Consider the following 144,179-nt stretch of genomic DNA (forward strand, 5'->3'; position numbering starts at 1 on the left):
ACAACACAAGTCTCCATGGTTGACCGGAGCAATGAGTCAGCAACCAAAGCAATCACAAGGAGGTTTTTTCAGTGATGTGTGCGTTTTGCAACAGATTTCAGCTAGTTACAGCAGGCAACCACTCCCCAGCTGGTTGGGGAATACAGTTTTCCCTGGCAACTGGGTTGCCAACCAGTTTCCAGGGCTGTCTGACTGAGGTCTTATTTGTTACTGCAAATTGTGAAGTTGAGCAGTGTGATAACAGATGAATGCTTAAGTAAGAGGACATTTCAGACGTATTCATGGTGTCACACACAGTCAGAAAAAGGAATACACACTTGTGGTTTTTGCAAGAGAAAATAGATGTACTGTAGGTACCATTGTATTCATCATCGTGTGTTTACAAATGTGCTCAGGCTGCATAGCTCACAGCAAGGCTTCCACAGTTGATAGATTCACAGACACCCACCCGCAAGCATCATATCACACAGTTCCTACCCATAGATACATCGCTGTCATATATTATGTAACATCTGCTAAAATATGTGACTCATGGCGCAGTCATCATCTGCACAGACTGTGATATCGTCACACACAGACATCACTCCTATTGTGAATACACTAGTGTTTGAAAGAATGAAGTCAGTGTAAATAGTCATCAGAACAGTCATGATGCACATCGACAAGCAAGAAACAGACTTCTTGTTTTTGTGGTTTTGTTATGGTATAAAAATATCCAGCGGTTTGTAGTCCCACTTTGTTGTTTTGGCAGCTTTAGGAATCCACTGGCATTTCAGATGTTTCTCTGCAGGGACTGTCTTTATAGCGACTGCAGTTTTCCTCACGAAAATGACGGCTATCAGAATCCCTCTAAATGAATGTGATGACTCACTGGCTTCCAAACACAGAGTTTTGGTCCATCATCGCCGACTCTTTGAGTCACCATTACTTTATTTTCACTTATGTTTATCTATGAAAAACATGACCCAACAAAAGACTCTCATCCCAGTGCCAACATATTTGTATTTTTCAATAATATAAGAAACATTTCGCTTATCATCTGTGGCTCAGTGGAGATAAACACTATGAATACAAAAATCCTGTACTACTAAAAACACGAACTTCACCTGTCGCTACTGCTTTATTTACACAAACCGCTTTTTTTGCTTTGTTGAACTATTTCACTTCAAACCCACATTGTATGGTTGTTACTATTAGCACGATTGCATAAAAACCATATATCTCAACCATATATCTGCAGAAGAAAAATAGTTTCTAATCAAGTAATATGTAGTTCACTCTCTTCACCGCGAAATAAGCAAAATAGAAAAGCAACAACCTTTTAATGTGTTTACAGATGACCAACAAGAACAAACAGAGGGTAGCTTTGCATTGACTGCTGTATTTCTCAGTCTTTTCCCCTGCTCATAGCCAATGTGATGTGCCAGCATGGGAAAGTGGAGCACGTCTTCTTGTGGTGCTACAGACCATTGTTGAAATACACTTTTCAGCCTGAAGACACTTACGAATGAGGTTGTTGTGCAGTGGTTACTGGACTAATATCTAAAAAGGCTCTCCTCTTTATTTTTTTGATGAATTGGTAAGATGTTGAGATGAAGGCAGTTCAGCACTAAAAGGTGATTTCTTTGTTCAGGTACAAGCATGTGCATTAATTCATTACCTAGCTATCACTACAAAGCAGCGCTATTACCAAAATGCGCGAGAAGTAGGTTTCAAGAAGGCAAGTGAATGCAATGTTCTACACTTTGCATGCATTGAATTACACCCCAGTTGTATTGTACAGTGGCTGCTACATAAGTGTGAAGTTTCTTTATTCTGGCAGTAACAGAAAAATAAAAAACATATCTACAGTGGGGCAAAAAAGTATTTAGTCAGCCACCGATTGTGCAAGTTCCCCCACCTAAAATGATGACAGAGGTCAGTAATTTGCACCAGAGGTACACTTCAACTGTGAGAGACAGAATGTGAAAAAAAAATCCATGAATCCACATGGTAGGATTTGTAAAGAATTTATTCGTAAATCAGGGTGGAAAATAAGTATTTGGTCAATAACAAAAATACAACTCAATACTTTGTAACATAACCTTTGTTGGCAATAACAGAGGTCAAACGTTTACTATAGGTCTTTACCAGGTTTGCACACACAGTAGCTGGTATTTTGGCCCATTCCTCCATGCAGATCTTCTCGAGAGCAGTGATGTTTTGGGGCTGTCGCCGAGCAACACGGACTTTCAACTCCCGCCACAGATTTTCTATGGGGTTGAGGTCTGGAGACTGGCTAGGCCACTCCAGGACTTTCAAATGCTTCTTACGGAGCCACTCCTTTGTTGCCCGGGCGGTGTGTTTTGGATCATTGTCATGTTGGAAGACCCAGCCTCGTTTCATCTTCAAAGTTCTCACTGATGGAAGGAGGTTTTGGCTCAAAATCTCACGATACATGGCCCCATTCATTCTGTCCTTAACACGGATCAGTCGTCCTGTCCCCTTGGCAGAAAAACAGCCCCATAGCATGATGTTTCCACCCCCATGCTTCACAGTAGGTATGGTGTTCTTGGGATGCAACTCAGTATTCTTCTTCCTCCAAACACAACGAGTTGAGTTTATACCAAAAAGTTCTACTTTGGTTTCATCTGACCACATGACATTCTCCCAATCCTCTGCTGTATCATCCATGTGCTCTCTGGCAAACTTCAGACGGGCCTGGACATGCACTGGCTTCAGCAGCGGAACACGTCTGGCACTGCGGGATTTGATTCCCTGCCGTTGTAGTGTGTTACTGATGGTGACCTTTGTTACTTTGGTCCCAGCTCTCTGCAGGTCATTCACCAGGTCCCCCCGTGTGGTTCTGGGATCTTTGCTCACCGTTCTCATGATCATTTTGACCCCACGGGATGAGATCTTGCGTGGAGCCCCAGATCGAGGGAGATTATCAGTGGTCTTGTATGTCTTCCATTTTCTGATGATTGCTCCCACAGTTGATTTTTTCACACCAAGCTGCTTGCCTATTGTAGATTCACTCTTCCCAGTCTGGTGCAGGTCTACAATACTTTTCCTGGTGTCCTTCGAAAGCTCTTTGGTCTTGGCCATGGCGGAGTTTGGAGTCTGACTGTTTGAGGCTGTGGACAGGTGTCTTTTATACAGATGATGAGTTCAAACAGGTGCCATTCATACAGGTAACGAGTGGGGGACGGAAAAGCTTCTTACAGAAGACGTTACAGGTCTGTGAGAGCCAGAGATTTTCCTTGTTTGAGGTGACCAAATACTTATTTTCCACCCTGATTTACGAATAAATTCTTTACAAATCCTACCATGTGGATTCATGGATTTTTTTTTCACATTCTGTCTCTCACAGTTGAAGTGTACCTCTGGTGCAAATTACTGACTTCTGTCATCATTTTAAGTGGGGGAACTTGCACAATCGGTGGCTGACTAAATACTTTTTTGCCCCACTGTACATGTTGCCCTTCTCAGAAAGATTTTTTTTATCACCTCCAGACTGCATCTGACATCAGTATTTAGTGCTATGGGAATGTTTTGAGCAGTAAATGATTCACAGAGTTGCACAGACCCTCTTCAGAGCAGAAGTTCAATAGTTTCTTTGCTACTTTTCTCTCCCTTTTAATCTTCAGGTTTTGATTATTTTGGCATATGTGAAAATGGGTTTCAAAGTGGCACATCCGCAATTGGTAGACAACACTAGATTCAAACCAACAGCTTTTTGAAGTTATGGAAATTCATGCAATCTGCAATGGCTGAGGTCATCGGGAAGTTTCTTGTCCTTGAAAGTCTGGGCCTGAGTAGGTCTCAAGTGGTCTGAAAGTGAGCCGCGCTCACGGCACCGTCAGCATCACTGCATATTAAATACACGTTGAAACACAAGATTCTGGTCAGACTTGGTTCACGGTCAGAGCACTTGGGGGCGGGGGACTGCTAGTTACATGGTTACTGTAACTGCTGTTCTGTGACGATCATTGTCATGGTTTTCACCACTCCGAGCAATGCGCTGACATCATTTCAATTTCAGGATTGTGGTTCACACTGGAATTACATGGCAATACACAGCCGCAGGTCTTCTGACGGACGCCGGTGTTTAGAGCTCGTTGAAGGTGCTGAATAGATCTCAAAGATATATTATTTTTTGATTAAAGATAGAAATTAACACACTCACAATGACCCACGCACTCGTACTGCAGATGTGTGCATAAGTGCCTATGACACACATATAGGCTATATACACAAACACACGCATACTGAAGTTGCACTGCACGACTTTCGCATACTCTCGCATACTAAGACAAGTCCTCTTTTCGGAAGTTGTTTATTCCAATAATCTCTGTCTTCATCACTTCTTCTTTCCAGAGTGGCCTGTCTCTCTGACTTACTGCTGGTGTTGCTTCAGGCTGAAAACAAAACACAGAAAAGAATTTGTTAGTCGTGTTCTGTCTCTGACATAGGCAGATCCGACAAGACAGGGCTCTTTAACCACAGGGAATATCAAGCCCATGGGGCGAAAGATATTTTAGTGTCTGATATGTTTGGTCCTGTGGAAGCAATTTAATTTACCTGTAAATCCGCGTCTCGTGCCGTTTTTCATATAGCGCAGTCGTCATTTGTAATATAACGAGACATTGTAACCTTGGATTGCTGTTATTATATCGTATTATCTGCTGCACTGAAAAGAATTCCCTTTTACCGGGAGTGACAGCTCGACTTTATGTAAAGCATTAACCAATAATCCGGTTTCACAATCTTCTCATAATTACAGCAGCCTTCTATCTGGCTATACTCCAAATTGAAACAAAGAGGAAAGATACGAGCATAAACCCTCATGTTTAAGGTGCGGTAATTACTGTGGATTTAGCCTTTATCTTGAACCGCTGATTGTTTTTCATGATGACGGCTGCTGCGGCTGCATTCTGCGGCTTTATCGCCACGAAACAAAGCAAGTGTGGCGGCAAACATGCCGCATTTAATTAAAACAAGGAGATAAATCGGATTGAAGATCACGCCACGCAACACACACCTAACTGAGTAGGCATTTTTAGGGCAGGGTGTTCAAAGGACTCGATTCTTGAGAAATCCCACAGCTGATATTGAGAAAATGAAATGAGTGCTTGGTATTTCACTTTTCTAAATGTCATAGCAGAAATCTCAACAATAATGCGCAACACTTCCTTCATCTCGGCAACGCTGTTGTGTAATTGTTTCTCACGTCAGTTTGAGGTGCCTTTTAACTTTCATGATGCTGTTTTGAGAGGTTTTCTCTCCAGTATGAGCTAAACTTCTACAAACTGAGATAAAAGTCAAGTGAAAATGAGATGTTTGGCTTCATACGTCTGTATCAGTCTGAGTCTGACAACGTGTCCCCCGAAAACCACAACAAATTCCACCATTTTCAGCTCAGTCCTTGTTAAACTGTCATTCCTGTCCTAATTGGGCTGTTGTCCCCACCCACCCAGCATCTCCTCCGCTCACACAGAAACACACACACACGTTGCCAGCTGAAATGGAGTGAGAGAAAGAGAGAGGATTCATGGGCACCATAGCTGTCAGCACCTATTCCGGTAATGGCTGTTAAAACAGTGGCCTCTACACCCTGTCTGGTCTGTCAGGACTCATCTAGCACGTTAGATTCTCTGAAGAGTGGAGGGCACGAGTCTGGTAGCTTGTATTGTTCTCTCTGAGGGGACAGGTAGCAGCAAGGAGGGGCGGGAGGGCAACAAGGTGGGAGGGGCAGAGCGAAAACACTGTGGGGTAGAAGAAGGGGTCAAAGAAAGTCAACAGAATGATGTAAGCTGATAGAAAAAAAGGGCCTGAATCCAAATTCTTTGTACATTCTACATAAATATGTAAACATCATACACAAAAGGTGTTATTGATACACAAAGTAATTATCTAAACAAATAATTTTATCCAGAGATTTTTGTTTTGACCATTCTACAAATCCCAATACAAGCACTTGGGACACTGAACAAAACAAAATGCAGCCGTTTAAATACAGCATAAACAATTTATTCTGAATAAATAAATAATACCCATTTTGAATTTGATGGCAGGAACACGTCTCAAAGGACCATGCTCACCACTGTGTAGCATCCCTTCTTCATTTAACATCAGGTTTACAGTTTACGGTTGATTCTAATTAGTTTACATTTATTGATTCTTGCGACCACTCAGATGTGGACTGATATTTATTCAAGCAATCTTCATATTTTAGGAGGTTCCATCAGCATATGTTTAACATTCTTTCTTGATCCAGAGCATTATTACCGTTAATGATGACAATGTTTATCCGGCTGATGATACATCACAGGTTACAGGTTATTTTAATGTGTCAAGTACAGAAAGACAGTGATACGTTTTATTGTTGGTTGGCTGCATTGCACAAACTAATGAGAATCACAATTCATTAAAAAGTCAAATCCAGTACAAATGCCATTTTGCTAACATCTGACCAATCATTCTGTGGAGGGACAGACGAACTCACCTTGCTATCGCATAAGTTCATTGGTTGTTAGCTTCAGCCTCAGGTAGTTGGCTAAACGACAAAGCTACCAGATTTTTTTAAAAAATCTTTGTGTTAAATAAATCATTAGACTGGTACAGTTAAGCGGACGATGTTTTTTTTCTTCACTAGCAGGAAGACTCACGTGTTTTACAATTTACAACCTGTCAGCAGGTACACCTTTTAACTCCATCAACAGTGACAGGCTCCACCTGGTGGCACAAATATGTACTACAGCAAATCCACAATAAATTTCCACCCCATGTCCTTCAGCTTTTACAGTTGGTTTTCATATGAACGCACAATAATATTGCTAGCACCATGTTCAGTGATGCACAAGGTCAAAACATCCTATTTCACAGTTTTCTTGTGGTTGCCATGTGAAGGGCATGTCTCCAGTTGTTTAATAATGCAATATGGAGTGCAGCCTTTTAAAAAAATAAATAAATAAAAAATTAAAAAATGTGTGCATGCAGTGCGCAAAGCCGTGCCAAACATTTCACAATCACTTCAAAGGGAAGTCATGCCTGTACAAAAAATAATTAATACACACTATAGCATGTTTGAGCAATTCTATCACATCTTATGGTGAGAGAGGTACATATATATTTTTTACTCAAGGAGCTTTTTCCCCTGATGCTTGAAAGCCAGTGGCATACTTTATTTATTTCTTGTAAGTATAAAGCAATTTCATAAAGGGCAGTGTAATAACTGATTCAGGGAGCTTTATTTTCCATAAAATAATTAAGTAAAGTAAAGGCTGTGAATGGTTTCTAGGATTTATATTATGGTTTGAAATTTTCCCTGGGTAAATGTGAGGGAATTGTAATTGTGTTTAAATTCAGGTCTGTATGTTATGTTTGCTCAATAATATGTTTGAACTTGCAGGTCCCAGCTTCCATTAATTACCAGGTTATTTATCATATTGTTTGGAAAATGTCCCTTGGCGGTTTCTATAGAGCAACATGGTCGAGGGATCTGCTGAGTGTGTAGTGAATACACAAACACCCAACATGTTCCTGTCACGGTCCTGGGTCTCCTGACCCAGCGTTTTTAGTTCTTTGTGATTTTTGTATTATTGTACTTGTGTGTGATTTATTCTATGGCTTCTAGTTTTGATCCCTTGCCCTTCATGTCTCTCTGTGTCCCCTCTGTTCTGTGTAATTGTGTGTCTTTGCATGTTTGAGTTTCTTGTTTTCTGTCACTCTGCATTGTGCATTATGTTCTCATGGTTGGTTTTTTGTTACTCTCTCTAGTCTAGTCTCTTGTGTTCCCAGCTGAGTATTTCCCTGTGTATTTTGGTTCTTAGACCTCTGCCTTATGGTTTATGTCTCTGTATTTCTTAGTTGCTGTCTCCACTGTGTCAAGTTCGCGTCTCTGTGTGATACTTCCTGTTTTACTTTGATGGTCCGTGTCTCATGTGAATGCGTCCTGCTTTGCTTGTCTCGTCAGTCCTGATTTCTCCCAGCTGTGCCCTCCTTCTGTGTCTCATTCCCCTCGTTACTTCCCAGTGTATTTAAACCCTGTGTTTCTCTGAGTCAGTGTCGTGTCGTCCCTCATGCTGTGTGTGGATCTCCCTGTGTCTCCCTGTGAGTTCTTAGTTTATGGTTTCCCAGTTTAGTCTAGTTTTGTATGTTTGTTCTACCAGCAAATAAAGCTGTGTTTTGAGTTCACCTCCCCGAGTCTGTGAGTCCTGCATTTTGGGTCCAACTCCTGCCTGCCGCATAGCGATTCATGACAGTACGACGCGACCAGACATGGACCCAGCAGGCTCCTCCCGGGAAAGCGATTTGGCCCGCATCTTCAGCCTGTGGGAGCGAGTTTCCCATGCCTCGGACATTAAAGCAATGTCCATTGGGATAAACGCCATCGAGGCAATTCTCAAGGGGAATCCCCATCTTCGCGAGCTCTCAGGATTTTCGGGCCTACTGTCCAATCTGCAGAAAGCCAAGGAGACAGTACAAGCTCGCGAGCTCGTCATACCGCAACAGCGACCGCCACAATCGGGAAACGTTTCCACGCCGCTGCCACTGGACTCCTCTCCATCCACCCTCCACTCTGACTGTCACTCACCCGCTGCTTTTCTCGCAGCAATGTGGTCGGAGGATGAGGAGCCGGCCGTGATCTCTCCGTCGTTGCCAGTTTCCTCCATCACCGCACCTCCGGCTTCCCGAAGAAAACGGCATTCATGCCGCCGACACCCACCGCCACAGCCAGACCCCGAGACGTCTGAGTTGCCAGCTGTGGTGAGTGGAAGGGACAATCAAGAGTTTCCTGACTTTGGGACTGTTTATTCCGGGGCTGTGTTTTTTTCACTTAGCTGCCCAGCCAGAAGCGCTAGCTCCATCTCCTGTGTCCCCGCTAGCACAGCCATTAACTCCACCACACGCTCCATTTTCACTTCTACCATCGCTTCAGTCATCAGTTCGGTCTGCCACTCAGTCGCCCTTAGTTCCGTCATCCACACTACCACCTGTTTCCCTTCCACCACCACCATCACTACACCCAGCCATTCAGGCTGCTACTCAGTCAGACATTCAACCCATAGCCCTGCCGTTAATATGCTCTATAGCTGAGCCACTAGCCGCCCGACCCGCAGCCACTTCAGCCACTCCTCCACCCGTCACACCTCCACTACAACCATCACTGCAATCCCCAGTGCAGTCTCCAGTGTCCCCAGTGCAGCCCTGCTTTCCCCAGTGCAGTCTCCAGTGTCCCCAGTGCAGTCTCCAGTGTCCCCAGTGCAGTCTCCAGTGTCCCCAGTGCAGCATCCCTTAGCACAGTCATCCACTCAATCACCAGCTCCACTTTCCCCTCAACTATCACTACCACCTCTAGCTCAGTCTCCTGTGCACTCACCTCTGGTTCATTCTCCTGTGAAGTCATCAACTCCCCTGCCTACTCCGCTCTCACCACCTCCGTTACAACAGACATCAGTTCAGTCCCCTGTGCCAGTGCAGACGCCCTCAGTTCAGTCTCCCGTGCAGTTATCTACTTCACCACCATCAGTAGCTCAGCTCCCACTCTCACCCGTGTCTCCAGTAGCTCAGCTCCCACTCTCACCCGTGTCTCCAGTAGCTCAGCTCCCACTCTCACCCGTGTCTCCAGTAGCTCAGCTCCCACTCTCACCCGTGTCTCCAGTAGCTCAGCTCCCACTCTCACCCGTGTCTCCAGTAGCTCAGTTAGCTGCCCAGCAGCCTCTCTCTGCTCAGTCTCCTGTGTCGCCAGTTTTGCTCATTCACTCCATGCAGAGAGGTAACTTGATTTCTACTCAGGGTACTTTTCATGGTTTAGCCGCCGTTGGCACAGTTTGCCACTCCAGGGCTTCCCCAGAGGCTAGGTCTCAGTCCCCAGCTGATTCTGGACCCCTGAAGTTTAAGCAGCCCCCTAAGAACTGCACCATGTTCGCATTGCCTGGGCAGAGTCAGTGCTCAGTGCAGCGCCAGTTGTCCTCATGTCCGCCAGAGGACTTCATGCCTGTTGGCTTTGTTTTAGCCTCCGCTGGAGGGTCCGATGGGCCCGTTCAGCCTCCCGTCTCCGCTGGAGGGTCCGAGGGGCCCGTTCAGCCTCCCGTCTCCGCTGGAGGGTCCGAGGGGCCTGTTCAGCCTCACGCCTCGTCAGCTGGAGGGTCCGAGGGGCCCGTTCAGCCTCCTGTCTCCGCTGGAGGGTCCGAGGGGCCCGTTCAGCCTCACGCCGCATCAGCTGGAGGGCCCGAGGAGCCTGTCCAGCCGCTACCTGCGACCGCCTCGTCGTCGCCTGGTCCGGCTGCATCTGCCTGTGCTTCTGCTATGCCTGGGCCAGCCTCTGCCTGTGCTTCTGCTACGCCTGGTCCGGTCTCAGCCTCTGCAGCTCCGCCTGGTCCAGCCGCAGCCTCTGCAGCTCCGCCTGGTCCGGCCTCAGCCTCTGCAGCTCCGCCTGGTCCGGCCTCAGCCTCTGCAGCTCCGCCTGGTCCGGCCTCAGCCTCTGCAGCTCCGCCTGGTCCGGCCTCAGCCTCTGCAGCTCCGCCTGGTCCGGCCTCAGCCTCTGCAGCTCCGCCTGGTCCGGCCTCAGCCTCTGCAGCTCCGCCTGGTCCGGCCTCAGCCTCTGCAGCTCCGCCTGGTCCGGCCTCCGAGTCTTCGTCCTCGTCTGGCCCGGCCTCCGAGTCTTCGTCCTCGTCTGGCCCGGCCTCCGAGTCTTCGTCCTCGTCTGGCCCGGCCTCCGAGTCTTCGTCCTCGTCTGGCCCGGCCTCCGAGTCTTCGTCCTCGTCTGGCCCAGCTTCGTCTTTGGCTTCTGTTTCGCTTGCTGCAGCCCCGTCGTCGCCTGGTCTGGCCCCGTCGTCGCCTGGTCCTGCCTCGACTGGTCCTGTGCCCACCGGGCCATGGCCAGCACGCCTAACACTGGAGAGCCGCCGCTGCCTTCCGCGCGGCCGGCCTCCTGAACTGCTCCGTTGTCTCCTTCGCCGCCGCCGTTGCCTTGCGCACGGCCGGCCTCCTGAACTGTTTCCACGTCGCCGCCGTTGCCTTGCGCACGGCCGGCCCCCTGAACTGCTCTGTGTTTGGGTTGTTTTCTTGGGCTCCGGTGTTTGCTGTGCTCTTCTTTTGTTTTCTGTTCCGAGCCCTCCGTCCTGGGCCCCCGCCGCCCGCCCTGGGTTGTTTTCTGTTTGGTTTTGTTTTTCTGTGTTTGGGCTGTCTGGAGCCAGCCCTTGAGGGGGGGGGGGGTACTGTCACGGTCCTGGGTCTCCTGACCCAGCGTTTTTAGTTCTTTGTGATTTTTGTATTATTGTACTTGTGTGTGATTTATTCTATGGCTTCTAGTTTTGATCCCTTGCCCTTCATGTCTCTCTGTGTCCCCTCTGTTCTGTGTAATTGTGTGTCTTTGCATGTTTGAGTTTCTTGTTTTCTGTCACTCTGCATTGTGCATTATGTTCTCATGGTTGGTTTTTTTTGTTACTCTCTCTAGTCTAGTCTCTTGTGTTCCCAGCTGAGTATTTCCCTGTGTATTTTGGTTCTTAGACCTCTGCCTTATGGTTTATGTCTCTGTATTTCTTAGTTGCTGTCTCCACTGTGTCAAGTTCGCGTCTCTGTGTGATACTTCCTGTTTTACTTTGATGGTCCGTGTCTCATGTGAATGCGTCCTGCTTTGCTTGTCTCGTCAGTCCTGATTTCTCCCAGCTGTGCCCTCCTTCTGTGTCTCATTCCCCTCGTTACTTCCCAGTGTATTTAAACCCTGTGTTTCTCTGAGTCAGTGTCGTGTCGTCCCTCATGCTGTGTGTGGATCTCCCTGTGTCTCCCTGTGAGTTCTTAGTTTATGGTTTCCCAGTTTAGTCTAGTTTTGTATGTTTGTTCTACCAGCAAATAAAGCTGTGTTTTGAGTTCACCTCCCCGAGTCTGTGAGTCCTGCATTTTGGGTCCAACTCCTGCCTGCCGCACAGCGATTCATGACAGTTCCTCCCTTTTGCATAATGCCTTCAACTTTTACATTGAGTGCTTTTGACATAGTAAATTTGTAAGCGCTTTTCTGTTTCTTTTTAACGTTTACCTAACAAAAAAATATTTATTATGATTGAATCAATTTTATCCAGTCAAGAAAACATTTTAGTGGTGATGACTATCCTTGAAAAAAGCCCTGCCATACTTTTATTAGTCCAGTGTATGAGCAAGGTGTTACATGGTGAGGAATAGAACGATGAAGGCTGGAAAGATGACAGAGCCAAGAAAAGCAGCAGGACACTAGAAGGTGAAGCTGGGGAAGGGGTACAAATAAAGGTCACAGTCTGTGAGTGGATGGGGTCGTTAATAAATAGACTAATCCAATAATCTCTCCCAGGGCCACACATGTGGGATGTAAGATATATGGGGATGAGAATGTGTGTGCGAAAGAGGGCAGAAGCAGTGCACGAGCCTGTGTGTCCGAGGGAGGTGTTGGTGAGGATGTGAAGGTCACCTTGGCACGCTTTGGATGCGTGTGTGTTTTTGCATGTCAGGTATACAGTTCAGCAGTGGCAGTTGCAAAGGGAGCAGCGATGTGAGTCATGGTTCACGCATGATCCGGCTAACCCCATCCCCCAACACAAACCACCACCCTAAAAAAATAAAAATCAAATAAATAAAACTCACCCTTACCTTATTAAGTTAACGGACAGCAACACCCAGGGCGGTGTATGCGTAAGCTTGTGTGTACGTGTGTGTGTGTCTGCATACAAAGTCTGCCTGTTTGTCTGATTTTCGGGTGAAAGGTGTAAGGGAAGACAAGGACAAATACCTTTGGGGGAGATGAAAAGAGCCCAAGGCATGAGCCAACCTCTGAGTGTGTGTGTGTTCAAGTGTGACAGAGGGGGCATGTGAGACGAGAGCCAACCGATGAATCCTGAATTAACCTTTTCCTCGCCTCAAGCGGTGAGAGGATGCACACACACATTGATGGGGCTATTACACATGCATGCATATAGCAAGCCTGGCCTATTAGCAGGTCGACAAGTCAACCATTTGCATGGGATTTATCTTACAATAAGCACTGTAATCTCCAACTGTCGTTGCCACCCTCTCTCTGAGCCTTTCCCTTTTAAATGTGCATTAGTCTATTTTGTGTCTGTGTTCTCTGACGCTAAATAATTACCAGGGTGAGTAGGCTAAATGGATTGTCCCAGACCTCACCATCATACCTCTGGGGCCTACGGCAACATCAGCATAAACACACATTAAAGCAAGCCAGAGGTCGAAATATATCAAAACAAAGCGCCCAGAAAGCAAAGGCCATGCAAACCTAGTGGGTGATGTGAATGGAAACAATATTAAATGGGCAGTTAAAGTTCAGGCAGTGTCATTGGTCAGAGAATAAGTATATATTATAACCATACTGACAGCTCACATCAAGTGAAATACACTCTACTGCACTTGGTTTTCACTTGTGGGTTCCAAGTAGGTAATTAGTGACGTTTCTTTGTTTACTTTTTACTTTCAGTGTATCTTTACACACATAGAATCTTATCTGGATCTGTCAGTATGCTTTATATTTACTGGAAAATAGCCTTAAAAAAGCCTTTAAGGTAGTCTTTATGTCAGTTATGAGTTCTTTAATAGAAGTTTTGCAAGCCCAAACCACTCAAAGTAGTACTGTTGATTAATATTCTAGATTTGATTATAGGAACTAATTAATATTTAAAAAGACAGACATTTAATTGTGAAAAACACGTTAAAATATATAATAAAAATATTAAGAAATGCTTTCTCTGCGACCTGCTGGAGCGGGGGGGCTAGGAGGAGGAGTTGGCCGTCCGACTGCGGTCTGGAGTGTGGGGCCTCCCTGCTGCTGCGGAGTCGGGGTGGTCTGCCTCCCCCCACCGCAGGGAAAAGGGTAACACCACCTGGGTCTGGGGGCAGTTCCCCCCCTCCAGGGGCAAGGGTACCTAGACCCGGTTTGTAGAGTACGCTTGGGGAGTGTGATCGTGTGTACAGCGTCTCTTTATGTCTGTCTCCACGTTGGTTGAGTGTGGAGTAAGTGTATATGAGAGCATGAGGGTGGGAATGGATGTTTGTATCTGTATGTGCCTGTATGTCTGTGTCTATATGTCAGGTTGGGTGTCAGGCGCCACCTCTCTGGGGACATCTCAGGCCCTCCAAGGTTTGGAGGCCTATCTCCCCCTACCACCACTTCCCCTGCCAGTGGCGGACTCCCTCAGACATCGGTGCGTTGGTGGTTCTTTGTGTCCGGGGGTGGGCGTCCGGGTACACACCGGCTCACTCCTTGGCGGCCGCTTATTGGGGCCTGGAGCCTGGGGCTTGCTCGGGCCACTTCGGAGGTGGGGTGCCCCCGGCCTCTCGGCCTGGGGCTCGGTCACTCAGGCACGGCTGGCTGCCGGCGGAGCTCACGGGCGCGTCACTGCAACTCCCCCTGGCTTCTGCTCCGCGGCTGCTGAGTGAGCCCTCATCTGGGACTCTCCTCAGCTCTTTCTGGGACAGTGGCGCAGCTGCCCCTCTGTTGGTCTTCCATGGTCTCTTGTGTTCTGGGGGCCTCTGGATGTCTGGAGTTTTGATCTCCTCCATACCTGCTTCATGCCCTGGAGGACGGGGCTGTGGCCCCCCCACACCCTCTAGCAGATCATTACATGAAGGAACCTTTTAAAAAACAAAAAACAAGCGCGTCCATGCTCACAGGTGTACACACGGGTGATCACACCCACAAACTACACCCTTTTTGGCTCCTACCTCAAAGCACACTGTGTTCTGTTGATCTTATGTGCTGCACAATAATGTTTAATATTTAGTATTTACTGTCATATTCCCATATATCATTGTGATGTTGTTTATTCTATTACTCTTGTTCTCTTCTGCTTGTTTTCTTTTTTCTTTCTCAGCAGGTGATCCAGGTGATTGATATGCATTTTTTTTTCTTTTTTTCTTTTTTTTCTTTTTCTGCTCATTCTGTTGGTTTTTGGTTTTTGCCCTTCTCAGCTGTTTCTCTTTCCCTCTTTCTTTCTCCCCTTCTTTCCCCCAGTCAAGTCTGTCCCGTATTCAGTAAGTGAAAATAAAAGAAACAATAAAAGGTGAATCAAATGGACCATTATGGCAAGGCTGGGATGGTCAATTTGGTAAAGTAAATCCATTGGGTATCTTTCTTTGCCTTTAGACAACAATTCTGATGGCAAAAGAGCCAAACGGGACAGGCAAAAAAAAAAAGAAAAAAAAATATATATAATAAAAATATTAAAAAATGAGATAGAGGCAAAGTTTCTGGCTTGTTAACTGAGTGCTATCCTGCAACAGCACATACTGTGTTGGTCAACTTTGAACAACTGTGTGGTGCACACCTAATGCAGCTCTCACTGCTCCAGTCTTCAGACACATCTCAGCAGGAGTAAAGACACACACAGAGAGAGAGCAGTGAATAATTTAGCTGGCTTTAATTAGAGAACATAAGCTGACGAACTGAAGGTAAAAGGTGTAAACTCAAAACAGTTATCTGGCTCTAACCTTTCCTGGAAGTTTTTTATAAATAAATAATAGTTAATACTAAGAGTAAAGCAATTAAATACATGAGCTAACTTAATGGATGTAAAATAAAACAATTAAAGATTAAAAATATGATTTTGTTGCCAATTTTGACAGCCCTGAAACCCATCATAGTGAATTTTATTTATGTTTACTTACTGCGTAATATAAAATATCTTTTGTGGAAACTGTAAATAATGCAATATTTGTATTATAAAAGGGTAAATATGACACATTAGTGCTGGTGTATTTGGCTGTTTCTTGCAATTGACAACTTTCTGAAAAATTAGTGTTTCTAGTGCAAATCCTTGACAAACAGTTCACAGTAAACAGGAAGTTATACCCGTAGAGTAAATAACTGATAAATACTATAGTGTGTCTGTGTACCGGCACATCTGGACCAAGATTCAAAAGTAGCTGACTCCTGCTTCTTCATGGAAAACCGTCCAAAGTCCGTTCACCCTGCTGCTAACTGGCAGCAATACAAAGAAGCCGTACAACCAGACCTGCTCAGGATGGGAGACTACTCAGTTCCTCCTGCACACTTCACAACAAACTATTTCTTTATTTTTACATCCTAGTTATTAATTCAGTCATTTATAATCTTCGGCTTTGTATTTGTAGCATATACAGGCTACATCTGCATTAGATTAACTTGTGTTGTATGTCAGCCATCAAAATGATTTTTTTTTTTGTGGGGCAAAAAGTTGCATAGAAGTTTTAAAAGTTGATCTCATATTACCCGTGCTACGAGTGCAGGCTTGCAGTCTCTGCTGGGAGCTGCTTCCCATCATGCGAAGACTTCCCAGATTTTTGCACAGCAGTAGGGCTGCAAAAAATCCCAGCTCAGCTTTTGTCGGCTGATGGCCTTATGTTCCTTCTTTAATTTTCACTTTTTTCTACTTAGCCATTAGCACGCAGTAGTCGAGTTAGAAACCAACACGGGGATCTAATGCTCATCTGTCTGTTTCGGTTCTGTCTGCTGCCTACTTGTGTCTCTATCTCCTGGCCAGCTTGGTGCATCAATTTAATTGCAACATACTGTAAAGTGTGGAAGCCTTCCATCCAGTTTATCAAGTTATATCTCTGCTGTTATCATCCTGTACAGGTCCAATTACAACAGCCAGTCTGAAGCAACTGCTTGGACTCTGCAGCATTTCAACTGACCTGCAGCTGACTGTGTATGAAACAGGCAGTACTGATAAGCAGAGCTGGCAGGTTGATGCATCCAGCTGTTTAAAGAATACAGAAATCTCTTGTTGTTTTACGGTGACACATTCCTAATGCCAAACAGCACACGCTCGTACACAAACTCCCCAGAAACAGACACAGACGCACACACGCATTTTTCATGGATGTTTCTTCGGTGAGAGCTAATCCCCTGCCGCTGTCAGCCGTGCTTTTTGGAAAGCTCCTTACACAAGCCAAAGCTCATCCTGAGTGTGAAATAACACACACACACACACACACACACACACACACACACACACACACACACACACACACAGATTTAAACTTAGGGTGTAAGATTGCACATAAGTTTGCCAAAGTCTTGTCCATCCAGTCCTGTGAAAGGAACAATCATAGAAGATTCCTTTGCACGGGTTTTTTTTTTTTCATATTTCAACATCCATCCATCTATCCATTCTCCTCTGCTCATCCTTTTTGGGGTCGAGGGGATGCACAAAAATATAAAAGACATTTCATCTTGACAGCTTCTTTTTTTAAGGAAACAGACTTGGTAAAAACATTTGTACTCAAGCCATGTGCCAGCCAGCCAACAAAACCAACTAAAGCAAAGGAAAAAAACGCACTGCCCTCATTCATATCTAAACTAGCAATTCCTTAGAAGTTGTCTGGTCTTTTATTCGTGCTGCAGCCTTGGTGTGTGCATAGAACTGCGTTTGCACTTTTATGTCAGCAGGAAAATACTTTTCAAACGTTTTAGCACAATAAAACCTGAAAGTGGAATATTTTCTATCATACTCAAACCTGATGCTACACTTTTATTGCGAAGGCTAAAATGGTAAGCGTGCTGATGTAGAAACAGTTAGGAGATGTGCGTAACAGAGATTTATTGGTTTCACACACACACACACACACACACACACACACACACACACACACACACACACACACACACACACACACACACACACACACACACACACACACACACACATTCAGGCGGCTGTTTTCTGTTTCATCTGAGTGACTGGGTGAAGGCAGAGGAAGTGAGACTGATGAGGTGGAACCTTCGGTCTTGTTCTCTGTTTCCCAGAGGATCGATAACAGCAGTGCAACAGAGCTGGCAGGACTCTTTTTACAGTACCAGTTTTTTGCTTTCATAGACTCCAGAATTTAGCATGTGCACGCAATAACGCCACAAGGGCTCACAGCTGTCACACTTTTAAATTGCTTGTGCTATAAAGGCCCTCTCGTGGACTTTTGCATACTTTAAACGGTAGCAAGAAAAAAACAGAAGATGGTAATTTCGAATATTTTTGCATTATAAATGGTCAAGCCGCTACACTTCTTCTGTTGAACTACACACACGCGCACACACACATACACACACTGGAGCCTGATCCTGCCAATCATATGATTGAGTGATTATCAGCAAGTGTGAGCACCTCTATAAAGTCAGGGGTACTTTGCTGCTCTGGAGCATTTAGGTGTGTGTTTGTAGCACAGTGCTACAATTTCTCCAGGAGTGGACGTTCCAGCAAATTCACAGCAATACTTAAAGAAAACCCAAGAGTGGCATCTCAGACTGTTCAGGCATCAGTTAACATGATAAATGTTAAACCTTATGACAGTACATTACAAGAAGACTGAATAAGTATGGCTTGTTTGGTAGGGCTGTCAGTTTAAAGCCTGTTCTGTCCAAAAAGGACATGGCAGCGCGCCTTAGGTAAGCAAAGTACAGAGCAAAGCACAGAACTTCTGGAACAATGTCTTTTGAACAGACAAGACCAAAGTGAAGAAGCCTGGTGAAAATCAAACACAGCATATTAGCACGACTACCTCATGCCAACTGTGAAACGCAGTGGTGAAGCAGTGATGATTGGGGTTTATTTTTTTAGACAGAGGACCTGGACAATTTGCAGTCTCTGTGTAGACCATGAATTCCCCTGAATAACAAAGTAATTTAGAGTCAATTGTGAGGCAATCCCTCTGACAGATAAAGCTTGGCCAAAATTGGGTGCATACAACAGGACAGTGCTCCCAAGCAAACAGCCAATGTATAATACTGTGGCGGAAACTTAAGAGAACTGTGTACTAATGAATGTCCACAAATTAAATTAAACAAATCAAAGCTGTAAAGAAGAGTGGGACAAAATTCCTCCACAGCGATGTGAGACGTGGATAAAATCATACAGAAAATTATTATTTCAAGTTACTGCTGCTAATAAATCGTGGGTTTTTTCACAGGACTACACGGTGTCTTATGAGAGATTTATTTCATGCCTATAGGATTAAAGCACTTATTGCATTATAAACTTTATGCCCTAATGTTTTGAACAAACCTGAGTAAATGCCTTTGTTCTAAAAGAAATGACTAAAAATACGAACTCTGCAGACATATCCAGCAAACAACCTTCCTGGAAGCCTGTCAGATAAAATGTGTGAGGGACTTCCTCTGTTTCTGTTCAGTGACCTTTCAGTGGTTTCCCTGTAAATCGTCCTGGTACCTCTCCCTCAGTGGCTCATCTATCATGCCCTGTAAATCCATCACCTCCATCTTAAGCAGTAAAACCTCACAGCTGTCTGCAACAATGGGTTCATCTCACTGTCCACTATATATTTGCTCCACATATCTCTGGTCCCACCTTTCAGTTCAGTTTAAGGAGATTTACTCTGTTGTGATTTTGTTTTATTCTGCATCTTTCTGTCTGTATTACTTCATTGCTGTATGTCTGTCTGTCCCTCCTTATCAGTTTTTTTCCTCAGCCTTTTGTCGTGTCCTGTATACCCGTTTTATTTCTTTTTTCCTCTGTCCCAAACGTAACGTGTCTGTTTGCATCTCTCGTCCCATCTGTCTCTTGGTGTCTGTGGTGCGTGCTGTCTCTCTAGTACATATCTGTCTTGCTTACTCTCTCATTCTCTCTCCTAAGTATGACTCTTCCAGTGTGTCTGCCCGCTTCTCTGCTTTGCGACAGTAAAACTGACAGAAGGAGAGAGTTATGAGCCCCTGGTTCCCCATGATTTACCGTCTCTGGACAGAGACATACAACTCAACAATTGCACATGTCAGGAGTTTAGCTTATGCTCTTATCAAGGTTGACTAGATTGAGTTACCTTGCTTACTGGTATGTGGAAGTAAATGAAGAGTGACTTCTGAAATCACTTCTGTGACCTTCAGTCTTACTACCAAGTATTAAAAAATACTTTTTCCTCCGAGTAGCATCTCTTCTGAAATGTAATCATGGAGTTACTCAAGGTTATTACCCGAACTTGTCATGAAAGTTCAACAACTACAAAAACCTGCTAATTCTCATTTTCAAATCACACAAGCCTCTGATTAGTACATCAGATACTATTTGTACCGCTGTGAGAAGCTTCTTTGCATCTCAGTAAATCACAGTAGGGCCAGACAGCACTGTGGGTAGGAAAAAAATGTGGTTAAACTTTGCCTCTATCTCTGTGCCTGACTTGTAGACACACGTTCTCCTTTTTTTAAACAGCCATCAGATGATTAGTGAGATTTCTAGGGTTATGGGTGGGTTCTGGTTAACATCCACTGGTTTTTATAACATTTTTGCCTGAATCATTCAAATGAAAAATCAGAAATTGCATGAAGACTTTATTTGAAATGTAACACCGTCTGAAAATGCGCCTTTTTTGTGTCACTACAACAAAGGAAAAACTGGTTGTTGCAGTAAGTAGTTAATGTGAATTTTTGTGCATGCAGAAGGCAACAGATTTACAATTTTTGCCAATTTATCATAGTTAATCGCCTTGTTATCACAAACCGATTACATGCATTTGCCAACTTGACCCCATTTAATCTCATACTGATGGTAGCAGCTGATACCATCTTATTGGAGTTTCATCGCTGCAAGTTGCTTTGAAGATGGCAACTGACTCCCAGTTGTCACAGACCTGGACCCATTTTTAACGCAACTATTTCAAAGGCAACGAGACTGCAAGCTCATTGCACAGACTTGCACCAACTTTTTCACCACTGTTTTCCATAGTGTGACTTAGTTAAGCAAAGTAACTGTGCAGGCAAATGGGAAAACATATGTCAATTATTTTAAAGTGTCCTCACACTGTATGATCTTTAAAGCTGGCAGAACAGGCCTGATGTTTCTCATGATAAACATACAGAGCATCATCTGCTCTTTATGCTTACAACCAAATACATATTTTTTAATGGATTAAAGAAAATCTTTGCTTTCTGTTTTTCTCGCTTCTTTCTCTCGCTGCCTTTCTCATCCTTGTTATAGCTGCTGCTGCTTTTCTCACTACACCCACCAGTCTCTAAGAGTTAACTTGCTTACAGAAGTTTAGTCTGTGCAGCCCAGACAGCTATATGCTCTAGGGTAGTTAAATACCAAAAAATAAAAAAAAGCTTCAAATTTCTAAAAAAGGAAAAACAAAACAGCAGAAAGCTGCACTAACAATATAATATCCTCAAGCGCCCTTTTATCTGACAAATACATTCATAAAATACTTAATTTACACTGTATTCCTTTAAATACAGACAGATGCATGCACGCACACAGACGAGCACCATTAACCTGCCTATAACCATGCTGACAGCTATCTCATGGCAAACGCATGAAATGTAACGGTTCCATATCACAGTCTCATCCTGCGGGTGGATATAATTTCTCAGACACCAGCTGTGATTCCTTGGGATTTTCTAAAACCAGTAATGACCCAAGCCTAATTGTGAAAGACTCATTATAATAAATTCCACATTGTTATTTTTGTAATTCTCAAATCTGCTGGAACTTTCATTATATTTCATTTTACTCACATATACATCTGATAAAACAGAAACTAATGGAACCATCAGTCCTTACTCTTTGAAACAACATACCGCTTCTAATGTTGGAGCTTTTTTATAGTATATTTTGTGACAGTGATAAATACAGCCCCAAATGGTTTTCCTCACACAGCATGGTAAAGTAAAAGTAATGTAAATAAGTGAACGTCAGTTTTTAGGCATTTACAATACAAGTCAGCTCTTGTCATTAAATCTATGTTGTTTTCTATTTTTGTTTCAAGTAAAGACATGAAAGTGTATGATGCCACCCATTAGTTGGTTTCTGTTCTGAATCTAATTGTATTTGCATTGCATTTGTCTTGCTTTTACAAATCAAATGTAACCATATTTGGATAAGAGGGTAGAAATTGAGAGTTGTAATAATAATAATAATAATAATGGATTGGATTTATATAGCGCTTTTCAAGGCACCCAAAGCGCTTTACAATGCCACTATTCATTCACTCTCGCATTCACACACTGGTGGAGGCAAGCTACGGTTGTAGCCACAGCTGCCCTGGGGCAGACTGACAGAAGCCAGGCTGCCATATCGCGCCATTGGCCCCTCTGGCCAACACCAGTAGGCGGTAGGGTAAAGTGTCAGCCTATGCTGGCTAGTTAGCTCTTGGTTAGCAAGCCACAACCTTTGGGCTGTATCAGGAAGTATAACAATCCACTGTAGTGACCTGTTTCTGAATAAGGAAGCAACATTTAGCTTGAAAGTATATATAACTGGAATGCTAACTTTGGAAAGTGAAATACAAACTTTAAACAAAATGTATTAACTGAACAGCGCTCACATGTGAGTCAGCGTTGCCATGCTCTTGATGATGTATAACTACAAACTGTAATATAGTTTCATATAACAACTTTTACAAATGGGAAAGTCAGACACCAAACAATTGTAAAAATGCGTATTTCCTGCTTGAAAGTATTAGCACTGGACTTTGAGCTGGAAAACGAATCGTTCAAAGAAATCATTAAAAGCCCAAAATGACTATGACATTTTAAAAAAAATGCCTGAAATATACTTGCACAGTGAATCTTTATAGATCTTTATACCCGTGCAGGCTGCATTGATGGCGAAGTGTAGTTGCTTATCCAAGGAAGTGCATGCCATGTCATTAAGGTGTAGAGTTAACACAGAAGTATAAATCTGCTGTATGTTGTTGTACTCACTTGTTCTGGTGCTTGGAGCCCTGGAGGTGTGCATGATACTGCTCAATGGAGTTGAGGACCACACTGCAGACACTGCAAGAGTAACTACTTCGCAGCCCTAGAGAGACATAAACATAGTATAGTTACTGTAAGTCACTTTCTGTAAGTATGATTTATAACAATCCCTAAAAGCTGTCATCATCATCATCATCATTTGGATCACCAGCTAGTAGTAGTGAGCCCAACATGAGCAACAATAAAAATCTGTACTGACACTAAGTAACAGTCTAATTTTTACCCTCAGTAGTGCTGGGTAATTTTCCTAATTAGAGTGCATCTGGAAAGAGATTTGATTAGACTGATCATTAGCAGAAAACCAGTTACATTTTTAGATCCTTGGATCAGTGCCCCCTTCTTTTTAGTGCCTGCGTGTGTGTGAGGGGTTCCTTTTTAAAACTTGCACTAGAAAGGCGGGTACCGCAGAAGAATTTGGACTCTAGGAATCAGAAACGAACAGCACAGTGGGATGTGTGCATGTCTGCTTTGTGTGCATGCACAGTTGTATTGTGTTGGTGAATGCAAGCTTGAGTTGGTGCAGCTCAGACACAGATGTTAACTAATTAGAGGGTTTGCAGGTGGTCGCGATGAACACCCAAAAATAGATCGATGAATTTGGAGATACTCATGGAGTGGGGAGAAGGGAGAGTTGGTGGTGCGGAGATGGGGATTAGGTAGAAGAAGCGAGTGAAAGAGAGGAAATATCCAGAGAATAATACGATGGTTTAAACAGAGGAGGGAATGGATAATGATTTATTACACTGCAGCATTGATGTAGCATTCACGCTGGGGTTTAATGACCACAAAAAAATGTGTATCCAAGCCCCAAAATAACGTCCCGTGGTAACTAGAGCACCGATTTTAAAATCGTCTTTCTTTTTCATAAAAGGAAGCAGAGGAAATGATCTCTCTGGGTAATCAGCAACACGCTATAATTGCCCGTGTTTCCCCTGTTAGAGATACAATGAAGAGCTATTTTTGTTTTCTCACTTTTTGCACACTGCAGAGCCATCACTGCAGAACTTTACTTTATTTTCTGACAATGGGTGTGAAATTTTAGTTATGCTGTGCAACTAAAAATTGGAGTGTGCCTGCTTGTGTGTACATGCCCTTTTCGCTGCTGTCATTATCGTCCTTGAGATTTATGACTTGTCTTAGTATTCCTTTTGACCTTTCGTAGCAGTAATTGGTGAAGTACACTGGGAGATGAAGTTGTAATATAGTTAGGAGTGGTGGGAGGTCGTTTAGGCTTGGGCTAGAGCTGCATAATGTGGCATATCTACTCCCTGTTGCCTCAAGAGTCCCTTAGTCTCTTTCAGGGGTGATTAAGGATAAGCAGTCATTTACAAGAAAGCCAGGACTGAATTAGTTGCCTGAAGTAACTGCTGTCTTGGCTTAAATGTTGATATTTTTGCAACTATTAGGAGCTAATAACTAATTCTGTGTGTATGTGTGTGTGAAAGAGAGACAGAGAGAGTGGGAAAAAAGAGAGCCGGCACATCTTCCACTGCCAAAATGTCATTACTTCTGTTCTCTCTAAATGAGAAGGCTATTAATTGGAGAAGCGATAATTTAGAAAGAAAGGAAAGATAAGTCTCTCTTTCTTCTTTCCTCTCTCCTCCCCGTAATTCTATACTGCTGCAAGGATTACATAAAGAGGTCTATTCTTTTATGTGTGATTATGAAGTGTGTTACATGTGCATGTGTACACGTTCGCAGACAAAGGCAGCTTTCCTGCTTTTAGCCTGATTGATGTCACCTCCACACTGACTGCCCGAGTAGCAGAGATATACAATATGCTGCAGTTTGTGTCAGCACCAGCCTTTTGTAAACACACGCATAAACATATACATATGCACAGATAACGTGTTTTGGTTAATAAAGCAGTTCTGGCACAAGACCACACTGTGCCCTAATCCATGTTAATTACATGCAGGGAAAGTGTGTGTGCAACGGTAGTGACAGCACGTGGCTCAGGGTTGTGAATGTAGGGTTTTTTTGCGAGCATGAGCAGTATTTGTGAGGGAGTTCTAAGCCTTGTTAATTACACAAGAAGATATGCCAAGAAGAGAGAAAAGAGGGGGTGAGAAGCGCTAAGGCAGTGGGTGTGGAGCTGTTTGTGGCTGTCGTTTAACGTACAGAGCCTTCTGGCATTGCTGGCACCCCCGGTGTGGAGATGCCTAAATGGTTGTTAAAAAAGTAATGAGCTACATTTTGTGCTTAGAAAATTGGGAAAATTATGTTTGTTTCAAGAGTCTTGTTGCAGCGAAATTCAACATCCTGCTGCAGTTTCAGTGTGTGATGAATTTTAGCTTTCAGCTTTTTCACTATGTCCCAACTCAAGCAACATTAATGACCCATTTGGAGCACGATATTTGTGGCTCGTTCCAATACCACGCGCTGCCAAGCTCTGACTGCAGCTCCTTTTTATGTGAGAGGCTCAGAGGAATTTCAGGTAGCGGTTAGCACTAGCAGTTGTGAAATCTAGTCTTTTGCACACACTTTTGGTGAACGGTGGGATTGTTTGAAGACAAAGAGGGAGGGAAATGGGTCGTGTACAACTATTGAACATCAAGTTTCCTATGGATAAATTCAAGGTAGAGTTTCCTCTAATTTGCACTCACTGTAGGGTATTCATGTGTAATGTTATTCATGCTTCTTGTAGGATATTAGTTTATGGAGCGCTTACTACCCCAGAGCCTTTGTGCTTTAGTTTACCATGTGCTTTGCAAGATTAAAAATGAACTGAATCCAAGAAGAGCCCATTGAGATGCAATCAAAACTAACAGTCTGCAGCAAATACTTGACAGAGCCTCTCAAAGGAATATATCGCAAATACCATAGAAGAGAGGGGTTGAGATTTGGGTGAGAGTCAGATTAAATCCAAGTGGAATTTTACCAGCAAACTTTGAAGGACTTAGAGAGAGACTAATTATTTTTTTGCAGCCAGTGTGACAGTAATTGGAGAGACCATCTGTTTCAGACAAAGAAAAAATTACCAGGCGCAGGAAACTATCTTTGTGAACTATTGCTTTTAAAAAAGGATTTCCAGATTCTCTTAGATTTTTCTAGTTTTCTAGTTTCTTCACTGTAAGCAACTAATAATTCTTAAAGGTAGCTTATTAAGATGGAGTTCATGGATTTTGGGATTATTGCCAGAGTCGTTCAGTAAAACTTTTGAAAGACACAATAATAATTATTATTGGTATAATTGATTTACCAATAGAAATGGGCAAAAGAAATGGAAACAGGAATGCATTTAGTGGCATCTTTCTCTTATCTCTAGTGTTTCATAGTCCAACATTTCACTTTATTTTCCTGTCTTTAACTGAGCTTTTGGTCGATAATAACTCCAGAGGGAAATACACAGGTCTTTAGCTGCTAAATGCTCCACTACATTCACTAGGGAGCTGCTTACTTCACATGATGTGTTGCTGGACAGGTAGTTGGTTTATCACTGGTGAGAACAGCTGCTTGCTGCTGCTAGAAATGACACCGTCGAGCGTGATGAGCCTAAAGAAAGATGTGCCAGTTGCACTGTTAAACAATAACAAGGAACTGAAAAAATGTTAAAATGCTGCACGCTGCCGAATCGAGCTGAGTGATAATTTTCCATGTTCTTCACTATGAGTCACTTTTCCACATAACACTATTATTTGAGCCCATTTTATCAGGTTAAATAAGACCTTTTGGGTACTTTTAACATAACTGAGGAAATATATCCTCAAAGAATACTTAAAAAAGCCTAAAAGTATATATTGGTTTTCGGTAAATTTACTGCTTTGTTAGATAAACTGTTTTTAATTCCCAGAGCGAGCTGGTATTCGGACCTACGGTGCTTACACTACATCTTAGTTATGTATTTCTGCATGTAATTCTGATGTGTGACTGTGTCACAGTAAGTGGGAGAGGAGGTCAGCTCCGTCTCACAACTCTGGCACAGTCATCAATTACACACAATTTTCTCTCGGCTTTAGTGCTTCACCCTCTCTTGGGTCCTGCACACACACATACGCAGACACACTCTCCATTCCTAGACGCTTATCTCACTGCTTCTAATTCTCTTCGGAGTCTCCAGAGAGCAGAGACAATGCGCTGGCTCTGTCTTAAGGGGTTTCTCCCCCGTCATGATTTATGTAAAGACACAGCCGAGTCAGCTGGGCCCCATCCCTCGTCAGTAGCTACTCCCTTGTCCACCACTGTAATCCATCTCCAAGGATTTCGCCTGGCACCTAGCTGTGGAAAGTCACGACATTCTTGCTTGTGTCCCGTCTGTGCAATTAAACCAGAGAAATACATATAAAAAATAAGAACCTGCATGTGTTTAAATGTCAAGAGGTCTTATGATAAGTTTTGTTCATGGCCACAGGGGGATGAGACAACACAAGTAAAGGTCAATATCATCAATAGGACACAACAAGAAAACACAGTAGGCAGACTCTGTAGCCATAGTTTGGAGAGTAAGAGAATATTGGCGTGCAAATAATTCACCTGTGCCTTGTGGGGGAGATAATAAGGATGACAGATGAGACATGATGCCAGATTGGACGCCACAGTGGTTTACACAAACACACACATTTAGACACAACCTAACCAAAACAAAGACTGAGTATGGCAGAAGGAAGGGGGTGGGAAAGAGATAAAACGAACGTAAAGAGAAAACTATTCCACAAAGGGAAAATGAGGACGAAAGGACATAGATGAATCTGTGCTTGGCAGAAGCCAAATTCCTCCTTTCTCCTCCCCCTCCTGTGCGTATTTTGCTTAGTTCAGCTGCCACCTCCTGTTCGACCCTCCCACTGTGATTACACTTGATACACCTGTGACTTCACACCTTAAGTGGTGATAAAAAGCCAATCTGACGTGAGAATCTCGGACCAATGGAAATTCGTCTAACTCAAGAACAAACGAGTACAAACAATGGAGCTGCGCTGTAGTGAACAAAGCGTTCCAGACTAAAGGCCTTGGAACAAACACATGAATGACAGCCCGTATAATAAATCACGGCAACAGCAAGCTCACTTAGAAAACTTCGACCCGTTAAACGTCTCCTGTTCAAGGGCAGTTAAAAGATTTTGCAGTGCAGCCTTGCTCTTCAATGAGGACGATTGTCTGAAAAATAAACAAAATTCTAATTAAATTAAAAAAATGTTTTCCGTGGTTACATTATGAAATTTGGAGTCTGTGGGATCTGGGTCACAGTATGTGAATGGGGGATGATATCTAACATGACACCACTTAAAGCCTCTGAGCCAGTGTAGGCGGCAACATGACTCATGCTTTTAATATGATTGGCTTCTTGAGATGATGATTTGTGTCATGGCACCTGGAGCATGCAGCAAATAGCACTGCTACGGCTTCACAAGTGGATTTATGTTTGTCACAGGCTGTGTGCTGTGTGGTACGAGCATACGTCAAACTTGTATGTGTGCGGTAGAGGTGTTGTGTGGCACTCATGAATGCATGTTGGACTCAGCTGAAGTAGGATAATGTTTGGTGATATTGGATGATATCACTCCTAAGAACCCGAGAAGCGAAAGTGGTTTCTGTGCCAAATGCTATTCATAATTCAATTAAAGTACCCATCTGTTAGAAATATTTGTGTGAGTGTTGGAATCATTGCCCCATTATCTCCACATTTACTTGTTTAATTTACTAATGTTTGACCATTTCATGTGCCATTTTGTGTGAATCATCACACACATAAATATGCATGCATGTAATGTGGTGGATTTCACCTGTTGAGCCTTCTCTGCTCTGCACTGCATTATCTCTTAAGTATGCTTTTCGCAATGTGCCAGGAGACTTCACATACAGCTTTTGACATATACTGTTGTGTTGTGACCCTCAGTGAGACAGATAGTTGACTTAAAGAAGAAGCTTTGGCTAATCCTTGCAAAAACACAGCCATGTCTTTATCCAAATGCATGTAAGCTGAGATCTCAACACTAAGTAGTGCTGATGGTGCTAAATTTATCAATGAATAACTGGTTTGCCTTACCTCAGTTTAACATATGATATGTACCCCCACACTGAAAGGCATATCAGCATTTCATGAATCCTCATTCACTGCTGCACATCTTGCAGCATCTTGCACTCCCACTTATCGTCTTTCCTCTGACAAAGTCGCAACACCCCTGCTGCCTTTCATTTGCCACTTTTGCTGGGATTGGGTCCAAGAGGCTGACCTGTGCTCTCTGTGGCATCCAGACTGCCTGCTAGCTGCTCCAGGAGGCGTGCCCTGGCTGCATTCCTGCGGTGTTTCTTGCCCTCGTAATGCTGCTGGGCCATCAGAGGGTTGTTGAACCAGGCTCCACACAGACAGCAATATTTCCCAGCCTCTCTCCCACCATTTCCACTGACCACCGCCATGGGCCAGGGTAGGGCAGGTGGAGGAGGGGGACACGACGCGGGGTCTGTGGGCAGTGGGGTGGAAGGGGAGGAATCTGGAAGCGGAAGTGAAAAGATAGGAGTTAGAGACAAGTCAAGGGTAAGATACTGTAGAAGGAAATGAGAACAGGAGAAGGAAAGGTAGAGTGAGGGAGGGAGGATATTAACATGAATTCAAATGCAAATCAAGCTCTAATGTGAAAATTACATGAAATGAAAATATTTTCATGAAACTCGTTAACATGAAAATTTGATGCATTTGCACAGATTCTCACGCACATACTCTTCGCAGACACATGAATTCTCAAATACATGCTTGAAAAACCAAATTTACATTTAAAAACTCCGTAATCAGATTGTACTCATCAAGGCTGAGAGCAAAGAGCAAATGGATTGCTGCGAGCCACATATGTGGAGCATAGATGAGGGCTGGAAGGAGGCCATCTGCACTCCGGGGTCCAGCCTGCAAGTGTTAGAGACTGGCTTCTGAACCTTCCTATTTTATCTTTTTTTTTCAACCTGTACCATCTTTCCTCTCCTCTCTTCTGCAAGGGAATAAAAAAAAAAAAAAAAAAAGAAACGGCAGATTTCCAGGTGACCTGCTACTCATGACATGGCACTGGTTACCATGGTGATTGCCCATTAATAGCCAACAGGCACGGACATGTCCACAGGACGGGGTTGTAGCTCTCACAGCGAAAACTGCGTACATGCGTGTGGCTACTCGTGTGTCTGTGTGTGAATGTGGGTGTTTGGGTGGCGGACACGCTTACAGCCACGCTTAAGAAAACGTGTGATGTCTTGTATATGTGTGCACGTGCATGTGTGTGTGTGTGTGTGTGTGTGTGTGTGAAAGAAGCTCCAGAATAAGCTGTTTGCATGTGTAAGGTACAGTATGTGTACCAAACAAATCATCCTGAGAAGGGATGGTAGGGAGGGGGTTATGTCCACAGCCAAATTGCGTGAGAAAGCTTACAGTGCCAGATGGCATGTCCAAATGTGCCGATTTGCCATCCACAATGTGTCAATGACTCTCGAGTTATACTGACTCTGAGTACACAGCCCCGATGCCGCACGTTTAGTTCACATTTTATATCACAAACAAAAGCCCACTCACACATGCTTTGAAGCTCAGATGAGTCATATCACTTCTTTCACAACAACCATCGTCTCACTGCTAACAAATGCCCGCATGAATCCTTGACCAGTGACCACGGGTGTGAGGTGGGTTCGTTTATGTGTCTTTTTTAGTGTGGGGGGCCTGCGCCGGATTGACTCCAGCCCTTTGAGCTGATTGGCTCCTCATACCTTGATGTGTCTTCAGGCTCTGTTCACATAGTTACTGTATCTATGGCTGTGTCTCTGTTCATCTCACCAACCACACCCACTCATATTCCCTTTGCTTGTGTTTGCCATCGTCTCACTTTCAAAACTCAACCCTGCAACTCTCTTACTGTCATTTTATTTTATTGCTCAAAGCTCAGAGGCAATTCCATCATCAAATCTCCGGTGTAGCATTCATGTGTGCTTGCGTGTGCCAGTGCGTAAATGATACTCCTCGGTTCTGACAGCTCTACGGAACTGCATGTGATGAGCAGCAACAGGGAGAGACCCTGTGATGTTTTTTCTCCTCTCTTTCCCTTGTTGCACCACCACTTCTCCTCTCCTGACTGTGATCTCTGCACAGTGGAGCAGAAATAAGTGTTTTTCACAGAGTGGGGCACAGGCAGTGTGCACGATAGTGTGTGTTCTGGAGGAAGAGGTGTTGGGTTGAAGTGTATGGGGATGTGATGCGCATCGGGGAGGGAGCGCAGGTACGATCTCTGCTCTCCACCGCTCAAAGGCTTCTCCAACACACACGGACTCTACTATTTCTAACCTCACTGTGTTGTATGTTTGTGGGAATATGCGTTAGTGTGTTTGTTAGTGTCCAAGTGTCCTGAGATGCAAGTGAATGCCATGAGTGCCTGCGCCAGTCATCCTGCCATTGTGTTTTTCTAATAATGATTGTGCGTGCATGTGTGTGTTTCTATGTCCATGTGTGCTCAAGCCTGTCAGCTTGGCTGTGCATCTTCTGTGGCGCGCTCATCTCGGAATGATCATGAAGGGTTCTTTTTGACTCTAATCTCTCCTGAAATCCTCTTCTTCTCTCCCAGGTCACTCTTTCTCTCTTCTTGTTCTCTTGTTTCTTTTCCTTCAGGTCCTACTGTCACAAAACGAAGCAAACTGCACGACAGTGCCTGTACAGAAGTGACACTTTTCCCAAAAGTAGGCCAGAGTTTAGCAAAAGTCACCCAGGGGCTTGATTATAACACTCCATTTTGTAGCGATTGTGCCTTTATAGCTGTGAGAGTTTCCCCTTTGAATCCAATTTGAATCACATTATGTAAAGCTCCCCTGGAGTCAACTTAGCAGCACAGACACTTAAAAACACACTAATCTTGAACAATCTTGTGCTTCAACAAAAAAAATATCAATCAGCAGATGTCTTGATTTGATAAAAAACACATTTTATTAATCAGGAGACTTTTATAAATTAATGTTTCTCTGTGTGCCTCATCTGCTAAGTTTTACTTCTTGGGCCTCTGGCATGTTGCCATTTTCAAACACATTTCCCCCTGAATCCCAGGCTAGTAGTTTTGACTGAACCATCACTAAAGCTCTCCAAATCCACTTCAGATAAAAAAAAATAAAGCCTTTGAAGTAAAAATAGTTCTCAGTTCAGTAAAACATGTCACAAAGAGGGGATGTATACGAGCAGAGGTGAGAGTCTATTTGACAACTGAGTTATGGTCTCTAGTGACGACAGGCTTTTTGTGTTAAGATCAGGAATGAGAACTTATAGATGCATAGCTTAGCATGGAAGAATAATAGATTGTGTTCTGTCTGTTATGTATTGCTGAATGATTGAAAGAATGAATGCTATACTGGTGCATCAAATAGTCTGGTTGAGATTTCATGATTGAAAGGAATTTTTAACATACCTTTTAAATGCTAAAGAGACAAAATGCCTAGTGTAGCGGTCTAAGAGCTTTAAATGTGTTATTTTATTAACCAGAATAAAGTTAACACTTCTGATTCAAGGTTCTAATCATCCATCCATCCGCTTATCCTTTTCAGGGTCGCGGGGGCCTATCCCAGCTGTCATAGGGCGAGAGGCGGGGACACCCTGGACAGGTCGCCAGGCCAACACACAGAGACAGACAACCATTCGCACTCACTTTCACACCTAGTGGCAATTTGGATAATCCAATTAACCTATCCCCACAAGTTGCATGTCTTTGGACAGTGGGAGGAAGCCAGAGTACCCGGAAAGAACCCACGCAAACACGGGGAGAACATGCAAACTCCACACAGAAAGACCCCGGCCTGATGGTGGAATTGAACTCAGGACCTTCTTGCTGTGTGGCAACAGTGCTAACCACCTTGCCATCGTGCTGCCCTAATCATCTGATTCTAATCATATGATGTAAAAAAGAATATAAGCCAAAAATTAATGATTCAAACTGTCAAATTTTGAAACATAGACATGTATAAGAGCCCACGTGGAGAGACAGCATCCTGTGAAGCTCACCATTGACAGCATTTAAAGTTGTTGCCACAAAAAACACCATCAGGACAGAACATGTTTTTGCAGCTAGCTTGTTAGCTGGTAGCTGGTAGTCTGTTGACTGCTGGAAGGGGCTTTGTCTCTCATCAACAACAGTAAAGAAAGATGGAGGATGAGGCAAAGAGAGCAGAGATCCACCAAAAACAACTTGTGACCAAGAGCAGAGCTGTGTCTGCTGTTTGTTCCTTAAAGGAACAGTTTAATGCTCTTTTTACTTTGCTGTCCGAAGCTCAAAGAATATTTGGACACTGCCTTGACTTCTTCTGCTGCTGTGACTGCTGTAACAGAAACAAAGCACTGTGACTGGTTTTTTAAACTTTTTGAGGCAAGCCAATATTTCAACGCAAAACAGCTTCTGTTGTTGGGCACATCTTTTTTCGATTTTATTCTCAGTAATTTCACTTTTGACAATCTATTTGCTGCATCTGGACCTCTGACATGTAATTTTCTTTTTTTGCAAGACTCGCCTGTCCACTACCATATGCCTTGCCCCTTTCCAACTATCAGACAACAAAAGTCCCTGCTGCGTGTGGTTCAAATCCAGCAAGCTTTTGAAATTGGCTGCGTTTCTGTCAGAATGGTTGTTTGGTTTCCAAGAGCCTCTTTATCTTGCCTGGCACTTTCTTAGCATTAGCAAACTTCTCACAGGTGATGCATTTGAATAGTGTTGACACCTCTGTAGCCAAGAGACATGCAGCTTTTGTGATAGTGTCTGCTGACAGTTTTTCTTTCTCATTTCTAAAAGTTGTGTGTCTTCTGCAGTGAGGTAGTTACTCAACACAAGAAAATGATGTGTTTTTTTCCCCCTTATTAACTTCCTTGGTGTCATTCAGGGCCTTTGATGTATCACACACGGATAAATCCCACCATCCAGCAACTGCAAAATGAGACTGGAGTTCCCTTTATTTATAACTATAACTATGGCTGTCATAAAGTCTCACAACACACCAGGATTTGGCTCAAAGGCACACTAGCGTGCCTTACTACACCATTTGCAAACTGCTGCACAGCTTTAGTACGTTAAGTTAAATATCTGAGTTTAATCTTTATGTAAAAGTCTAACACAGGTCAATATAACAACTAGACTGTGTGCGATACCTGTGTTTGTGGGGTTGGCTATGGCTGTGGGTACACTGGGTGGCTCCCCCAGCACCAGGCGGACTCTCTTGGCATGGGTTTTGCCCTGGTAGTGGGACTGTGCCACAATTGCAGAGGTGAAGAACATGTTACACAGGGTACAGCACTTGTTCCTGTCCACTTCTGTCTCTGCACAGTCCTATAGCAGAAACAGAGGAAGAGAAATGGTAAAAGAAAGTGTCAGAGGGGTGAAGAGAGGTGTTGAGAGAGAAAAATAAATCAAAGTACAAGAGAGTATAGCGAGTGGAGAGGTGTAGGCTGATGACGAAGGGAATGGTGTGAAAAAAGGCAGGGAGAGGTAAAAGTGAGAAAAAGAAGAGAGACGGGGGGGATGGAAAGATGTAGACTTTACACTGACCTCACTGGGCTTTTTCTCTCTCACTTCCTCTCACACACACATACACACACACACTCACACACACACACACGTGCACACATGAAGGCAAAGAGAGGACTAATCAAATATTCATCTGTCTCTCTGGGCTGAGATTGTGGCTTCGGCCTTTCACCGCAGCTGGTTCATTACTAATGATGAGGGAGAGTTGCTCCCTACGGAAGAGAGAGAATACAAACAAAAAGACCAACCAACCACCTGATTGACACAAACATGCAACCACACACACACACACACACACACTCATTCTTTCATCCATCATGAAGTATACTGATTTGCGGTTAGGCAATAAACATTTGCCTAACCCCAGTCTTGCCCTAAATCTAACCTAGCCTCAACCTTAAACCAATCCACACAGAGGGACTATGACGATACATTTATGTACTCACAGGATGAGTAATACATGCACGCATGTACTTTACTTTGAGCCTTGTCCTGAACACTCAGAAACACTTTAAAGCCTACTAGAATGTGCAACATATCACACATGCTGCAAATAACTGTCAATGTCAGTCTTTGTGGTATCTCTCTCTCTCTATCTATCTATCTATCGATACATATTTTAACAGGGACATAGAACAGGGACAGGTCAGAGTAATATCTGATATTCCAGAAACAGAGACACTGTCATTAGAAGTCTTTATGGTTTATATATATATATATACTACTACACCCAGCACGCCCCTGCGGGCGGTTTATCCTTCAAGCTCGGGTCCTCTACCAGAGGCCTGGGAGCTTGAGGGTCCTGCGCAGTATCTTAGCTGTTCCCAGGACTGCGCTCTTCTGGACAGAGATCTCCGATGTTGTTCCTGGGATCTGCTGGAGCCACTCGCCTAGCTTGGGAGTCACCGCACCTAGTGCTCCGATTACCACGGGGACCACCGTTACCTTCACCCTCCACATCCTCTCGAGCTCTTCTCTGAGCCCTTGGTATTTCTCCAGCTTCTCGTGTTCCTTCTTCCTGATATTGCTGTCATTCGGAACCGCTACATCGATCACTACGGCCGTCTTCTTCTGTTTGTCTACCACCACTATGTCCGGTTGGTTAGCCACCACCATTTTGTCCGTCTGTATCTGGAAGTCCCACAGGATCTTAGCTCGGTCATTCTCCACCACCCTTGGGGGCATCTCCCATTTTGACCTCGGGACTTCCAGATTATACTCGGCACAGATGTTCCTGTACACTATGCCGGCCACTTGGTTATGGCGTTCCATGTATGCCTTGCCTGCTAGCATCTTGCACCCTGCTGTTATGTGCTGGATTGTCTCTGGGGCATCTTTACACAGCCTGCACCTGGGGTCTTGCCTGGTGTGATAGACCCCAGCCTCTATGGATCTTGTGCTCAGAGCTTGTTCTTGTGCTGCCATGATTAGTGCCTCTGTGCTGTCTTTCAGCCCAGCTTTGTCCAGCCACTGGTAGGATTTCTGGATATCAGTCACCTCCTCTATCTGCCGGTGGTACATACCGTGCAGGGGCCTGTCCTTCCATGATGGTTCCTCGTCTCCCTCCTCTTTCTTGGGTTTCTGCTGCCTGAGGTATTCACTGAGCACTCGGTCAGTTGGGGCCATCTTCCCAATGTATTCTTGGATGTTCGTTGTCTCATCCTGGACTGTGGTGCTGACACTCACCAGTCCCCGGCCCCCTTCCTTCCGCTTAGCGTACAGCCTCAGGGTGCTGGACTTGGGGTGAAACCCTCCATGCATGGTAAGGAGCTTTCTTGTCTTTATGTCAGTGGCTTCTATCTCCTCCTTTGGCCAGCCTATTACCCCAGCAGGGTACCTGATCACGGGCAGGGCGTACGTGTTGATGGCCCGGATCTTGTTCTTACCATTCAGCTGACTCCTGAGGACTTGCCTGACCCTCTGCAGGTACTTGGTGGTTGCAACTTTTCTAGCGGCCTCTTCATGGTTCCCATTCACCTGCGGGATCCCCAAGTACTTGTACCTGTCCTCTATGTCTGTAATGTTGCCTTCTGGTAGTTCAATCCCCTCAGTTCTGACTAACTTCCCTCTCTTTGTTACCATCCGACTACACTTCTCCAGTACACTATATATATCTATATATATATCTATATATCCATCCATTCGCTTCCGCTTATCCTTTTCAGGGTCGCGGGGGGCGCTGGAGCCTATCCCAGCTGTCATAGGGCAAGAGGCGGGGTACACCCTGGACAGGTCGCCAGTCTGTCGCAGGGCCAACACACAGGGACAGACAACCATTTGCACTCACATTCATTCGAACATTCACACCTAGTGACAATTTGGATTAATCAATTAACCTATCCCCACAAGCTGCATGTCTTTGGACGGTGGGAGGAAGCCGGAGTACCCGGAGGGAACCCACGCAAACACGGGGAGAACATGCAAACTCCACACAGAAAGACCCCGGCCTGATGGTGGAATTGAACTCAGGACCTTCTTGCTGTGCGGCAACAGTGCTAACCACCGTGCCACCATGCTGCCCATATATATATATATATATATGTATATGTATATATATATATATATATATATATGTAAGCTTTGAGAAAGGTACCTTCTTGTTTCACTATGTCAATGACTTGTTAAAATCAGCTCCGTGCCTTAAATCAACCTAAAAATGGAGCTCGCACGACTGAATTACAAGTCAGCAGAGGAGAGCTCTTTATCTCTCATATCCAAGCTGTCCAACTGACCATTTTCATTCAGCTTTAACTAGACTAGGTCAAAGGGTCCCTACACACTATTACTACTTTCATTATTTGCCAGTCAAGAGCAAAGAATTCGTTAGTGCAAAGAAAGCAAAACATTTTAAGACAAGACAAGAATTGTATATCGATTTCTTTCTGTTACATGTTTGCTGGGAAGCATCAGGACCCATGCACTTAGAAAGATGCCCCCCAGGCAACCCCGGTAAGTGGTTTGAGTGATCTGTTTTTAATGTGCCTTCATAGTCTTATCTTACCCTTGTATTCAGTGCTGTCCACTTTTACAAAGGACACTTTAAAGAAACAGCTGTAGACAGTGTCTACGCATTAGTCTCTAGTTCTGCTAATGCTTTAGCATCTCAAACGAGTCAAATCCAGGTGCCAGAATTTGCGGATAACCCTTGCCACACGACTGGAGGCTGTTATAGCAACGTTTCTATGTCTTCCTTGAACTCTTCGCATTGAACCTCCACCTTCTGTCTGTTCATCCGGGCTTTCTTTCTTTTTCTTTTCACACCAGCGCACATTTTAGTCCAGGTGTTAATTCGGGTTGGAGGAGAGAGAGACCTCACTCTCGGTGAGAGTACAATAATAGAAATGTGTCTGAGACACCACATCTGAGTATGTGGGTGCACGCGGTGCGTGTGTTTGTGCGTCTGCATGTGTGCTTTATGTCAGCTCTGGTTAGCATCAGGGACACTGGATGTGAGAGTTAAGGACACCTTTACCTTGCAGGCTTAGCTTTGTCTCTCAGCTGTCCTATCTCTCTCTCGCTCCTTCTTCTTATTTTTTTGTCTCTCTGCCTTGCCTTCACTCTTAGCTTTTTTCTATATCTCTTTGCCTCCCTCCATCCTCTATCCCCCTCTGGGCTCCAGTCTCAGTGACTCTGTGTGTTGTGGGATGAAATATTTATCTGTATTGGCAGGCCCGCGCAACCGCCTCTCCTCCTTCCTCTTCCCTCCTCCCGCCTCGCCTCCTCTCCTCTTCACTGACTCTCCCTGCTGTGATCATGTTAAAGGCTTGCTATGAACTGTCCCAGACCTCCCCCCTCCATCACCATTAGCATTAGACCTACACTGTTATCTTGCTCTGCCAATATCATCCGCCAATATTGAACTCTGTATTATTTACGGTATTGAACACACTAACGGTATTAGTTATACAATTTTTTATTTTTTATTTTTTAAATTAATGGAGCATATTTTAGAAACAGTGTCATCACACAGTTTTTCCAACAAATCAGGTTAGACTAAGACTCAAACCATTATCTGCACCACATGGAGCAGACTAAGCATTGCAGCTGAGCAGAAGAAGCTTGTGGACTATTTGACAACAGTAAGTTGCTAAATAAGCTCTAAAAATCTTATTGGAAAGCACTGTTAGCAAAGAATAACAGCTGATATTTCAATAATGGAATTTTAAGCTTTCTAGAAACTGATATGGAATTTTTATTAGTATCTTGGTTTCTTTACTAGCACATGCAGCACTGTCTAATGTGTATTTGCCATTTTGATTTTGTTGTATGTAAAGTAAAAAACAGCTTATCTATATTTATCCAGTGTTTTTTATTCATGATTGCAGCATGGGGCGACAGAGACTCTGTAAGGACAACTCTCCTCTTTTCTTCTCTTCTCTAGGAAACTTTTTTCTTTTACTCCATCTTTCCTTCTTGCCTACATTTCCCCTCCTTCCTCATTACCATATCTTCCCCACTGCCTCTCAGTTTTTGTGCCTCCTCTCATCTCCTTCGCTATTTGTCCCATTGTTCTGCTTTTCCACTTCCCCCTCACATACTCCCTTTTCCTTTTCCTTCCTTGGGCAGTGGTGTTGAGCTCTTGTTCTACTAAGATCTTGTTGTACCAGAAGGAGGAAGATAAACTGCAATAGGCTGATGTCCCATCCTTGTGTGTTTTGTGGTTTTTGTTTTTCCAGTTTTTGACTCAGGACAAAAAGCCTGAGCTGTTTCTCTGTGGCAGTCTGCAGCAGTCTAACCCGTCACAACAAGCACTAAAAAGTGAAGCAGTCGACAGAGATGGAACTGAAACACAAAGAAGCATCTACTCGAAAAAATCAAAGATGTTACACCAGGGATTTAGTGACAGTGCGGGGAATGTTTTAAACAATCTGAAGCATGTGTGGGTGACTGACATATGAATAATTGTCAGCTCATTACAGCTGCCACTCTACCAAACCACTTCAAACACTAAATAGCATCTCTGACTCACTGTTTTTCCTCCATCGTGCAGAAAGTCGTCACCTTTTCGCTTTCTTCGTTTTTGATTTCTAAATCTCTGCCATCGCTCATTACTGTGTTTCTCTCTGTTTTCCACACCTCACTGTCTCTACCTGTCGCACCTCGCGCATCTGTTGAGACCGATTTGGATGCGACCTAATTGTTGTGTGTGTTTTTTGTTCGCACATGCCGCACGTATGCCTGTTTGTCCGCTGCCTGACAGTGACGTCTGTATCGCAGATTTTGTTTTTTCTTTTTCATTTTTGTTTGGGTGGCTTCAATCTGCTCACTCACCTAACAATAGATTCCTAATTAGCTGTGTTTATCTTCCTCTCCTTCTGTTTTTCTTTTTTCTGCTCCTCCTCATTTCTCCCCACTGTTCTGTGTTGGGGCGCTGTGGGAAACATTGCTAAATATACTCGTGGAGCAGCTCAGGGAAACAGAGCTCTCATTTAGAGCTCGAGGATGCTCTGAAAGTGTAAATTAGAAGTAGTCACAGTGAAAATACAGCAGTAGAGGAGAATAAAAGGTCTGTCTTGCCCTTTGCGCAAGTGAAAAACTGCACAGATGGAGAGAGAGAACTGGGTGGAGAATAGGGCAGAAAAATGGATCATGTCTCCTCTTTCATCTGAGAGCACCTTGACGACCTACTTTCTCTGTTTGTTCTGTGACAAAAACTTTCACCTGTACACACAAGCACAAAAACCTTAAAGCATGGCATTTTACACTGACATTTCAATCACTCTGCAAAAAAAAAAAAAAGGGGGGGAAAGCATTTTCTGCAGTTCCCATTGGACTGCACCATGTCAATCAGCACAAAACAGGAGGGAAAAAACATTGGGATGAAGTCTAGAGAAAAGACGTGCAACGCTTCCCCTGGGAGAAAGAAAGATGAAAGAGATGAAAGAAGAAAAGTTTATTCCGAATTGAATGCTGACAGTTTCACCTCGGGAAATGAAATTAATCTCTGCTCATCTTACATCAGTTTTCCCGCCTTGTCAAATAATCAATGTCACATCTCTGCATGAAAGGTTATGAACAAAGTGCTAGCTGTGGCACTCACAGTAGGTTACAATATAGCAGATGTGGGATGTGTGTGTCTTTGTGCACACAGCCTATTTATGTGTGTTTAGTGTCCAATATGAGGTGAAATCCACAGTGGGCTGAGTCATGTCTTATTTGGTTTTTAGAGAGACAGATGGAGACGCAGGTGTGAATACATCCACAGTATGTGTGTGTGTTTGTGTGTGTGTGTGTACCCATAAGCCTTTGACATATTATATTATGCGTGTTTGCAGTGTTATGCGTTACCTTTTTACAACTTTTGTTGTGAACTATGGTTCCATTGGTTGAGCGAGGCCGAGGTCACACAGTCCTAGAGACTAACTAATGACCCTCTTAAAACCACAGGCCACTAGGGGAAAATGTACTATCCTTGACTGGTTTGTGAGTCAAATTGACAGTCTCTAGGTAAAATTGATCACGAAGAAGTATTTGGAGCTGCACCCAAAACCTCCTTGTGGTTCCAGTTTGCTTTCTACTTTTCCGTTTCACTAGTGCACCAGTATTTGGCAAGTATTTGCAGACAAGCTGGAGTCTACTAATGCAAATCGGCAAGTAACAAAAGCAATCACAGGGAGGTTTTTTTTGCGTGTGCAGCAAGCTTAGTGAAACCGATTTTACTAAACAACAGTCAGCAATCTCTAGCAACCACTTGCCATTCCCTAGAGACCGGTGGTTGCCACGGAGTCGCTGCTCAGTCACCGTCGCTGCTCGGTCTTTCATCCTTCATTACAAACCAAATCATAGTTAGTTTTTCTTAATTGTGTGGATGCTTTAAGCATCCACACTATTGAGTTCCTGTTTCTCTTTATTCTTTATACTTTATTCTAGTTGCTTCCGTACACTTTTCGCCGTTAAACTACTTCCACAATTTTCAGCCGATTTTCACCGTTCAAATTTTAAACTATTCTGCTATTTTTGCTAATTCCTGCTATGACTTTTGCTATTTTTAACTATTATACTTTTTAAAATATTAAGCTTTTTTCCTTTAATTTGTCCCATTGAAATGAATGGGAAACTTCTGCAATTCTGCTAAATTTTGCTTGTTTTTGAAACTTAACTACTTCCTCATACTTTCACCTAGAACAACCATTCAAATTTTAAAATGTTCACAAATTATTGGGCTATTCAGGTATGATTCAGCTTTTTCAAATGTTTTACTGTTTTACTTTTATGCCTCTTAAAGTTTTGAGTTGCAAAATTGTGATTTTTCACAAAATACATGCGTTGTTATGGTTGCTATGCTCTTGGCTTCCAGTGTGCCACTGAAGCTTTTGCAGTCTTCTCTTCATGTCCGAACAACTGTTTGCTACTTGCTCAATTTTCACTCAACTTCCACAAATTATACATCAAAACGTAGGTATTTTTGCTGGCTTTCAGAAAATGTCACCATCATTGTTGTGGGATTTATAGAATTTTTGCAAATCTCCTCAGACTAACACAAGGTCAGAAAACTCTCCATATAAAGTGAATGGAGAGCTTGTTCAAAATCACCGCTGGATTTCTGTAATGAGAGGCATATTCGAATCGTCATATCTCCTTAACGAAGCAAAGTTAAGACATGAGGCTTGTCCCCGAATATCTTCAGACACCCCTGACGCTCACAATTCAAGAATTTCTTTCTCACATATTACCGTTCTGAAATGAGTTGGACTTGTTTGAGAGTAGGAAATTCGTCCTTCGCTCAGATTTCTTCAGATTTCAAACTGTGGAAATGAACCACTTTTTTCTCTCGTCATAACTTTTTGTTGGATTTCCACAGAGACCTGAAAATTTCCATGATTGTTCACCAAAGCCTGCTGTCTCTTACGGTGAAAGAATGATATCGATACTCCAAATAGATTTCGAGTTAGAAAGCGTTGTTTGAGGGCAAGTCAAGGCAGTTTTTGCTTCGCTCTACTCAGTTATGGTGCATTACAAGTCAAATATCTTTAATAATTCATATTTTAATGATAAATTGTAAACACTGGAAGATTCCCCCATCTCTTCTGAACAAAACGGTGTAAGAATGACCGCTCTAGCCCCTACGGTTTGGAAATTATGGTCATTTGTTTGAGGGGAGTCCTCACTATGAGAAATAGGCTGCAATAATCCTGTGCCTCTCTGTGCTGCGTGTGTAAAAAGAGGCACATGTTTTGGCGGGAAAAAGTACACAGGCTCTCTGATTGGTGGATTCAAATTCAGCAGCTCCCAGGCTGACCTAGAAACTTACTTCTCTCTCCCTGTGCATTTTTTTGCTGATTTTTTCATTTAACAAGTATATTTGAGGGACCCTCAGCATGTTCAGCATTTTTTCAGCTGTCAATTTTGCTTTTCCAATTTTTCTGTTTAACTTATTACTATTGTGCTAAATAATACTATTTCTGCTATTTTATAAGATTTGTGCCTAATATAGTATTTCTGCTAAATTACAATATTTCTGTTTTTTATACTATTTGTGCTAAAACATAGTATTTCTACTAAATGTAGTATTTATGCTTAATCATACTATTTCTGCTTTTTATGGGATTTGTGCCTAATATAGTATTTCTGCTTTTTATAGGATTTTTGCTCAAACATAGTATTTCTACTAAATGTAGTGTTTATGCTTAATCATCCTATTTCTGCTTTTTATAGGATTTGTGCTTAATATGGTATTTCTGCTAAATTATAGTATTTCTGCTTTTTATAGTATTTGTGCTAAAACATAGTATTTCTACTAAATGTAGTATTTATGCTTAATCATACTATTTCTATATATTTCTGCCAGGTCCCCAGGCAGCCAATCCTCTGTGAGGACTGAGACATTCAAATTTTCAAATCAGGGCCTGCACGGCTTCCCAGCCAATCATATAAGTGTCCTGAGGCATTCAAATTTGCATATTGGGGCCTTCATGGCTTCTAAGCCAGCCAATCATATCTGAGGGCTGAGGAATTCAAATCCACAAATCAGGGCCTGCACAGCTTCCCAGCCAGCCAATCATATATGTGGCCTCAGGCATTCAAATTTGCATATTGGGGAATTCGTGGCTTCTAAGTCAACAAGTCATCCATGTCATATATCTCTAAAAATTCATATTTTAATGATAAATTGTCAACACTTGAAGATTCCCCCATCTCTTCTGAACAAAACGGTGTAAGAATGACCGTTCTAGCCCCTACGGTTAGGAAATTATGGTCATTTGTTTGAGGGGAGTCGTCACTATGAGAAATAGACTGCAATAATCCAGTGTCTCTCTCTGTGCTGCGTGTGTAAACAGAAGCACCCGTTTTGGTGGGGAAAAGTACACAGCCTCTCTGATTGGTGGATTCAAATTCAGCAGCTCCCAGGCTGACCTAGAAACTTACTTCTCTCTCCCTGTGTGTGTGTGTGTGTGTGTGTGTGTCTGTGTGTGACAGGGAGAGAGAGAGAGAGAGAGAGAGAGAGAGAGAGAGAGAGAGAGAGAGAGAGAGAAAGCCTTTTAATGGGATGATCTCATTCTAAGATTCAAATTCAATATATTTAGACTGGTTGACTGAATTGGATCTTGTGTGTGTGTCTCTCTGTGCATGTGTGCTTCCTTATGTGTACATATTTCTGATTGTGTGGCTGTTATATATATTTTTTTGCTGATTTTTTTCATTTAACAAGTATATTTAAGTGACCCTCAGCATGTTCAGCATTTTTTCAGCTGTCCATTTTGCTTTTCCAATTTTTCTGTTTAACGTATTACTATTCTGCTAATTCATACTATGTCTGCTATTTTATAAGATTTGTGCTTAATATACTATTTCTGCTTCTTATAGGATTTGTGCTTAATATACTATTTCTGCTTTTTATAGGATTTGTGCTTAATCATACTATTTCTGCTAAATGTAGTATTTATGCTTAATCATACTATTTCTATATATTTCTGCCAGGCAGCCAATCCTCTGTGAGGACTCAGACTCATATCACATATCAGGGCCTGCACGGCTTCCCAGCCAGCCAATCATGTCTGAGGTCTTTCGTTTCCTCTCTCGTCATATCTCAGCGACGGATGTACATAGAGCAATGAAAATCGCAGTCAAAGTACACCAAAGTCCGCTGATTCACCCAGTACAAGGATTATGCTTCTAGTCCACCTAGTGTTTGAGTTACACAACGTTTTGTAACTCCAAAAAACTGCGTTTTTCGCCTCTCACCTCGATCTAATTCTGACTGCTCATCACCCTGTTTTTCCAAGCGGCTGCTCTTTTTCCCAGTGGCGCAGTTGGTAATGACACGGGTCTGCAAGCCAAAGGTCGCCGGTTCGATTCCACCTTGGTCAACATTTTTTTTCCCTACAAATTAATACACTGTCACAGACCAGTAATTCATATTCATCATTTATTACAATTCTGCAAACTTTTGTGATTTTACGAGCTTTTCTAATATGGACCTCACATTCTTGTTAACACTCCATGGCACAAATACTCTTCCCTTTAGGCTCTGTGTATGTGTGTGTGTGTATCAATATTTCTCCCATTTTAAAGTATTACTCCTCCATAATTGTATTTCTGTTAAATCAAAGTACTTTTACTACATCTCAGTACTTCTCCTGTATCATAGTATTTCTGCCAAATGATAGTATTTCTGTCAAATTATAGTATTTGTGCTAAAACATAGTATTAATTTAAAATTACAATATTCATAGTTCATCACAGTGTCTCTGGTAAATCACAGTATTTCTGCTATGTTGTACTATTTTTCTAAATCATAGTGTTTCTGTAATGTTTAAGTATTTTTGGCTAAATATATTCTTTCTGTTATCTTATACTATTTCTCCTAAGTTCTTGTATTTTTGAGAAGTTATCATGTTTCTGGTAAGTTACAATATTTCTGCAAAGTTCTGCTATGCTATTGTATTTCTGCCAAGTATTATGTTTCCTCTAAGATATTGCAGTTCTGCTAAGTTATTCCATTTTAGCAAAGTTCTTTTGCTTCTGCAAAGTTTTTACAATTTCTGCAACTTTTCAGCTTTTTCAGCTACTTTTTGCATGCAGCTTCAGCTTTAAGCATCCACACTGCATTTTCGCAGGAAATGCAAATTTTTCTAGTTTCACTTTCCTTTTCAAAATATTGTCATACAGCTATTTGTGACACGTGTGTAGAAAGTAGGCAATATTTATAAAAAAAATAAACAGGAGCTGGCCTTTATTTTTGTTCTAGTCTTTTGCTTATAAACTTCTTCAACCTTCTGACAGTTTAGATAACAGATCCTAAAGAGTGTATTTGAAATCTCATAGTTTTGGATTGATCTACTGATCTACATTTGATCTAAAAGAATGCTTCTTAAAATTTAAACGTATGCAATCATTGGGAAAAGAAAGACTGCATAGAAGGATAAAGGAAAAATGATCATGGCTCATGTGAAGGTAAACAGTGGGGGAACAAACCAGTCCATGGACCAAATAACGTAAGTCTGTCGAGAAGCATAGTTTAAACACCACCACTTGGTTGCTCAAGCTCTAGGGCTTGAAACTGTTAATCCAGGTCTGTTTTTATGTTTTAGTCTCGCTGGATTTATTTTCTGAAAACTTTAGAGACTTTCACCCTCTTCACCTCTCCCTCTCTCTCTCTCTGGAATTGCTAGATTTGTCAGTTAGTTTTAAAACCTTTATTTTTCCACCAGCTGTGTCCTCACAGTGTGCACGGTATGTGATTTTAGTGTGTGAGTGTATATTTTATGCCACATGGGACGAGCCAGATAATTGGGACACACAATGTAATATTGTAAATCTTCCTTTACACAATAGTCAATTACACACACACACACACACACACACACACACACACACACACACACACACACACACACACACACACACACACACACACACACACAAATTAATCATTACCAAAATAGCAGTTATACTTAATGTTTGAAGCCCAACAATTCAATGTAGGGTACAAATGCCATCTCAGCATTTGCCACAGTTACAGAATGGGGCTCTAGAAACAGGGACACAATGGCTTTCCGACTGCACATGCACACGGACAGACACACAAACATTGGTAATGCACTGACCTCCTTTGCTATGGCCTGCAATAGTCAGATACAGAGCTGCTTGGCGCTGTTTGCCTTCACTAAATGTGACCAGAAGCAGGCATAACCTCTCTTGGGAGAATTATAGCCCACAACTGCATACAAGAGATCAAATATTCCCATGAGCGCTTGGACACAATGGTTAAGGATGAAAGTGGACGAGCCTTGCAAAGGATTAGACTAAAGCTAATCAAAAACTTAGGTTTTTGTCATACACATGTGATAAAGGACATTCAAAATAAATGCCTTTATTCATACTAGAGTTTCCATTTAACTGCAATGCAGAAAATTATTTCGATTTATTTAGTTCATCAGTAAATATTTAATACATTTTGACATACATGTAAAAAGTTTGGAGTGATAATATACATTTTAGGTTTATATTTTATATATTTGCACAGAGGTAGACACACACACACACACACACACACACACACACACAGACAGACACAGACAGACACACACACCCACACACACACACACACACACACACACACATGCAAACAGTGAGTGGAAGCATACTGGATTATCTGGCCTCAGTCTTTTGGAAGGTGGTCCTCCATCTTCAGGATGAAGCATGTAGAACAGACGTACCTTGTTGGCATGTTTCTTGCTCTGGCAGAGAGAGAAAGAGAGAAACAGAGGGTCAACTAGGAAGTGAGTTTTTTTTTTTAATCAACTGTGCCAAGTGGAAAAAAATCAATGACTGTCACTCTATCTTAGCAACTCCCTGCAAGCTTTTAGCTTTCTTGCAGCTGATGATGCTAGTAAACATTTTGCTCCTGGCCAGGTGACTAATGGACTGGGCCTGCCTTAGCTTTGTGGATCCCTGACTAAGATGTGGAGAAGTGTGTTAGTGGTAGAGGACTGAAGACTCTTTGCTTGATTTGCACACATTGAACGCTGTAAAGTGCTAAATGTTGGAAGTGAGGAAAGACTTTTATATCGGAGAGGAGAAATCATATGCTAATATTTAGCGATAGGTACAACTCCACCGTGTGGCAACATGAAATGACAAGCTTTATACTTTGATATACTCCTTTTGACAGGCTATCCATATCCACCTCAATTGCAACCCAGTATCGTGTGTACTAGACAAGCCAGTCCACTGTGGCCATTTCATGCTTTGCCTCTTGAAAACATAAAATTGACACATGCAGAAGTTGCATGACCAGCAGAGGGTGATAGTGAGGGAAAATACGTATGAAGTACATTCCAGGGTCCTTAATCACCAGACACGGTTAAGCTAGACAGCTAATATATATTTACATGTAAATGTGTTAATAATGTCTGTTTAAATGCTTTTCCGTGATTATTTTCATCTTGGCTTGAAATAAAATCTCTCTCTCTGCTGTTACCAAATCTTACTGCAACTTCTGCATGTGTGTACATTTCATGTTTTGGAGAGGCAAAGCATGAAATGGACACTGTAGGCCGACATGTCCATTACACGATTTGCATGACAAATGTGTTCAGAAGAACTTTCAGACCCTAATGATGGATATAAAAAAAGAAAAGAAAAGTGGGTCACAGTGGGTGGGAAAATTCATGAAACCTGGTAACCTCAGATGTAATTAAAAACTTCTTGGCGATACTAAGCTTTTCTGTTTTGTGGACATGGTTAATGTCAAGCATAAGCACAAGGAAATTAACCGTGTCTAGAGACCTGGTCTGGAGATATCTAAATGTTGATACTGAGTCACTGTCATAGTCTCTCAGGGCAAAGGTAAATCAATCTTGTACAACAGACACCATGTAGTAAGGATTTGCATTGTTTATTCAACACATGATATACAGCAACATGATCCTACATGATTCAACATCCTAAAAACTCTAAGTGGTGCAAATTTTATTTATATGTCATCCACCTGACCTATGGAGTTAGGGTTGTGGCCATGTTGACCAACAGACCAACCAGGGGCATTACTAAGTGGGTGGTGGGTACTGGCCACCCCCCAAAATTTGTTGAAGAAGCAGCAGCTAAGCGCGGGATGCACAAAAAGGAGTGAAGAGGCTGAAGCTAACGCCACAAAACGGCAAAACATTTTCCATTTATCTATGTAGTGCAGCGAGCAGTGTCAGGGTAATAACGTAGTAACGAAGCGCTGTGAGGAGTTAGTTTCTAGACGTTTTTTGACATCCCGTGTTCGCACTTGCTGTGCGGTCGGTTGCAATGTTAGATCGCACGACTGGTAAGGGAATAAGCTTGAAAATGCTTTATCTTTTCATTCTTTCCCCACCTGGAAGCAACATGAGGCAGCTCTTGTATCAGATGTTACCAAAAGAAGGCGTCTAGTCTGGATAGCAGCTGTGAGACGAGCTGATATCCAGTTCTCTTCCATCTCCAAATATCTGTTGGTGCTCCAGACGTTTTCATTCAGGTAAGTTCTAAACAAGTTTATATCACTCTTTATAGCCTATTAGTTTTATTTTCGATGCACTCTGAGGTCATAGCAAATTAGAACAAGCATCCTAATGAGTGATTTTGCAGAACTACGTTCTATTTATAGAGTTGCTAATTATTTGGCATTATTGCAGGCAAACCAGCCTATGAAATGGATGAAACACATCGTGACTGGGTTCCAGCGCTACACAAGGGGCACTCCGAAATCCCTGCTTCAAACATACCATCTTGAAATGCCTATGTCCATCTGTATTGTCTATAAACCCAACATGCACCATGGTGCAAGGACATGATCACTGCTGCTTGCAGCGTTCATTTTTCTTGTATTTCCTTCTGTTCTGCTCTAAACAAGGCGCACTCCAAAACAATTCAATTTGCTCTTCTTACTTTATTGTGTTAACCTGAATATAAAATACTGTAGGAGGCAATCATTCTCTCCTAAAACACTATTCATCGAAGGTTCTTTTACTTTTTTATTTCATTTACTTGTATTTTTTTCAATAAGCAGTGAATTAGTTTACACAAATCCAACTGTGCTAACACAAGGACAGTAATCAATCAAGCTACGTACTGCACTCCTGCTGTCAAAGCTTCACTAGCATAAACACGAATAAACACAACAAGAGCAAAGAAACTGTAAACAGGTATTTAACAACCCTAGAAAAACAATTTATTACATGATACGTACGACATTTTAGCCAATGTTCAGCCACGAGGAGGTTATAATTCAAAATATGCTTGTCATGTAACCATTTCAAATGACAGTAAAAGCCATTTCAGTTGAAAGAAACCTTTCATTTCAAGGCTTTTGCTGTGGAAATTTGCAGGAATATGCAGCACACACGCTCCCCATCATTATCTGAGACTCACCTCTTAATTGACTGTAGATTTTACTGCTGCGCTTGACTATTTTGTTCTGGTTACTAATATGTTATTCTCGCTACACCTAAGCTTGTGTTTCTTTGTCTGCATTTATTACTGTACTTAAGGGTATAACCAATATAAGCTATAATAAGCCAGAGTGGTGTTTACATGAAAGGACAGCGAGCCGTCCTTGAAGCTGCTAACTGTCACTTTAATGCGGGACAATGAAAATCCCCCGAAACACTGCAGGGTAAAGATTACAGAGTGTGTATGTGTTTTGACAATGCTATCTTGGTTGACACTGCTATCTTCCTCCATACACATAATTTTACTGCCATACTCTGGCTTTCATTCCTTCCTACTATATAACGTATATCATTATCTATAAATTCTAGGGCTGCCATTATTTTTTCAGTGTTGGCACGATCAGAAAGATTACACCTTTCCTACTCCATATGCAGCAAACACAGATTGTTCAACCAAGTGCAGGCACACAAGTAAAGACGGTGATAATGAAATGCGTCAAGAACAAAAAATGGGGAATTTTTGGATTAATGAGAGATTAATGTGATTAGATCAAAGCAAAAAATATTTGTCAAATGCTTTTATCTGCCAAACCTTTCTATATGACATCATATCCATATGATATGAAAGTAAATGACAAGGCATTGTAGTTGATGCTCCAGTGCTTTGATTGGATTCTTGGCCCTGAGGAAAAGAACCCGACCACGAACTCACGTCTCTTCACTTGTCAGACTACTGTTGATGAATTTTGTCAGTGCCTGTGTGTGTGTCTTGTGTTCATAGGTGTATAAATGGTCATGTAGTTGATGGCTTTGGGATATGGGCTAAAAGCAGGACCTCATGTCACCATGGTTACCCTGCACTGACCCTCCGTGCTCGCCCTTCTCTAATGGACTATCCATGTCTCTCTGTGTTGTCTTCCCCTGTTTCTCTGAGTGTAAAATCAAGTTGGAGGAGATAGACAGGGCTGGAGACAGCTACATAAAAATGTCTCCCACAAAGGCATTTAGAGCTGTGTTATGGCCAGGAGTGACATGGGCAGAAATCAGCCCCAAGGTTGAAACCACTAAAGTAAACATAGTTGCAGAGAAGCACTGTGCCACCAGAACACTTAAAAACCTTCCTACCACTCTGGAAAAACTAATTGGAATGGTTTATGGAAGATGATAAGCCCCAGATGTTGATCCAGCTTCCAAACTCCACAGATCCTAATCTGGGCTGAGAACACTTGTGATGTGCCTGAACAAGCCTAATCGATGGAGGCCCATTCTGCAACTAACTGTGCCAGTGCCAGACAGCAAAGGACATTCCCAGGTCTTATATTCATGTCCTGATATGTCAGAGATGCTTTGGCCATTCCATGGTAGAACTTGCAATGTTAGGCATGGCACAGTTATATATATATATGTTACTAGCGGCGTTACTTTTTTCAGTAACGAGTAATCTAACTAATTATGATTCCTAGCGTTACAACGCCGTTACCGTTACTAACAAGAAAATGCGGTCGCGTTACTTTTTTTCAACAAACAGAAGGTTGAAGCTGTCTTCAGCTTACCGCATCTTATATCAGTTGCACGGAAGTAGCTGTCTACGTAAGTAATCTGGGCGCTACAGCTTTAAGCAGCTGTGCGTGCTCCCGCGGTAGATAATCACGATCACTTTTTGGCACAACACCTGGAGCTCAGGGGGCAAAACAATCGCATGAGTGCTGCTGTTTGAGGAAGATTAAAGTAGTCGCGGTAAGCCAATCACATGACCACTTCAAGATGACAAGGCAACAAGGTGATATATACCAGTTTTTTAAATTGTGTTGATAGGCCACGTGGTGTAGATGATAAACAATATAAATGCGGCGTTTTTTCCTCAACAGTTTCGTCTCGTCTAACATCTAAGGACAGCGCTAGCAAGCGCTCTCTCCTTATGAGCAAAAAATAAAAAAACAAAACAAAAAAACTTAGTTTCTCATGTTGGTGGAAAAATGCACCATGTCGACCAATCAAAAATGATATGGCAACATGACATTTGGTTGTTTAGGAAGAGGGGGAAGTTTTATGAGTGATGGCGAGAGAGAGGGAGAGAGAAAGAGAGAGAGAGTGAGTACGTACACATTGAATGCAGAACACCTGATTGTTAAATAAATAGTTTGAAATGGTTATAAAAAAAGAGGGTAAAAGGTAAATAGCTGCAAATAACTTTGTTGTTTGCAAAACTTGTGCATATGATTTTAAAATTGTAAAATTTATATTTGCATTTAAAGTTATGATTCAATAAACATGTTTGTGATTGTTAAAAAACTATAACTTTTACTACTCGGATTTTATGTTTTTTGTCTGATTTCAGATCAATTGTGTTAAGGCAGTATGTCAAAATGAAAACATAACTGTAAATTCAGAAACGTGAGGTTGTGCTGAAAAGAATGATACCAAACAAGGCAAAGTAAATAGTTTTTAGAGGTAAAATGTGGAGGGAAAATCAAAAATGGTTAAAAATGGCCAATTATACCCTGGAGCCAGGAGGGTTAAACATTCTTTTTTTTAAAGTAAAGTAATAGTTACTTTTCAAGTAATTAATTACTTTTAGAATCTTGTAACTCAGTTACTAACTCAGTTACTTTTTTGAAGAAGTAACTAGTAACTATAATTAATTACTTTTTCTTTTCCAACAACATACAAAGGTAGTTTCCAATAATATGCTGTTGTAATAGAAACCCTTTTCCCCCACCCTCACCTCCCACTCTGCTCTCTTCCGAACAAAGAAAAAAAAGAACAAGCTCACATGAAATATATATACAATTGTACCATATGTGGCATTTATACATAATTCAAGAAAAAAAAAAAAAAAAAAAAAAGAAATAAGAAAATATAATCAATAGGAATAAACAATAAAAAATAGCATGCACATGCTAAACAATTTCCTCCTACTCCACTCTCCTACATAAGTTGTTCTATATTTACTACTTTTAAATTTTTTTTAAATGGCTTCCAAATTTGATGGAATCTGAAAAGGCAATTACAAAATTAGAAAATTCAAATGGTAATACTATAGTAGACCCATTAGAGATAAATAATGCATTTAAAAGATTTTATGAAACGCTATATAACTCTGAACTCAATAATGTAACTAGAATGCAATCTTTATTTCTAGATAAACTTGAAATACCAAAAATTTCAGAAAAAGACAAAGTAAATGTTGATAGGCAAATTAGTATACATGAAATTATAGATGCAATAAACTCCTTAAATGCTGGCAAAACAGCTGGTCCAGATGGATTGCCAATTGACCTTTACAAATATTTTAAAGATAAATTAGCACAGCCCCTCTTAGATATGTATATAGAATGTTTTAATAATGGCAATCTTACTGACTCATTAAGGAAGTCCCTGATAATACTGCTTCCTAAACCTGGAAAACTAAATAATAAGTGTGAAAATATGCGTCCTATAAGCTTAATCAATACAGACACTAAAATTATTTGTAAAATTTTTGCTAAAAGATTAGAAAGTATTCTTCCAGTTATTATAGGGGATGATCAAAATGGATTTGTTAAACATAGACAGGGTTTTCATAATGTAAGACGAGTTTTAAACATTCTTCATAATCAAAGTGAGCAGGACGATACAGCCATTCTTTCGCTTGACGCGGAGAAGGCTTTTGATAGAATTGAGCGGTCATATCTTTTTGATGTCATTGTTAGATTTGGGTTTGGAAAGGTATTTCTGCATTGGATCAAGCTATTACATTGTCACTCTGTGGCTCAGGTTAAGACAAATGAGATAATCTCTGAACAATTTGATATTAAAAGAGGGTGCCCGCAGGGTTCACCCTTATCTCCACTTTTATTCCTTTTAGCTATTGAACCTCTGGCAATAGCTGTTAGAAACAGTGGACAGATACAAGGTGTTAGGATTGGTAGAAAGGAACATAGAATTGCTTTATTTGCTGATGATATCATAATATTTTTAAAGCAATTAAAAAATTCTGTGCCCGCTGTAAAGGATTTATTAGATCAGTTTGGGGTTTTCTCAGGGTATAAAGTTAATGTAACAAAATCATCATTAATGTTACTTAATCAAGGGTACAATCAAAACGTAAATCAGAATGTATCTGGCTTTACTGTTAACTCTGAATTCATCTATCTAGGTATTAAAATAGTTCCTTCATTAAAAGATGTGGTGGTACTTAACTATAATATAATACTACAGAAAATTTCCAAAGATTTGGAGCGTTGGATAAGTCTACCACTATCTATTATTGGAAGGATAAGTGTTCTTAAAATGAATGTATTACCTAGACTGTTGTATATGTTTCAAAATGTCCCACTGGCTCCTCCTGCTGGATTATTTACTAAATTAACATCACTAATCAGAGAGTTTATCTGGAACAAGAAGCAGCCTCGTATTCGTTTGTCTTTGTTGTACCTTCCCTTTGATACAGGGGGGTTGAAATGCCCCAACTTTTACTGGTACTATTTGGCTATTCAATTAAGGACAATAAGATTTTATTTTTCATCCCAAAATACCCCGTCATGGGTGGGGATGGAAGCAAATGCTCTTAAAATGCCATTAAATTTGTACTTATATTCTGCGAAATCCAAACAGTTAAAGAAAGAAACAAATAATCCTATAGTTCAAAACATGATTGAAGTCTGGTTTACAATAAAAGAAATGATGAATATTAAGAACAATCTCTCTCAGTTTAGCCCCATCTGGGGAAATGCCTTATTTGTACCAGGAAAGTTGGATGCAGGGTTTCAGGATTGGGCAGTAAAAGGTGTTAAGAAAGTGGGTGATCTGTTTTGTGATGGAGTAATGGTCTCATTTGAGGATTTAGTCTCAAAATTTCAAATCCCCCAAAAACACTTTTTTAAGTATTTACAAATTAGAAGCTTTATTTCATCTATGCAAAATAAATCCCTTAATTTTCCCCAGTTAAGTAAGCTAGGGGAGTTTATGGTGAAAAAAGGTGGTAATAAAGGCTTAATTTCAACATTTTATAATCGGATTGTTTCTGCCTCTTCAGAAACATCAGTTTCTAAGTTGGAAGCTTGGAGAAAGGACCTAAATATTAATATTTCTGAGGAGACATGGAAGTTAATTTGCTTAAAAGCACAAAAACAATCGATTAACAGTAACTTAAAATTACTACAATACAATTGGATCATGCAAACATATGTAACACCGGTGAAACTGAATAAATATAATAATAGAATACCAGATACATGTTTTAAATGTGGAGAAGCCCGTGGAACATTTTTTCATTGTATATGGGAATGTAGAATTGTTTGTGCCTTTTGGCAGGAGGTGATGAACAAAATAAACCAAATTTTAAATAAAAAGATCACTTTGGATGTAGAAATGATGCTACTACAAGTGTATCCTAAAAATATTAAATTAACAACCTATCAAATTAAGTTTATGGATTATTGTACATTACAGGCAAAACGTATGATTGCAATAAATTGGAAAACATCAGTTCTGGGGACACCTCAGGCCCTCCAAGGTTTGGAGGCCTATCTCCACCCACCACCACTTCCCCTGCCGGTGGCGGACTCCCTCAGGTGTCGGTGTGTTGGTGGTTCTTTGTGTCTGGGGGTGGGCGTCCGGGTACACACCGGCTCACTCCTTGGCGGCCGCTTGTCGGGGCCTGGGGCTCGCTCGGGCCCCTTTGGAGGTGGGGTGCCCCCGGCCTCTCGGCCTGGGGCTCGGTCACTCAGGCGCAGCTGGGGGCCGGCGGAGCTCACGGGCGCGTCACTGCAACTCCCCCTGACTTCTGCTCCGCGGCTGCTGGGCGAGCCCTCATCTGGGACTCTCCTCAGCTCTTACTGGAACAGTGGCGCGGCTGCCCCTCTGTTGGTCTTCCATGGTCTCTTGTGTTCTGGGGGCCTCTGGATGTCTGGAGTTTTGATCTCCTCCATACCCGCTTCACACCCTGGAGGACGGGGCTGTGGCCCCCCCACACTCCCTAGCAGATCATTACATGGAGAAACCTTTGGAATGCAAGCATGCTGATCCACACAGGTATGCACACATGGGTATTCACAGACGCGGACTAAAGCTTTCTTGGCTGCTACCTCAAAGCACACTGTGCGCTGTCTATCTTGCGTGCTGCACAATATCGTTTATTATTTAGTAAATATTGATATCTATGGCTAGCTAGTTTATTGTGATGGTGCTTTGTTTTCTCTATTATTATGTTGCTCTTTGTTGTTTGCTGTCTCCTCTGTTTGTTTTTTTTGTTTGTTTTCTTTTTTTTTTTTTTTCTCCATACAGGTGACCCAGGAGTTCTTTTTTTTTTCTCTCTCTCTCTTCCCCCCCCCCTTCTCACCGTCTCTTCTCCCCTTTGGTTTTCTTTCTTTCTCTCCCCCTCTTTCTCTCATTCATTCCCCCTGTCCTATTTATTAAAAAAAAAAAAAAAAAAAAAAAAAAAAAAATGACAAAGGATGAACTGAAGCTCTGCCATCACGTAATGTCGCATACTGCTGTTTCTGATGTCATTTAAAAAAAAAAAAAAAAAAAAAAAAAAAAAAGGAAAACATCAGTTCCTCCTGCTATTGGCGCTTGGATAAACTCCTTGACACAGTGTATGGAAATGGAAAGGATTACGTACTTTCTGAAAAATAAGTTAATATATTTTGATGAAATTTGGAAGCCAATTAATTACTTTTTCAAAGTAAATTGCCCAACACTGTATATGTGTAAGCAAAAGAATCTTGAATCTGTGAATCTTTGAAAAGTGTTTTGAATCACATGTAGGACATCTCAAAATGGAAAGCAGTATTGATTGGCTCACAATTAGAGAAGTGTCTCATCAAACAGTGAATAAAGCCATCACACATACACTGTCTTATGCTACGGAAGAATAAAAATGTGCCAAGATAATGCTAGAGTTGTCTCTATTCAAATCCAATAAAAAGGACATACTTGTCAGTGTCAGTGGCAGCTGATGGAAATTTCCCCTCTGGCACACACAAAGCGGAGGGGAAAAGGCTATGAAAAAGAATGAAACCAAGAAAAAGACCATGATGGCTGGTGCTGGTGATGGAGGAGCATGTGGTCAAAAAAAAGTAGTCAGACATGCAAAAGACACTGCAATGTGAAAAAAAGTGGAAGGGGAACTGAGAAAAAGAGGCTTACTTAAAGGGACTTAATGAAGTGCTTAAATATATCTTTCTTATAACCTTTACAATCAAATGCTTAAGTGTGTGACAAATGAAACTGAAGATAAAAGAAGAGCTAGTGCAATGGCCCTCAATGCCCTAACACACAAAGCTAAAAGTTAAAACCTTTCATATAAGGTGCTAAAACCTAAAGCACTCAAACACTGGCAACTTAAGTAAAGGAAGGTCAATACTGATTGATGTGCCAGATTCTTACCAAGTGAAACTGACATTACTAGTCTGAGACCAGACCTGGTCATCTGGTCATGTGTTAATCGCTATGTTTATGTTGTTGAACTGACAGGCCCTGGGAAGATAAAGTAGAAGTACCTGTACAAGAGTGGAGGGCACTTTGATATTTTGGCATTGCAGCAGAGGGTGAAGACTGAGAACAGACGTGTTACGTGTGTCACGATAGAGTTGCTATAAATTAAAGGAAGGGCTGAAGGAAATGAGCATCTCAGGATAGACGCTCAAGAAGGTGAAGAATTCACTTATTGATGCAGCAGACAGAACCACTGACTGTGACTGAAACAAAGGGGCACATGCTGGGCTTATAGTTGACAGACAGGTCACACACCTGGGTTTGTTCAGCCTTTGGTTTTAACCTTCGATAAAGCACTGGAACATAATGCATTTGATGGTCCTATTGACCAACAGCAACACCCCTAATTGGCTAAAGACAGCCTGATATTGACCTGGATTTTGTTTATTAGTTAAGTCCATTTTCATTAGTCAAAGCTGAAGCAACTACCTGAAGTTCAACAATTTAATACATATAAATTATCTCAACTCAAAAGAGGATGCATGAATTATTTAAGTGAGACATTTAGGGATGTTTGAAGAACAACTGTGGGACTTCTGACATTTTTTTTTCCTTTGGTCGGAAATGAGAAATTATTTTTGTTTTTGAAATGTGCTCCTAGTAAATTTGCCCATCTTTGCCCTCAATCTGATTAGAATATAACATTCAAAATATTCCTGCTTGCAAATGATTTGTTTCCTTGTCTCCTTGATCTGCTAACCTCTACAGAGACCTTTTGGAACTGATGAAATGCAATGACTCAGCTTGGCTATTCATCTGCTCTACTCAAGGCTGTGTGTTTTTGTCAGGCTCGGGAGGGACAGAAATAGATTACTGACAAGTGAATGACGTACTGTAGGTGCACATCTATGCAGAAACCTACCGTACACACCATCATTGCCCTTGCTTTAGTCTGCCTAGATAAGGGCCTCACCCTCATTAGTCTGCTTGTTAATCCCAATTGTATCTTGTAATTAAGTACAACTTTAATGCAGTACACTCACGCAAGCACACATTCACATGCACAAACACACACATTTAGATTCTAGTTAAATAATGCAAGGGCTGAATGGCCATCCAATAAATTACTCTGAGAGAGTCTGCTGAAAGCTATACTACATTAAAATAAAAACTGTGTGTGCACATTTGTTGTTGTGCAAGTAACTAGCATTACAGTGCTGCATTAATACTATGTTTAATGGATGAGCACTATTTTGAACGCCACAAGCAGAAATTGGTACAAATAAGGCATTTGCAAAATGTACCACGCAGGAATCTGCCTGAAAATGAAGTAAACGTTGCAACATTTTGGCTTGCTTTATGCATAAGAACCTTTGTGTCTTCTTCAGTTGTTGAACACATGTTTATTCTGGAATAATATGAGAAAATACCTCAGAAACTGAGCAGAGGAGATGGACTCACCTCATAGTGAGCGGTGCGCTGGGACTCGGAGATGAGCTGGGCATTGCAGATGTTACAATAGCTCTCTGTGAACAAGCCTCCATCCACAACGCCCGCAGACTTCATCTTCATCTGAGACTACAAAAACACACACACACATACACACCCAAACATATGCAAATATGAATATGATTAAAATGCAGGACGGAATAAAATGTCAGTGAACCTTACTGTGTGTGTTTGAGATGCATGAGCATGCAAATATCTCAATTTAGAAATCGTTTTTCCTTCAGAATGACAGATTCATTATGACAGTGCAGCCTAAAATATGTTGATCCTCTCTGTCAGAACATCTTCTCATGGATTTTGGCTCTAGACTTGGAAACAATGGCCTGAGGCTCTTGCGCGAGTTTTCTGCATTTTACTTAGTAATAAACTTTTTAAAAAATATTCAGTAAGCTCTAACATGATGTTGAGAGCAAAAGCTTACTTAGATATGGTTTTATTGATGACAGACACAGCAGAAAAAACAGAATTGGTTCCTGACTTTTTTAAATATCAAAAGTGCAAATACTCAAAAACAAGAATCTGATTTACTAAAGTGATTTATTTTCGCCCTAATCTTAACAAATTCCTAATTTGAGGTATATTTTTATTTTAATTGACTAAATCAAACCTGGTAATAAAACCAGTAATGTAAGTTTTTCTTTCAAATCTGGAGCAGAAGATTTAAATTTTTAAATCCAAGCCTCACCATGCTGGCTCAGCTATCACAGTTATCTCAGTGTTTAAGGTCGATAATCTCATACATGTTTTCCATGTAATGTCAGAATTTACTGTGAGCATTTTAAAGGACTCTTAAAATTACTTACAGTATTTTAGAGACAAAATATAACCATATATAACAGACCATAAAAATACAGTGTTGTTGTTCATTTTCTGATATCATATGTGTTGTTATTAGTTTTATTACAATTACTATAACTCTGCACTGTTTTCTTTAGAAATTAAACACCATAGTATGGATTTGTTTGCATATAGTTAGTGGACATTTATGCAAAAAAAAAAAAAAAAAAAAAACCCACCAAAAAAACCAAGAAAAAACCTTTTTGACTACCTTCTGCTTTTATTTTTATTAGCATTACAGGCCAGACAAATGAGAATGTGATGACTTCAGAAATAATGAAGCACAAATGTCTGCTTCTTTGCACAAATGTGAACAGGGAAAGTACAAATGAGTCACGACTTTATTTTAGACATTAATGAGCTTGTGACATCATAGATGTATTCTTAAAATGTGCGCATTAATTTACCCCAAATCATTTGGGCAGAATTTTTACTCTGGGTGAAGTTTTTTTTTTTATTAATATCCCGATCATATTGTGAACCAACCTCAATGAGAGTTTGCATGGTTCAGTAAAATTCCTTACAGTACACAGTTTTTCTACCTTTTAATTACACACCCAAATTAAGTACATAACACTTATGGTACTTAATAATAGGGTAATAATCATTAAGCTTGGCTTCTAATGACTGGTTTACGATAGATATTTGGAACCATGCTTTCTTTTTATTCTCGTGCTTGTGTTTTTACTGCCTTTGCCACAGACATGAGCTAAATTAACGCGCTATCTTAGACTGCTAAACTTAGATTTTACTATATTCATCTTAGTCTGCTTTGTGCCATTTAGAAAGTGCAACTTGTGGAGGTGTTCTTGTAAAAATGAACCAGGTAAAAAATTTCAGCTGTGCCAACCATAATAAGCAGTAGTGTATGTAATGGAAATGCTGTAAGCAACTGAAACTCCCAGGAAGTTTTGAACATTGGAAGGAAAGTAATAATGTTGTAAGGCAGAGAGAGGGTTTAACATCTCTGTGAACCTGTTTCCAGTAACATTTCCCTGTGAGAAAAGGTGTGTTTATACTTGGTGAGCGCTGGGAACCACTTAAACCATAGAAACGTGAGCATCCTACTGGGAGTGATGGCTCGAAGCCTAGTACAGTGCTTTGCTTATATACAGAGTACAATAATAGAAACAGCTTAATGATCTGCTCTGGGGTCTTATGTTCAATTTTCTATTCTCTTCATTATGTGCGCCCTATAGGCACTGCTCTGACATGTTAAGAGTGAGTAACTGGTCTGTAGGGAATAGTGAACAAACCAAAGCCATTAAAACCGTCTGAGGTCTTTTCGCAAAGGAAGTGGCAGGTCGGGGTTTGTAGAGGCAAAGTTATTCACAGCTACGAAGTACAAGGATCCTGTCGAGGTCAGCTCTGGTAATTTTGAAAGAATAGGGCCCTTTGTGTATCTTGAGAATTACAACATTTGTGATGAGATCAGACAAAATGTACTCCACGTGTCAGCAGGGAAAATGAATTTTCTTTGTTTCACACCTAGTGTTTAATTCCATTTAGCCAATATGTTTGCACAACGCTCCACACACACACACACACACACACACACACACACACACACACACACACACACACACACACACACACACACACACACACACACACACACACACAGAGTAATTACTCCTGTCTCTGTTAATCTTGTCTGTTTAGTGCACCCTGGACCTTCCAATTAACCGCAGACACGCTGTATGGACATTTCTTTCATTATCTAATTGAAGCTGCAGTGAGACCCACATAATGCACGTTAAAATGAAAAGGCACTGCATTTGATTTACAGTAACAGAATTTACTATCGTCTTTACTTGTGTTCAGTAAGTTATACATGCTTGAGAGGCACAATATTCAATCTCATATGCCACAGATGACAAGCTGTAAACTTGTTTTGTCTGGAGGCCTAGATGCATTATTACCTCCACAACGTGAAGTATGAGGCATAATGGAACAGATATATCTTGGAAACTGACACATTAAATTTGCAGCAGAATTTACAGGAAAAGACCTTGCACCGCCAGCCTGGACGTCAGCCAGGCGGAAACGAGTCTATCTTTTAATCTTTAGGCTAATTAAAAATGATTGTGACTGCAGAAATATCCTTATCTTCCTAATATCTCAATTACCTCTGAATATTACATGCAAGATGGGGGATGTAGACTAATTAATAGAGGCAATCTGTTAGCAAGATTAATAGAATGGCAGACCCAATGAAGCGAAAAGATGGAGAGACAGATAGTGGGATACCTAATTGAAGATGGAAGGAAAGAGGGAAAAAAAGGTTGGGGAGGCAGCAGGAGGGTTAAATAGATGCGCTCTTCCTGCTTTAGTATCAATTTGAACCACAGGGCATGTATTATATATGTGTTATATTTAGTATCAGTGGAAAGTTTACCTTCAGCTCATCTTTTGATTTTGTCTTGTTAGTTTAATTTAGAACCTTTTTTTTCACTTGGATGCATGCAGAAGTCATTGCAGACGACGTGATCACTTGTGACAAAATAAAGAGAGTTTTTAAATAGAAGGGGAGTGGGAGTGAAGCTGTTGTATAGTCAAGCCCAGAAAAGCTATTTTCTTAATGAGCTACTTCTTAGTAATAAAACCGTTTGGTAACTAAAATAGTGTGAACACATGGATTTCCTGCCAAACTTGCAAACTTGGGGAAGTTCATTAATAGACTCTTACGTCAAAGAACTGATCCATGACATATAGTTTGGTGTGTGACGAATGGTATGAATTATTGCTGCAACCCAATTAATTCATACAGTCATTAAGGACTTAACTGTTCTCAACTTGTATGTGCATGAGCCAATAACACTTACAAAAGCAATAACAATTGCAATATAATTCGTAATTCACTTTTAACTATTTCAATTTTGACTTAAAAATGCACAGTAACATTATAATTTTGTCATTTTTAATCAATATTGTTTAAAAGAGCTCCATCAAACACTAATACGGTGCTGGTGCCCAATCTAGAATGGGTGGAGATGATTCTACATTGGCCACTAACTCTGCATCAGCAGGAAAAGGGGAAAGTGCGGTGGTAATTTCTGGCAGCACCAGCACAGCAAAACAAAATTCCTGGGCCAAAGCTTGAACTACTGATCGGTAGCTATCAGAAGGGCTACCACAAGAAACTGGACAAGGATTAGAAGAGGCAGCTCAAAGATTTCATCCACTGTGATTTTCTTCTGACAGAATTTGTAAAAAGAGAAGTGGCTGACGCACTGCACTGTACAGAGTCAGCAGAGAGGTAATGTGTTCTGTTGACATAGGAAGACTGATTAAGAACTAGACTTAACTTCTGGTGAGAGTTAACAAATTGTGCATGTTTAATAAAAATGGCACACACAGTCTGCCCAGCTCACAATTCCCAGCATGCTGTAGCTGAAGGACAGCAACTGTTGTACTGCCAAAACTTTCCATATAGAGCTTGCATTTTAGAGTTTTCGCTCCCTGAATTGACATGAACAGACAGAAATGCAATTTAGAAAGTAATTATTTGTCTTACACTTGCATCAAAAGGTTGTTGATAGTGCATACAGTTTCAGTGATAACTTAAATGAAACATGTCATTTTTTAGACTTGATCCTGAAAAAGTGTTATTAGTGACAGAATCTCATCAGCTAAATGCCACCATATCAGCAAAAATGGTATATTAGGGCTCATAAAGGACTCATTGTACTAATCATTATGCTTCAGTTCACCTCATTGTTGCAAACTTAACTCATTTAGTGGCTTTTCGTAGACTTGCAGTGACTTTGTCCAATAAATAAATAAATAAAGTGTTGAAAATTCTGCAACAGTACTGTTTCACAGTCATTTTACTTATTAAACCAAAATTCAATATATAACCCTAATTCCAAAAAAGTTTGGAGACTGCAAAATATAAATAAAAACAAAATAAAATGATTTCAGAATGACAATGGTTACTCTAGTTTGTATTTACAATAGAACCCTGAAAAATAAAGAAATAAGAAAAAGATAAAGTAATTTTTAATTCAATGGTTGCAACACATTTAAAAAAAAATTGGGATGGGAGCAACAAAAGGCTGTACATTTGATGACACCAATAACTGTCCTTTTAGAAGTCTACCTATTCACAATCTACCTGTTCTGTCCTCCAAGTATAAAGTCATGCTACTACACAGGAAATGTATTTGAAATATATTATTTCTCTTTTATTGCTTTGGTGTAGGACAGGGGTGGGGAACTCCAGGCCTCAAGGGCCAGTGTCCTGCAGGTTTTAGATATCACCCGGGGTCAACACACCTGAATCAAATGATTAGTTCATTACCAGTCTGGAAAACGTCAAGACATGTTGAGGAGGCGATTTAGCCATTTAAATCAGCTGTTGGATCAAGGACACATCTAAATACTGCAGGACACCAGCCCTTGAGGCCTGGTCCTCCTACACAATGGAAATCTCATTGTGACATTCTAGAGAAAAGGTTCTGATGTGAAGTTGTCAGATGATCTAATGAAGCTGGATACACACTGGAATTGATTTGCTGTAACCATGAAAGGGAATGACATTCTGTGACATTCTCAACAAGCGAGCCACTGTATCAACTACCAATGAGAGTGAAGAATATTGCTGATTGACACAGCATCTGCACAGACAGGATGCTGGCCAGGAACCCAGAGTGATGTTAAAACTAAGTAAATGCCTACCTCAGCCCAGCAGCCAGGCCCTGAATTTCAACAATTAAAAAACTGATGAGCAGTCAGGCTGCAGCCGCTGTTTTCTACCTCTTCATGTTTCTGAAGTAGAATCACTGTCTTCGTGCTGATTTTCACCTTTGCTTTGTGTTGTTGGCTTTGTATTATACTATGAAGAAGATCAGTTAATTTGGTTTCGATATTTCAAGAGAAAATCTTCATTTTCTTTGTCCAAGATGGAACCTTTCAAAAACTCTTAGTCACCTAAAATGCAATGAATGTGTGGACCAAAGGCCAAAACACATAGAAAAGATGTGTTTCAGAATACCCATGCAGATGTGGACAGGGGTTTGAAGGGTCTGCTAGAGCAATAGATGTGAAGAGCTTGGAACCTGATAGGGTAGCACACAAGGTTTGAGAAAAGTACACTATATTGCCAAAAGTATTCACTCCTCCATCCAAATCATTGAATTCAGGTGTTATAATCACTTCCATGGCCACAGATGTATAAAATCAAGCACCTAGGTAGACTGCTTCTATGAATATCTCATATAAACAATCAGTACAAACCCCCAGACTTAGTGTGGCCTTCAGATCGACGAGTCTGGGTTTGACGGTTGCCAGAACAGTATTTGTCTGACTGCATTGTGCCAAGTGTAAAGTTTGGTGAATAGGGATTATGGTGTGGGGTTGTTGCAAGGTCCATAAAGACATGGATGAGCAAGTTTGGAGTGGAAGAACTTGACTGGCCTGCACAGGGTCCTGACCTCAACCATATAGAACACCCTTGAGAAGAATTAGAGTGGAGACTGTGAGCCAGGCCTTTTCATCCAACATCATTGCCTGACCCCAATAATAAGCTTCTTAAGAATGGTAAAGAAAATATCCCATAAACACACTCCTAAACCTTGTGGAAAGCCTTCTTGGAAGAGTTGAAGCTGTTATAGTGCAAAGCATGGTCTGCCGTCACATTAAACACTATAGGTTGAGAATTGGATGTCACTCAAGTTCATATGTGTGTGAAGGCAGACTAGGCAATACTTTTGGCAATATAGTGTATGAAAGCAAAAACAAGGCTTAGAATTAAAATGTGAAAGAAAGTTAAAAGTCTTTAAGAGTTAAAGTGAAGACAGAAAACAAAAACAGCATCTCCAATTAAAAATGAAAAAACCTCCAAACTCCATTGGACAGAACTATAAAAAGTAAATGAGTCTTAGCCGGCACATGCACAAACCTTCTGTCTTCATCGGAAGGAATATAAAGACAAAAGGGAACGCTCTTTTAAGACCACATCAAGTATTTAACATCGATGTGAACTTTGAAACTTCCTTAGAATCTCAGCCTCTGGCCCACTCTTCATTAAATAGCTGGCCTTGGAATAGAAGGAACTTTTTGTTCTTTCTAATAAATGCAGCTAGTGGGGCTGTTTTTGTCACATAAGCTTAGAATATTAATTAGGTTGTAATAGTACTTGCAACTAGATAATGTAATAAAGCCCTACCCTACTGTAGACAAACATATAGCATCAAGTATTTGCCCAGTGGGGAACTTTAGAGACACTACTCCTATCACAGATACATAAAATGTGTCCTTAAGATGAACTTAGAGGGTGAAAAAGAAAAAAACTGAGACATTTTTTACAAGATCCTATCTTCCCTTCCCCCATTTCTCAGTTTATTCATTTATGCTCCATCAGGGGGTAGCTGCTGTGAGCTGGACTGTCTCTCCTCCTCTTCCATTTTCTGTGCTCACATTTTCATACAGCTTCTATCTCATTCAAAATAAAGTGCTCCCCTCATTTAACTGTCAAATTATGCATACGGACGTTGAAATATTGACATCAGCCTGTGAGCCAATGGCCTGTCGAATGAGTCACAAGCCGTAATGACAAGAGCAAGGGTTGGAGGTTAATAATATGGAACCCTATATCGCAAAGGCACTGTGGCGTCACTTTGATGTTCCACATTACAGTTTTTTTTCTTGTTTCACGCCTGGTAATGTAATCTTTCCCAACACTGTCTCCCCTTTGTCAAACCCCTACACACACACAAACACACACAAACACATGCACACACGCTCCAAGATTCATAACCCTCCGCTTTGTACAGTAGCAATCAAAGGTAATAGACTGAGGGAACAAAGTCTTCAAAGGAGCTGAAGCCAGAGTCTGAATCCAAATACACATTCATTCTGTTTGCACTGCAGGAGCTTACTTTGTACTATTCTTGTTAAATACTGCAAACTGCATACGTACACAACCTCAAATACAGCGTGGGTACAAGCAAATGGATTTGCTGTCAAATAAAAAAAAATAAAGCCAAAAGCTTAAGATATGGAAACAGAGGTCCCGTCTGTTCCCCCAGAGTTAAATTCAACAAGTTCAATCAAGAAGTAAAAGAAGAGAGTGTGTGATTGCGATGCAGAAAGAAAATCAACAATGCTTTATTCCAAAATTGGCTGTGTGATCTTCTAAATTTATGTCTGCATTTTTTCTGTGCATTTGTGCCTTTTAATACATTTTACAGTTCTCACACATCAATTTGCGTTGCGAATCTGAGTGACAATTGCACCGTCAACTCCTGAAATCTTCTCGCAATAACCTTGGTGACAGCTCTGAGATGCTATACTTCTTGTCCGAGTTTCCTTCTATAATGACTGAGGAGTGAATGTTACCTTGAACCGAGGTCAGTACTTCAGCCAGTTTTCTGTATAAGTCAAAAAAGCTGGACTGCTCTAGATTTATAAAATGTCAGGATTTTAATCATTACTTATTATTAATCTCTGGCTGTCTTCCAGGTCCTATCCTCCTACCCTCAACCCCAGCCAGTCATGGCAGACGGCTGCTTCCTCTGAGCCTGGTTCTGCTGGAGGTTTCTTCCTGATAAAGGGGAGTTTTCGCTTGCTCGTAAAGTGTCATCTAATTGTTGGGGTTTTCTCTGTTTTTCTCTGTGTTATATAAAGTCTTTATCTTTATCTTACCTGAAGCAACTGTTGTTGTAAATGAGCAATATATAAATTGATTTGAATTGAATTGAATGTTGACCCTGTAGGTATTACACTGTTTGCATGCACATAATCTTTGAATTTTTTTCTTTCCTTTTTTAAATTCATTTAAATTGTTTGTTCATTAATTAAAGAAAATACCAGACTTTTAAAACAATCTTCTCTGTCAGCCATGACCAAAGAGCACACAATATAAACGCACAACAATCGTGACTGCTTGACAACTGCCACTGCAATGTTAAAGTAAGAAATTTCATAACATCAACTGTTTAAAAAAGTTTAAATGACATAAATACGGATCGCAGCACCATTTTTGGCCACTTATTTTGGAAAACAACGAGTGTGTAATCACTCACATGGTACAACCAATCTCATCCCTAATTCTGATACTGTTAGTCAAAGACAGTCACAGTATGCTTTTTATCTCACTGTCTCTTATCTTCATCTCATTTGCCTCTTTTCTCTCCCAGTGGTGGAAATATGCCCTTTAGGGCAGGGATTATTCATGAAAGATGGTGTAGGCTCGACTTATCCACTCTTGGGAGAGAAGAGGAGATAAGCTGCAGTATTATGCACCTTACTACTGGAATGAATTTTAGTGAAACTTAAAGTTGGAGACTCACATTCGTCCAAGAGGTATATACTGGTATTTTATGTAATATTTGAGATGGATGTATATGTGAATTCTGAGCTTATCCCAGCCAAGGAGATGATCATTATAATAGTAATAATAACAGTAATAGTGACTTAACAAAATAAGCTTAACAGAAACAAAACAAAATTGTAAAAACACATTTTCCTGATTAGTCAGCCTTTAGCATACAGACTCAATTACGTCTATTGTGCAACGCACAAGAATTTTTCAGTGTAACTTATTAGGGGTTTGGCAGCTTTGACAGATGGCTGGCAGCTCAGGTAGCTGTAGCTGATTTGAGCTCATTAGAATCACTGAGCCTTTTAACAATGTTTATGGTTTTGGTGTTATGTCTTTTTAGCAGAATACACAATATGGGCTGCTGTCTATGACAAAAACACAGTGAGCCAACCACCACCAACACCAGCAGATGCCATGGCAGCCCAAATCATCATAGACTGTGGAAACTTCACATTGGACATCAAACACTTTGGATTCTGTGCCTCTCAATCCTTCCTCCAGTTTCTGGGACCCCGATTTCCAAATGAAATACAAAATTCTTTTAAATCTGAAAAGAGGCATTTTCAGACGAAAGCACAGTTAGCACAGGTAAGATGCATCTGACGATATTCAGTTTTTTAAGGTACACTGGTACATAGATATTTACTTCTATTAAATGCACCAATCCACACAGACTACTAGAGTTTAGACTCTGATTATGCACCTGTTTTCTGGCTTTGCTGTCAATACAAAGCGATCAATGAAACGACTAAATCTATCAACACTGTTTATTGCTTCATTTTAGTGTTTCCATTAAGAATATTTATGCTGTCAGTCAGCTTGGTGAAGACAGTTTATCTGAACGCTCTCCTTTCAGCTCCTCTGTACTTCTGAGAGACAGACTGGTTCTGAAGGCAGTGATACTGAAGGCAGATCGGTACTGGTGTGGATTGAATAGATCAAAAGCTTCAGTGGTGCTTTTGTGTTTTGTGTGTGTCTGATTTTCCATAAGTGAAAGTGTCTATTAGTCATCTCTATTTATCAATGCATTTATATTTTATAACCTCTCTGGCTTGATGAGACCCTTGTATTCATGAGGGTACTCTGTTAGTTTTATCTCTGAAAATCTCTCTCAGTGGACCATTAGTTGTTAATGGTATTAATAACAGATCTAACCCTTTAGGCCATAATATGGGCTCATTAGAGGGAGAAAGAAGACCATTATCCTGGGCAAAGTTAGGTTTGCAGTTTAACAGCTCACATTTCCGCGTAGTGTCTCTCTGCCTGTGTGTGTGTATTCAGTAACAGACTTCTAGGCAAACTGAGTTAATGGTGGGAGACCGAAGGCAGCCTGAAATTTGAATGGGGGCTGTTAAGTTACTTTAACATATGGGAAATGCCATGTTAGAAAGCAACAAAACTGTTGGGGTTTATCAGTTTCATTAGCAACTGATTGGATTTTCCTTTTATATGCTTATATAGTTTGCCCCCTTTTGGCCAGATGTTCTTTTTCTATGTTATGGGACTTTCTGGACATGTTTTCATTTTAAAATCTCTATTTGAAAAAGGTAAAACAACTTTTGACAAAATGCAGACTTGGTATTTGGATGGCACCCCCCCAAAAAAACTATGTGACATCAAAGAACAGTCTGAAGATCCAATATAAGCACGAAAGTGGAGAGGAACTTTGTACAAAAGAACATGCTGCAAGGATTTTGGCTTTTAATGGTTGTCTCAGTGTACATTATGGCAGCAGCTATACACACAGAGACCTGTTCTGACAGGCAGTGAATGGAAGTGGGATCAAGGCACTAAAGATAAGTCAGTATTTTCATGAATATATTTTCCCAAGTCCAAACAAAAAGTCATTCAGGAATAATATTGTTCCTTTTTTTCCACCTAGAAACCATATTATACAAGCAGATTAGAGCAGAAGTGAGCAAGCAGACAGATTTCCCAAGAGCACCTCAATGCGAAAGATATACATTTGAGACCAAGCAGGAGGGAGATGCACACAATATGAGAACATACTGGAAAGACACAGAAGTAAAAAATTAATCGGGCATAAAATTTAGTGGAACAACTAAAACGACACAAGCCACATAACTCTGACATGATTTCATAAAGCTAATTGCCAATCGCTCTTCCTAATTACCAAAACAAGCTTGTTTAGCTTCAAAATTCACAGAAGCATCAATACATACAGATTATCCCACAGCATCATTCAGTTAAATAACTGCATGTCTTCTTATCGCATGTCTGACTATGAAGCAGGTGTGTGAGTAGATACAGTACAATACAGCTGAGAGTTGATTTTCTATTTACATCCTCAGAGGACGTTACAAAGACATCATGGTACGATCATCTGTCAGTCACAGGGCTTCTGTTTTACATATGTGTGTAATGTGTGCCTGTGTAAAGTGTGTGAATGCAAGCTGAAGTGACAAACCCATTGATGTTACTTTTGCGTGACAATTTTACTCTTGCATGTCAGCAGGCAATATTATCTGATGCAACATTAAAGCGTACAAATACTGTACACCACTAATTGCTGGTGTATGCGCAGAGAGCTGTTCAGTTGCACAGAGCCAAGCCTGGTAACTGCAGTTGTGATAAAGGATGCTGCCTGCAACTTCAAATTTGACAATTAATTTTGTATAAATTTTGCACTGTAGAGATTTTTTTTCAGTGTGCTTTTTTTTAAAAATTTTTTTTAAAATTTCAGTACAAATAGAGGCTTGACTTTTAGAGCTTGCTTGGCCCTTGGGTGTTTGTTTGAGAATTGTACTTCCATCAGCTGCGGCTCCAAGATCAGGGAAGCAATTAATGAGATTGATTACTGCAACTAGCTCAACTCCTGAAACAAAGGGAATAAACTCCATGTTGAAATTAACCAGACAAGAAAGCAACTAAAACTTTAAGCCATTTTAAGTTGAGCTAAAACTTAAACATTCGGTAACTTTTAAAATAATGCTTTCCTCCACAAGTCTGCATGATGACACAGTGGTTAGGACTGTTGCCTCACAACAAGGTCTTTCTTGCTTTCTGTTCTCCCTGTGTCTGCATGTGTTTCATCTAGGTATTCTGGCTTGCATGCAGTTAGTGGGGTTAGGTTAGGCTGAGTTGGTGATTCTAAATTGCCCATATGTATATCTCTGTGTTAGCCCTGCAACAGAGTTGCAACCTGCCCAGAGTGTAACCCGCCTCTCCCCCTATGGCAGGTATTCATTCAATCTAGATATCCACGTTTTGACACTTCAGTATGTGCCAATAAAGATGTGGATATATGAGCAATAGAATTGTTTCCTGGTTTTTTTCCAAGTCAAACTCCACAGGCAGAGATCACTCTTGTTAACTAAATAGGCCTGAAATATGACAGAATCTGCTCAGTTGCAAAAAGAGCTTCAGTGGTCAAGCAAGCTTTCAGGAGGTAAAGCATTAAACGTTAATAAACACTCACTTCCATGGCATTTTTGGAGTGAGTGTTTTGGTTTTGGGTCAAAGCCAAAGACCTAGCTTAAACATCAGTGGTGATCCTTCATATAAAAGCTAGGTAAGTTTGACCAGAGAAGATGTTTTCTCTCTGTGTCACTTTGATGGTAAATTTATAGATGTGATCAGATCAGAACAGGGCTGCAGGCAGTGATCAAAGAATAACAGCTGGGAGCGGTGCAGCCCTGCAATAAGAGATGACCTTGAATGGTCATAACTTTAAATCAAGCAGAGTTATGGAACTTTGCAGTTGCACCTCGTGTGAGTTTGGGAATCCAATTAAAAATGAAAAGCTGGTTTTTATTTCGCGTTTGAGAAATATTTTCAATACAGTACAGCACCGATTCTTTTATAGAGCAGCAAGGTTATAGGTATATGAGTTTGTACAGCCTCCACATGAACATTGTACTGCTATCGACAAAGTTAGCACACTCGCAGCACTGTGTTCACGCTGTGTGTGCATGGATGGCCACACACACGTCCTCACAAAGCAACGTGATACTGATATGACTGAATGTAAAAAACATGCTGTGCATCACACAAACAGATGTATACACACAGAGACACACACTGGCATGAAGTAAATAGGGTATGACCTTGCAGCACCTAGCCTATATAAATAGCCTGTATAAAGTGTCTTTGCTTCTTCGACTTGCATCTGTTCCTTTTGGTGTGAGTGTGTTTTTGAGAACTGAGTCTGAAAAAGAAATAAAAAGCAAAAGCATGAATTCTACATCTGATAAGCATTTTTTTTTCTTTGCTCATTCACTAATGCACCCACAATATTCCCCTCTCCTCCCCATGTTCCCTCCCTATCTGGCAGCAGGCCAGTTTCCTAACACGGTGATGGAGCAAAAGAAAATTGATTTCTAAAGAGCTGCTATGCCCGGATATGAAATACGTAACCAGTTATTAGTCTAACCCCGATATTAACACAACACGACAACCATGTCAAGATGTATATTTGAGATGTCGCTCTTGTTTCCTTTGAGAGATACATAAAAAAGGCTAAAAATGATAAACTGCCACTTGTTCAAAGCATTACAAATCAATGTCAGTATTGCATAGTTTTGATGATATCTACTTTGTTTTAGAGAAAAAGGAGAACAAAAAGCTCTAGTTGGCAATGCATTGATGCTGCTATGAGACGGACTCAGTATCTTGATTGTGTAGACAGTCAGAGCGAGCGGGTCCATATTACTTACTATGCTGCTATTAATGAGAGGCCAAATGGCCCACACACTGATGTACTGTACATGGTCTCTCTTGCACGTACACTTATTAACACAGAAGCAGATGCACCCGTGCAAAGACAGCACACAGTGAGCAGTAAGGTCAGGGCTCACAGTGACTGAGAAAAAGATATTTGAAGAAGATATGCTGCCTGTTGCTATGGAGCACTCTGAGAGGAAAACATACACACAAAGACGCACACCTACACATGATGCTCTATCAATCCTAAAGAAAATGGACCAATCGCACACCCGGGAAGATAAACACACATATACATGCATGTATATACGCACACGCTCAATCAATCATTGTCCTATTACAGAAAGTAATGAAGCTGCAGCGTCTTTCAAGAGCATCACAGCTTCAGTTATTGCCCTCGGACTCTGTGTATGTGTGTGTGTGTGTGTGTGTCAGCGTTTGTGTCTTTTCCTTCATATGTTTTATTTATATTTAGAAAGGAAAAAGGGGCCATTCTTCAAGAACAACATTGCTCTTCCATTTGTTCCTTTAGGACAGGGTGAATTATGCCAGTTGGTTAATCAGATTCTTCACCAGAGAGGCTCAGACAGAGGCACAGCAAGGGGGAGAATGAAATAGGCAACCATACTTCTAGACGCCTCAGAATTGGGAAGAACAAGGGCACGGCATAATGTGTGGCATAATGAGCATGCCTGTTAATTTGCTTTATTTTTTGAAGGGTGATTTAAAAACTTTAATTAGACTATGAACTCATAGAGGGAACTGGCACAAATAGCTGGAACAATTCTATTCACGTCAATAACAATACGTTAAATGAGCCATTATACTCTTCATGAACCCGAAAGAGAAGAATACAATAGAATGTAAAGCATAAAACATATTTACCATTGTAAATAAATGAATATGTTGTAAAGCAGTGGTAGATGATTTAGCACTCTATGTACTTTAAATCCTCTCAGACACTTTTTTTTTTTAAATCTATGTCCATAAACTGGCACTTTGCAATAATTCATTTGCTTTAGCTCTCATATTTTTGAACTGGGAACCTTTTACTGTAATTATTTAACAAATTTCACAGTGATATGAATGATTAGTTAGTTGTTGCCTTCAGAGGGTGTTTTTCTTTTCCGTTCCAGTGCTCAGAGACCCAGCCCACCTGCCTGCCTTCCTGCTGCACTGACCTAAAATACAGTAAAAGTCAGTGCTGGCTGAATCGATCACAGTGTAGGACTGAAGATCACTTGCGATGACTTGTGATCGATAGTGTAACTCCATGTAAACAGAGCATGAAGGTTCAGTGCTGTTCGGACAGTTGAGGCAAATGTGGGAAAAACTGAATCAGTGCCACTCAGTGGAAGTCATATATGCTCATTTTAGGGACAAAACAAAAGACTGAAAAGGACACTGAGATGATGGCCGCATGTGATATTAGTAAGTGTAATTGTCCAAATTCATATTTCATCACATCGTGCTTAAGTGAGGGATTTTTAAGGAAAGCCTGTGCTGTTTATGTGTGTCTGTATGTGTGTGTCTGTCCTGTTGACGGGTAGGTGAATGCCTGAAAAGACCATAAGCTCTTATCACTCTGCTACAGACACCCGGTATCAAGCTGACTGGACATTCCTCCCAAAGTGACAGATGCTAGCAACAAGAGTGCTCTAAATGAGAATGGATATGGAGCAGTGAAGCAGCATCAAAACTAATCCATATTACATCCGACGCGTCTCATTTTCATGTTTCACAGGAAGTCATTGAATGTGGACCAGATGCTTTGAACAGTTTCAGAATGAGAAAATTTCCTGCACACAATTTAAACTCAAGCTCAACTTTCTGTAACTTAACTGAAAAGTGAACTCAACCAGGGATGTTTAAATCATTCCAATAAGAAAATTAATCTAATACTATTTCAGCAATGCACTGTTCATTAAAGTCATTTAACCAGCAGTCCATCTGTTCTCTGGTTTCATGTTTTCTAGTGTTGCATGCTCTCTTTGTGTCACTCCACTCTTTAGATTGCAAATGTTTAGACTCTGGCATGCTGTGATTGACGGCTTTTCTGATATTTTGTAGATCAGACAAATAAATTAACAACCTAGATTAACCGGCAATGAAAACAATTTTTAGCTGCAGACCCAAATCAGATTTCTCCACATCAGTTTAACTTATCATGTTCAACACACTCAGAGATGGCCCCAGTGGATGAATGAATAATAAATAACTCAAAGTGCTGCTTTTTTAAATAATAAAGCAGCTAAGAAAGATGTTATGAGCATTAGATGAAAACCTGTGACACCATGCAGCAGCATGGCTGTACGTCAACATACACTGATACCACGTTTCTGGTTTGCCTACAGTTAGAGAACAAAAACAAAGTTTGCAAAGGTTTTCCCCAAACCGACGATGAGTATCCCAGCAATTCCACGTGATGCTCTGAGTGGTGTAAGAACTTAGGTATTCTACAACAAAAAATCAAACAAGGCCAATCAATACAACAAGTCATCCAATGAACAAACTGATGGGGGGACATAGCGACGGTGGAGTTTAGAGTCCATCGCTCACCTTCCGCAGAGGCACTGACTCCTCTCCGCGAACCCGATGCACCTGCGCACCTGCACCGCGAAATCCGTCAAAACTTAGCGCCAGTCCTCCCAGTGTAGCTGTTTGATTTGTTCCTCGTCTTAAGCTGCGATGTCCCCCTCCAAGAAAAACTCCCTCGCGTCGCCGTCTGTCGTGATGCGCTTGTCCCCTAGCGACTCCTCTCCAATCCTCGGTATCGCGGAGGTAAGAAGGAACGAAGCTCTGTTGATATCATCCACCACTACTCCGCGCGAAAGGCACCGCGGAGAGGAAACAAATAGAGGGAGAGAAAACACACACACACACAAAGCGAGCTATCCCAGCTTGAAGTAAGCGAGAGGGGGGACAGAGAAGAAGAAAAAAGTGTGAGCAGCCTTCACTGGGATGAATGAGAGACAGAAAGCGCTCTCGGCTCACGCAGCGTGTGAGTGATACACGGAACGCTCGATTTGTAGAGTGAGTGAGTGGGAGCACTGGTCGAGTGAGTAGGTCTTCGCACCCACACGCATGTCATATTACACGAGCATAACCCGAGAGAGCACCCAGATTCCCTGTCATTCCAGTCACTGTAATATCGATGCTCTGTTTCCATGACCCCCCTTTACAAAGTAAGGCGTCTTTGCTCACACTCACTTTTTAATCCCCATCATTTCATTATAAGGCATATCATGCACTGTTACTGTCTTGTTGAGAAGATGTAGTGTAGTTTCCAGCTGTGTGGTCTTCATCAAGCACTCAGAAGAACCACAGGGTTCATGTGCAGAGGTGCCCCGAAACCGTAATCAAGGCTGGGAATTTGACTTCATCCCAGGCCTCTCTGTCAAACAAACCACCAGACTGCAAATTCCATTTGTAGGCTAAATCAATGCGTTGATGTAACACTTACAAGACTAGTCATGAATATGTCCACTGTGCTCGTTTGAGAGAAAAGTTATCCAGATTTTTTTTCATTTTCAAGAGGAAAAAAGTATACAAAATGTACTACTTACCAAGAAATGCATCTGAATGATAACTTTTAAAGGTTTGTTAGGGCAACTGTGTGCTGCAAACACTTACACCTGCGAAGAATCAGAAAACACACAACTCATAGCATAATAATCTCTTTCCTCCACCTTTACTTTTCTTCTGACCACCTGTGCAGCCGGGCTTCTATATGCATGTTTGCCACATTTGCAGCGACAATGGTGAGATTTTGAGACGTGCGTCTACTCATCTACCAATAGAGTTTGAGATGAAGCAGCACTCTCTATGTTAAAAAGTTTGTTCTCTTCAACCCAGAATGGTCCTCTGAATCTAAATGCCATGAGGTAAAAAAAATAAAATAAAATAAATAACAGGGATGTCAGTCTTTTGTTATATTGCTCACCGTCCACTGATGCAACTGTTTAGGTGGGTTGACATCCTGCAGACCTGCAAAACATAGAACCAGTGTGACTTTTCTTCTGTGAACAGGTTTTTGTTTTGTTTTTTTTTCCCTCAGCCACAGAGTCCATAAAATGATTATCTCAGAAAAAATAAGAAAAAGAAAAACAAATTGCTGCAAATGAACTCAATGTTTCAAGAGGAATTATTTTGAAGTGTAATCTGAATAAACAAACCGTGGCCTTTGAATCCCAATCAAACCGAGGCAATTTAACACAGTCGTGAATCCCAGTGAAACTCACAGGAACCCAGTATCTGAAGCCAGAATGTTTACCACAGCCAACAACAGAAAACTCCCCCGGCTCTTGATCTATTAGAAATGGCATTAATTCACTGTGGCCTGCAAACAGTTCCCAAAGCAATCATGCACCAAATTTAGAGCTTAGCTGAAAAGAATGACATTGCCATGCCCCCCCTATCCTTTCTTTTTTATAATTTTTCTGTTCGATTATCCCGAGTCTTTTTGAAATGCCACATTTTCTCACTAGTGTATGGATGTGTATTCATTCCGGCAGAATGGGCGCCTATTACACGCTTTCAGAGGCTGTGACAGCAGCCCTCAGTGAGGAAGCCAAACACTTCACAGCTCAGACAATGTACCCAGGCAGACGTGCATACACACACACACACACACACACGAATGCATGCACTCACAGTTTCAAATACACACAAACCCACTGACACAATGCACATCGACGAGATGAAAGGGCCAATTTATCAAACCACCAGCTAAGGCAGGCCCGAGGACGTATAGTGTCAGCACTGGTCTGTAGAAAGAGGACAGGATGTGCCTCTCTTTCTGTGTTTGTGTGCAACTTTCTGTGACTTTCCTTGACAGTAAAATCATTTTCCTAACATAATGTGCATTTTTGCCATGGGCTAATTTTCTCAGGTAAAATGCATCAGCAGCTGATGCCTGCTGACACGGCTGCACGAAGCGGGGAATTTGTCGTTCTTTTGATTGCCAGGTGCTTTAATGCCAAGAAAAGAAAGTGTGCACATGAATTTGTTAGAAAGAGCCGGGGTGCTAAAGAGAGGGAGGGAGCGATGATAGAGGGGTCTGTCCCATGTTATTTCTCATTAAACTGCAAGATCGATGTTTGTTGTCAGAGTTTTACAGCATTTATAAGCCCAAATGAATCCACTATTAGACTGCCGCAAAGCAGACACAGTAAGCAGTGCTTGGGAAGAGTTTGTGTTGAAGTGACAAGCAAAAGGGAATTTCACGGCATTTTGCCGTGCAAGGATGTGCTTGCTAAGTGGCACTGGTCAGCTCTGAGATGAAGTGAATTCTGAAAATGTCTTTCTGTTTTTGCTTTTTAGGTGAAACAAGAGAGACATAAATACAAAGTAATTCAATCACAAATCAATCATGATGTAACTGCACTCTTAATTCACTTATTTCAATGATTTTGTGCAGATCGTTGATCATATAGAACAGGTGTGGTGGATGTGGATCATTGTGACTTGAGGAGAATTAAATATAACACACACATATAAATCAGTCCTGAGGAAGTTCCTGAGGGTACCATGGATTAATACAGGTGTACTGCAATGCCCTTTTAAAGCAAGTATCTTCTTTTTCATTAAATATCTGAGACGAAGTTGTGATACTATCATTATTAACTCTGACCTTTTCAACCGTACAGTAAGACCCTCATCTAAACAAATGAAGCTTTTTTTTTCTTTTTTCTTTATAAAACAGCGAAGCACCTGCAAGGACAAACAGAAAACAGCAGAGATTAAACTCTGAGACACCAGATTTTATTTCCACTCATCTGCTAACTCCCTTGCTGAGGCAGTGTTTATATTTAGCTCAGAATATGAGTGTGTTTATGTGTGAGGGAGAACATTATAAATGTAAGTCCCCTGATTTTGTGATGTTGTCTTCAGTGTGGTGCATCTGTTGGGTTTTGGCTGCTAGGATACTGGCCCGGTCTGCTTGATACCGTTCCAAGGTCTGGGGGCAGCCTGCTGGCGCTGCCAGTTGGTGGCAAGCCGAGCAGGGTGGATTGCCCATTATATCTGGAAAAAGAAAAAAGGAGTGAGGCCAGCTCCAAGAATTGTGGTCCCCAAAGAATTTGAAAAAGTGATATGGCTGTTTGTACACCACAGGTCAGAGATGCAGAAATGCATCAATAGAAGCTTGAATGTGCAGCGTGCCTGTGTGTGTAAGGAGTTAAGTGAATGTAAAACTAAGAAGATACCGGCAAATAAAGGTCCGATGTTCTCTCCAATAAGGTGTTTATTGGCAACAGGTGAGAGCAAATCCAGGGAGAGAGAGATATTTAATTTCAGGAGCATCAGCAGCTCGTACACTTACAGCTTGGATCGCTTACAAAAAGCCATATATAGAGGACAGCTGACACTGAGGGCGTACAGAGGAAGCTAAATCAAAATTAACATGATCTTGTCACCACCCTGAACACTGGGATGGGAAGATGGAGTGAGAACAGAAAAGTAATTGATTTCTACAAAGTCGGCTCCACTACAGATTTATCTTTGTGATTGGTGTCTTATTCCTTTTACCAACAAACCTGTTAAAAGCGATTCAAAGATGAAGCCCCATTTTTGCCTCTAAGGCAAATATTACAAGTGTTTTCACCGTCAGCTCTACCCGTTTATTTACTCCACTTAATATTCGGCTTTTCTCCTCGAAACCCATCACCGAACACGTGTGACCTCCGAGTGTGTGAAAATGATTTACTGTGAGGTGACAGACAGATCTATGTCAGCCCCAGTGTACAGACCCGATACTTGTCATCAGATGCCAAGAGCTGTATTTTTAATGGTCTAGAATATGCATGAGATTATGTCATGAACCTGATGTGTGAAAAACAAATTAGCTGGACTCTTGCGAATCAATTTCTGTCATATTTGTTTTTATAAAATATCAACGCTGCTCATTTTATAGCCTCCCACAGCTCTCTAAGTGAATTTCCTCATTTTCTTCCTTGTTTTTGTGCTCTTTGATGAAATAACAAGCACAAATCTGGAGTTACAGCTTCTGGAATGCTGATTAGTATATAATGACTGGTGTGCTGCAGTTAGAGAACAATGGCTTTTGTTGACCTTCACACATTTTTAATAAGTCCTGTGGTGCTGCAAATGCTGTGTCCTTCTATCAGTCTAGTGTGTAGTTGGTAGCTGTCTCCATCTAGAGGAAAAATGAGTACAGTGAGGGTTCACATGCCTTACACTAAAAGCTCTCACACTGCATTAGTGGTTTTCACCTGAAAATAATCACTCACTTCCCAATGTTATGATGAATATGTGAACATATATGTGATATATTTCATTTTTAGTGTATTTTTTTCCTACAATCCTGTTAATTTTCTGACATTTATCGTATGAAATATATATATATATATATATATATATATATATATATATATATATATATATATATATATATATATATATATGTATGTATATATGTATGTATATATATATATATATATATATATATATATATATATATATATATATATATATATATGTATGTATGTATGTATGTATGTATGTATATATATATATATATATATATATATATATATATATATGTATGTATGTATGTATGTATATATATATATAGCTTATTTTTGAAAGTTAATTCAAAAATAAGCTAAAGAAAAATTACATAAACCAGCATTGTCACATTTTAAGATTACCAAAAGAAAATGAAAGTTTATCATTCGTAGCACAGATGTTGTATTGGACTGCATTCAGTTTTTTATACTTGTGCCCCAACCCCAAAAATGTAATCATTCAAAACAAGTGCAGAGGAAAAGTCTCAACTGTTGTAGGGGTAATTAGAGAACACAAGGTGGCGCTAGAGAGCTGCAGTTTCACTCCATGCTGGCTGAGCTGAGATTAGAGGAAAGACAAATTAGAGTACACGAGTAAGAGAGACAGAGGGAGTCAAGTCAAAACCTCAGCAATGTTTTATGACACACAATAGGCCGAGCGCTTCCATTTAAACCAACATTAATTAAATTTATGGCGAACTGAGTTTACACAGCGGAATTGAGTTTTTCTATACTGAAATCACTTTGAGTTGATTTACTTCATCTTTTCCACTTGGTTGCCTATAATTACATCCAAATGACTCAGCCCTCATTACACATGTCTCCTTGGAATTTAGACGGTTGCGTTCAGTCGCTGTGCATCTCCCTCTGCCTGGGTTTGTGTGTGTGTGTGCTCGTCTGTGTGTCTATACCCAGATCATTTTTAATTATCTTACAGTACATGTAGGTATTTACATTCTGTGTGCACTGTGGTGTGTCTTCTTTGCCATACCGGTTGAAGAGCATGTTTTTGCAATGCATCACTGACGTTCCCAGCCATGTAAAGTACTTTGCTCCTTGCCAACAATCTGTGTGACTCATGATCTGGTTCCCCTCTTGCTGAGGAAGTGGGGACATTTTAATCCCTTTTGCCCCCACTTTCTACCTTTGGACTTCCCAATCCAAACGTTTCCCTTTGCACATCCAGGTCTTATCTAGATCTCTCTGGGATATTTAAGCTGTACTGAGGTTGTACAATGCACAATTTATTCACATGCACTGAAATCCATGTGTTTGCATGGCTCAGAATGTAAATAGACACACCTACAGATGTATTTGTAGATTAATCTTACCATCATCTTTTCCAAACATGCCTAACCACAAGTTGTACCTAATCTCTGTGAATTTCCATTCCCCGTGTATCCATGCCACTCTGAACAATGACATGATCCTCAAATGGCTTTATTCTAAATCCCCAGAAATCTGTAACAACCACTGGCATGACAGTAAAGCATGGTAACCCTTTCCAACAAGCCATTATTCTCTTTCTTCTGAACAAAAGGGACTCAGCTTTCCAGCTAACAAGACTGAACTCATGGTTTCGTGGTTGTAACTGAACAAAAACATTAACAGAGACCGTATGCCGCGGGGTCTCTGTGTAGTCGCATCCATGTATTTGTGCTGGTGACTGTGTGCATGTGTGTGCGGTGTTACTGCATATTTGTTGGGGTTTTGAACTGTACCTTGACAATTCGTCTCAGGCAGTTCGTCGTTCTAGCAGATGATAGGATTACAGTCTACTGGAGACTTAGAGCAGAGCAGCCTGGGTGAAAGTGAAACTTTACACTGTGACCCTTCTCCTCAGTTGCACTTAAAACCAACAATAAGAACATACCAACAAATACAGTTTATTCACAGGCGGATTATAGCTGTTGGACACTCATCCCTGCAGAATAAGGGCTTGTTTCCTGTTTTTGTGTTTGCTGCCAAATTCATTTGGACATTACAGCCAAACAGTTTAAAGTCTCAAAACTGTGTCAATAAGCTGAACGCACATGATGCTTCCTTTCGCATCTGGACTTGATTTGATTAATTATATAAGAGAGAGGGAAAAAAAGAAGAAACAAAACAAACATGTTTTTCACAAACCTCAAAATGTTAGACACGTTTCGACCAAAGGAACTCGGGACAAATGTGGTATTTTCTGAAAAGCTTCAAGATTAACTGAGTCAGAAGAGATTTAAACCTTCACATGGCAATGTTCCAAGGCTTGGACACTGGTTTATGTGGGATAGTATGCAATGTTTATTTCAGTGAAATATGGTTCTTTGTGTGTCTTGAAGCAATGCACAGCTGGAACAAATACTTTTTAGAGTTATATCAGACTTCAAAAGGACAAAAGACAAAGAAAGCAGAGGAAATGGATTAACTTTAAGTGCATTTATTTATGAGCAATATATGGCACAAACTTGATAATTCACCGTGCAGCCGTGCACCACCATCTCATGCCTCGTCGGCTTCATGTGCTGCAGACAGTGTTGAGAGTCAGTGGAAGTCTGACGGCACCAGTTCTAAATTATTACACACTTGTTTTTTTGTATGATCTGTAAAGTTTCATACATCGCCAGTTATGATAGATGTCTATAATAGACTTCTATTTACTGATATTATTATCAGGCCAATCTTGCATCTGTCTCTACAGAAAATGCAGTCTCAGACAAATTGACCTTAGGTTAAAATTTGCTTAAACCTTTAAGCAGAAGCAGTTATTCTATGTTAATGACAGGATCAACTTGCTTGTCAAGTATTTTTGTCCCAAGGAAGTGGGGGGAAATGAAGAAAATCTGATATGGAGAAATGTCTTAGACATGCAGAACAATTTGTGAAGTGAACCCTGGACCGATGTGAGTGCAAACCCAAATCTGTTCTGGGCAGGTGTATTTAAAAATGATTTTAAGTCAAAATACTCAGTCTTTTTTCCTCCCATCACTCCTCGCGCATTAATAAATGTGACAATATCACTCTGCGAGGGTACTCCAGTCTGCTGCGCACACTGGAATCTGCTGTGCACACTTCTTACCTTGTTCCAGTTTGGCCTGAACAAACATAAAATTTAATATTACACTGCAAGTGTTTAAACAGACAGTCCAAGAAAAATGGAAGTGGTGACTTGTCGAAGTCATCAAGGAGAATTACCTGTGAGGCCTATACCATTTGTGTATTTTGTGGTGTATGTGTCTGTGAGTGTGAAGACTGTTATTCCACTAATTCGATATCCATCATTTCCTACATTTTTCTTCTCCACTTCTGGTGTGTTTTGCCAAAACATGATTGACTGCTGTGCCAAGGTGGCTCTCTTGTGTTTGGCGCTCACTCACTAGGTCTAGTGGCAGTGATTTATGTCTCTCAGATGGACACACAGTTTCTGGGGGAAATATCAGATGGTGCAGACATCGGTAGTGTTGTTTTTCTCTGTTTTAATGCCCCAGTGATGTCTCTTAGGAGAGTGTGAATGTAAAGTAAACAGGGGAAAAGACTTTGGGACTGCACTTTACAGCCGTTACAGCTTCTGATAACAGGCTGTTTGTTTAATCACACCTGGAGATCCATCACGCAGAAGACTGCTGGCCACGCCATCACATCACAGCACCGTGTCTCTGTGGTTGCTCCTCTGCATCCTGTTGCTTCACATCTGCTCCTCTGAAGCTGTTCTCCTTGTTTCCTCACTAGCGTAGCAGAAAGACCCATTTGTCTGTTCACTCTTTCCTGTAACTGTGGGACAACTTTTTTTTGTATTGTGCACCTCTCTGCACTAATGACTTGGCATGTCCTGTGTGTGTGTCTCTGTGTGGGGATGCTGTATATATAAATGTGTCCCTTAATGACGTGGCATTTGGAACAAGTATCCTTTTGGAGCAAGATACTTAGTGAGACACAGAAATATGTCATCAGGCAGGGACAGGGTGGGGAAGGAGATTTATGAGGTGCTGAGGCGGACACAAGCCTTACTCACGTTGGTAATGCTCAGTCAGTTTTTTAGATAACAAATAATCATAAACACTTATAGCCAAGAAGTTCCCAAGGTACACATACATATTCAATATGTAGGGCAGGCGAGTGCATACAGTCACATACGACCACACACACAGAAACGCTTGGAGAAAATGTCCTTGCCATTCTTCTGTCTGTCAAACAGTAACACATTCTAAATGAACAGACAGGGAGAGGGAGGGTTTGACATGGATTTTACACGTGATTTATAAGGTGCAGATGGATCATTAAAATGTTACCAATCCGAGAAGAGCATTTAAGGTGCAGACTGAAGCTTCACTCTGTGCTGTATCATTTGTCTGGAGGCTTTGAGCCCGGGTATCCTGAACCCAGGTGCTTTAGCTGTTCTCCTGCAGCATGTGTTGACCATGACGAGCTACACTTTGGCTCACCTCAGGCCCGGAGGGCTCAGTTAGCTCCAGATGTGGATTCCGGATAATTAGGCACATAATGGAGGGCCAGTTTTACCTGCCCGAGGGTTCTTACAGGGTCAGAAGTGAGTGCTGCGCAGGGTTATATATCATACATACAGTATGTGTATAATCAAGGTAGACCACGGTGCCACTTCTTTTTAAGGAGGAAGTGGGTAGTTTTGTCATTGAAGTGGTCCAGTTTGTATACAAAACATGCTTTATGTGTCTGTAAAGTGCACTGAGGTGTGTTTTATGGGTTGTGTTTAAGCTACCAAGTAGTAACCAAGGAGCTAGTTAACTTCATTTCAAGCCTTTTCTCTCTGTTGCATTTCATATCCAACATGGAAAGAAAAACATGCATGGCAGCTCAGAAGAAAAAAAAAATAGGTGCCGTCCAAAACACCCAATATGAAAAGGTTTGCACAGTATTTAGCTTCAGTTGATAATTCACTTCTTGTATATAAAGAAAACTTTTTGATCCATAACCTTTTCTTCAGGAATTTGTCTCACAGCAAAAGCCCCAAATCTTTTGAAGGTGCTCTGTATCGTCTTTTCAGTGCTTTGATGAAGCTGGCATTCTCACAATATATTATATTAATGTACACTTAAGAGTGGCTGGCATAAGAACTGAGACTTCAGAAAACTGACGAGATTAAGGGATCTAAAATAAAAAGTATGGTAAGTAGGCCAAACTGAATCAGAGACTATTTCAGATGAAACCTGGTATTTGACACCGCTGCATCACAAATGAGTTAAATCCCTAAAAGACCAGAGCGATTTTTGTTTTCCTCTGCAGTGCTGCAGTTAGTCAGTCACTTTATATAAGAAAGCCAGTGCACATACAGTCTGCACCTGTGATGAGGCAAACACTGTACCATGCACAAATACCATACACTGATATAAGTGCATGCATGCACTATGTGTACATGATCAGAAACTGACCATTCAACAGGGAACCCACAGTGAACATTGGACAAGTAAGGATTAAACTTTCAGTAAGCAAATTCCTCTGTTCATGTCTTTCATCAGTGTCTAATTGGCATTTAGCTGCTTCAGTGGAGCTGGGTCAGATAGAGAGGTAAAGAGAAAGAAGGCGAGAGAGAGACAGAGAACATGGGTGTGGGATTTTTTTTTTTTGATGTCTGTTGGTGTTGATGTTTTAGACCAATCCCAGCCAGAATTACAGTACAGCGTTTTTAATGAGGGACCCGACAAGCAACAAATGCATGTGTTTGTGTGTATGAATACATATCTGAACATCCACCACGTCACTTCTTCACCATTTTATTACAAACGTGTCATCTGATGAAATTTCAATAGGGGTGAGTCAGATAACAATCACCGTCAATCTTCAAGCGTGCTTGTGTGTGCAGTTATTTATGTGATTTGTAATTAGTATCTACCTGACTCATACTCTTAACGTGCTTTGTGCAACTGGACCATCTGAGCTGCTTTCATTTAACGTGACGTCGCATTTAGAGGAAATTAGAGGGGAAATACCATAACCAGACTAAACAGGCTTTACCTGCCTGTTTGCATGCGCGTGTGTGAGACTAAACAGGATTAAGAGTCAGAGACAGTAGATGTGGTTTATATCAGAATAACAAGTAGCCATTCTGTAAACAGACATCCGGAAACACGCAATTGCAGTAATGAGCGCATGTGGTTCAGTGGTGCACATCTGCTTAACATTGACACCAAGTAAATGACCATTTGTGGTGGAGTCAAGGATGAGACATGCATGGGTTTGTGTGTGGCAAGTTGGGATGTCAGTGTGTGTTTGCACAGACTACAGTGATGCTAACAGGCAGCTCTCCCAAGGGGCACTACAGTGGCAAAAACAGACACATGCACATACTTTAATGTCCACCACCACATTTAACACTCTCGGGCTCTAAGGATATTATTCCCCTCTCTGTTATTTACTTATGCTGTTAGCACTGCCATGGCAACTAGCAGTGTTTTGGAGAGTGCTTATTCAGGGAATGTGAGTCTGGGGATGGATGAAAGAATACATGGGACCCTCTCTGCTTCTTCGGGTTCCTGAGAGGGGGAGGGAAGTTAAAAGAAAGACAAAAAGGCAAACAGAAGACTTAGTAAATGACCTTTTATGTACACCTTGAATGGTATTTTACATATTACTGAACATGTCATTCAAAAGCATACATGCTCTGCGTAGTCCCAAGTGATACACATTTAAAGAAAGAAAAGGAACATCAAGTAGACATGTTGTATGAAAAGGTGCCATTTTCGTGAGTAAATCATAGTACGAGACAAAAAGCACACTAAGACAACTGGTTCTGGAAGAAAATTATATTAGGTGAGTTTTCAAAAGCACCCTAGCCTGGAGCACAGTTGCGTTATTGAAATAAAACATATTTTGTGCCTCTTGATGGCAGACAGGAGAGTAAAATTTTTAAAATCAAACCTTTCTTGTTAGAAATGGAGAAAAGGCCCTGTTTGGCAGAGCACACGGGGTCTCTCGCAAGCAACAGGGAAAAATAAGTTTTCTGCGATGCACACATTTCTATTACATTATCTGAGCTTTAATAATAGGTCCACTTGAGCTTTAAGTGGACCTATTATACACTTCCTACATTCTGTCATATATATACTGTTACAGTGATGGATGGCCATATTAAATATTGCCAGAGATTCGAATAATGAGGTCAGAGTAGGTGCAAGAAATCCATGGGAGCCAAAAACTCAGGCTGTAGACTGCTTTAATTGCTCAGTTTTTCAACTCCTGTCAAAGAGTGAGAGAGTTTACAAGACAGTACTGAAACTTGCTATGATGTGTGGTTCGAAGATGGTGGCCCTCGCAAAAAACAAACAAACTTGGAGGTTGAGCTCGAGGTGGCAAAGATACTCAGATTTTCATTTGGAGTAACCAGGATGGACTGGATTAGAAATGAGTACATCAGAGGGAGAGCCTTGGTTGAATGATTTGGAGCCAGTGTTAGAGAGGCAAGGCTGAAATTATGGAGGAGTATAGGGAATAGAGTACAGACGGATGTTGAAGACCGAGCTGCCAGGTGGAAGGGAAAAGAGGAAGTCCACTGAGAAGATTCATGGATGTGGTGAAGGAGGACATGCAGAATGTTGGCGCTACAGAGGATGCTAGGGATAGAAGTCAAAGACAGAAGCTATTCTTAAATATCTCAGGCACACCACTTTGGCTCTTAACATAACAGTCCCAACTCACATGATGTTCAAGTCTTTTGTTTGCAAGGAAGAGCTAATGAGAAGGAAGGAAGAGGAACTGAGGGGCTGCACCAAGGCCCAGTATGTGATAAATCACTATTGTTTCTTAACTTTGATTTTTTTTTTCGTTTAATATTTTAGGGTCTATAGCGTACAATGTAAAGGATGGCAACAGCTGTGAATTGGTGTCATGTGAATAAAACTGAAATGAACTAAACTGACAAAATATGGAGTTACCTGTCACAATTTTAAAAATCTTTTGATTTTTAGTGCAAAAATCACAGAAATGAATAGTAATTTATTGCAAAAAACGACATCAGTAATTCCAAACTTCCCTTAATTTACAGTTTTTCTCAGTCGCTTTGGTGCGTTTCTCAGATCAGAATTGAAATTCTCATAACTATTAGTTCAACCTCCACAACACTCAGTCATTTGTGCACATCATAGTAGCAATTTCTCCTCTCTCTGAACAAACTGCAAATGATTTTGGACATGAATCAGTTGCTTCCATACATTTCCCTGCTGCTTTCTGACATTTCCATTTGCTTATGTCATGTCAGTCAAAAGTAATCATACCTATGGATGCTGAATAGTCGTTCCCAATAAAACTAATAGTCATACATCCATTGCTTGAGTCATCACACACAAAATTGTTGAACTAGTTATCACATGCCAAATATTGGCCATCTGTCAAGCAAATCCTATACCTTTCTGTATCATTTTCCCTGGAAATGTCTCCGAAATTGAACAATTGATCTCAGGTGAATTACAGCTGTCACTCATGAGGAGGCGTGTGAAAGTTTAGTTGTAACCAATGACAAACAACTTGTTCACTGTCAATTATGGATGAATCCTGTGAATCCCCAATTGGCAAGCATATATAAACTGCGCAGGAGCTAGTGTGTACCATTTCTACACTTCTGTGACACAAAATGGAAGGTCAGCACCGTGGAAGAGGGGTGAGGATGCGGGGAGGAAGGGGAAGGAGAAGAGGGAGAAGAGGCAGATATAGGCGGATTCCTAATGAAATAAGGGCTACAATTGTGGACCATGTTGTCAATCACGGCCTCACCATGGAGGAGGCTGGTCGAAGGGTGCAACCCAATATTGGAAGAACTACTGTCAGTTCAATCATTCAAACATTCCGTAGGGAAAACAGGTATGCAAACAGTAATACACTGTACTGTACTGTGCCATCTCAGACACATCACATGTTACTGTACTGTATTTGCAATTTCACAAAAAGTTCACTCTGCACCACATAGGATTGTAAGACAACCTCGCGGAGGCGGAAGAGGGCCCCTTCTTACCCCACAGCAAGAAGAAGCCATTTGTGCAATGGTCATTGCAAACAATGCAATAAAGCTGAGAGACATACAAAGCGCTGTCATAGAGAATTACACGGTATTTGGCAATATTGAATCTGTTCCAATTTCAACAATTGACAGAGTACTCAAGACAAATGAAATCCACATGAGCAAATGGCCCTGCTTGCAGCCATGGATGCAGCATGTGACGACATCACAGCAGGGTCCTGCAGAGGATGGATTCGCCACTCCAGGAGACACTTTCCTCGCTGCATTGCGAGGGATAACATCTGTTGTGATGTAGATGAACATATGTGGCCAGACAGACAGGAACGTCTGGATGTGCCAGAATGATTTACTGTACTGTTACATGTGCTGTTTATTGTTCACATTAGTGCACAGCTCTACCAAATGGGTGATTTTATGTTTACATGTATTCTACAGTGCACAAGTGACTGTAGCATATTTTTCTTTTGCACAATTCTGTAGGATTACAAACACTTCTACACAATGGAAATGTGAAACGTACGTATTCAGTGTCTCAGTTACTCCCAAGACTCCCATAACATCTACAGTGACTTTACTGCACATTTCAGATGGCTGTACAGGTAGGCCATAGTGCTGTCGTCAGCATTTTCAGGTGTCACCAATTGTTTTTGCAATGGGAAACACTGAAATTATAAACTGTCATAGTGGAAACATGACAATGCCATTTGACTATCTTGTTCATAAAGATGGTGTCAAGACTTTTCATTTTGATGGCACTGACAGTTTCATTGACATGGATACTTGCTTTTGAGGTATGGATAATCAATTCTGTGCATGTGACGTGCTTTTGCAGGCTATCCACTAGGTTTTGCAGTTTGCACTAATTGTTTTGGGAAATGCACTAACTGCTGTGCAAATGTTAATGGTGTTCTGAGAAACGCACCAAAGCGACTGAGAAAAACTGTAATAAAGGAAAACACTTTAAGCCATTCAATTCAAGGTTAAAAGGCCAGAAGAGGGCAGGCATGTGCAGGATAAATAAATACCGGCTATGTTTACAGATAAAGCTTTTTTTTTGCGTGCTAAAATGTCTTCTGTGTCCGTATGTGTGATTTTATCTGTTGTGGGGGTGGAGGGGTTCATGCAGTGGGTTTCCCCTGCAGAGCAAAGAATCTGAGGAACGTGTATGACCTGATGAGTGAACCGGTCCAGTGGTGAGGGTGTAAATCCTTCTGTCACATACTCAGCAGATACACAGTGGCCCTTTTCCTTCTCAAATAGCCAGATTCAACTGTTTTTGCTCATCTGACGCTGTCCATAACTCAACTTCAAAGAAGGGGCTGCTTTGTGTGGTTGGAGTGATAAAACTCCCCTTGAATGTAAGAATGTTAATGATCAGGGCTGCTCTGCTTTTGATGGAAGAATATATATATAGAGTCAAGTGAAAGCGTGTGAACGGGACTAAGTGGGTGTCTATGGTATTTCACAATAAAGGCAATAAAGTGCTTGTAATACTTAACATGATGCACAGCAGAATCACAGAGATAAACAGCACTGTTAGAGTTTAATGACGTATCAGAGGAAAGAGTCCAGTGTGGCTGCTCTGGGTACTGGGCAGGCTTGTACTGTAAGTTAAAGCCGGTTAAGTGTGTGACCACAGACACTGATGAATAGCCCGTGTGAAAGTGAGGCCTGCTATGCTGTGCTGCACAGGGGGGGGGGATTATGATTCAGTTCCTTTTGACACTACAACTAGAATTTGGGCTCAGAGAGAAGGAGAGAGATAGAGAGAGAAGGGCATGGAAAAAAATCAGGGAGGATTTACGGTGTCTGAGCCCTGCTGTGAGAGGGCCTTTCCTCTGAAAGGCAAGGAAATACTTCTTCAATCTGTCTCCCTGCTGACACCGGTGCGTAACAGACGCATACATGCCCCCTTAACCCACCCCTTGCCTTTCACTTTCCTGTGCTGCTCTTCATCTGCCCTGCCTTTAAATCTGCTGGTAATGATGCAGCTCATTGAAAGTGGTGAGAGGAGGGGAAGAAAGACTGTGAGTGGAAAAAAAAGTGAAAAGAAAGAGAGGAATACGTCCAGTCCCCAGAGCCTCAGGGAATTCTCAAACTGTGGAAAATGTGTGCTCGTCGTCTCTTCATCCTTCTCCAGAGAGCACAGTTTCCAGGAAGCGCAGGGGTTATGCACACACAGTTTTTTAGTGACCTCCCACCTCTGATTAGCCTTGCGTAGCTGCTAAGTGGTTCTCTGTGACTCCTCTGCTAAGCCTGCCAGATCTAAAGCATTTTCCACACAGTAGCAGCAAGCATGATCTATTTCTAAAGTCATGTTGTCCCAGGTATTGTGATAAACTGGTATGGCTTACTAATTAAGGTAGCTTGGTTTCACTTATGGTGCAAATATGCATGCCCACTCTACGACAGATCTACAGCCAGTCGAGTGGAACTGAAATATGCTACCAACAGGCTTTGGTTCTGATGCTCTGCACAAACGCCTAGAGGCAATAAGTCCAGCTTGCTTGCGGCTTTGTATTGTGTGATTTTTTTTAAAAGCTCTAATGCTGCGAAGCATAACCACCAGCTTTGCCATTGTTTTTTCCTCTTCTCCCACAGCTGACCCATTTCTGACCCGTTTTTTCTTGTCATGCTTGATATTAGAAAAGTTTAATCATTGCTGGGAAACATACAAAGAGGATTAACATTCCTAGGTCTCCTAAACTCAGACATTGCCCTTCTCCCTCCCATTTCTCTTTCACCCCCAAGCACCCCTTTCTCCCTCACTTCTCCAAACTTTATGCCTGCTTTCATTCTGCTTGTTACTTCTGTCTTGCCCTTTTTATAACTCTGCTAACAGTCTTGTCACCAATCAGATATCTATTTGTCTTCAGTCTGAAAATGTTAACACTTCCGTTAATGTCTGTAAAAGCATGTGGACTTGTCAGCATCAGATGTTCTTGTGTCTTTCCTCCCCCTGTCTTTGTTTTTATCTGTGCAGGATATGACCAAATTGTTTGTGTTTGTGCTGCATACTTAGGCTGCAATTACAGCTTTTCACCATGGAAGCTACTTTTGCTCTCAGCCTGAGGGCAGAAGACTCTGTGTGGGCTCCCCGGTGCCATGTCCTGTATAATACTTACAAGTTTTGTCTGCTGTCTATGTAGACTGTACTCAAGTGAGCGTCTGTATGCTGTCATCTAGTGTATACAGTTCTCTCTGTGTGGACAATAATAGATGGTCGGTATATCACTTTTAATGAGTTTGAAGTGAGATTAGTGAGGTTAGAGTGCACAGCTCTATATTTCTAAACATCTCCGTGCCTCTTGCATCTACAACTTATCGTGTGCACGTTTGTCTGTGGTGTGTGGTACATGTCTTCAGTACCACACACCATCAAGGTTTATGTTGCTGATTTTTCTTACATCAGACAAAATCCAAATTTGCCCTTATCAAGTGTGATTGAGCAAGGGGATGACCACCATCCCGTTCTCCCTCATTTTGGGTGTAACTCCTACTCCCTTTTGACACACCCTCCAACTATTTACCAAAGGAATGAGTGAAGGAGTATTGAATGTTCAAAATACTCCTAGCAGGCATGCAGCAGTTGTACATTAGACCTTTGATTTTAAAGAAGAAACAGCTGTCAGATCCTGTTTTACTGTGTACCCTTGTAGCATGAGTTTAAAATCAATACGTAGGCTCAGGGTGCTGATTGTGCCGCGAGATTGTGAAGCGCATGCTGAAGCTGGATGTTCACAGTTATAGAAACTGTTGAAGTATATTGAAACATTCCACATGCATGCTTTCCATGGAAAGCCTTGTGTGGGCTTAAACCAGATCACTTTCTACTGCAGCCAAAGAGCAGGGTTGTATTTCCAGGGTTTGTTTGATGTATGATGCTATCGACTGAATGTATAGCACCACCTCAGTGCTGTCTCCAGACTGTTGAGTAGTCTGCCTTAGGCTATACAGTAGAGACTTGGCTGGCCTTTGATGCTGATGAGGTCAGTCATCATTTGTCACAGCGTTGTTCCAGCCGCCCTCATCATGCTTCAAGAAGTTAAGTATTTTCTGGAATCAGGTTCTCAAAAAAGAATTTTTAAAAGCTACACTAAAATGAAAACAATTTGGGTGAGACATAATAATTTCACGGATATCTTATCATCACTGGCGACCTGTCCAGAGTGTACCCCGCCTCTCGCCCTATGACAGCTGGGATAGACTCCAGCACCCCCCGCGACCCTGAAAAGGATAAGCGGAAGCGAATGGATGGATGGATGGATGGATCTTATCATTTACACTCGTGATATATTTAGCAATACACTACTATCTTATATTGATATTTTTAGTAAACATGAATGAGCTCCCCCCATATTCTCATTCATTAAATATCACAAATGTAGATAAAGTGAACAGGAATAACTGGCATTTAAAATAAGAAATTAAAAAAAAATCATTGGGAAAAATGATAGAAGATTCGAGAAACCACATCAAAGAGCTAATTAACTTAATTGAAAGAATGAAAAATACTGTATTGAAATAATTCAATACAATACAATACAGCAAAAAGACAATGCAACAAGCAAATAAAAATTGTGGCTCTTTTTTCTTCTCAATTATATCCTGTTGTATCATAGATAATCTTTTCTTGCAATTTATCAATTATCGAAGAATCACACCATCACGATACAATGGTTATCATGTAATACTGGTTACAAAGGTAAATGATTTAAATCTTCTTGTCATGCTAGATCTGGATATGACAATATTTTTTCCATAAGAGTTAAGAATGTTTTTTATTCATTGCTGTTAAGAGTTGGTTAAATTTGCCTCTGCACCATGGCATACCTCATGTTATTTCCATTCTCCTAACATATTTTTGAGATCAGCAAGACCTGATGGTCTGACCAGTTCCATCCTGCTTGCCATCACTCCCTGGTGGCATGGATCTAAAACACATGATGAGAGAGTGGCATGCATCTTCCTCAAGACTACTGACACCCGAAAAGACCAGATTCTAAATAAACTCGTCTATTAAAAAACTAACAAAACAACCACAAACTGCTGGTCACACATTGTGATAAAACACAGACATAAACAGTGTGTTAAGAGTCAGTCACTCAGGCCTAGAGACCAGTGAGTGACCCAACTCTTGGCAAAAACCGGTCAGTAAGTGATGCAGGTTGCAAAGAGGTATGTGGACTTGCACTGAAAATCTTCTTGCAGATCGACTGGTTGCATTAAAGATGTTGACTTGTCTGCAAACACTTGTAAACAATTTATCAAGTGTGGTCGAACTGTGAAATATGTGACAGAAACCATAAACAGAGACCATTTGACTTTAAAGCAAATGTTTTGCTTTTTGGTTATTGGACTTGTCTCTGCATAGTGCTTTTGTGCTTGCACTCAAAGTGCTTCATACAACTTCACCCATTCACACACACATTCATACAAGAATATTTGATAACTAGCAAGCTCCAGCAACCAAGTACATTTCTTTGGTGACCAAAGGATTCCAGGGGGTATTTGCGTCTTAAATTTGAAATGTTATGGTTAAGACCTGTCTATTACTGACTCTTAATGCATTTCCGTTTATATATATGTTACATAATTATTTAACGCACACAAAATAATTTAGACAAAAACACAAACATACTAGCATAGCCACTTTTTGTTTAGTCAAAACTTTTCTAATTTTAGGACACTATCTATCACATTTGGAAAATAGGTTTCCAAGTCCATAATCTAATTTGGTCATTGGTGCGGCTTTTATTTTTCTTTGTCAGTGTGTTGGCCAAGCAGTAAATAGTGAAATAGCTCTGTCATTAGTGTTATCTTGCGTATGCTGCGGTGCACCCTATCACAATCTGACCCCTTCCTCTGCTTCTGCGTCGCAGCAGCTTTCATCAGTCAAAGAGCTGTTCTTCTCAGCCTATCATCAGCTGCCATTAGTGCTCTGAGAGGCCCATGCTGTTACTCTCACACACACATTCACACACACATGCACAGGTGACACACTGCGAGCTGTTCTTCAAGGTTAGGTCTTAATGCCTCACCACATGGGAGTCTTTAATAATAGTTGAGTCACATGTCTCAGTGAATAAAAGACATTTTCATCATTTAGCCATTTATTTGTTGGAAATGACATTATTACAGTTTTTTCTGATTGCTTAAGCACATTTATTGTAACTATTGGCTAATTTTGCAAAACTCTTCACACAAATAAGAAAACCTGTCACCCAATAATCAAAACATTGTAGTTCTCTTGTAAAAGCAAACACAGCTAGATTAACTCTTCACACCATCGTAAAAATGGTGTTTCCGTATCAAACAGTACACACAAGCCATCATCTACTAAGCACACAATGCGCCAACTGCACACTGATGGTATGAATACAAAACACATCTGGCCTTTGCTTTCTCTGTGCACAAGGTAGGCTATGTCAGTTTGAGCTCATACTGCTGTCATAGATCCATAAGCATAGAGGGATCCAAACTTCAAGTACTGGTGTTTATTCAAACACATCAAAACAAACACAAGTGTTTATTTCCAAGTATAGGATTATTTGCAACCGCCATAATGACTATATGGGTTACTTGGTCTGCAGTGAACATGCTTCCTCTGTCCCAGCATCTGGTCATCTAGCAATTCTGTAAAGTAACAATTTCAGTATTTTTACATCAATGGTATTGGTGTGTTTCTCATTGGCATATGCCAGTGCTACAAATCTTTGTGCGAAGTGACTGTGCTAACCGATTCTCATTTCAAGATGTCCTTATGGTACTTGCTACAGTGTAGCGGCTCGAGTTAGGCTGGACCCGTTGGCCAGCTACCCTCAGGGTCATTCCACGGTTGATTACATGGTCCACTATTGTAGCTCTGATGTCATCAGTGATTCTATTTCTTACTCTTCCTACCCTTCCTCTCACCCCTCCTCATCTTCCTCTCCTCCCTCCTCGTCTTCCTCTTGCTCCTCCTTGTCCTTGTCGTCCTCTTCATCCTACTTCTTCACCTCCACGTCCTCTTCCTCGGCCTCCTCTACTTCTCACTCTTTCTGCTCCCTCCATTGTACTCCGCACACACAGCTTACCTGTATTATAGTGCTTAGGCTGATTGCAAAGTGAACTAATTATCTAAAAAAGTTTTCACATGTGAAAGTGTGCCAGACAGTTGGCAAATTAGTGTTAATGATAGCCATACATGTGTATACTTTTGCTAGGAGTGTGTTGGAAATTTGGTAATTGAGTGTTGTGCAGTGAATTGTGCCTACAGTTTTGCAAAGTGTGTGTTACAAAATTGCAAACTGAGTGCAAAGCAGTTTTTGTGCTTTTAGTTTTGCAAACTCAGTGAGTGGTTTTGCTATAAGTCTGAATAGTTTTAGAGATTGTGCTACAGGAATCACAGTTAGGGTTTAAGCATTCAGAAAAAACTGTAAATGAAACTTTGTGACAATTTTCATCTGATGTTTTTGACCTTGTCTAGGAGAAAGAACCTTTACCTAGAAACCTCAGCACACACCCTAATTGATTGCTATTTGCCATTGACCATGACCGGTCATAACACACCAACACACAGACGCATAACTGCCCTGCTCTGATACGGTATCTTCTCCAAAGGCATTTCTTGTTGACAGGTGGCCAGTAAAGCCATCATTTTCTGGGGCGACAGGATGAATTATTGTAACCATTCTGTCCCCGTCTCTTTCTAAATACACACATTCTTCTTCCCCTGTAGTTCCTTTGACAAAGACGTGACCCACTTTGCATTCTTGAAGCCTGCAACCAGCCTTTATCATTACTTGCTTTTTATTGGTACATCCACATCCCTTCAAGCATGCTGTTCCTTTTCTTATGTGAGTGTTTTTAATCCTTGAAAAAAAGTCTTTGAAACTCTCAAACATTTGGCTTAGCTAATAAAATATGAACAGTGGTAGTATACGCACCGCCTGCTGGTTAAATCCACCAGATATTTACATGCCATATTATATGCTGTTCCTTTGGCTGTACTACATTTTAGAAACCAAAGAAAGTAGAGGAACAGATGATAAGCATAGCTATGGCTGTGTTTTTTGTGTTTGAGAATCCCCATGCTAGGAGCTCACTTAGTTACAGTACCTCTGGCTTTTACTGGAATCTCTGGCTGATGTGAATGACTCTCAGAGCTCTTGTTGTTGTTGTGAAAATGTGTTGGTGTTTGCTTTGGCATAGGGCAAACTTGTAAAGGTCTATTCTAAGCCATTGAAAAATTAAATCAGGCAGCTGCCAAGCTGCTGGCTGTGAAGTGAGGTACTGTGTCATGTTTGTGCAGGGTAAATATAGATAAAAACATATCAATGACAATTCTGTGTGTTTCAAGTGTAACCGTGAGACTAATTACAGGCATTTGTATTTATTTGTGCTGCTAGTATGTATACGTATGTGTGCAAACTCCTGTCCATGTGTGGATGAGCCAGTGGAGCACAGTTTGAGTGTTGTATGATGAGTTCAGCACAGGAAGCTGCTCGTTTGTTGACTTGTCCCTCTACACCAACAGAGCTGCCAGCAGTTGATCTACAGCTAGTGAAATGGCAGAAAGAGAGGAAGAGAAGTTGAGGGACGCAGAGACTGGGCTGGACCACAGTGCGGGACTGGCATCACACGGATCATAGTCTCCTGTAAACTGTGTCCTGAGGATACACGCACACACCAGACAGCAGTCAACGTATGCATTAATCATTCATTTAGGGCTGCAGTTTCTAAGAGTGCAAACCCGTTTCAATATGAACATCCTCGCATTGCAGTCTGGTGCCAGCAAATGTCACCCACCGTGTAGTTCATCAGTCATCCGACTCTAATTAATTCATTTTCCGTCACTTAACCAAACGTTTTGGCATTGTAACAGCTCATGTGGTTTAGATCACACTTGTATGTGTATAACAATGCTTTCACCACTTTTATCACAAGAGCTTTCACCGCTAACAGTACACTGCAATAACATTATCCATGTGTCATACGCTGCATCTATTTTAAACAACTTTGACAGAGATTAAACACATGTTAATTGCATTTGGGTATATGGGGCATATGTTGATTTAACTGATCCTTATAATTCTATTCAAACTCTTAGCACGCAGAGAACAAAGCATATGACAGAAGCTGCTCATGTGAGTGAAACTTACACGAATAGGGTCACTACACATGAATTTTTGAGTGGTGAGTCTTGGCTTGGAATAAAACCTGACGCCGTGCCTTCCAGGCAAAGGGTCGGTCCCCTGGGTAGCACCAGTGACACATCCAGCAAGTACAGCTCATCCGAGCCTTTGAGTGGTGAACAAAAGGAAAGTTGCTTGTCAGAGCTGGTCAGAGTCAGAATGTAAGGATGGATGGAAATATTTGGTGAATGTATATTAGTGGAGGGCTGTGTTTCCAGGAAAGGGGTCTAAGGGATAATACAGAACAAGAAGGGGTAAGGCAGTGGGGTGGCAGTGTTTGTTCTGCACCCAAAGCAGATAACCCTCTTTTACTGGCAGCACACATTCATAGGCTAGGAATCTCCCTTTTGATTGTGCCAGTCTGTTATATCTGAGAGAGAAAAGGCAGCATACCAATGCAGGACACAAACAGGCTTCAGAAGATGAATTTTACTGAAATAAAAACAAGCCGGTGCAGAATCCAATAATAAAAAATAAATAAAAGCCAACGAGAAGCACAGAGAATGAACAGAGGCAGGGTACTAAACATAACGAAATGTACAACATCTAAAAAAAGGCACCAACTTGAGTCACTCAAAAAACACAGGCAACCACCAAAGGCAGCCAGGGAACACAAACAAGCTGACAACTAAAGCAGGACGAGACAAGACTATAAATATACTAATTGCAAAACAAGATGCTAGTGAAACCAATGATGGGGGGGCAGACAATCAAAAATGAGTGTATGTTTGTGTGTGCTGTCGTCCTGTGATGACTTTTCATCTTTATAAGCTGGTGTTGACAGACAGAGACAGAGGTTGTTTAGAGTATGATTAAAGAACCAGGGAAGCTCTTTCAGATAGCTGAAGGTCAAAACCACCTTCTAGGGTTTCACATCAACTACACACACCAATGTGCTTTTCCTTACAGTACTTATAAGAAAATACAACTACAAAATCATCTCTATGCTTTTTATTAATGCTTTCTAAAAGGACATGTTGCTTTTAACATGGAGAAAAAAAGAACAAGACTTAGACAAGACAAGAACAAGACAAGTTAAAATATTTAGAACGTCATAAACTAGGATTTCAACCAAGCTCAAGATTATAACCTTGTATCTGCTTCTTTAAACTCGTAGCGGTTGAACTGTTTTCACTGTGAGGCAGCCATAAGCATGTAGATCATGCAGATGAGCCACTGTACATGTAGGATCTAGGAACTAACAGGAATAATAAACATATTCTTGTTCTGCCCAACGCCTGCAGTTGCAGCACATGTAACCAAGGTAACAGGAGCATCTTGTACATTTTGTGGTGCAGCGTGCCTTAATGTAGTTCCCTCTCAGCGAATGCGACAGGAGAAATCTTTAGACTGTATTTAAAAGATGGACATAACACCAATGAGGATACCCCATTGGTTTGTGTAGTCTCATTCTGAAGCCTCAAACACAATCATCTTGGTTTCTTGGACCCATGTATGACAAACATGGGTCTGAGTAACACTGGTAATGAGTAACAATCACAGGAAAACCACAAAGTGCTTTATGATCTATTTTACACTACTTATTTTACAGGCCTGCAATTTACTTCATCATTTAATAAATAAGACTTGAAACTAGTGATTGAGACCATAAATATGGGAAAGTGTTACTGAGGTCATAGATCATGCCAGCAGCAGTGCAATTATTACCCTGTGTTTATAGTAAAAAGACAATCAGAGGAGTTGCCCCCTGCTAGCCATTAGGAACAATGCGGGCTCAACATTAGCCTAACTTTTCAGAGTCATCTTTCATATACAGTCTATATATGATGGCTTTATTTAAAGTGCTTCAAGGTGATTCAAGTGTTCCACTGCTTCTTGTAGGAGATTGATGGCTCTTTTTTTTAAACTTGCTATAAAGAACATTGTAACATGCCATGTGTTGAGTTCAGTATTTTTGCAACTCATTTAAGTTACTGAAAAAATCCCATGAGGAATGAATTCATGGCTATATATGATTGACATAAATGCTTTCAGCTGCACTTGCCTTTACTGTACCTACACATAAAACGTGTGGACGTTTTTAGAGTCTGTTCCGCTGTTTCATATTTTTACCACATGTGAGCGGGGTCGCCAGTAGGTCATGCAGAGAAAGCAGGTTTTACGCGATTTATGAATGATTATATGTAAAATGTTTTTGTAAAGAATGTGGCACTTGATCTGTCCTTTTAGACCAGGGATTTTAAACTTTGTGTTACCAAGTTGCACAAGGTGATGGGCCAAGATTTCATGGCACACCTCTATTCATATCTATGCAAAATAGCCTGTGTTATCTGACATCGTATCTGTCATGGTCCTGGGTCGGTGACCCAGCGCTTTTAGTTATCATTTTCTAGTTTATGATGATGATGATTATTATTATTGTTTGAGTTCTGTGTGTTATATTTGGTCTGCCTTTGAGTCTGTCTCTGTCTATGGTGTCACCCCATCTGTTTGTGAATCTGTCTGTTTAGTTCAATGTCTTGTCTGGTTCCATGTGTCTGAGTTTCCTGTTTTATTGTGAAGGTTTGTGTCATATGTGAGTGTGCTCAGTCTCGTCAGCTGTGATTTCTCCCAGGTGTGTTCCCCTCCTGTCTCTCATCCCTTGATTACTGCCGTCTGTGTATTTAAGCCCTGTGTTTCTCTGTGTCAGTGTCGCGTCGTACCCTCAACTAGCTGTGTGTTCTGCTTCTATGTCCCTAGTGTTTGGTCTCCTGCTCCAGTTTAGTGTTTCTTTCCAGTGTTTCAGTCCTTGGTTCCTCTGTTCTGACTTTTGGTTTTCTTTTGGTGAGTTTAGTTTGTACGAGGTTTTTCCCAGCAATAAAGCTGCGCCTTAAGTTTCACTTCCGTGTCTGAGTTCTGCATTTTGGGTCCACCACTCCTGCTTGCCTGCCACACAGCGATTCATGACAGAACGACGCGACCAGTAATGGATCCAGCGGACTCACCGTGGAAGCGCAGCTCCCGTTTTGACGGGACTCGGCTAGCGCTTGGAGGGCCTCCGTGCTGCCGTTCCTCACTAGCTGCTTACCCTTCGGTCCACTCACCTGCTTCCTCCCCGCGGACGCCCAGGTCTCGCAGAAAACGCTCCAGCCGGTCCCGGGAGGATTACTACGAGCCTGCAAGCAATCAGCTCACGCCTGCACAAGCCTTTTACAAGATGTTAGGGATTATTATCGTGCCGCCCGACTCACCCAGCGTTTCCACTTCACAGCAGGAGCAGCCACAGCCGAGCCATTCCTTGTCACATTCTGCCAGTGCTGCTTCCTCTTCTACTTGGAAGCGGCGAACGTGCCGCCAGCACTCACGGCTCCGGCAGGAGCCTGGGACTCTTCTCGACCAACCGCCTAGGGTGAGTGACAAAGTCCCCCTACATTCGCCTTCTGTGTCGAGGGATAAACGTACCGTTTCCCCCAAGGCCGCTAACGTCAGCTTCATGAACTCTAGATCTTCTGTTCCGCCTGTTCCAGAAAATGACAGTATTCATTTTGAGAGTGATCGTTTCCACTTTGGTTCAAAAAACTGTGCTTCTGATGCTCCCTCGGACCCAGGAGTTAAGACTGTTTCATCTGGAACTGTTTATTCTGGAGCTATGTTTATTCAGTCAGCTGCCCGTCCGCTTTCAGCTCAGTCCCCTGCTCAGCAGCCGTCTGTAGCTCAGTCCCCAGTGTCACCTGCTCAGCAGCCACCTGTAGCTCAGTGTCCTGTGTTTCCTGCTCAGAAGCCACCTGTAGCCCAGACACCAACTCCACCACCACCATTTTCGCCCCAAGCTCAGTTAGCCGCCCGGCCCGAAGCTCAGTTAGCCGCCCGGCCCGAAGCTCAGTTAGCCGCCCGGCCCGATGCTCTGTTAGCCGCCCGGCCCGAAGCTCAGTCGCCACCTCCACCACATTCAGCCTCGCTTCCCATAGCACAGTCACATCCACAGCCTGACTTACTACAAACCTTATTTCAATCCTTAGCCCAGTCAATAGCTCAGTTGGTAGAGGAATCATCAGCCTTATCGTCAGCTCGGTTTCAAACTTCACAACCATCATTTTCCCGACCTTTTCTTCAGTTGCCCTCAGCTCAGCCACCTATACAGCCATCATCTTCACCTACACCTCCGGTACAGCAAGCTATGTCTATCCAACCCTTACAGAACTGTTCCACAACCTTGAATCCTAATCAGAGAGACAAACCAAACAATATTGTTATCAGTCCTCAAAAGCTGGCCAGTTCTGAGACTGAGATTCACTCCAGGGCCTCCCCAGAGGCTGGGTTTCAGCCCCCAGCAGACTCTGGACCCCTGGCGGTTAAGAAGCCAGCTGAGGACCGCACCCGGCCGTTGCTGCCTGAGCAGACTCAATGCTCTGTGCAGTCTGCCATGTGTTTGCCAGAGGCCCGTGTGCCTGCTGGTCCTGTTCTGTCCCTGCCAGAGGCCCGTGTGCCTGCTGGTCCTGTTCTGTCCCTGCCAGAGGCCCGTGTGCCTGCTGGTCCTGTTCTGTCCCTGCCAGAGGCCCGTGTGCCTGCTGGTCCTGTTGCGTTCCTGCCAGAGGCCCGTGTGCCTGCTGGTCCTGTTGCGTTCCTGCCAGAGGCCCGTGTGCCTGCTGGTCCTGTTGCGTTCCTGCCAGAGGCCCGTGTGCCTGCTGGTCCTGTTGCGTTCCTGCCAGAGGCCCCCGCGCCTGCTGGTCCTGTTGCGTTCCTGCCAGAGGCCCCCGCGCCTGCTGGTCCTGTTGCGTTCCTGCCAGAGGCCCCCGCGCCTGCTGGTCCTGTTGCGTTCCTGCCAGAGGTCTCCGCACCTGCTGGTTCTGTTGCGTTCCTGCCAGAAGTCTCCGCACCTGCTGGTTCTGTTCTGTGTGTGCCAGGGGCTCCAGTGCCCACTGGTTCTGAGACTGTTTTTGCTGGGGGGCCCGAGGAGCCCGTCCAGCCTCCTTTCTCGTCAGTTGGGGGGCCCGAGGAGCCCATCCAGCCTCCAGCTGCTCCACCAGCAGCCTCATCCACGCTTGCAGCAGCGGTTTCATCCATGCCGCCACCTGCTGCAGCGCCTCCGTCTGCATCCTCCACGCCGTTGCCTGGCCCGGCCTCTGCTGCATCCTCCACGCCGTCGCCTGGTCCGGATTCAGCATCCTCAGCGTCGCCTGGTCCAGCGCATGCTTCGGCTTCATCCGCTTCACCTGGTCCAGCCACTGCTTCATCCTCGCCTGGTCCAGCCTCCGTGTCTTCATCCTCGCCTGGTCCAGCCTCCGCATCACCTGCAGTGGCTTCCTCTTCAGCTTCCTCATCAGCTGCTTTGCCTGGTCCAGCTTCAGCTTCCTCATCAGCTGCTTTGCCTGGTCCAGCTTCAGCTTCCTCATCAGCTGCTTTGCCTGGTCCAGCTTCAGCATCCTCATCAGCTGCTTTGCCTGGTCCGGCCTCCGCTTCTGCTTCAGCCTCGCCTGGTCCGGCCTCTGCATCCCCGTCTGGTCCGGCCTCTGCATCCCCGTCTGGCCCGGCCTCTGCATCCCCGTCTGGCCCGGCCTCTGCATCCCCGTCTGGCCCGGCCTCTGCGTCCCCGTCTGGCCCAGCCTCTGCGTCCCCGTCTTGCCCAGCCTCTGCGTCCCCGTCTGGCCCAGCCTCTGCGTCCCCGTCTGGCCCAGCCTCTGCGTCCCCGTCTGGCCCAGCCTCTGCGTCCCCGTCTGGCCCAGCCTCTGCGTCCCCGTCTGGCCCAGCCTCTGCGTCCCCGTCTGGCCCAGCCTCTGCGTCCCCGTCTGGCCCAGCCTCTGCGTCCCCGTCATCCCCGTCTGGCCCAGCCTCTGCGTCCTCGTCATCCCCGTCTGGCCCAGCCTCTGCGTCCTCGTCATCCCCGTCTGGCCCTGCCTCGTCTGGCCCTGCCTCGTCTGGCCCTGCCTCGTCTGGCCCTGCCTCGACTGGTCCTGTGCCCACCAGGCCATGGCCAGCACGCCTGGGACTGGAGGGCCGCCGCCGCCGCCTTCCGCGCGGTCGGCCCCCTGAACTGCTCCGTCGTCTCCTTCGGCGCCGCCGCCGCCTTCCGCGCGGTCGGCCCCCTGAACTGCTCCGTCGTCTCCTTCGGCGCCGCCGCCGCCTTCCGCGCGGTCGGCCTCCTGAACTGCTCCATCGTCTCCTTCGCCGCCGCCGTTGCCTTGCGCACGGCCGGCCTCCTGAACTGTTTCCACGTCTCCGCCGTTGCCTTGCGCACGGCCGGCCTCCTGAACTGTTTCCACGTCTCCGCCGTTGCCTTCCGCATGGCCGGCCCCCGGAACTGTTTGCCCGTCGTCGCAGTTGCCGTCCACACGGTCGGCCCCCGGAACTGAACCGTTTTGGCCTCCTGCGCTGTCGGCCTCCGGGTCGGCCCCCTGAACTTGACCTTCTGGGTCTTTCTGGGCTCTGTCCCTCCTTCCTGGTCCCCCGCCGCCCGCCCTGGTGGGGTTGTTTTCTGTTTTTGGCTGTTTTTTGTGCTTCTGTTGGGCGGTCTGGAGCCCGCCCTTGAGGGGGGGTACTGTCATGGTCCTGGGTCGGTGACCCAGCGCTTTTAGTTATCATTTTCTAGTTTATGATGATGATGATTATTATTATTGTTTGAGTTCTATGTGTTATATTTGGTCTGCCTTTGAGTCTGTCTCTGTCTATGGTGTCACCCCATCTGTTTGTGAATCTGTCTGTTTAGTTCAATGTCTTGTCTGGTTCCATGTGTCTGAGTTTCCTGTTTTATTGTGAAGGTTTGTGTCATATGTGAGTGTGCTCAGTCTCGTCAGCTGTGATTTCTCCCAGGTGTGTTCCCCTCCTGTCTCTCATCCCTTGATTACTGCCGTCTGTGTATTTAAGCCCTGTGTTTCTCTGTGTCAGTGTCGCGTCGTACCCTCAACTAGCTGTGTGTTCTGCTTCTATGTCCCTAGTGTTTGGTCTCCTGCTCCAGTTTAGTGTTTCTTTCCAGTGTTTCAGTCCTTGGTTCCTCTGTTCTGACTTTTGGTTTTCTTTTGGTGAGTTTAGTTTGTACGAGGTTTTTCCCAGCAATAAAGCTGCGCCTTAAGTTTCACTTCCGTGTCTGAGTTCTGCATTTTGGGTCCACCACTCCTGCTTGCCTGCCACACAGCGATTCATGACCGTATCCCTTTTTCTTTTCAGACTAATGCATTTTTGACAGCCCATTTGTCATGCTAGGTATAAGGTCCTAGCACCTTGACACCTACTTTTTATTTTTTTTTTGCGAGCATGCCACAACTACATTACCTCTACTGACTTGTCAGCTTTGGTTACAGATCCAGTGCTGTTTGAAGTATCCCAAGCATCTCATAAAGGATATTTTGTTTCCATTTCCAAAAATGGGTCTTACAGGGGAAAGGTGTGTGTACAAAGTACTGATAAATACTTTAAGTTATGAAATAAATTAACAAGTTATGGGTTTTTGTGCAGTTGTATATTGCAATAGTAATACAATAATTGTAATGAACTCCCATGGTACAAATGGACTTGCCACACCCCATCTGGGAACCACTGCTCTAGACGACCACAAAACCTCCATGGTAGAGCCGAATGGCGTGCCTGTACTGTTTGAATCTCATGGCTGCATACTTTCTGTATGTGTGTTTTTTAACATATAAAAAGGTTTCGGGTTAACTATTTCATTATCTATGCATACAGTCAACTAGAAAATAAAGTCTTACCTCTTCAAACAAGTTAGTAGGGTAAATAGTAGCTAGGTGCTGCTGATACTAAACCTACTAACTTAATGTGAGACCTTATAATGGCTTCTTTCCCTGATAAATTCACGACGACACAGAAAAGGAAGCAAAAATAAAATATAATATAAAAAGTTCCTTTTGATAGTCTTTCTATCAACAGAATAAAAATCATGATTGTTTTGAGTCAGTAGCTAAATGCTACTTTACCAACACAGTATCCCATTAAAAACTTGTAATAGCAAAATTCACGCTTTGCCTCTCCAAAGTGTCAAATCGACACGCATGTAACTAACTAATTAAAACAAGATAATTCTGTCTTGCAGTTGTGCTCAATGTTTTGCTATAAATTTAAAATTAGTTGGTTTTTTATGTCATAATTTCAATCGACAAAACATAAAATGGACCAAAAAAAAAGCAGTTTGAAGATGTCATGTTTGGCTTAACAGACTGATTGATAATGACAGAGGAGAGAATAGTTGTATCCCAGCAGCATATATCAAATGAAGGAGCAGATCTGACAAGAGGGGAGCATGATATCTGTAAATCTGAAACCTGTACTTGTGTCCAAGAAGCTCTGACGTCTACTTAAACACCTGTTTTTCATTGGTCGTCTTAGATGTCGCTGTGGTTGGACACTTGATGTTTTGACATCCCTGGGGTACTCACACAACCTAGACCACACAACCCTCATATCCCACACCATAAAACAACACAGCTCTTCTGATGAAACATTTTCCCATTGATGCACGCTCTGTCTGCTTACCCAAGTGCTCCACTATGCCAAACATGTGCTGGTCTTTTGAAATGTTGGACCGTTAATGTCCATAAACACTTCAAACACTGAAGAGCAATTTCTCTGAAACCGAGCTACATTTGCTGGGGTTATTGTTTTAGGCAGCAGGGGAAAGTACAGATTTCTATTTTTTTCTTTGGGCAAGTGATCTGCTCATGGAAAGGATTCAGAAGTTTAAAGATTTTGATGATTACAGCTTTGCAGGCCGTATTCACACCAAGGACAAATAGCAGTGGGAAACATTTAAGAACCTCAGTTAAAACAGATTTGTGTGAATATTTACCGCTTTACACTTTATTGTAAATTTTCTGGCAAAGATTTCCAGGTCTTTGTGATATATTATGAAGTTCAGAGTACTGAAAGAAAAGTGATACAAAAAAGACTGTGAGTAAAACATTAATTATATGGCTTGTCATCGGGGCAAAGAGAAGCAAAAGAAAAATAAGAAGAAGTGAAAATAAAGAAAAGGACTGAAAGCCTAACAAGATGCAAAAACAGGGTTAGGTAGGGTTTAAAACAGCTGAAACAATGCTCAACAAAGCTGATTACCATGAGAACACTTGTGCAAGTAAATCCAGCTTTTCTGTTAGAATGGTGCATACTGCACAATTGTTTCAATAAGATTACAGAAAGACAAACGTGAAGGAATCCATTTGCCAAGTTCTTTGTCTGCCTATAAATCATAAGGAAACTACACTGTACATGTTCTTTCTCTTTTCATTTCTTTGCATTTTAAAAGTGACATCTGTTATGGCTCATTTTCTGCCTTCCAATTTGAAACCCTTTAATTAGTTTTTAAATCTTGGACCACAACACACCGCACAAGCCTCCCCATAGTTGGCCTGACAACACATGTCGGCAACATTTCCAGAGTTATTAAGGAAACCAAATCTTACTAGGCAATTTATTTTCACGATTGGTTCTGATTATATTGATTTTTTCTAACCAAGCGATTCAGTAAAAAGTCTGCTCAGATTCAGGTCCGTTAAGGAAGAGAAGGAAAGCTCCTGACAGCAGAGTGAACAATAACCCAGGGACTATTTTCACTGCACAATAGTGGTATGCCACCCAAAGACACTCTCCCCGAGACACACTGGTCTGTTTGAAAAGAGACTGGCGAGTGGGAGATGGGAGATTATGTCATTTAGTGGCCACAGTCCCACCTGACCAAACTGCCTTGTCTCTCAGGGTCTGATGGGGTCAGAGTTCATGACCTCGCTGCCAAAACATGGGGGCTCCTAACCCCCAGCTGCAAATGAGGGCTTTGACTCTGCACACAGTTTTGTCAGCCTCCAACCCCCCCACACACAAACACACTCAACAACACACTTTCACCTCCCTCCGACCTTCTGACTGACCTTGACCTCTGCTGTTGTGCGTGTGAAAAAAAAAGAGTGCCACAGAGGGTCAACAGGTCGCCAGGGAAACAGATTTATTTATTAGCCGATGCTTGTCTTTCCAAACGGGTGTAAATCTCCACTCCAGCCAAGTGTTTGTGCACGCACGTGGGCGTGCGAAGAGCATGAGCATTAGTTTCTGCTGATGTGTTTATGCCAATATTTGTTTTGTCTGAGCCATTGCATCCTGGCAAGAGTTTGTATAAATACGCATGGATGCGTGTTTGGCTGCACCTGTGGGTGGATCCTCTTTGATGTTTGTATGTGTGAGGGTGTCGGTGTGTGGGCGTGTGTTTATGTGCGCGCTTTCCATGTGGCAGTAAATCTCCAGACTGACATGTTGGTTCAGTAGTGAAACAGCAGGTTTGGGACACACTGATGGCCTTCACAGATGGCGTCAAGGCCCTGCCCATGGGAGGCCTTCTACTCCACCTATTAATTTATTCATTTTCCACTGCAGAGGAGGCATTGAGGCCAATGTGATTGTTTCCGATTGCCAAAGTCCCTTGAGAGCACCTTGGTTGTTTTCTTATCCAGTCATGTCTTCCCCCTCATTCTTTTCCCAAGTCCCTGTCCCCTGTTTTCTTTTTCCTACGTCAGTGTTGTGTATGTGTGTGATCTGTGGATGTAATCCCTGTGCTGCAGGCTAGCTGATAGGTTGTGAATGTGATTTTATTAGTATTTTTGTGTTGGTGAGTCAGTGTGGGAGAAGCAGCTCACACTTGTTCACATTCTACATTTTTGGTTAGGTTTTTTTTTAAAGTGCAAATTCAGTCAGCACTTTAGAGGAACTGCTGTTGAATGGCTCAGAAGTAGTCGGCTTCTTGTATTCTAACCAGTTTAAAATATGTGAATGTGCTTTTATTTTATGGATTTTCTATGTGCATTAGCCCTATACATTGTCATCAGATGGCATTTCTATTAAGGAGGACGAAAGAAGAAAGAAACTACTAAATGATCAGAAAGTTTCTGACAGATTGTTTTTAGCAGTCACACCTTCAAGAGTTGCAACACGTACAGGGAAAACAAAACAGATGCAGTCAGATGAGTTATCTAAAGTTATAATACACGTTTTATCTTTTTATGAAAAATGGGACCCGGTACATGTAAACACACGTGAACACCTTTAAATAATGACGCATAAATGATGAAGCGTGCAGCAAACGGAACTGGTGTGTTAGCATGAGCGAGTATGCATGTAAATAAGAACAATGCTGTGGAAAACAGACTTCTCACTGGGAGGACCACATGTAAAAAGTTTCTTTGACTTTATTAAAGGGAGAAAATGATTCATTGGCTTGCTCTAGGCCTTTTTAAACAAGTGTTCTTAGTAAATTTATGCACATGCACAAGCACACAACAAAAACATACTACGTCTTTATTGCATTTTACTGAACAAGGCAGGCCGGAGCTCTGAGACAGTGCAGTGCTTCTGTCAGAGCGCTGCTGTTTCCATTCTCTCCCTCTCTCACTCTCTTCTTCTAAATGAAAGAACAAGTCTGTGTGTCCACCCTTCCTGCAGAAAGGTGGTCTAGTGCTTCAGACCAGAAGGATGTTGGCTTACTGTCTAATGCTGTTTTAATGGTACCTTGTGTGGTGGTTAGAGGGAGGCATGCAGCACCTAATAGAAATTATTCTGACTCTCCAGGATGTTATATAATGGTCTCATTCTTTGCAGGCAGACTAGTCAAATTTGATTAACCTGTGAGCGTGTGCGTGTTCATTCATATGCTGACTGGTCTGAGAGTGGATATTTGAGTCTGCGTCATGTTTGTGTTTAAAGAATTTTAAAAACCTGAACAAATATTGAGATTATTCATAATTGTCCTGATAAATATGAGCGTATGAGACTTATTCTTGTAAATACACAATTTCAGGTGTGAATGATATTTTTCAGTACTTTCGCTTTACAGCAAGAAGGGTCCTGGTTTGAACTTGCATGTTCTCTCTGTCTGGCTTTCTCACAGTCCAAAGACATTATATTAGGGTAATTTGTGATTCTAAATTGGCCATAGGTATGAATGTGAGGGTGGGTGTAACCCACCTTTTGCCCAATGACAACTGGGACAGGCTCCAGCCCCCCTGTAACCCTAAATTGAATAAATGGTTAAGAAAATGGATGGTATTTTTGTTTTATTAAGAAAAAATGTTTCCTGTTGCCAGTTCCCAGTTCTCCAGGAGCATTTAATGTGAGTCTTTTTGTTGTCAGTTAAATTGAAGAGTGATGATTTCCATCCGAACTTTCCTGTAGCTCTCTCCCACCCTGAGTATTGGATCAATGGAGGTTTTTTTCTTTCATTGCCCATAACTCAAAAGGAAATCAGATGAAGTTTAAGTAATAAACAGTTTTAGGATTACTTAAAAAAAAAAAAAGAGTCAGTACTTAACAGCCACCGACTTCACATACATTCATGCTTCGTAAGCTCATTTCCCAAATGAACGTTATCACATATGCAAAATATTTTTTCAAATGTTGAAAGAAAAAGTGGTTGTAAGTCGATCACATCCAGGTCTCTGGGTTTTGTCAAAAGAAATTAGTGAAAACTTGGGAAATCAACAGCCTAAAGAAAACAAGTGGGTGGATGCTGGAAAATGTTAAAAAATATACATGTTTTTTTTTTTTTTAAAGGAAAATCAGTTTGCAATGCACACTGTATGACAGGGTGTGAGGGGCCGTGATCTAAGATATGCTTGCACGTGTGTGCCTACAATTGACAGCCTAACAGACTACCACTATTTAACTGAAAAAAATGGTCGTGCTTATCAGGACTCTGCAATAAAAATACACAATGTGGCCATTCTTCTATGGTGTGTATATGTGTGGGCACGCACGTGTGTGGTAATCCATTTTTTTCCACAATTTTTTTTCTGGACCCAATCAAGTGTATTTGAATGGAGGCCTCATTAGAATAAGGGATGTCAATGTAAGTTTGTCATCTTATTGCATATTCCCAACATATGTGTCTTTTGAATGGATGTGCGCATTTTCCACGTGTGTCACTGGTCACTCCCTCATCAGGCTCTCATTAACTACACAAGTGACCTTTGAGGAGCTGCTGATGGATGTCTTTGGGACTCAGCCAAGCTATCCCTTGTCTCTTTTTCCACCTTCCCTCTGCGCCTTCCCCTGCTTTAACTTACGTCTTGATTAATGAAAGCTGCTCATCATTTTCTTTGAAGGTACATTTTATCTACTGCACGTGTGCTGATTCACTTCTAAAGGAGAGGTCAACACTTTCCAACAAAGGCTTCCTCACTTCAGCTTCATGGCATTTAAACTTTTATCTCAGTCTTTAATCGGTTTTGATTAAGTTTCCAGTAAAGGAACTCTTGTCCAGCATATTTCTACCCAATATGCCTGTCCCCTCCTGTTTCTGTCATTCCACAGCCTAGAGACTGTGCTCTATCTCAACAATCACTTGGAAATAGGTCACCACTCCACTGGCATTTACGCTTGAAACAGCCTCCAAAACTCTCCACATTCCGGGAAATATGGGTGGAAGACAATAAACACTGTAAAGTGTCACAGTTGATCCGTTTTGCATTTTGGAGAACAAAGATTCCAAATCTTTTTTTTTGTAGTAAATTAGTAGTGTATGTGTCTGGAGTGTTCAAGCTATGTATGGTTTTGATAAAGTTGGTCAGTTTCATCGCAGCCTGCTGTCTATCTGCATCACCCCTTCACTCTGTCAATAAATACTGGTGGCTTTGTTGCCCAGGCTTTGCTTAGAGCTGAGGGCCCAGTGTGGATCTGAAAGGTTTTGGAATAGAGCAGCGCAAAAATGAGATTTTACTTCTTTGTTTCCTTTTGCAAATAGAAATGAAGGTGTGTGGCAGCCCATGCGCACTTTCACGATCCTTATCCCCTGATGTTTTTGGAAAAGCTGCAGCTTATATTGGGTGTGTGTAACACTGCCTTTGGTAACCTAAAATAATCTCCAACCTGTTCCTCAAATGACCACTCGCCCCACAAGCAAGCCAGTACACATCAGCTTCCATGTTTAAATGTCCACCTTACCAGCGGAAACAAACAATCAAACAAACTGTCAGTTTGTTACCGAAACTGTTTGGGTCTCAGTGGCTAATACCCCCATTCACAAAAACGAAACAGATTTGCTTATTTTTGACTCACTTGCTTTAAATGATGTAAAACTGAGATTGTGAATCACTTGTACTAAGAGCTATACTAATAGCTCAGTCACACTATAGTAAAAATAGGATGAGAACCTATTGGTGGTTGCCCTGTTTTGTTTTTTGTTTTCACTTTCAGAGACCAATTTCAAAACCTAACACAAACTCTGGATGACCACTTTCAGTCACACAGTAATTACGAGTCCCTGGTGGAAGGAAACCTGTCTCCAAATAATTGTGGTTGGATCTGGGACTGACTGCAATCAATCTCAGGCACATTGTTGAATATTTGCAGTGTTTTTACAGCTATGTTGCAGTTAAATCACAATCCTGCAGTAGCTACGTCCCTGTTTGTGGAGAAATCTTCTTCTGTTTTAAATCTAGGAGGTTCTGGCTGGAATGTGAATTTAAATGATAAATAGACAGTGTGCTTTATGTCAAACACATCATAAGAGAATAGGATGGCCAAACCAACAAACAAAAATCCCTGTTTTTGATTTACAGCCTACAGTGAACATTGAGAAACATCAGACCAAGACATTTTCAACTTGTCAACTTTATTTTATGCTTTGACAGTTGTTGTGGTAGATTCAAAAATTTAAAAAGTGTAAATCAGAGTAGTTTCCTTTTCTATTCGCCCCATTTTATTGCATCTAATTGGCCAGTGAGAAAAGTATCTGTTTAATATGAAAAATGTTAAAAAATAAATGAAGTCGTAAAATACTGAGCATCCTCATTCAAGTGTGTTAGTTACTTACGCGCTTTTTTTTTTTAAACCAGTCGAACATTTTATGCAGATGATAGTCTGAAAATAATTTTTTTAGGCATGAATATACACTTTGTGGTTTATTGGTAATAAATGTGAAACATGACATTTCAAGCAGGTGTTCTTTATAAAAATTTAAAATATATTTTATTCATTAACTTTTTCTGTAAAACAAAGATCTATTTCAGTAACAGAACTACTTACAGGTTAATAGGTTAGAAAAAAAATCTCTCATTGTTACAGCAACAGTGTATTCAGGTGCTCTGTGTGTATGATTTTTTGTTTTCATACCATAGATGTTTAACTGAAGCGTTTAAAAAAAAAAGTACAAGAAAAGAAACATTTGAAGACTGATAGTGAAAAATAGCGAGTACAAGAGACTTATGAATCCAACATTGTTGGTTGTGTCCAGAGTCTCTCTCTCTTTCTTTCTCTTTTATTCTCCACTTGTTTTCCAGACGATGCCTTCACTGCCCTAACTTTATTCTCTTTCAAAATTAAAAAGTAAAAAATATTCAAGTTTCCCTCTTTCAGGCCACAGAAATGGTTCTGTACAAAGTCAGTGGAAGCATCAGTCAGTCTGTCTCATTCCATCAGTCTTCGTTCCCAGCATGGATAAGAAAAAAAACAAATCCCAGTTTTCTAAGCATTTAGTATTGGTCTGAATTACCTACTTTTTACAACATGCAGTTAAGTGGATCATCAATATTTCTGTGCTTTGATGTTGTTCCTTGGAGCACTGTGCCAGCGTGTGCACTGGTACATCACACAACCCACATACGTTCACTCTCTCATTGCTCTCAGCACTTTTTGCACAGAAACAAACCTTCCCATAATTTTCATTTCACTACAGCGTCGAGCGTCTTTTCTTTCCAGTAGTTAAATTTCCATTTCTTAATGCTGATGTCTAAGAAGATTGCTTTAGGATATGATTTAAGTGATTCTATAATATCAGAATAGGCAAGCATATTAATGAAGAGTACATTAGATTCCAGGATGTGAATCAATATGAAATCATTCTTATTGTCTTTTTTTTATGGAAGGGAGGGACTTGACTTATTTAAAAAGCAGTTTTCCTCTCTCCAATAATAATAATAATGATCTCTAACATCAAAGGAGAAAAGGACAACTACCTGATTCGTGTTTAGCTTCGGGGCTGGTAAAAGATTTTATAGGATCCATGACTCAGGGATGCATTAGTGAAATAACTGCTATAATCTAAGTGAAACAAAGGTTGAATCTGAAAAGCAAAGTTGTGGAAAGTTCAGCGAACACTGCAGTGAAACAGGTCACTGGAAGACGGTGTGGTAGGTGGGGCACTGATGGGACTTCATGTATTTGATGGCGACCTTGAGCTCCTTGCTCTTCTTGTCCCACTTGTGAATGGATGTGAGAAGCAGTTGTTGGTCCACTTTGCGGCCCATGATGAGGAAGTTGGAGCCCAGGCTGTCCAGCTGGGAGCACGGACAATTGGCACCATTCTTAATGTACAAGGTCAGCTTCTTCAGGTCCTTCTTCCTCAGCACGCCCTGCTTCAGAACTTTCTTCTTCTTTTGTGCTGCAATCAGCTTCCGGTCACCCTTTTCCTTTTTCACCTCCTTGATTTTCATCTTTAGGACTAAAGGAGAAGAGAAGAAGATATTTAAATTTATTTTTATTCAGTAAAACCCTAAAGGTCTTACAGTTTTTTCTGAATGCTTAAACCCTAACTGTGATTCCTGTAGCACAATCTCTAAAACTATTCAGACTTATAGCAAAACCACTCAGTGAGTTTGCAAAACTAAAAGCACAAAAACTGCTTTGCACTCAGTTTGCAATTTTGTAACACACACTTTGCAAAACTGTAGGCACAATTCACTGCACAACACTCAATTACCAAATGAAGCATGTTCACTGCAGACCAAGTAACCCATATAGTCATTATGGCGATTGCAAATAATCCTATACTTGGAAATAAACACTTGTGTTTGTTTTGATGTGTGTGAATACAGTTTTTTCTGATTGCTTAAGCACATTTTTTGTAACTATTGGCTAATTTTGCAAAACTCTTCACACAAATAAGAAAACCTGTCACCCAATAATCAAAACATTGTAGTTCTCTTGCAAAAGCGAACACAGCTAGATTAACTCTTCACACCTTCGTAAAAATGGTGTTTCCGTATCAAACAGTACACACAAGCCATCATCTACTAAGCACACAATGCGCCAACTGCACACTGATGGTATGAATACAAAACACATCTGGCTTTTGCTTTCTCTGTGCACAAGGTAGGCTATGTCAGTTTGAGCTCATACTTCTGTCATAGATCCATAAGCATAGAGGGATCCAAACTTCAAGTACTGGTGTTTATTCAAACACATCAAAACAAACACAAGTGTTTATTTCCAAGTATAGGATTATTTGCAATCGCCATAATGACTATATGGGTTACTTGGTCTGCAGTGAACATGCTTCCTCTGCCCCCAGCATCTGGTCATCTAGCAATTCTGTAAAGTAACAATTTCAGTATTTTCACATCAATGGTATTGGTGTGTTTCTCATTGGCAAATGCCAGTGCTACAAATCTTTGTGCGAAGTGACTGTACTAACCGATTCTCATTTCAAGATGTCCTTATGGTACTTGCTACAGTGTAGCGGCTCGAGTTAGGCTGGACCCGTTGGCCAGCTACCCTCAGGGTCATTCCACGGTTGATTACATGGTCCACTATTGTAGCTCTGATGTCATCAGCAATTCTATTTCTTACTCTTCCTACCCTTCCTCTCCCCCCTCCTCGTCTTCCTCTTGCTCCTCCTTGTCCTTGTCGTCCTCTTCATCCTACTTCTTCACCTCCACGTCCTCTTCCTCGGCCTCTTCTACTTCTCACTCTTTCTGCTCCTTCCATTGTACTCCACATAGACAGCTTACCTGTGGCCTGTTTATAGTGCTTAGGCTGATTGCAAAGTGAACTAATTATCTAAAAAAGTTTTCACATGTGAAAGTGTGCCAGACAGTTGGCAAGTTAGTGTTAATGATAGCCATACATGTGCATACTTTTGCTAGGAGTGTGTTGGAAATTTGGTAATTGAGTGTTGTGCAGTGAATTGTGCCTACAGTTTTGCAAAGTGTGTGTTACAAAATTGCAAACTGAGTGCAAAGCAGTTTTTGTGCTTTTAGTTTTGCAAACTCAGTGAGTGGTTTTGCTATAAGTCTGAATAGTTTTAGAGATTGTGCTACAGGAATCACAGTTAGGGTTTAAGCATTCAGAAAAAACTGTAAACACCAGTACTTGAAGTTTGGATCCCTCTATGCTTATGGATCTATGACAGAAGTATGAGCTCAAACTGACATAGCCTACCTTGTGCACAGAGAAAGCAAAGGCCAGATGTGTTTTGTATTCATACCATCAGTGTGCAGTTGGCACATTGTGTGCTTAGTAGATGATGGCTTGTGTGTACTGTTTGATACGGAAACACCATTTTTACAAAGGTGTGAAGAGTTAATCTAGCTGTGTTTGCTTTTGCAAGAGAACTACAATGTTTTGATTATTGGGTGACAGGTTTTCTTATTTGTGTGAAGAGTTTTGCAAAATTAGCCAATAGTTACAAAAAATGTGCTTAAGCAATCAGAAAAAACTGTAATGTGTCACTCTGATCCCAGTGTTTCACTCTTATTTAAGCAGCTGTGGTATTTTTTTTAACTTCTGGAAGTCTAGTACTGAGCTCTGTACTGTTCTAAAGCAGTAGCTATTTTACACCTCCCCCGAGTATCATCATTTAGACTTTCCTGAGCAGTGTGCAAAAACTGCATCCTTATGAATGTCTGACTCGGGAAAAACTCCACAGTCCAACATCTTTTTGGAATTTGGTGTACATATTTTGGCAATATAAATCACAAGTCTTCTCTTTGTTGTTGTCGGGCTATTCCTGAGCAAAAATCATCTTAAATGATTTTGCTTTCAAGTCTCAGACAAAGTCAGATTTATAGTGAGGTTCAGGGCAACATCCATAAGTCTAAAAAACTGCTTGCAGCATAAGATTAATATTGCTACATGGAATCATTATCATCTGTTGTCATTCTGCCCTGCCTGTGTCATTGTTTACACACTTGCAGTGCAGTGTTTTGCGACCAGCTGTGTATTTTTAGGCAAAACATATGTAGAACAGAGAACCTCTGTGCACAGTTTTATTACATGTAGGATCTGGTTACAGCAAACTCAAAGTTTATCAGCCTAATGAAGTACTGACTTGAATCTCCCATTGCACCTTCTGTTTATAAGTTCATATTTTTATATGCGAGAGATTAAAATTGAACTGCCAAACATTCAAAAGAGGAATTCTCTGGGTGAGAATTTTGACAGGTGAAATTAATCACGGGTCGGGCAAAGGTGTGGGGTCGGTATGAAGCATCGCTATGTACCCCGGCCTGCTGGAAGATCGCCATTTCACTTCTCGCCTGCTTGTCTATGGTTGCATAAACATCCCTCGGTACGCTCAGATAGGTATACAGTACATGTGAAGTGATAGCGTGTTCAAAAAGGAATGCGTGCATTGAGTTGCCCCTTGTTCACATCCTGTTTCACATCCAGCTCCTTCGCCGCGAGTATGTTTATGCGCTGTATTTGCCTGCCTACATGCCTGAGCCGCGTGTGTTTTTGTGAAAGACTGCATTCATGTGTATGTACGGCGTGTGTTCAGTAAAGGTACGGAGGATAATTCATCTCCCTCTGCTTCACTTTAAATGCCCACCTGTAATCAGTCATATTTAGTCATAAGTGATGCAGTGGGGCCCTCTGTGCGGCCTGGCCAGCATCTTTGTGACAAGCTGTGCCCACGTCTTTATACAAAGTCGCTCTCTTTAAAGTGAGCAGAGGAGGGCGTAGAAGTAGAAGCAGCTGGAAAGAGAGGGAGTGAGGAGTGTGCCATCGTTTGAAGAAAACAGGTTTTCTTCAAACTGAAGCAAGCAATCTACTTTAACAACAAGGTGTCGGCTAAACAAGACTCTTGTCATTTGTACAGCAGCTGGATAGTGCAGTAAGAAACGTCATGAGATCGTCCATGAAAAGCAGACCGTAGCAAAAACAGTGTCCAAAGATGAATAGGTAGCAGCATTCATGGGGTATGAGCTCAAGCTCTCGCACTACAGAATAACATTGTAGAGTTGTTCCTTCCTTGATCTCCAAATCCATATGTCACACTTATCTTTTCGACGCATTCCCTTGTGTCCTCCAGCCACATAAAGGCTGAGCCAATAAAACGTCTTTCTGCGGCTATCTGCAATCATGTTTCATATTAATGAACAGAAAGAATCTGTGTTTTCCTTTATGATCCCTGAAGCAACCTCATGTTAAAAGATTGAGATATATAATCCTGCAATTAATCAGACAAATAAATATCCCTGATTTGGTAACGTCACGATGAATTACAGGAGACGTGTCTGCGTTTTGGTTGCGGCTCAGAGAGTCAGGAAGGTGCGCACGGACGCGTTTTGTTGTTGTTGGATGTGGTTTTATCATTTATTATGGGTCATGCTCTGTATATTCTGGCTCTTTTGTACATGTGGTTATTTTGTAAAACTGTTTTATACTGCAGGCATCTCCTCTGCGGGAAACATGAAATATGCAGAGAAAAAAATGATCCTGGCCACACATGCTTTTGTAATTTCACAACTTTTTGTCACCCTTCCTCATTTGGTGCTTAACGTGTTTGGAACAGAGCAAATAGACAGCAGTTTATCATTAACTGTAAACAATTCAGCTGCTGTGATGAACTCAAATAACAGAATATTTATATAATTATACTCTGGCATCATCTTAAGGTCATTACTATTGTGAAACACGAAGGTTGGAAAGTGGAAAGTTTGAAATTGGGGCTAAGAAATGAAGTCATTTATCAGCTCATGTGAAGAAAAAGCCGATTCTAGCAGCGAAATTAACGCGAAACGGCTGCAATAAAGATTTAATCGAAGGGAGGATCAGAAGTGAGAAACAGGGATGTGCAGGTGAGATTCTCTGTGTGGTTGCACATGCTTTTTAATTCATAATCAAAGGAAAATAGCGTAAATACCAGTTAATCTTCATATTATGTAACCACTGACAGCTCAAAGTTAAGCTTTCGTTTTAGGTGATTTTGCTATTTTGCTATAACTTTATGCCCATGGCATTTATGTTGATGGGAGTTTTTAAGGACACAGTGCTTTGACTTTTTAGTTTGTTATTACAACTTTTCAACACAATATTAAAACACAGATTTTATTATTACGTCATGAAACTTGTAAATCCAAATCAACACCGTGGTGAAATGTTTTGCTTGCACTCTTGTACTTGGCTGACTGTTGTACACAAAGCAATTGCACTTTTCTGCTGTGTTGTCAGTCTCTCGCAAACTCCAGTTTACCAGACTGCAGATAGGTAAGAAAGTTTCCATAACAGTGCTGTATGCTAGTGACCGTTTGTATCCATAGTCAGGTACTATGTTTTTCAGTTTTTTACTACTTACCAAAGTCACTTGCACAGTAATGCTCCATGATGTTGTCTTTCTTCAGCTCATTGTCACACGGTGGGCACACCTTTGACACTGAGGGGAAAAAAAGAAGGAAGAAGAATTTGTCGTCACCTGTATTCAATCTCGTTTCATTTGGTGCTTTTAAAACCAGATTAGCTCATATCTAACGGCAGCGTTGAGGTCAAGTGCAGTGAGCAAAACCAAAGTTGTGTCAGTATGAAATTGTTAAGCCCTGAGCACTTCTGAGGCACTTATTTGCCCCCCCCCCTTGTCAGAGACTATTTGCTGCTGAGTGAACGCAGAGTCCAGTAGGCTGACTGATGTTTGCCCTGCAATTACACTGGAGAAAATGTTTTTATTCTGGCCCGTTGTATATTTTGGTGGCACAGGCGTGGTCTCGGCTGTTCAGAAAGGTAAACGGTGCGGCGGGAGCTGCTGAACATGGTGAAAAGTGATTCAGTACACAGACGCAGCCATCACTTAGGCCACACAGCAACCGCACATTGTGAAAGAGCGAGGGGGAAACCAAAGCAACAAGTTCAGTTTATTTTTAACTCAAAATTTACGGTCATGCATTCTTTACTCAAGAGCGTGTTTGGCCTGTCTAACTTTGATATGGGACTTTGTGATTGTTGTTGTTGTTGTCTGGCCACACAGTTGAGACAGAGCACATGAGGGAAGAAATACAAGCCCTGCATAAAATCCTTTTTATGTATTTTTTGCATGTTCCCATACTTTTATATTTATATAGCTGAAATGGACAAATAAGGCCTTGCCATTCAATTAATAGGATTTATAAAACGTCAGAGATTTCTCTGACACACGCATACACGAAAACGCACCACCTTGTAATTTTCCCCTCGATATGAAACATCATCAAAACAATTACTGCTTCGATTCCATGTATTTTCAGAGTATTTCCAGCTCTACACATCTAATATCAGGCCACTCATCCACCAAACAGAGCCGCAAGCCAAGAGAGCAAAAAAAAAAAAAAGTATAATATTAGAAAGGGCCACAGAGAGAAGGATGTGGTATAGAAGCATTGCCCTGACAACATACCTATACACCTAGGGGATAAATTTGACAACATGAAGGGAAAACAGTGCAGAACTTTTGCTGAGTTGGCAGCCTTTTTTTTCTCGAGATAACTGCTTATAGGAGAGTTTAGTTTTTCTGACATTCCCTCATTGCAAGATCCAAAATATGTTATTCCCCCACTCCCTGAGTTCCCTGTGCTTTCTCTTTCCTTCTGTGTCTCCCACTTTCCAGAAACACACCTATGCAAAACGACACGCCTCTCCTTGCACTGTGCAGGCCCTGGGTTAAAAGTCAGGGTTCAGAGGTTATCACCTCAGCCCAAACCTCAGCGTCTGGCCAGATAATGAGATGGGTCAAAGTTTAACATGCTTCGCTGCTTGGGTCATGGGGAGGTGAACCCCCTAACCACCAGTGAGTGTATGCATGTGTGTGTCTGCCTATGTGTGTGTTGGAGGTAGCTGAGCCATGTTCTTGTAGAGCAACTGCCAGTTTTTTCTCCTCTGAGGGTTCCCATGCTTTCATAGGCAGGAGACCTGTGAGGCCTGCAAGGTCAGGCTTCTAATTGTTTGGTGCTGACATGCAGACTGGGACAGAAGCATGGAAAAACACACACACAGAAACACACACACACAGAACAAGAGACAACAAAACTTCTCTGGATTTGTCCGTCTTGAATGGTTCCCTTGAAGCCGTTCGGTCTTATTCAGACTCGGTGGTAATTCATTCTGGTTTCACAGGGGTGGTATTTTGGCAGAAGGCCCGGTTGCGCTGATGCCAGAGCATGTGTCAGGAGAAAGCAGTCCCTCCATGAAACTTAGTTGAGCTTGGACCGAAAACCAGCGTTTGGATGGCGCTTAGAAATCACTTAAGGGACGACTGCCCTCATCGTCGGTCTCTGTCGAGGGAATCACCGTCATGTTCTGATGGGAATCACTGCTGCGTGGCTTGGTACTTTTTTTCCTGGACACATTTCTGCTCAGTAAATATTTTGACTTTGAGCTCATTAATATATTTTTTGCCATCATCTCAAAGCAGCTGAAGAATTTTTTACCATGCGATTAAATTGTGAAAATCTTGCTCTCACTCTGGTTGACTTTGGACTTGACCACCTCTTGTGTGCTACTTTTGGCATTTACCTACTGGGTTACGAACTTAATTACAGAAATTTTAATGTTCCAATTTATTATGACAAATGTTACTGTCTTACAGAGCTTACAGAACCTGTGGAGGATGAGGAGGTTGGGAGTTGATGATTGAGGATAAGAGGAAAGGGATAATGGGAATGGGGTGAGTAGGGAGGAGGTCTTGTGGAAGGCCCTGCTGTTAATCTTTAAACAGCAAGCCAGGGTGGAAATGGTGCACAGCAAGAGGGGGAAACTTCTCCAAAACTTCACTTACTCATAGCTCCGAGGTTAATAACATTTCAATCTTTCTGCAGTGTCTTTTGTCTATAAAGAAATCTCCAAGAAAAACCTATTAAACTTATGAACGTGAAAACTCATTTGCAAAATAAATTTGGAATACAAAGCAGTGGCACCGTGTACCACTGCAAAGGAATATCTGTTCTCTTTAATGACATAGTCATTCTTATTTTGTTTTACTTAGCTTAGGAAATTGCTTTCTGGCATGAAATTTATTGGGCAACAACACAAATCATCGTGTCTGTTCACAGTGAATTCCTAATAGACACCGCTTGTCATCACATGATATTTAACAATCTAATTAACTTACTTTAAACATGCAGCTGAAATCACAAACACTACAAATCATATTTTATGTTTGTTTCATTTGACTGATTCGCTTGGAATCATTTTTATAGTTGGGTAAAAATGCAAGAGGTTACATGCCGCCGCTGCCTCTTTCTCTTATGCGCACTTTTGAATAAACACAAACACGTGTCTTCACACATCTGACGACCACATCTAACAGCACCGTCATCTGGTTCTCTGACATTTCTTGTACCTTATTGCTCGTTGCCCGAGCTTCACAGCGACTTTTATAAGAAGAATGTGCGCCGGTCACTATCTCATGCCTCATTTGGGTCTTTTAAGTCATGAGCAGCAGCACTTATGACATAAAATGGTACAATCCCGGAGATGAAATTCAGCGTGATTTACATCGGAGAGCCAAACATCTGTTGAAATGCGGGGCGAAGGAGGACTAAAGCATGACTCGGGGAACCCACGGGGCCCCTAAAACACAGCATGCTCCTTGCATCTGTAGGAAGCCTACACAGAAGAGAAAATACATCCTCATAACGCCTCGGCAGCGCTCCATACCCAGAGCATTGGATCATATTTTCCTTTTCATATAGTAACCAAGTTCATATGAGCAGTGACTGTTGTGCTGCTGGGGTCCTGACAGTGCTGCCTGTCTCCTTTAATGTGGTTGTAAATCACACTAGTCACATTTCATCACAGATTTCAGCAAGGTCAGACCTTTCCTCCCATGCAATTTCACTGTACATATGTACATATCTTGAGTGTTCATTTCTGGTGCAAACATGCAAACTAAGTTAAGAAACAAAACTAAGAAACAAAACCAGAATCCAGTCTGTGATAATCATGCCTACTGATTTACAGATGCTGACAGCAGCTAAAAGTGGCATCATTAAAACAATGAGGTGTAGTTGATGGTGTGGCATTAATTGTTCCCTGTCTGACAGACTGAGCTCGGCTGGCCTTTTCCGATCCCGGGATGCCTGGGCCCTCTTTTGTCAGCAGTCAGCTTGTCTTCTGTGGTATAATATACAGACTTGTATTTCACATAATCACACCCCTTGGGCTCTTCACACACACACACACACACACACACACACACACACACACACACACACACATGCACGTAAAGGCACAAGTGCCAGCACAAAACCTGAGCTCAGGTGGTGGTGAGTTTCTGCCAGTTTTGGCTGTGACACAGAGGTGGAAAGTGAATCTTGCTCTGTACTGTTAGTTTCCACAAGAGTCCTCGAACCGTGCTATATCATGTAATTGCAGAATAGCTCGGATAGCATCGGGGCCTCCCGGACTGGGAGATCAGCGAGTAAAGCTATACTAATTCTTGTGATTGATCCAACTCCCAAAGATTCACCTTGATTACCACAAGATTCTTCATGCGATCCCGTGTAAAGAAAATCGTCAGTGTCCTCCAGTGACATAGAAGCTTCCCGGGAAACTCACTTCTAAGAGCTCTTAGCTGAAATTCCTTTTTATTATTGCTGGCTGTGTTTTCATGTGTGTGTGTGTGTGTGTGTGTGTGTGTGTGTGTGTGTGTGTGTGTGTGTGTGTGTGTGTGTGTGTGCGGGTGTGCATCGGTGCGGAATTAGAAGCCAAAAGCTTGTCCTCGGGATGGCCTCATCGGCACATCTGAGAATCTCTGGTTCTTAGCAAAATGTCAGTGGCTGAGCCTCCGGGCTAGAAGTGATATGGGTTCACTCTCAGTGTGAAACACTCACAAGAATACACGCACATGCACACGCCTAAAAAAGCACACACCCAAATTTAACTTTACCGTTATTTCATTTTTGTTTTTGAGTGTCATTTTATTCTTTAAAAATTAAAATCAGCATATTTTTTCTTATGTTCTTTGTATGTAAAATTTCCTAACACTAAAAATCCTTATTTCCACTGATTCTTAAGGACCCTCTGTAATCTATCCTCCTCTGATCATTATTTGAATAGATGGGATCAACAAACAGTTGGCTGTTTGGGGAGGTGGCAGATGAACGTCAAGCCGCCTCCTTCTCAAAGTGCATGTAGAAGAATGAATTATAACTCCGCAAACCAAAATGTCACATACTTGATACGAGTCCTACAAAAACAGAACGGCCATTTTCCCTAATGGAAAAAGTCAGAACTGCATTAATTCACCCAAGAATCTTCCACTGGTCTTTTTCCCACTGCATTTTGCAAATCAGATTAGATACTTAGATGTCAGTATGCTGTGACCATTATTGATAAAAAGGAAAGATATGTCACAAAACTGACTGACATTGTTTTTGTAATGATTGGTTTTCAGCGCTTTAGGAAATGTGTTTATCTGTCAAAGAACGTCTCAAGTAACAGAAAGGACATTTCAAGTGAAAAAAAGACCTTCACACCATAAACGAAAGAAGATGAAAAATGAGATTAAACGGTTGAAAGCAAATCGTAAAGTAATGTGAGCAATATGGCAATGACCATTTTATTTATATAGCATTTTTCAGCACGTACAAACTCAGTGTCCTTAACATAAAAGATAAATTAAGGCTTAGTTTGTAAAAATAAAATAAAAATAAAAATTTAAAGAGGGTTTTTGATTTTGGACACAGTTTTAATTGACTTTGGCTCAACAGGCACCTGCCCCCACCACCAACCCACACACAACCACAGTAACTGAAAGCACCTTCAGCACACTTAGATCTAATTCTAGGAATAGTTAAGAGATCTGCACCGTTTTCTAAACCGGATCTAAACCGTTTTCTTCAGGTTCTCATTGAAAGCAGAGGCAAACACTTCTTATGCTGCAGGAAGCAGCTTTTCTCCTCTTTTATTCGCTGTGTGCCTGTCTTTACTCTCCTGCTTCCCTCTCCTTTCACTCCTCTTCATTCTGCTCTCTCAGGGACAATCAGACTTTAGCGATTCCCATTCTCTGCCTGCGTCTCTTGTCCTGTCATGTCGACTAATTAGTGGGAACTCAGTAATTGGCCTTCTAGCTAATTGGCCTGCTGGCTGCCAGACCCAACAATGGCTGAGCAGACTGGGACACAGTGGGGACTGTCCCCCTCCACTGTCTAAAGACTCTCATCAACTCCCTCTCTCTCCCTCTCAGCGCTGACTGCTTTTGTGAAGAGGCTGCTTAAGTAGTTGTGCTTCTCACACACATGCACACACACACATACACACAGGCATTTGCACACCTCTTTGGATTTAGTTCCCACTCAGTCCCACTATTCACAATTGATACTCTTACTCATTGCTTGTGAAGAATAATATATTCTCCTATTTTTGTGAATCAAATTACTCTCAGAAACCCTTGATAAAGATTTGTCCTTTGTTTCATCCAGCTAAGGTTAATTTAGTAATTTGACTCTGTGCAAACCATGAAATAAAACATAATTCATTCACTCTTTGACTGTTTCGCTGTAGATGGATGACTACTGATAAGGGTGTGTGTCCATGCATGTGCCTCTGTGTAACTTTCAGTTAATACCCCCACAGTCCATCTATCTTAACTCAATGCGCGATCTGGCTGCTGGAGTCTCCAAGTCTCCTGGCTCTCTTGGTCTGTCTCCGTGCCTCCCTGAGGCATATGTAGATGGCCAGAGCCATCCTCAACTGTCCACTTAGGACTTTCCCCTGCAGCATCTTCCTGCTCCCGTCTCTTTCGCTGACCTCCTTTGGCTAGTTTTCCACTTAATCTCTTGTCTGTCATTGTGGAAATGTATGGAAGCCATCTGATTCTCTCATCCTCACAGTTTACAGACTCTCAGTGTATCCGATTGCAAGGACTTGAACGATCATTTGCTAAAGTGATATTATGAAAATAATGAAAAATTCAGAACTTTATCTCTTCGTTTACTTTCTGCTGAGTTTTTCATCTCAGCGCCTGCGTCTGCAAAACACAACATATTTTTCGGGGCAACTTTTCCTTCTGTCGAATTTAAAACATATGCGCATTCATATATCTCTTGTTTTCAACTAGATCTTATCAAATATACCAGGACAGAATATTTAAACACTGCTTTTTATTTTAAAAAATCTCAAAGATTTATTAAATGAGTATTTATTGAATTATTAAATCTTTCTAAAGAGATATTTACATTTTGTGGAAATCACCAGATTATCTTTTTGCTGCTGGAAAAGCTGTAATTTTAACCAGTAGCCTCTTCAGTAGTTATGCAAATTAAAATTGGTTATGATTTCATTGACATTTCTCTTCACTGTATTTTGCATAAGCATGCATGAATGAAGGTGGCCTACCTGGTGGCTGGGTCGCATGGTTCCCGGTGAACTGCATGGGGATGCACAGGTCGTTATCAATGGGGAACTTGTCGCAGGTCAGCATCTCTGGCCAGGGAAAGCCGTAGGTCTCCATCACCGGAGCACAGCTGTCCCTGACAGCCTCGCACAGTGAGCGGCAAGGGTAGATGGGCCTGTCTAGGCACACTGGTGCAAACAGTGAGCACAGGAAGACCTGCGTATCAGCATGGCACCGTTTGGCCAGGAGGGGCACCCAACTGCCTGCCTGCTGCTTAACTTCGGGCATGGTCTCATGGTCCAGGAGGTTGGGCAGCCTCATCTTCTTGTAGCCCACATTGTGGCACAGGCGCAGGTCAGCTGGTATGTCCAGACACTGGGGCTGCTTGGTGTAGAAGCGGCCATTGTGGAAGTTGTCCGACTGCCAGCTGTAGTAGTCATACTCATCTGCGGCCGAGACGGTAAGGAGGAGGAGGAGGAGGAGGGAGAAGGGCGACAGGCCCAGTGCCAAGCTGAAGGAGCCCTGGGTCAATGCCCACCTGGGGCTCTTTTGTCCGTTTGCCATGCCTCTACGAGTTCAGACCAACAATTCAAGAAGGTTATATCCAAAGTCTCCAAAGTAACTCAGTGAAGACAAAATGCAAGGAGAAGAGAGAAACAAGGGGGGGCAGGCGTGAAAGCTGTAATCCCTTTTTTTCTCCTGAGTATGAACGCAGCGGATTGAAAACAAAAGTGTTTAATTCCCTTCTTCCCTGGAGAGTCGACCCTCTAAGCCTCCCTGAAACACCTCCCTGTGTGTGTGTGTGTATGTGCCTCAGGTAGTGGAGTGGGGAGGCAGCAGTCAGGGAAGAGTGAGCTTACAAGTAGGACTTCTTACTTTTCCTAACTTTCCCTGTTCACAGTTTCTCACTTTCTTTCCCTGGTGCTCTCCTAGAACTGCCTCCAGCTCTCTCCTGCTCTCTGTCTATCAGTCTGTAATGAGGAGTACCTAGGTTTTAAGAGGCAGTGGTAGCTGCTCTCGTCTGCTGCCTGCCCCCTAGCAGGCGTCCAGACCATTCACCTTCCTACTGGCCTCCCCTGGACTCACTCAGAACAGCTCCAGCCAATCACAACCCCAGGGGGAGGCTCCCACTGGCCCTCAGGACACTCCTTCTGCCCCTTATTTTCACCAAAAGCCCTCCTCCAGAAGAGCTTAACGGGAAAGAAAGAGAGAGCAGCCTGTGGCAAGTTTCTACAGCTGCATTTTTATATTGATCTCTCGAATATGCACACGATTCTTTAGTTGGAAACACACCCAGAAGACACTGCCATCCTCTTACTCATGTTGCTTTTGTGATGGATTTCTAAACTCTTTAGCCCACTTCCATTTACTTGTGAGAGACAGACTCTACGGGCTCCCTGCAGATTGCTCCACGTGTAACAAAGGATGCGTGCTTGCAATTCAAGCACGCTCACTTCATTAGCTCAAAACAGTCTGGCAGCAGCTTTGGCTGGCATCAGCAGTGAGAAAACTTACAAGTGCGCACATTCACATGCATAACTGTAAACGTGAGAGATGCAGGAGGAGAATATGAATGAAGTTGAGGGGGGAAAGGGCATCAGCATGGGAGAAGTGAGGTTACTGAGTTGTGCAACTACAGGTGGCTAGGTGGTTTATCCGCGCCAAGGGAGTTATGCTAATGTGTATGTTGGCTGTGAAAAGAGGCACGCTGCATATCTGTCTCTTTCTATCAGTGCCACTGACACAGTGAGGGCCTTCATCTTTGGAGCAAACTCCCTAGAAGGGTCACATTCAGATTCAAAAGCCTGTAGCATTGTGAACAGGATGTGGGATCAGTGGCTCACTTGGAGGGTGTTCCTGCATTTGCTATTTGATCTGCGTCACGCATTAATGCTTTTCCTCACGTGAATAGACTGTAAATGCAGGCCAATACAAATGATTTTAAAGTGACTGTTTTCTGTACTATATCAAGATATATGTGGATTGTGAAGACACCATATAGATCATCCTGCAGCTGGATTGTGGAGAGACTAAGACGAAGTAAACAAACTGTATGTGGCAGTACAAACAAGGGGACCGGGAAAGTGCGTGCATGTGTGTTTTGCAAACAGCTGGTGGTGTACTTGGATGGGAATCAGGAACAGTATTGTTCTGCGCCTGTAGGGTGGAAGATAAAATTACAGAAACAGCAGTGAGTCCGTAGAATCTAATTCAATAAGATGATATGAAATCATGTTTTAATAACAGTTAACCAAGCACATCAATAAAATAAGTCCAAGAGCCCGTAGAGTTTTATAGTATCATGACCAAACATTCACTTATTTCCAAACCCGGGGCACTGAAGAAGATTACTGCACCATCAAATCGTTTTTTACTCGACAATGGAGTTGAATGTGTTTCAACTTTATCATGCTGGGCTGCGATTCAAATCCCTGTTAGTACGCCCTTAGTGTGTGCGGATACTTTTTTCGGTGGATTGGAAAAGCTGCCAACAGAGCGAACAAAATCTGCAGTTTGCATAACCTTCAAATGAAGAAAGATAAGATGGTTGTTAGCTGATGTAGCCATTTTTGAAGGAAAATTATAAATAAAAGCATTGTTGAGTGAGCATAAAGCACTTATTTTGTTTTCAGAACCTCACAGCCAAGACTTATTTGACTCACTGTGTCTTTCCCAGCAGTAACACTTTCATCCATCAACATGCTGTACTGACTGCTAACCTTTGCACTACAACTAATCAACGTAGCTCACAGCTAATGATCTCTGGACCTTACTTTTTTAACAAGGGGTGGTGGGACTGTCTTGTGCATACCTCACTATCTTGGTAAAGGATTTTGTATGCACGTTAGCGCACTGGTGACCTATTTTAGGCCTGCTAGTGTTTCCTCTCGATGCAAGCACAGTGTCCTACCTTCAAGTCAGTAACAAAAGTGTCTTTCATGGTAATCAATCAACAATGCTTGTCTCCTCTTGTTCTCTTTCCCCTAACTGGCCCCTGTGGCCACCGGCCAATCAATTCCACTCTTCAGTTTCCAGCCTTCTGATTGGATGGAGGTTATAAGATTAGGTCCAGCTTTCATTGTTAGGCCGAAAGATTTAGCATGGTCTGAAAAGAGTGTCTCGGCAATTGTGTGAGTATGCCTGTCTGTTTGGAGATGGTGGTAGTGGGTATAGATAGTTGTGTGTGTGTGTGTGTGTGTGTGTGTGTGTGTGTGTGTGTGTGTGTGTGTGTGTCACAGTGATTCTAAAGAGGAAAGGCTTGAGAGTGAGTGAGGTGGCTAGCCGCCCAGATATTCCCTCCAAGCAGAGTTTGAATACCAAACCACACAAGAAGATGGAGGAGATGATGTAAAAGACAACAGACATGCCAGCATTTTGCATGTCTTTCTCTGCACACAAGCAACAGAAAGTGCAGGGAGTGTCTTTAACAAACCAAGTTCAGTACTGCGTTACGTCACTTATACTCAAGTCAGCTGAGTAAAGAAAAGCTCAAAAGTCTACCAGAATGTTTTTCAGTGCTGTAGAGCATGGGTAATTCATCAGATTTTCCGTAACCTTTCAAAAATGTATTCATGCACTGAAATGAGCAGAAAGTAGACAAATTCAAACCTCTCAGCAGATGCTCCTCTGCAAAATATGTTACTTCAGTGAACAAGAAGTAAATCTAATATCAGCGGAGGAGACTTTATCTGTGCAGTAACAGGTTTTGAATGAACCCGCTTCTCCTCACCCTGCTCACACACATACACACTCAACCTACTCTTGTAAAGCGACAACAAAGATTAGTTTGCAGAACTGTCAAAACACGCGTGAAACACACAAATTAGTGTCCAACATAAATTTTCTCTCTCTCTCTTTCACACATACACATTCACACAGATGCACACACACAAATGCCTTCATTTAGCCTGATTATTTCTTTAAACTGCAAAAGAAATGGCAACTTGTGAGACTTTTTATTTGCTTTCTGAGTTCACACTTAAAGATGCAGTGTGTGAAATCTTGCCATTAGATGTCAGTACAATGAACACTGCAGTCAACTGAATTCTGAATTATTATGTTTTTACCACTCCCAGTTCTTCTACTGTTTTCGTATAGAGCCATTTTTGTACACACTATATTTGAACATATTTAAACAATGTCAACATTCAAGATTAAATCAAGAATAAAACATGAATATGTGTCAATGAAGTATTTTTGAGGTATTTTATGTTTTTACATCTGAGTCACCTCAAAAACTCACCAAATTGGTGGAGGCTGTCAGTCCCCTCAGCTGTCGACATGTCGGGTGAGAAGCGTTTTTGAAAAGTGTCCCCTGCAGGCAGATGAGACAGTGGAGCTCGCGTCTGTCTGATAACAGCGATACTGAGTTAAATTGTTGAGGATATCCTGAACTTTTTATCAGCAAGGGCTGCTGTTTTTGCCACTGTTAACTGCTGTTAGCCTGTTTTCGTTGCTGCTAGCCAGCATTGATAAATCTTTCTTTGAATTGGCTCTAACTTTGTTGGATTCTGAAACCTAGAGAAGGCACAATTACACAGTGATAATGTACATTTATAAATACCTTTTTTTCCCTATTAAATAACCTCAAAGGAAGACTGACTGTAGCTTCAAGTTTTAATGTCACGTATTAAAAAATTATCAGCTTGGTTGCATGCATCATTTTAAGTAATAATAGACTTAACTTTGGCCTGTTGACTCAGCTTCTGTTGACAATGACCAATTTTTTCAATACAGTTTTTTCATATCATGCCAAATCACAACAGCAGTCACCTTAAGGTGCTTTATATTGTAAGGAAATACTCTACAATAGTAAAGAAAAATCATCAATCAAACAAACCCCTTTGGGTAAGCACTTGGCAACAGTGGGAAGGAAAAACTTGCTTTTAACAGGAAGAAACCTCCAGCCTTCTGCCACAACCATTGGAGGTGACAAAAGCAGGGCAAAAGACACCCTGGGGGCACACTGGCTTCAGGTACAACTGACAGATTTGGGACTCGCTCTTCTTTGTGCTGCCAGTGCTTACAAAATAAAATAACTTGTAATTTATCTTCATAAAACAGACTATTTACCTGCACAACAAAAGAACAAAATTTTCACTTGTTCCTTGGCTACAATTCTACTTATTGATATGGAAAATCTGTAGGTAACACACTATATTTAGAGGTTAGTCATCTACAGACCACAATGGAAAAAGAAAAGCGAACCCCAGACAAGCAGACACAAACCCAAACAAGAGAAATAATCGGAGAGTGTTAGTATGGGTTTGCACAATAAGTGTCAGTGCCACCAGGAAATATCAGGCTTATGAGATCTGATCGAGTTCTGCTTCAGTTCAGACCTCAGTCAGTATACACAGTCACTCCACTGAGCCTGAGTTGAGGAACAACTTTGTCAGAGGGTACTGTTGCACATAGCTGCTGAAATGTGATGAAATTATGTTAGAAGATTTTAGCACCACAGAGCAAAGTGCTATAACCGCAAACAGCCATCGCACCGGGCAGTGGTAAAAAGACATGCTGTATATAGGTGATTGCCATCGTCTTATGAACTTTCTTACACAACTTAATTATTATTTCAAATATTTCTTTTCATTTTTGTTTTTTACTTTGTCTGTTTCCATCAAAACTCCTCCAACTGTTGTACCGTTATGGCACTGGAGGCTTCTTTAGATGTCAGGGCTGACGTAGGGGGAGTCAGAAGGTACATTCACTCATTCAGTCAGACAGACAATTACTCAGTTTCTCATCCTTTGCCCACCTGCTACACACTTAGACACTGACACGCACAGACCTCAAACTCTTAACAACTCGCTCCAGCTTACCAAGTTGGACTCTTTGTAAAGGAGCGTTGACCAGCTCACCGTCATGGAACCAAATGTAAAGAGACAGAGAGGAGAAAGGGAGACCCAAACGTCAGCTGAGGCCCTTTCTTTTTATGAGTGACGGGAGATTTCCTCTGAACCTTTTGACACACATACACATGTACTATAAACACAAGTAGCAGCACATCTCCAACAGTGTGTTATTGTAAAAGAGTCATAAATGATGGCTCTTGTCAGCATTTTGCGTAAACTTGCTACCACCGTGATACATTTCACACATTTGGTACATGTGTGTAAGCATGAGCATGCTCGCATATCCAGTTTGCATTTCTACCTGGAAAAATGCGATTCCTCCAACTGGGATTCGCAAGTGACACCTTCAGTGTCCCATTTAGTTTATTTAGTATTTTCAGAACTTTGTAGTCAGCTACTAGAATAACAGAATCGGAGAGGAGAACAGCAGAGACAGTGAAAAGGTGAAAAGAGCACTGGCTTTAAGAGTATATATCCCACAGAGAAAATTCAATTTCACAGACAAAGCACATTCATGGAACATTTAGTCTTAACTCAAAAAAGCGGAAACTCCTTTTGACTGGTTTGACTAACTTGATTATGAGCTGGACCAAGTTGAGACTAATCGTTACCCCCATGACATTTTACCACTCGATCTGTGCATTTTTGAGGCAATCAGATGGGAACACTTCAAAGCAGAGATTTTATTAGTTTTGAAGAGTCAACAGAGGCTCAGCACGTTCCATTCAATGAAACCTGACTCAACTATTAGCAGACTTCTTTTGGTGGGAGAGATAAAGAAAAATGATATGCTTAAAGCAACCACAATTCCGGCTTTATTTGGGCATTCAGAATAAATGTATGTGGAGCCTTAGTCATGTGTGTTGAATGTTTTGGAATTGACTCGTATTGTCTTTAAATGCATCGGTTTTACTCACAACCTGCAGGTGAGCTGGTGCGTTGTAACGAGGCTTTTACTCATTGGTGTCGTTCCAGGAGTCGCTGTTCGTAATGTGAACCCAAATGTGAGCTGTGTGTTTAGGCTGTTGCTGCAACATCGGCTGTGATTTATGAGCCGTAGTTGTCACGTCAGACACTTTCCTGTCACTTGATCTATTTGCTATGTGTGTGTGTGTGTGTGTGTGTGTGTGTGTTCTGTATCTATCGACACATCTGCTTGTCTTTCAACATTCATTCCCAAGTATGTGAAGCAAAGACAGTCAGAAACCATTTTTCCTCTTCAACTCTTTCTCTTCATCTTTTTGTTTATGTGCATGTGTATCCACATGCCCTCTCTGATTATCTCAGTAATGGCCAGGGTCATCAGTTAGGGATCAGGCCTCACCTCTGTTGGGAAATAGATAGATATGAGTTTCAACAAATGGAAAGGATTTTCCAATGATTGCATGATAACATTTTAGTCTTACACGGGAACAGGTCTTGGCATTTATGTAAGCATTTAGCAGTCATTATTTCCATAAAATCATCAAAGTTGTATAAAATCCTTTAATTTATAGTCTTGTCTTTGAGCCTCAAGCCTACTGTACAACAGAAAAATAGTTCATGAGGGTCCTTTTTATAAATGAGCTGGAACAAGTGATAAACACCACTGGAATGCATCGGATACCTCAAAGCTTGAAATGTGATTTAATAAAGTGAGCAAACCTAGACTGATGCTTTGGTGTAATGGAATAACAATACAATAGCTTCTTGCCCAGTGCTGTGTGCGACTGCATGTTTCTGTTTTCCTTCTGTAGTGTTTTATGGGGGCTTTGTTATTGAAATGTTAAGCAGCCCTCACAAGGTTATTTTCACGGCCATCCACATTTATCAAAATGAACAACGCTGACACAAAGTCAAAAGCAAGGGAATAACGACTCTTTAATGATGTCACTGCAATAAAAAATCTGGTTGTTCTCCAGTAATCAGTGTTATGGACACAGTGACAGCTCTCAGGGTTATTTCAGTCCAAGATCAAAATGAAATGAACTTCAATCAGATGGCAAAAAATAAACCACAATTCCAGCTAATTTAAGTCATCTAGTTTTCTCTCATGCAGATAAAAAGCAAGTAGACTTTTTCTTTATATAAAACTAAGTGGAGTTGATAGTAAAGCTTCATTTTTTTTTAGACCTATCTTGCTAAATATGTCGAAGTATAAAGGTAAACCAAAAATTAAACAATTAAACACTGAATTTAAAAAATGCTAATCATTTGTACATTTGAATTATCAAAAGTGCAATCTTTTTTTTTAATAAATGGGCATTATTTAAACACAATAGGCTACACACCAAGATGAATCCATTACTAATATTCTTCCATAGCAACTCCTGTATATTTTAGCAGTCCTTGGGTGAAGCACATAATTGAAGCTGTCAGAAGCCAGCAGTAGACGACTGGGAAGTACAAGACAGATTGTGCATAGCTGCAAGAATGTGACATATTACATAAGACCATGTGTTCTGAACAAACCCTGCCCAGATAAATGAAGGTAAGAATAAACCAGTTAATTGTTAAATACAATGGTGCTTTTCACTAATCCAGTGGGCAGACATGCTACTGTACTGTGTTAATGGAAGAACAGCAGTCTAACATTGGCAGCAAGGCCCTTATTCCAAACCACTTCATCTGTCCTCTTCCAGTCTGGTTACCATACACCTATGCTAGTTTTGGACAACACAAACTTTGGAGTAAGAAAAGCATAATTCTCTCGTCTCTCTCTCCCACTTGATCACTAAGTGTGTGTGTGTGTGTGTGTGTGTGTGTGTGTGTGTGTGTGTGTGTGTGTCTCTCTCTCTCTTTCTGTCTCATGGTTTTTACCCCACACAAACCAATTTTCACAGATGAAAAATGTCAAGGGCAGACCACCTGGCTATTCCATGCCTGCTCAGAGGAAAATCTTCCCCGTCTTCATCAATGAGGCGCATGTTCTGTCCCACTCACATATCACAGCCATTAGACAGGCATGTGTTGGGCCGGGTCCAGGGCACAGCCTGCTGTTCGACTCACTGTAGTCTCATTCAGGGTAATCTACACCAACCTAACCAATTTTGCAGGTGCAAAAATGTGTAACAAGAAGAACTTGAAACATTATTGGACTGTTCAGATGATCCTTGGGTGGATTCAACCACCCGGACAGTTTGTTTTACAAGCTAAAATTTGGCCTATGAAAAAAAAGATTAATAATAATTAAGAGGCTCCAAAACTTTCCCATTCAATGACTTTGCAGGCAGCATCATTCAGATACTTTTGTAATGAGTGTGCTGGCATGAAACATCATTTTAAGCAGTGCATATATAAATAATTTAAAAACCATTTCATATATTACATTTTATTCTTATTTCATGCAAGTACACTGCATCTATATCATTCTAGTCCTCAGTATTTTGTGAAAAATATGCTTATTTAGTATAAATGATCATGTATAATTTTGTAAAAAAAAATCCAACAAGTTTAATTCATAGCTGTAGTTGTTCTTATGCTACAGTGATTGAAAACATTGTTAATTTAAAGCATTCTTTGTCACAGTCACAATACACCACCACACCACAGTAACCAGTTACTCTATGTTGTGTACATTTACTGCCCAACTCCAAAAGATAAAAAGCAAAGCAAATATTAGTATCTAGCATAGATTTTGCCAAGTTGAATGAAAGATATTGGCCCATATGTGCTGGATGCATAAGCTACTGGTCCTCGGAGGTTCATCTTATCAGCCTAACAGGGGTGTAACAACTCTGAAGGCCACAATTCTAATACCCACACTATGGTGCCCATGTGGGACTGCTGATAGCCGATTAAAGCACGAAAGCATAAAAAGAACTTTTACTTCTAAAAAAGAAGTGGCCGCTTGGTGGACACATGCATACATGCAGGGATTCGGTGTGTCCTCTAGGAGCTTAAGAATTTGTAAGAAATCAAGACTTTAAAAAACTATATTTTAAGAAGATTTCTTGATCAATGGTCTTTCTGTTTTCAGCTTATGAATTGTTGCCATTATTATTGTGATTGGACTGATTTTATACCTGTCTCCCGTGACTCATATTGCCCCTATGTCAAGGTATGACTGATTGTTTTGTGGTCACACATGCAGTTGATATTTATACCGACAGGCACATTAACATTTTCCTTTTCCCCCAACGTGGGTGACCTGAATAAGTTGTGACTAAAAAGAATTACCACCTGAAAACGCTGAAAAAAAATCAGCTTGCATATTTGAATTCATGAAAGTGTTCTTGTGTGCATGCCCTGTATGTGGTTATACTTAACTTGAGCCAAATGAGACCGCTGTACATGTACAATGTTCTATACTTGAGCCTACGGTCATGAAAAGGCCATACTGTGTTCCTACTGGATGATTAGATGTAGAGAAAGAGCTTCAAGATGCAGAGGTCCTGATTATAAACATAGCTGTTCCCTGTCAAAATCATATCATAAGCTGTTTTAAATTGAATTACAATACAGCCTGATTCTGGCACTACTGCCGTTTTGCAGACAAACCTCTGTGATTCTCTTATTCTCTCTCTGTGTAACATCATTTTAGATTAGCAAGCTGAACATGGTCCTTGTTGCAATTCATCTAAATCCATCCAGATGGCGTACGGTTTAAGTTTCATCCGCTGCAATGATTAGCTGATATGTTCCTTGGATCTGTTCCTTCATTTGCCCTTTGTGGTGACGGGACAAGTGTCGTTCCAGAGTCGCAAGACAACTGTCCTCCACCCTGTAATTATTCAATTCCTTTCTAGTTGTTGACAGGTACTTTTTCCGTCGCTGTATGCATAATTTTCTTTTATTGGGTGATTAAAAGCTTCTTTGGTCGTTGTCTTCACCCTCATCCCTGATCATATCCTTCTGTGATTGTCTCTGTGTTTGTTTCCTGTGAGAGTGCTCTGATTATCGTTGCAGTCTGGATACACTTTGTGCCACATGACAGCTGGAATTTCTCCTTACTTCCTCTAAAAGTCTGCTGTCATCTTGTACATATGCCCCTTTTTTATTGCTGTAATTGTTTCCATTTGATGCAGTAATTTAAACATTACCCTGAATTATGAGCATGGACTAACTATATAGTTCATATGCCGAAAACCAGAAATAGCCAATAAATAATTTAGTGGAAATAAACATGAAAAATAAATATGAAATCAGGGCCCCTTTCTTGCTTGTTTAACTGTGGAAATTTTCATTGATTCGCTTGATCATTGGTGCTGTGAGCCCAGCACTGACCTCAATAAAAGCTCATTCTTTGACTTCAGATGTTTAAAGTGGAATCCTGGCAGAAATCAAACTGCCGCACAGCTACATAACCGCGCACAAAAAGAAAAAAAAAACTCTTTTCATATTCTCCAAGATCCCAGACATATTTATTAAGGTCCCAAGTTCTCGTCTGCACTCCCAGATCAAATGGTTTCAGTCCTGGCTCCAATAATCAAACCATCCAACATTTTCAGAGCATTATCCTGCTACTCTTGTCCATAAAATGCAAGCATGTGGACACTGATGTTGTGCAGCCAAAGTATTTCAACACAAATCCGTCTCCTTCTCACTGTATTGTACTTCTCTTCCTCTCTGCTCTCACCCCTGCTGTGGTCTCACACCTCATTCTCTTCCTTTATTCCCTGTAAATGTCAAATACATTTCTGCTGATGGATGACATGTCTGCTAGTTTGTCTCTGTCAAATTTTGGAGATGATGTGCGATTTGGAGGACAGTTAGGAGCTCATGTTCCTTTGAGTCAGAAAACAGGAGAAGGTGTAATTTCCTGAGTCTAAAGCTCTAAAAAATAATCCAGACTCACTCTTACACTTTGGAAAAATGGCTGCTTGATTAAAGATATCTGAGCCAAGAAGTTCCCAGATCAGGGCCACCCTGTGTGCAGCGTGGCGCTAAGAGAGCCAGGTTTATGGATCATAATAACAGAAGTATTCCAAAGAAAACAAAAATATAGAATATTTTGAATATTAAGTGCACTTCTTGGATAATTCAAGAATCATAATGAGTGGAGAGTGACGAACGAAGACATCACTTGGTGTAATTAGATGGAGAAATGCTTGGGGGTTTATGTGCAGCCTCACACACAGACACACTAACACACTCCGCCTTAATTAGCGGCATATCTGGCCCTTCCCCGTCAGGACCGGGCCAGAGCTCAGAACAGGAGAGGAAGGCTGTCTGAGTGTGGAAAGCGCAAAGCACTTCAAAGCAACAGACGACTGGCAAAGACAGCAAGATGTCTGAGGAGATAGAGAGGGAGAGGCAGCACCCGAAGAGAAACACGGGAAGAAGAACGTGTCTCTAAATTGTTCTCGGTGAGAGACAGAACGACAGACACGAGAGGAAATGGAAGAAGGAGGGGAAACTGAACACACAGCACGTCGAAGCTAATACGCTAATCCACTTCTCTCTACTTTTCTTTGTATCCCATTTTTATATTTGTGTGAAAAATAATGCTTCTAATTAGGGGAAGCATACATTTTTTTATCATTAAAAGCAATTGAAATGATCATAAATGCTATTGTGCATGTCTAAGTATCTGCATGCCTCTGTCTTTGTTGTTCTCACGCGCTCACACTCTTCAGCTCCTCTGATTAGCCAACAGTTCTGGGAAGACGTGGGCAGGCTTCTGCTCTTTGTGGCTGCTTCCCAGTATCTGTGATAATACGAACCCTGTGTGCCTTTGTGTGTGCGTTATTACGTGTCTGCACTTCTTCATTCATTTGCTGATGTCTATCTTTCAAAAGACAGTGCAGCTCAGCTAGTGTTCATTATGTGTTCAGCAGTTGTTGTTGTTGTTGCGCTATAATGTCTTTAAGGACAAGATGTTGATGAGCATCTGTTGTTGTATTCTCCATCCCTGTTTAAAGCCGAGTTAATATGAGCTTCCTGTATGGTCAGAGAAGTGGCTGACTGTGCAGCAGAATGAAAAATAGGATAGCAGATTCCTACACCCATCCTGGGTTTCTTTCAGAATAAGTTTGATTGAAAAAAAATGTGCTGACTTGTCAAACAAAGTATTCAGTGTCCTTGGCTGACTTACTACTCCCTTTCCCTCAGTACCACAGAACTGTTTGTATTTAATCATTCTAAATGTATGTTTTGATTAAGTAATTAAAACATTATCTGTGGCACTAAAGCAGGCGATGGAGGTTTATTAAATACAGGCAAAAACAATCCCTTGGGATGGATTAAGTTCCTTCAGCAACAACATGAACCTTTCATTCTTTCCATTTTATGCTGTTTATTTGCCAAATTTGCTATTTGGAAAAGAATTGCATGCATTATGTATCAGATAATCAGTCACTGATTAAGTTTCTCTTTGGAGTTTCTCTTTTTAATAAACACCCAAACCACAGCCCTAAATATTAGCATTTCTCCTGGTGAATTGAGTTAACATTGGAAATTTTTGTCATTTTGGCCTCTTTTTTCCTTAATGCTTGTCCACTAGAGGGGGCAGTGAACACATGTGACCTTTGGCCTTTGGTTAACCTGTTGTGCTAGAAGGTCTGATGTTTTTGTTTTCAATCCAAAATCACCACATACCTCTATAACTGTGGAGGAAAGTCACTTTTATAATACAGCTGCAGCAAATAATGAGATTTGCTTTAAAAAGCAGACAGGTACTCTGGGTTCAGTTTTGCATTTAAAACAAAAAAAAAAACAACCTTGCAGTGTTTATAAGAAACGTTAAATTACACTCAGTGATGGGGAAACAAGCGCTGCCGATGGAGAGTTAGATTACTGTACTGGCTCTCAGGACTCTCAGGCCATCTGCTTAACCATCTGAAGGCAGGAAACCGAGCTGGCTCTAGCTTACCTTCCACTACAGACCCCAGTAGTCTGTTCTGTACTTCAGCCAGAGCAAGAACTAAGCTTCCCAACAGCCTGGAATTCACTGTGAGCTATAACAAGGCACACTTGGCGTTCAGCCTGAACCCTCACTTTCATTTATGATGACAGCCACTTTCATATGCTAAGAGTGAGAGGGGTGTTGCTGTCTGATTTAATTTAGGAAACATGCATTAGTTTGTTTATCTGAAAAATGATTACTTGCAGCTATCAGGCTTATGAAGGGCACATTATTGTGACAGTTAAAATTCCTTCTGGTGTACACCTGAAGCATGCGTCCTTGTTGCACGCATGCCACAAGTCCCCAGATCAGCATAGACCTGCTCTCAGTCCTCATTCTGAAAGTCAGATTCTTCCACCCTGTAAACAAACAGCAGCTGGATAAGTGGCAGGTTGCTTTGCGGGATGTTGATGGAATAAGTGCGTTTTAATCTGTACAGAAACTTGGCTGCGAAAAGCAGATACAGAGCCAAACTTCAAACTTTGAGAGGGCTTTTTTTTTTAAATTCTGTCTTTTTCTTTTCTTTCTCCTGACAGGCTCATTTTTCTTCTCTCAGTAGGATGGCTGCAGGTAGCGCTATCATTACACTCTACTCCATTACAGAGCACTCTATCATGGGGCTCTGTCCAACAGCTTTCATGCTTGTTACTGTCAATATCACTGACGGGGCTTTGCAGTGCAAAGTCCTGAAAGCTCATAAATTCTTTGTGTTTAACAAGTCAGCCTTTTGTGTCTGGTGTCCTATGGTGTGCAAATATTGTCAGAACACCACACCAGGACAGGAGCTCTATGTGTACAGAAACGCCAAAGACCCATGACTGCTTTCAAACAATTTCAGTTTCAGAGTCCTCTGCTCAACCAAGCATTCATTCAGGGTGGACACTGGAATCCCAGTGCTCTTAAAATCACCTATTATGTAAGAAGAACAGAGTCTTCTCTCTTTCTCTCCCTCTCCCCCATCTCTCTTTCCAGGCAGAGAAGACTAATGCCGCGTCATCTACCTCCTGGCACGACCCTCTCTCTTCATTATTGGAATAAGGCCCTTTTTCCTGTCATGTTTTCACTTCACTGTGAACTGTGGAGCTGAATACAGATGTGTGTGTGTGTGTGTGTTTGTGTGTGTGTGTACGTGTGTGTGTATGAGTGTGTGCATGATGCACTTACTTCCTCTCATCATAATCAATACTGCAGAGCATAATCTGGGTTAATACCAGCAGGAGAACAATCACAGATGCAGCTTTCATGGAAACTCTGTTTTGCTTTATTGAAATGATTTATATCTGGTTTGAATCTTTTAAGTTGTTGCAAACAATAGTTAGAAGGAAAACAATTCATTTAATACAGTAAAAATTGAACAAGATGCATTTTGTTTGGCTGAGTTACACAAGTCATTCCAGACACACACTCCTATATCTTTTGTTTATTCAAATCAGCAATGTATAATCTTAGCTCTCTAATCCAGAACAAACATCAAGAACTTCAAAGCAATCTAACCTGGCTGTTTTAAATAGATCAGCTTCTGATCTAGATTACACAGCTCTGTATACAAGAACTGTGTTCAGCTGACATCATCTCTGTAGAAATGAAGGGGGAAAAAGTTTAGCTGTTGCCTCCATTAACAATTCTAAGTTTTGGATTTCTTCAAGCACAAAATGAAATGACATCATTGAATTTTAGCCATGAATGTGCCCTTTTGTGAGTCCATGGCTGTTGTTTAATAATCATGCATGGCAGCTCTGGTGCTTTGCCCTAAGGGAAGATGATACTGAATTTGATCAAACAGTACTACACAAACAAAGGCAGGAGAAAAAACGAAACAAAAGACAGTTATTTTGGTCCAAATGGTTTAAATCAAACAGTGCTGAAAATAGATAAACATCACAGACAAAGAGACAGAAACACTATCACGTTGGAGAGCAACAGCAGAGTGACTGTTTAGTGAAAGCTACCTCATTGATTATTCATAAATACACTTTACATTTCCACAGGAATATGAAATAAATCCCCTCATGCCTTAGCAATAAGTTTTATTTCGGGGGACTTTTACAAGACACAGTAGCAGGCTCTAAGGTGGGAGAAACCATAGCAACAAACCAGGCATATTTGAGTTCCACTAGCTCAGTGGGAAGCTCTGAGTGTGTGTCTCTGTGTCCCAGCAGACTGTTTCAAATATGTGTCCATCTCAAAGCAGCTAGAGCTGAAAGACATGTTGATCATTTCTTTTAAACAAGGTTTCAGGGTTGAATATAGCATCAACATCACCACGGCTGTTAATCATCCTTTAGGATGTCTGTGTAGGTTCTCAGTCATGCAGATCATCGTATTCTAGGGAACTTGGAAAGAAAAGCGACTTTCTTGATAACTTCTTCTTCCTCATTTCTAAGACCAAATGGTGGAGAGTCCCAGGTATTTATGCCCTATTGGGAGTTGTCCCTTAAAAGAGTTGTTGACCCACTATTGATCATATGCCTCATCACATGAGCCGAGATGTGAAAAAGAGTGGGGGTCATTATCAGCAGAGGTTTTGGGTAAAGCTGCTGTGAAACCTCGCCTTACCCTATCATGTGACTTATTGAGATTAGCTGATGAAAGATGTGAGTGGGCATTAACGTGTCTGGGAAGGGATCTCAAAACTGTATTGTAGTTGGCAGATAGACCTTAAAGGTGCAGATGTGCAGCTGAGTCTTGTCCTGTCAAGGTTGTTCTTCTATGTTGTGCCATGCAATTATGGAGTGACTATTTGGTTTCTCCCGTGAAGAGGGCTCAGCACTCCTCACTGCACTAAACAGCATACATTGTGTTGTTTAGTTTGTGTTTGGGAGTTTTGTCCCTGGTCTGAACCAGTGTGTGGCTGCGTATGAAGTACACTGGAATGTCGTGCTTGGAGAAGACTCTCCTGAGTTTCTCTGATAAACCTGCTACATAAGGGATGATCTGTTTCTCCCTAGTTGGTGTCTGACCTTCTTTACCGAGCATCTCTGCTAATTTGATGAGAGCCCAATTAGGATAAGCAAATTTAAGAGCTATCTTTAAATGTGTGTTTTCCTTCGTTTTCCCTTCTGGCTTACAGGGAATGTTTTCTGCCTGGTGTTGCAGGGTCCTGATTACTCCAAGTTTGTGTTCCAGAGGGTGGTGGGAGTCAAAGAGTAGGTACTGGTCTGTGTGTGTGGGCTTCCAGTAAACTTCGATGTTGATGTTTCCATTCTCCTCAATGTGCACGGCACAGTCCAGAAATGGCAAGCTGTTATCCTTTGTGTCTTCCCTGGTAAACTTTAGGTTTCTATCCACTGAGTAGACAGTGAAGGTTTCTACTTCTTGGATTTTGATATTGACTCAGGTGTCATCCACATATCTATAAATGCTATAAATGCTGAAGCCAAGAGCTTTACTTTTCACTTCTTCCATGTAAAGGTTGGCTACAGTAGATGATACAGGGGAGCCCATGGCATTTCCATGTTTTTGTGTGTAGAAACCCTCATTGTATTTAAAACATGTGGTGCTAAGGCAGAGGTCTAAAAGTGCGCAAATCTGATCGGGGGTAAAGCTGGTTCTGTTCTCTAAGGAGCTGTTTTCTGACCTTTTCTGCTGCCTCAGTTGTAGGTATGCAAGTGAAGAGTGAGACCACATCAAAGGACACTCTGGTTTCATCTGGATCCAGTGTAAGTTTCTGGACCCCACAAGGAGATCTAGGATGGTGGCAAGGTGCTTGGAAATGTTGTAGGTGGCTGAGTTGATCCTGTTAGGTCTGAGTGGGACTCCTTTGTGTAACTTCAGAGGTTCATATATACAGGGGGTAAAGCATCACCTGGGTACAGTTGGTGGAATGTAGGGCAGTCAGTTTTCCTTTCCCAGTTCTTGTAGGCAACTGATGACTTTCTTTTTGTAGTTGCTTGTGGAGTCTTGTCTTAAGGCTTCACAGGTGTTGTTGTCACTGAGGAGTGTGGTAATTTTTGTGTGATAATCAGATGTGTTTAAAACAACATTGCACCTCCGTTTGTCAGCTGGTAATATGTGGATGTTTTGGTGTTTGCTCAGGGAAGTGACAATCCTTTAGGATGTCTCTAATTAGCATCTAGAAAACAACAATTATGGCTGGAACTGTAGTTTGCATCCTGTTGCTAGCATTAGCCAAAATGGCTTAGGTTAAACTGTCCTACACTTTTATGTTGAACTATTGTGCTGCATATCATGCATATTGTAGTTCAATATGCTGATCTAGATATACATGCTGCATGTCTGACTTACTATTAGGTGGTTAACCAACCATTCCTTTGCTAGGAATTGAACGTGATTTATTAATATACAAAATTCAATTAAGCTATTTGGCAATTAGACTCGTAAAGCCCATCACAGCAGTCATAGGAAGAGACATAGCAGACTCCCTGGACTCTAAACGCTGGTGGTGGGGACTAAGATGGAGACTTTGATGGAGCCTGAGTAATATGGAAGAGGAAGAAATGAAGAGGAGGTGGGTTGCACGAAGGCATTGCAAGGGAAAATGACAGATGAACTGTGAGGTTTAAAATACGTGGAGT

At 41.6% G+C, this 144,179-nt stretch overlaps 2 protein-coding genes across 2 annotated transcripts; both read right to left on the bottom strand.

Annotated features, from left to right (window-relative positions):
* Nucleotides 1–4,342: 4,342 nt before the first annotated feature.
* LOC146619976 (zinc finger matrin-type protein 4) lies at nucleotides 4,343–74,903 on the bottom strand. Its single transcript, XM_085369266.1, has 7 exons — nucleotides 74,851–74,903; nucleotides 58,398–58,514; nucleotides 46,746–46,838; nucleotides 33,783–33,960; nucleotides 28,873–29,130; nucleotides 22,649–22,745; nucleotides 4,343–4,400 (listed from the first exon to the last, which is right to left on the bottom strand). The coding sequence occupies exons 2-7, from the start codon at nucleotides 58,506–58,508 to the stop codon at nucleotides 4,379–4,381; spliced, it is 759 nt and encodes a 252-aa protein (XP_085225392.1). The 5' UTR covers nucleotides 58,509–58,514; nucleotides 74,851–74,903; the 3' UTR covers nucleotides 4,343–4,378.
* A 38,544-nt stretch (nucleotides 74,904–113,447) lies between these two features.
* On the bottom strand, nucleotides 113,448–126,908 carry sfrp5 (secreted frizzled-related protein 5). Its single transcript, XM_085369267.1, has 3 exons — nucleotides 125,964–126,908; nucleotides 118,957–119,034; nucleotides 113,448–114,099 (listed from the first exon to the last, which is right to left on the bottom strand). The coding sequence occupies exons 1-3, from the start codon at nucleotides 126,523–126,525 to the stop codon at nucleotides 113,771–113,773; spliced, it is 969 nt and encodes a 322-aa protein (XP_085225393.1). The 5' UTR covers nucleotides 126,526–126,908; the 3' UTR covers nucleotides 113,448–113,770.
* Nucleotides 126,909–144,179: the final 17,271 nt, after the last annotated feature.

This window comes from Diplotaxodon limnothrissa, linkage group LG13 (assembly GCF_057381915.1).
Source record: "Diplotaxodon limnothrissa isolate DT_005_m linkage group LG13, D_limnothrissa_male_GT1.1, whole genome shotgun sequence".
In the NCBI taxonomy this organism is placed as follows: Eukaryota; Metazoa; Chordata; class Actinopteri; order Cichliformes; family Cichlidae; genus Diplotaxodon; species Diplotaxodon limnothrissa.

Excerpts from the sequence above, each read along its gene's own strand:
- LOC146619976 (XM_085369266.1), bottom strand. The coding sequence starts at position 58,508 with ATGAAGATGAAGTCTGCGGGCGTTGTGGATGGAGGCTTGTTCACAGAG. Across the intron at positions 33,961-46,745 it reads GACTGAGGCCAGATAATCCA|GACTGTGCAGAGACAGAAGT; the intron begins GTATGCTTCCAC and ends TTTCTGCTATAG. Across the intron at positions 29,131-33,782 it reads AGCCAACCCCACAAACACAG|ATTCCTCCCCTTCCACCCCA; the intron begins GTATCGCACACA and ends TTCCGCTTCCAG.
- sfrp5 (XM_085369267.1), bottom strand. The coding sequence starts at position 126,525 with ATGGCAAACGGACAAAAGAGCCCCAGGTGGGCATTGACCCAGGGCTCC. Across the intron at positions 119,035-125,963 it reads CCATGCGACCCAGCCACCAG|TGTCAAAGGTGTGCCCACCG; the intron begins GTAGGCCACCTT and ends TTTTCCCCTCAG. Across the intron at positions 114,100-118,956 it reads TTACTGTGCAAGTGACTTTG|TCCTAAAGATGAAAATCAAG; the intron begins GTAAGTAGTAAA and ends CTTCTCCTTTAG.